General features: G+C 34.5%; 10 protein-coding genes and 1 long non-coding RNA gene across 18 annotated transcripts; 9 read left to right on the top strand and 2 right to left on the bottom strand.

The window, feature by feature from the left end:
• Nucleotides 1-5,408: 5,408 nt before the first annotated feature.
• Nucleotides 5,409-6,251, top strand: LOC145614045 (uncharacterized). Its single transcript, XM_081669051.1, has one exon. It carries the CDS (start codon nt 5,409-5,411, stop codon nt 6,249-6,251), a length of 843 nt encoding a protein of 280 aa, XP_081525177.1.
• Nucleotides 6,252-12,393: 6,142 nt separating this feature from the next.
• LOC145615218 (uncharacterized) lies at nt 12,394-15,178 on the bottom strand. The gene is made up of 3 exons (XR_014107248.1): nt 15,147-15,178; nt 13,740-13,908; nt 12,394-13,589 (listed from the first exon to the last, which is right to left on the bottom strand). It is a non-coding gene; the product is annotated as an uncharacterized LOC145615218 (long non-coding RNA).
• Nucleotides 15,179-32,799: 17,621 nt separating this feature from the next.
• Nucleotides 32,800-33,522, top strand: LOC145614043 (uncharacterized). The gene has a single exon (XM_081669050.1). It carries the CDS (start codon nt 32,800-32,802, stop codon nt 33,520-33,522), a length of 723 nt encoding a protein of 240 aa, XP_081525176.1.
• A 3,124-nt stretch (nt 33,523-36,646) lies between these two features.
• Nucleotides 36,647-37,357, top strand: LOC145614042 (uncharacterized). Its single transcript, XM_081669049.1, has one exon. It carries the CDS (start codon nt 36,647-36,649, stop codon nt 37,355-37,357), a length of 711 nt encoding a protein of 236 aa, XP_081525175.1.
• A 1,292-nt stretch (nt 37,358-38,649) lies between these two features.
• Nucleotides 38,650-41,502, top strand: LOC145613454 (large ribosomal subunit protein uL16). Its single transcript, XM_081668558.1, has 4 exons — nt 38,650-38,752; nt 39,327-39,828; nt 40,275-40,356; nt 41,220-41,502. The coding sequence occupies exons 1-4, from the start codon at nt 38,743-38,745 to the stop codon at nt 41,295-41,297; spliced, it is 672 nt and encodes a 223-aa protein (XP_081524684.1). The 5' UTR covers nt 38,650-38,742; the 3' UTR covers nt 41,298-41,502.
• Nucleotides 41,503-44,871: 3,369 nt separating this feature from the next.
• Nucleotides 44,872-47,561, top strand: LOC145614879 (sm-like protein LSM8). The gene is made up of 6 exons (XM_081669951.1): nt 44,872-45,000; nt 45,534-45,637; nt 45,834-45,874; nt 45,956-46,030; nt 46,942-46,994; nt 47,108-47,561. The coding sequence occupies exons 2-6, from the start codon at nt 45,601-45,603 to the stop codon at nt 47,196-47,198; spliced, it is 297 nt and encodes a 98-aa protein (XP_081526077.1). The 5' UTR covers nt 44,872-45,000; nt 45,534-45,600; the 3' UTR covers nt 47,199-47,561.
• Nucleotides 47,562-49,507: 1,946 nt separating this feature from the next.
• On the bottom strand, nt 49,508-53,629 carry LOC145614041 (uncharacterized). The gene is made up of 3 exons (XM_081669048.1): nt 52,982-53,629; nt 51,334-52,838; nt 49,508-50,438 (listed from the first exon to the last, which is right to left on the bottom strand). Exons 1-3 carry the CDS (start codon nt 53,627-53,629, stop codon nt 49,508-49,510), a joined length of 3,084 nt encoding a protein of 1,027 aa, XP_081525174.1.
• An 8,372-nt stretch (nt 53,630-62,001) lies between these two features.
• Nucleotides 62,002-73,585, top strand: LOC145613344 (uncharacterized). Of its 8 annotated transcripts, none has more exons than XM_081668433.1 (12): nt 62,002-62,215; nt 62,461-62,912; nt 64,743-69,411; nt 69,529-69,577; nt 69,655-69,737; nt 69,828-69,893; nt 70,177-70,266; nt 70,768-70,944; nt 71,546-71,787; nt 72,060-72,158; nt 73,024-73,145; nt 73,331-73,585. In XM_081668433.1, the coding sequence occupies exons 2-9, from the start codon at nt 62,482-62,484 to the stop codon at nt 71,579-71,581; spliced, it is 5,601 nt and encodes a 1,866-aa protein (XP_081524559.1). In that variant the 5' UTR covers nt 62,002-62,215; nt 62,461-62,481; the 3' UTR covers nt 71,582-71,787; nt 72,060-72,158; nt 73,024-73,145; nt 73,331-73,585. The 8 variants fall into 8 exon arrangements, with proteins under 8 accessions (XP_081524559.1, XP_081524555.1, XP_081524558.1 ...); XM_081668429.1 differs by having other exon boundaries at nt 71,546-71,972; XM_081668432.1 differs by lacking the exon at nt 73,024-73,145.
• A 10,835-nt stretch (nt 73,586-84,420) lies between these two features.
• Nucleotides 84,421-115,425, top strand: LOC145613093 (DNA-directed RNA polymerase III subunit 2-like). Its single transcript, XM_081668148.1, has 38 exons — nt 84,421-84,506; nt 84,803-84,878; nt 85,052-85,173; nt 85,353-85,445; nt 86,446-86,518; nt 86,606-86,696; nt 86,781-86,833; nt 87,987-88,051; nt 92,046-92,151; nt 92,244-92,354; nt 93,902-93,961; nt 94,759-94,797; nt 94,880-94,930; nt 95,054-95,152; nt 95,235-95,294; nt 95,387-95,479; nt 96,297-96,398; nt 96,493-96,603; nt 96,692-96,808; nt 99,128-99,244; nt 99,644-99,724; nt 101,160-101,264; nt 101,338-101,418; nt 101,507-101,638; nt 101,748-101,792; nt 102,895-102,972; nt 103,230-103,369; nt 103,467-103,557; nt 106,488-106,609; nt 106,935-107,070; nt 107,147-107,277; nt 111,188-111,313; nt 111,390-111,445; nt 111,906-111,976; nt 113,299-113,383; nt 113,464-113,567; nt 114,466-114,594; nt 114,731-115,425. The coding sequence occupies exons 2-38, from the start codon at nt 84,804-84,806 to the stop codon at nt 114,779-114,781; spliced, it is 3,402 nt and encodes a 1,133-aa protein (XP_081524274.1). The 5' UTR covers nt 84,421-84,506; nt 84,803; the 3' UTR covers nt 114,782-115,425.
• Nucleotides 115,426-119,992: 4,567 nt separating this feature from the next.
• Nucleotides 119,993-125,849, top strand: LOC145613348 (peroxisomal OPC-8:0-CoA ligase 1-like). Its single transcript, XM_081668437.1, has 6 exons — nt 119,993-120,947; nt 122,319-122,768; nt 123,353-123,498; nt 124,846-124,913; nt 125,026-125,128; nt 125,451-125,849. The coding sequence occupies exons 1-6, from the start codon at nt 120,167-120,169 to the stop codon at nt 125,568-125,570; spliced, it is 1,668 nt and encodes a 555-aa protein (XP_081524563.1). The 5' UTR covers nt 119,993-120,166; the 3' UTR covers nt 125,571-125,849.
• A 6,466-nt stretch (nt 125,850-132,315) lies between these two features.
• On the top strand, nt 132,316-136,376 carry LOC145613439 (lysine histidine transporter-like 8). Its single transcript, XM_081668541.1, has 5 exons — nt 132,316-132,680; nt 133,813-133,946; nt 134,523-134,953; nt 135,169-135,300; nt 135,675-136,376. The coding sequence occupies exons 1-5, from the start codon at nt 132,331-132,333 to the stop codon at nt 136,170-136,172; spliced, it is 1,545 nt and encodes a 514-aa protein (XP_081524667.1). The 5' UTR covers nt 132,316-132,330; the 3' UTR covers nt 136,173-136,376.
• The last annotated feature ends 7,803 nt before the right edge of the window (nt 136,377-144,179 follow it).

Below are 144,179 nucleotides of genomic sequence, written 5' to 3'. Positions count from 1 at the left end.
TCTTGAATTATGATGCTTATGAATTAAACAACACCTATATAGATGTACAGTATTGCACAAAATTGAATGAATTTAATTAGCTAGGGTGTGATGGATGCTCATGAATTACCAGCCCAACAATTTTTTTTTTAATGTTCTTTGCCTAATATCATGTTCAAAATCACACTACAAAATCCTAGCCCATATAATTTGAGGGATACAAGATAACAAGAATACATATTAACTGTTTTTTGTCACACACTCACACATGATTATTGCTTATATTTCAGACAGTTTTGCTACAAAAACTTCAAAATTTTAAACAAAGCCCTAAATCCTCATTAATTGTACACATAACAGGTAGATAAAAAAATTAAATGTAAAAAGTAACAAAAATGAAAAGGCCATCTAATTCCAAAAATTACAAAAATTAACTTCACTTAATTAGGTGGTACCTAGCGCTGGTAAGAGCTTATATAGAAAGCACTTGATGATTAGTTTAATTATGGTTCTATTTATTTATCGTGTTTTATTTCATTTGGAAGAGTATGTAATTTTTTTAAAACCATCAATCCCACACCATTAGCCATCTGTTAAAAATAAATAAAAATTTAAAAAAAATAAATAAAATAAAAAAAAAATTACTTGATTGAAACTCCTGTAATACTCACCACATTTTTCACATCATGAAAGAAAATAGACGAGTCTCCAATAAATGGTGAAGTATACAAAAAGGTTAATCCCCATAAATGTATTTTGCTCAACATATCCTACTACCCCAATTCATAAAATTGAGTCATATAATATGAAAATTTTACGTACATATACTCATGTTCTAAAATTAATTAGGCATGCAAATTAAAGTAGACCGGCCATATATTATAAACAAACAAAAAAACATGCACAAAAATAATAAATAGATTGTGACGTAGAGCATATGCGATTACATTGAGAAGGAACAACAAAAAAAATGTACAATTAATTATATGTAAAATTACGACCAATATGTAAGAGTGTTGTAACTCAAACCTCCAATGAAATTATGAAATGTATGGCTGAGGATGAAGTTGATTTTGATGATCCAAGACCGAAAACTCACGAAATTAGTCTCATGCACAAAAAGAATATAGTTAAAATAACTCTTTGAGCAATTTTTGAAATTTTAATCATTAACTCACACCCTTTGAAAGTGGTGTGTGATACATATTTATATTACATTCTAGGCTCCTCATTAATGTATGAAACTATGAAAACTACTAAAATTAGCTAGGAAACTAACAAGCTAATTTCACACGCTCAAAACTCTCCTATTTAACCAACTACCTCCCTTCGTCGTCTCATAATACAATATCTCATCGGGAAGCTGTACATTTTAATTTTTGTGATACGATCAAGATAAAAAAAATACTACTTCAAATTATATTTATCAAGGGGTATTTGTGTAATTGAAAATTTTATTTTTAAATTGACATTGTAATTCACACAAATAGGTTAAGTAAAAACTGTGCTTTGCATGAGACCTAAACTAGTTGTATACTACTAATCAGTCATCACAATTCATAAAATTTGCCACAATTGGAAAGTTTAAGAAAATGGAAAAATAACAAAAAAAAAACAAAAAGAATGATAATGCCATATTCACCAACACTCAATTTATCATCAGAGCACTCTAGACAAATTGCAATTCTATTTGTCATAATGTCATATGACTCATATTCACGTTAATTGCAATTAGTGAACAAATGACAAATTAGTGGACTGAACACTAGTATGACATTATCAATCTTTTTGTTTTTTGTTATTTTTCCATTTTCTTAAACTTTCCAATTGTGGCAAATTTCAAGAACTGTGATGACTGATTAGTACTCCGTAGTATACAGCTAATTTAAGTCTCAAGCACAGTTTTTACTTAACCTATTTGTGTGAAATTGTGAATTACAATGTCAATTTAAAAATAAATTTGTCAATTACATAAATACCCATTGATAAATATAAGTATTTTGAGTACATTTAAAATTACATACTATTTCAAATTTTAATTTTTTGTGATACGATCAAGACAAAAAAAAAATTGACAAAAAAAAAAATTTGTTTTTTTTTTATTTTGTTGTAATCTTGAAATGAGGGTTTTTATGAGTGACTTTATGTATATTTGTATATAGCTTTTAAATTGTCCAACTAAAAAAAAATTAAAATAAAAGCAAAATCACACACACAAAGGGCGGAACTGCACACTTTCGTGTTCAGAGCTGTCCAACCGGTATGGCGGTATCAGATATGGCCTGATCTGGGAATTGGTGTCGCCTTTTCGTTCAATCAATATATGTTTCGTTCTAAGGCGGCTTTCAACTAATCTCTTTTTTGCCTACAGGCCTTTGGAATTAAGATGGATGAAGAGGCACTTGAGCCTGGAAGGGGGGAGGGGGGGTTTGCTAGAAACCTCAGTAGGGTTGGTGCTCCCAAGGGTTCGCATTTTTTGTTGAAGAATAAATCTCTCAAGTGTCACCACATGTAAGTGTCCCACATTGGTTGAAGAAGAGAGAATTAAACACTTTATAAGGCTAAGGGGCTACTCCTCCTATTGCCATATGGTTTTGGGATGGAACCTCCTTGAACTTGTGAAGTGGACTCTCTCTCTTGGTTTGCGGGTGCGGCCCAGGCCCGCGTTTATCATTTTTAACCAAACCATTCATCTAGGTTAAAGCGAACGCCAGGAAAAAGTGAGCCAAACTAGTTCAAAGGAAAATGAGAAACAAATAATTTTCTTCCAAATCAATTCAACATTTTAGCTAGTTTTGGAATTAAAATTTACAACTAGCCGATTAGGTAATTACTTTTGTAAAAATCGATTTTGGTAAAAGATCTAATAAAAAAGGTAATACGTAGTATAACACTTGACCTTACTATTGCTAAATTGAAATTAGATTTAATAACTAGAAATTATTTTGCTGAACTCAATTATTTTTATTGAATTGAAATTAATTTTATTGAACTAAAGTTCTTTTTACTGAGGGCATGTTCAGTTCAGCTTAATTTTAGTTCAGTTCAGTTCAGTTCAGCTCAGTTCAGCTCCAATTAGTTTAGTTCAGTTCAGCTCAGCTCCAATCAGTTCAGCTCAGTTCAGTAAATGTGAACAGACCCCAAATTGAAATTATTTTTACTGGTTTTCTATTATATTTTTTCTTCAAAATTACCAATTTACTAAGAATTTTTATAGGGTAAAGGGAACAAGCCCTAACTCATACCTCAATGAAAGTACGGAATGTATGGCTGAGCTGAGGATGATGTGTATTTTGATAATCTAAGACTGAAGACTCACGAAATAGCACTTAGAGGCAATGGCGACCCTAAACTTGGATTAAAGGCAACGACTTTAATTTCCTAGTCTAGCTACTATCATGAATAAATGATACTGTATACTGTTAAGATAACTTTCAAGCAAATTAGAAATTTTAATCATTAATCAACTCACACATAAGCATATTTAACTACAACTAGCTTATCTGCTTATGTGCCCTTTGTAGTGATCGAAAGGAGCATGGCCATTCATTCATGTGGCATAGCTGCTTAAAAATATTCATACAAATTTCTGAGTAACTTCAGATGCAGTATTCCATTTGCGCTTTCCTTCCGTATCATATTTTGTTTCCCTTCGTACAATATGATGTACCCTTGGCCTAAAAGAGAGTCATTAACTGTTTTGATCACTGACTCGATCTGTTGTTGGTACACCATGGTGGCATGATCACATTGCATGTCTTGATTGTCTTCTACTCGTATATAACAAAGACACTGGCTTGATGCTGTAATTTGTTCCACATTACTCGAACTAGAGCCATTGCTTCTAGTTCATATAAGGATTAATTAACCAACAAAAGACGTGATTTTGTTAAGTACAATAATGTACAAAACATGTGTACATTGTCGTCCCACACTTTTATTAAACTACAACATAAAGAGCCTGTAATTTTTAACCCAAGCGGATTACTTCTCCTGTCAATTGGCTTTGTAAGTTGGATGCTCAATACATCAACATCTTGGGCCTCTTGGCATAGGTATACACTCCTCTTAGGAACCTAGCGTCTTTGTCGTGTTGTATTTATACTTCTGCACATGTGCTCATCAACCATTTCAGTCATTGTCTACCAATAGTGTTGCTGCTTATCTTGCTGACCCTTAATTTTAAAATGGACTTGACTCTATAGGAAGTTGAAGTGACCAATATTTCCAAGTAATGCCTTTTGGCCCTTTTCCTTATCTTTAACATAACCCTCTCATAAAATAATCAGAATTTCTAAATGTACTCTCTGAAACAGGATTATATTACTGTGGTCTGTGGACAATACAACAAGGTAAACACATGTACACCAATTTTTAACGTAGAAAACAAATGATGTTACATGGAGATGTTGCATTAGGGAAAACAAATGTTTTAAGACACTTGAGACAACATTTTCTATATGATGTTATACCTTGAACACGCGATTGTCCATGTTACATTAACAACTTCTATGCCTCCCCTTACCTTTTTTATTTTTTATTTATTTATTTATTTGTTTTTTTTTTTTTATTTTTTTTATTTTTATGTTGTTATAAGTTTTAACTTCCTATGCTAGTTAGACGTTTGCTTACATTCTTGCATTGCACAAATTCATTAAATTGATTCTGCTGCATTTATTTATTTATTTATTATTCTAAAAAATTTTACAGGAAAAACTCTGTTTTCTGCTTAAAAATTTCTGAATCACATACATAACTTAATTTGGCATATTTGATTAGGTGTTTTCACTAACCAAACTATCATAGGTAAACTACTCTACTTCTCTGTTAAGCATGTTTGTAGTCTATAAGAGTTTGAAGTGTCCCAACTGGTGAATGTGGTGATTCTCTCAATCCTCCACTTCCCATTTATCTATGACCTTCATAGTCATCAAATGACACGAATATACGATTATTTCAAATTAACCTTGTACCCTTATCTGTTCGAAGGAGCATTCTGTTATACTTGCTCCCAAAAGCCAAGAGTGTTAATTCATCACTAATTATATTCAGGATCAAGCTATATCATCCAATAGTATATTTTTACGCTTACACGCCTATATCAAGTCTGCACACCACTTGATCTGTGTGCAATTGAATAATGGAGCTCATGTGAGAAACTAAATGCTTGTCCTTTTTGTGTCTCCAATCTCCTGCATGCCACTCGTGTACTTCGGTTTTTTTTTATAATATCCAGATGGTGTAGATCAATGAGGGATCAAAGGCGGCATCTATGGGATCCCTCCGCGTTGTCACACTCTAGCTTCTTTGCCCCGTTGTATATAAATATAGAGGTTGGCCAAGGCTTTTTGTAGTAACTAAACAACATCTCTTCTATTCTTTAGTTTTTAGTAAAGGCTTAAAGGTTCTTTCTTTTTTAGTTAAGAAAAATGGCAATTCCAAAAACTTCTTTGCACAACCGTTCAGCTAGTCTACCATCCACATCTAACCCACTTGATGCAAACATTGAGAATCACCTCCGCGGGCTTAAGGCCTCACAAGAGGCACCTTTATCTTCGTCGACTTTATGCAAAAGCTTGTGCAGTGTGAAGGATTTGCATGAGCAAATGAACGACTTGATTCGTTTACCACACAACGAACAAATCCTTTCACATAAACATTATAGGGTTGAGGTTGAAGAGGTTCTAGATGGATCTCTTGCATTGCTAGACGCATCTAGCTCTGCACTCGATGCATTGTCTCAAATGAACCAATCCATACTAGACCTTAAATCAGCTCTTCGTAGAGGAACAGTTGATGTAGGTGTTCATTCATATGTAGTCTCAAGAAAGAAAATTAACAAGGTGCTTTCTAAGTGTCTTCTGACATTGAAGAAATCAGATAAAAGCCGTGCCTTAAGGCAGTCAGAAAATGCCTGTGCCATTGTAAGAACTCTAAAAGAGACTGAAACTATCTGTCTTACAACTTTAAAGTCTCTTCTTCCATGCATAATGGGTAAGAAGATTTCTCAAACACGCGGCTGGTCCTTGGTTGCGAAACTTGTTAAATCCAAAACTGCATCTACTGATGCTGATGATCTTTCAGAAGTAGAGTACATTGATCATGCCCTGTGTGCTCTGTCTGATAAGTACTCAGCTGCTGAAACAAAGGATGTGATGAACCAATTAGATACATTAGAAACAATCATTCAAGAACTCGAGAACTCTATGCAGTCTGTCTCAAGATGCTTTATTAAAACAAGGGTTTCCCTTCTCAATTTACTCAACCAATAGTTATATTGTTTAGGCAGCAAGTTTTGTAAAGACAAGGACAGTTTGTAGCATTCATTGATTATTAATACATAATACTTTTATTAAGGCACATATCTCTTGCAGCATAATTATATTGTGTATACCTTTATACTGTTGCATCATTATACCTCCATGATAATTTGGACAACACTAACCAAAATCGACTTACCCAACCTAAAGTTATTGAACTAAGGTTCGTACTAAACTCTAACTAAATCAACTAAAACCAATCCTAAAATCAATTTGTTTATAATTTTTCTGTAATTATGATAAAGAAAAATAACAGACCTGATTATGACTAGGTCCAAAACCGATATTGAACCAGATGACTCATGACTTAGAGGAAGTTTACAGTATCATAGATGATCCATTACAATTTGATCAACTTTAACCAAACCCTTCTTAAGTATCCAGTTGCCATCTCTATATTCATTAATTATCGGCCTCACCTATGTGAACTACACGGATGTCTACAAGGCCAACTATTGTATGTTGCTTATGCTATCATTGTCTAACTGTCATTCAAGCTCGATCTTTATTTCCATCTCGGGAATGAAACTCATCCGTCTTCTTATCCTGCATTATGTGGTGTAATACATAAGGCTTTAGTTATTCACATTATTACTCCATTTACATGTAACAATAATGTAAGCCTTCCTTGATAAACTCAATCATACAGTATATCACTAAACAGTGAGCTGTTAAGAATCTTGAGATTCCATTAACAGAAAGACTACATAATTAAGATCTTTAAACAATCTTATCTTTATGAAATAGAGATTACAGATTCCTCGATTTACACCAATTTTCTCTGTTTTCTATAATTAACGATAAATGCCATTCCCCATGAGCATCAGTGTATTCATTGATTAGGATAAAAATATTTACACATTTACTTAAAATGATATCATTTTTGAGCTGCATCAAGATTTTATGAGTTTGAGTAAAGGTGAAAAACAAATGCAACTTGAGACATTATATTTGGAGAATAACAGTTGCCTTATGCACATTTTCTGTTTTGATTCCTAATGTTTATAAACCTGTAAGTCTGTAACTGATGCATGATTTTTGTAAAATTGTTGCTATTTTCTAATATTGCTTATATACTATACAACATTTTTCCCCAACTCTCATTCTCCCTCAACACCTTAAGGGAGAAGGGGCGGATATAAGAACAAAGCATGCAAGAGATGGTGATATGTGAGTTCAAGCATGATTAATTTCATGTTGTCTCTTGCAGTAAGCAGACGTGCAAATTGTGAAAGGTACCACACAAGGACTATTCTGTTTTTTCGATGCAATTTTGTGGATCTCCATGTGTACCGATATCTGTCAATGCCATTCTATAGTCATCTAATGGCCTTTCGTAGTGTCCTTGGTCCATCTCAATTATAGCTTTGGAGTACTTGTCATATGTTAAGTACCACCAATAATTTTTCTAACTCCATTGAGTTTTGGGGACCATTCGAGTTTACGTGCAATTCATCAGAAGCCAGGCAGTTTCTTTACACAATACTGTCAGAGAACCTTATATTATCTTATGCATCATCTTCCACATTATTATTGTGATTTGTGAGTGAATACACTTAGATAACACTCCTACACTAAATTAAAATGTATGTTGTTGAGGTGCTATCTTGTTTCCTGACTGCAAAGCAGATGATCTGCAACTTAGTATGAGCTCAAGTGGGTATTTCAATGCTCGTCTTTATAATCCAAAGGTTGTATCATTTAAAAAAAAACGGGTCAAAAGTTATAATTAATGACAATTTTTCCTTTTATTTTGTTAAACAAAGTCGCTAGCTTACGTTGCGCATATACGTTGGTTGATGATGTGGCATTGTGACATAGGCGCACATACTTGAAGAGTGTCACGTGGCACCGTTCCTTTAAAAGGAATGCCTTTTAATATATAATATAGATTAATTTGGAAATCAAAGGAAAAAAAAACTTAAAAAAAAACAAATCTAGGTAAAATATTTACAGTCACCTAACTCACAACCCCCAGAAGTCGATGTCGTCAAAGTCGTTGTTGCCGTCGACATTGCTGTGGTTGCTGTTGCCGTTGCCGTTGCCGTTGCGCTGGGTAGCAGGGGTAGCAGAAGGGCACTGGGTGGCAGGACGGTCACCAAAAGAGGGGCAACGACGGTTGATCTTCTTAGTCTTCTCCAAGTTGGACCTGACTTGTTCCCTCAGCTGAGTAGCTAAGGCCAAAGTCCTCCCGGGGGTGTCTGGTAAGACACGGTCCAAGAGCTCAGTAGTGGCAGCAGTGGGGCCTTTGCTAGCAGCCAAACCGGCAATGGTGAGACCCTCAAATGCCGTAGTAAAGGCCGACGTCAACACCAAACCGCGAGACACCAAACATTTACATATTGCAAAATATAACAATGCTGTCCTGCGAATTTTCACAATTATTAGATACAATGTAACTATTATTTGATTTGGTGAATATTTAGATTTCCTAGGATAATATTTATTTCCACGTCTATCTTTATTTCCTAAAGCTAGTAGTACACGAATTGGTGTAAGCTTAGGACTCTAATTGCTTGTATTATAAATATTCAGCCTATGAGGCCAATGAAAGTAAGCCAAAAGTTTAAGCCAAAAGTACAGTAACCCATACTTTGCTGCTCTACAGTGTTCTCTTTTATCTCTCCCTCATTTCTAAATTCTAATTATTGATACAATCTCCCTTTTTCTTCATGATTCATCAATAAAATGCTGTTGATTCTCATTGAAGTGCATTATCACGCAAACTTTCAGGCAATTTCCATTAAGATTATCTAATCTCAAAGAGTACTAATTAATTTGCAATGTACTACTACCAATTTGATGATCCAAATTCTTTGCTCCAAAAGAGCATGGACACAACAACAAAAACTGTTCAAAAAGCACGTCTATGCAAACAAATGAAGATACAATTGAGCAGGCACTTCCATTCCTACAGATAAGAAGCCAAGAACAAAATGATCATCCAATAGCGACAGTAACAAAATGGATTTGACAATGGCACATGAAACTAAAAGAGAATGTTTAGGGTTCAACGACTAATGATATAATAGATGCATTATACATTCACAATGAAATAATGGCCAGTAGGCCAGCATGCATGTCCAACACTCATCAGCTTAAGAAGCCCTCAAACATTATCAACAAAGACTAAATCATGAGCCACAAAAGGATAAAGGAACATAGAAAGGGGCGCTTTAATCTTGCACAGTTAAATACTTCTATCCATCATGAAGCAACAACAAGAGGTTTTAAAGAATCAATATGAAACTGAAACCAGTACAGTACATATAACAATTGCATTAAAGTAAACATAAAAGTTTAATTTGTAATACACTATACTTGCAACAGGAGAACACATTCACCTTTGCTTGCTTAATTCCTTCTCTTTACAGTCTTCAACTTTTCGGCTGGCGAAGGCGGGCAAGCTAAGAGACAACTAACTTCCTGTTAAAATAACAGAAATTCTTTAAAAACTACATTTAACATAAATAATCTCCAAAAGAAAAGGAGATTTCTTTAATTGCTACATTAAATCACCAACTTAGCAAAATCAATAACAAAATGCTGTTTCAACAGAAAGAGCAAACTACCCGTAAAAGATTTTGCAATATGCAACTCATCTAGAAGGAGAAACGCTCATTTTGTATTATGTGAATTTTGCTTGATTTTACATAATGATGAGATGATGATCATCTATTTATAGTACTGAATGATCTAGAAGACACTAAAATTTTACTCCAATGAGATCGTTATTAAATCACTATTCTAACAGAATGGATGAAATTTTACGGATAAAACATGTAAAATTATACTAGTATATACTCAATAATACTTATTTATGTTAGTTCATGAATCTAATAATAACCATCTTAATCATTGGGTGTATAAATTGCAGATGATAACAAAAATAAATGAAATGAAATGAAAGAACTTACAGTATCAAGTAGCAGCACTTGAGCAACAGAGGAGAATGATGAATACAGAGTACAAGCGACGGCGGGCACACTGAAGCAGCCGCGACACAAGACGAGAGATAGAAAACGAGGGTTTTGATTTTTTTTACCGTTGCTCTGCTTGATGATGTTTCAGGGTTTTCTTTTATATACCTTTCTAGTGGGCTGGGCCCCCCTTCTTTTCCCTTTTTGTTTTTCCCTTAACAAGTTGGCCATGTACATAAATCAGAGGTTTTTTTTTACGGGAAATCAGAGGTTTAATAGATGTGTTTTAACAATTCGATTTAATTACTGATTATAAATTATGTTGTTGCTTAATCTTATAAATTACTCCCTTTGTCCCCTTTTGATAGTCCCTTATGGGCATTTTTCACGGGAATTAATAAATACAAATAAGAATAGTTAAAGTATATTGAAAAAGTAAATTGACATTGGATATGCAAAAAAGTAGAGAGAGAAAGTAATAAAAGTACATTGGAAAACAAAATTTACATGGGAAATATAACTTTGCACAAGTATCGTTGCAAATTGAAGGAAATTTTAGTAAAAAATTAATATTAATGGTTGTTAGAAAAGGCAAATGGGGTGAACATTTTAGGACTATAATTTATCCATAAGGGACTATCAAAAGGGGACGGAGGGAGTATAAAAAATGATAGCGAATGTCAGTATCTAAGAGTTGTTTGTTATCAAACATAAGTATTTTGAATTCTTATAAAATTTGGTACATTCGTTTTATGTGACTATTAATATTTTTGTATTATTTGATTTTCTATTGAATATGGATATGAGCTCGGTATATAAGCTTCTTTTTTTAAAAAAAAAATAAAAATTAGTGATAATAAGTTTTTGTATATAAAATTAAACATAATGTATTAAAGGATACTATCACGTTGTCTAATTTTCATAAAAACGGGATATGATCGTATGAAACATAATGAACCTATGTTCATTATTTAAAGATAATCCGTTTTAAAATGTTGTATAAACCAAAAACGATTGACGGAAATCAGAAATCGTTCCAACACGCGTGTATATGCATAATAGGGAACATAAGAAAAGTTACTTTCTATTTTAAGATTTTTTTAAATGTGGGTTTTTTTTTTTTTTATTATGCAAATGTGGGAGAACCCGTACACAATAACAACTATGACACAACCAATCGTGGCAAGGCCACTCCTACGATATCCTCATCGAGTAGGAGCTTTATTTCCGATTGCGGAACATCGAAATAAGTCACACAATCCGATTGGATGACACCTAAGTTAGCCAAACTATCGGCCACTTTATTCCATTCCCGATAACAATGAAAAACAAAAACAGACCAACCCTCCCAATTTAACAAACTGTAACAATTATTTAACATATGACAGCACTCCCCTCTCTGGGTAACTGGATTCTTGAGAGCCTCCACGCAAGCTTGATTATCCAATTGTAAATGTAGCTTCTGTATGCCCATTGCCTTTGCCATCTCAAGGCCAATCTCAACAGCAGCTAATTCTGCCTTGAATGCAGAGCATATACCAAGAGGAGCAGCAAACCCCTTGAAGAAGATCCCACAATTATCTCTGATTACACCCCCTGCTCCTGCCAGTCCTGGTGTGCCCTTTGAAGCCCCATCTGTATTGAGAGCAAAGAAGTCCATAGGAGGTGCTGACCATCTAATGAATGCTTCCTTCCTGTGCTTCTTTTGATCAAGAAAGCTCCTTCCAGAAGAACCACTATCATACATTGCAGCCCATGTTTCATCAACACGGTTTCTAATAAAGTTACCAGGGTTGATAGGAATTTCAGCATTCCTTCAAACAGAAACACATTTTCTCTACTTCCAATTCCACCACAAGGCAAGAGAGAAGCAAGTTGGACATTTTTCTGAATATATCAAACCATCAGCTTTGAGATTCTTGCTAACCCACTTCTTTAGATTACCATTCCAAAAGGAAGGTAATTGGCAGATGCACCTATGCTATGCCAAATTGCACAGGCTGCTGGACAGTCACTATAGCAAAACATTACATATTGAATTGAAGAATTTTTTTAAAGTTGTACTATAATTAATCAGAAATCACAGTTAAACACTTTTTTTTTTTTTTTTTTTTTTTTTTTTTGTGGTAGGAGAAGTTACTAATCAAATTTATACAACCTTAAGTAAACACCACCTAATTTTTCTATTTCAAACTGGAAAGATCTTAATTCAAATACAAAACCGATGATTGATCCCTATCAAAGTTGAAATTATCGTCTGCAAAACTCTTGATGTAATTAACAAACTGATAAGGAATACACCTAATTTGCAAATATTCAGAGATCTTGATCAGATTAGAAGTAAAAAGAACGTACAATTTTACAACTTATCCTTACAGTAAGAGCTATATATTAAACATGTAATCATATTAAAGACTATGGAATTTGGGCATATATCTATGATTAATCAAATATCCCCATGGACAGAAAAGTACGACCATACTACACAAAAGAAAACAAACAATTGTCACCCAAGCAGATATTTATTTGTTGCACTTCACTGACTGACATAGATCGCTGCACTTGATTGAAGTATAAACATGCATGTACACTTGTACAGGATGAGAGTACAATGGTACATAATTCAAACCAGGGGTTACTTGTAGTCCATAAGGTCATAACACTTTCAGAGCAATGCAAGTAAGCCTCGCAATTTACGATTCAATTTTAATTTGAACCTATTTCATGGACAAGTATTTACATAGAAATTCCGTATCTCCCTCCTAAAATACTTTTAAGGAGTAAGTTCTACACTTGCGGAAATTAGTAAGTGCTTACCTGACCTTCCAGAATCCACATAACTCTCAACAATAAACAGTCTATAAGCAAACAACCACCTACACATATAGGTCCAATATGAACAAACGGAAATATATGTTAATAAAGTAAATATGTTCAAGCAATCTATAGCCTTCTCTTATGATTTTTGCTACTATATCTGATTGCCAAAATCTAATTTGTAGTCCTAAAATAATAATTTCACATCAAACAAATCTATCCATTTCAAATCGGTACAAAATGATGGAAAATTGCAGAATTACACAACCCCAAATAAAAAAAGGCAGAATAACCAAAAGAACTTTACAACCCTACACCTACAACAAAATAAAAAAATCTAGATCATAGAAAAGGGGGAGAAAATTCAACTTTACCTTGACACTTTTCAGTTCTAGTTTCAAAACCAATTACAACAAAAATAATTAAAAAACAAATGAATCACTTCTCTATCCCACATCTACATAGTCATCGGTTCATCAATTCCGAAAATTTACTCTCTTCAATAACTAATAACAAAACAAATCACAATCATTGTTACCCTTCATAAAACAGCCTGCAATAAGCATTTCAATCTAGTGCATTAGTAGCTAATTATCACTTAACATGAAAGAATATACCAGCATTGAAAAATACAATCTGTAAGGTGCAGCAAATGATCATATTCTAAGAAAATTGGCATTAGTAACAGAATATTGATTCATACCATGAGCTTAGACTTTGGTCCCTTTGAAGGTGTGGCCTTGATAGGATCACGAGAGGCTGAAATCACCTGAGGCGTAGGAGGATTCGTACGTATGGGTGATACCTTTGCCTCGCGCTTAACATTCTTCAAATTTAAAGAAATAGGAATATTCTCTGCTCCATCATCTCTCCTGAAACACGCACAATTTGAGCATCAGTCTCTTGGGTATACAATATACAAGAATCTTATCCACTCAACGAAATAGGAAACAGATTCAAAGTGAAAAATAGTTTTTTCACTTTAAGAAAATGAACTTTATCTTTGTCTGTAAATAGCTAGCCGAGTACTATGTAAGTAATTACCCGATACTCTTAACATGTCAGATTACTTGATAGTACTACTACAAGTGGTTTGTCAGAACTTTTGCATGAGGTTAGGGCCGGGCAAATGACGGAGCCTGGTAATTCTGAACTTGAGGTGTATTTAGATGAGGGGCTTTTCATAACTGATGATTCTAAATTCGATGCCTTGGCTTGGTGGAAGGAAAGATCTATGAAGTTTCATATTTTATCTAAGATGGCAGCACAAATTTTAGCAGTTCCAATCACATATATGGTTATTGTTGCTTGTATTATTATTTCTGTTGTAGTTAGTGTAGTTTTGCTGAATCACCCACCATTGACTCATCCAACCCCCCTCCATGCTCACACATAACAGATGACTCACCTATCCCCACTCCAAAATCAGTCCTCTCTGAAGATTCACCTATCCCCACTGATAGTGTACCAAGTACAATTCATAACACCCATCTTTTTCTTTTGCTTATAAAAATTCGGGTATGTCAGCATCACACTTTATTTGCTACTTACCAGAATACAAAGTACACCCATGCTTCCTATACCAAATCTCCCCAACCTCATCATATCCTAATTCCCTTTTAATCCAATCAACAAATTCAAAGTAACAAACTTCTTCTACACTTAGATGTAATGAAAGTCCATAATAACTACTGTTTCCCTTCTCATATGTAGTTTTGTGATTTCTAGTCACAAAATTCCCACCATACAATACCCTAATATTAATTGGATCCATGAACTTAAACCAAAGATAATATATATTTACCCTACCATTAAACCTGAAAAAATCACACATTCATACACTAATATTAATTTCATTTCCAAATACCCAAAAGTCATATCCAGTAAACACATAAACATGCATCACAAAAATAAACAATTATTTGTCACAAAATTAACCCATTTAACAAAAACATAAAATTAATTAAAATAAGGGATTATATTTTAATTAGTGTTACTAGTTAATTGCGTTTTAATAAATTAAAGTCAAGCATGTCTTCCCCTTTCCTACATTCACATGCATTTTTGCTAATTAACAAAGGAAGGAAAAGCTAATTTATAAAATTGAAACCTGGGCTTTTGGATTATTCTGAAATTGGTCCTCTTTTTAACCATGGCAGCAAGAAACAAAGGACAAAGTAAAAAAAATTAGCAATGTGAAAACCTAGAAATTCAATACCAAATGAGAGGAGAGAGAAAAACTATACTTACTCTTTCTTAGGCCAGCTTTACCCCCCAATTGAAGCATTCAATTGCTTCTTGCCATGGCAGATGGTTGTCCTAGAGGAGAATTGAATGAGAAGATCAAATGGAGTGGAAAACGGAGTTAATTAGGAGTGCAGAGAAGATAGAGAGTAGAATTCGAGGGAAAAAAGGGGGAAAATCGGGTTCATGTGCCCCTCACATGCCAAAATTAGAGGGGGGCAGAATGTTTGGGTCACGTGCCCTTCACATGCCAAAGTCAACGCCGGAATGTTTGGGGCAGAATCCGGCAACTGGTGTTAATTTGCAAAAAAAAAAAAAAAAAAAAAAAAAAATCTAATTAAGGCGTGTTTTTATAAAAAAAAAAAATTATAAGGTGGTTTTTTCTAAAAATTAAAATGTTAAAAAAGGTGGTTTTTGACAAATTTTTCCTAAATACAAATAAATTCAACTAATTTCAAATCAATACTAATAAGTTCAAATAAGTATCGACATTCTAAAAAAAACATCAATAGGTTCGGATCAATATTAATAAGTTAATTAAGATAATAAGCAAAATTAAGTGTAATAGAATGGACCCATAAAGCAAGTCATAATTTTTATATTTTAATAGTACTTCGTATAATTTACATGTCATAATGTGAGTATCAACTACAAATATCAATGGCAGACCCAGCCTTGTTCAAGGTGGGTCATGTTACCTAGAAAAAAAAGGGTTAAAAAAAAAATTAAAAGTTATTTATATCATATACATTTCCATGGTTATTGCAATGACCTAAAAGGGTTATTGCAATGACCTAAAAGCTTTCTTGTTGTGTAGGGGATTGTAGGATCAAATCTCTTGCCAAACAATTTATGGTTTTTTTTGCCCTTTTTTCTCTTGGTTACTCACTACTCTAGTCACTACTAGCCTAATAGCCTGTTAGAGTACATTACTAACTTTTTGTTAATCTTTTGTTTCACTTGCTTTGTAATTTGTATCATTGTTTCTAACTTTTCATTAAAATCAAAGCATATGTATATTACTGTAAAAAAAACTCTCATACTTAGATTATTGTTTCACAATTTTTTAAACTTGACATTTTTTTTACATATTAGCCTATTAATTTTTACAAGAGTATAATTTTTTTTCATCTTATTTTTATCATTGGTATATACGAAGTATTATTTACACAATCATACTTTTGTTTTATAGATGTATTTTACACCATATTATATACATCAATTAACTAATGTTATCTTTTGTAATGTTAGATAACTTCGAGGGTTCAAACCCCTAAGGGAGAATATCTTAGTTTGCCATTGCTTTTATTTATTCAATCTTATATTTAGTCCATAATAGTAACCTATTTTCATTAATCATTATATATACATGAGTACTCTCAATTAATTTAATTGAAATTGTAACTTAATAGATTGAAAAGTTAAATTATGTGATATAACAAGCTTCTTTAATCCTAAATTCATTCTCTACATATCCACCTCTTGGATCAATAGATGAAAGTGACCCAGCACCTATAAAATCCTAGATCCGCCACTGACTACAATGGGAGTATTATTTTTCAGGTGGGTACATATTTACAGTGGGAGAAGGAGGGATATAAGGATTATTCCAACCCGACCACAAGGATTAAAGGCGGAGTTGTAGCCACTGTTTCAAACCATTTCCAAAATTTTAAGATTCTTGAAGCTAAACTTTGAACATGTAGGCAAATAAACGTATAATGTAAGAGAATGACAAAAGCCCAAAAAAAAAAAAAAAAAAAAAAAAAAAAAAAAAAAAAAAAAGAAGGAAATGAGTGTAGAAGCAAATATGTATTACACTATTACTAAGTTAAGTTAACAATTAGCCAATTAGGTACTCATATTTGAGGGTTTTCACCCTTTGAGTACTCACTTTTTTTTTTTCTTCACCCTTTATAGGTACTCATGCTCAAATTTAGGTTAGTAATCATATATACTTTCACCATATCACAGTTAATCCTAATATAATTAACTGGTTTTTTTTTAAAAAAAATCAATTTTATGTATAAATACGAGTTTTATTTTATCCGGCATTGTTTTGTATAGTGTCATTGTGTGTGGCTTGCTTTTAGAATGACCAATTATAAATATAATGTACTCTACTGAGTCTACTCCATATATGCATGTTGTACTAAATATGCATGAAATACACTTGAAGTTTCATGAAATATGCATGTTTTACTGTTTTACGTTGCTTTTTTTACTACATGCAAATTACACTTGAAGTTGCATGAAATATGCATGTTGTACTGAATGTAATTTTTTTTTTTTTGGAAGTTTTTTTCCAAGGGAATTGAAGAAGAAGAAAACAGAATTCTGATCAATTGAACGTCATATGCCTCTTTAGAACTTATAAATAATAGTTCCCTTAATATAAATAATAATAACAATTTGTACAAACTTATCTTCTTCTTTTCTTGACACTGCTTCTTCTTTCCTTGACAGTGTTACTGGATACTCACAAACTTCACCATTGAAGACTATATCTAACAACTTCAAGCAAAAAAATCCTTTTCTATAACAAAATGTCTTCTTCAAGAGCCTCTTCCAAAGCTATATCGAAGATAACTAAACTCAAATACAACAAAAATTTTGATCCAAAAGTTCCAAAAGGTGAAATAATTTTTGACATGAACGAAGAAGATGTTAAAGACATCAATGAAAAACAAGAAAATGAATATGTTGATAATGATGTTATGGATAAAGCATCGAAATTGGCGACCGCGGGTGCTACGGTCGAGTACACTTTTAAAGCCGGCGCGGTGGCAAAAGCGTATGCCGAGGGAGATGTTACTTTTGAAAAGCTCAAAAGTAAGCTCGGCGTCTCGGGTTCGGATGCATCCTACCATGATGTGAACAACATGCTTGAGGAGGCAATAAGAGATGCGGACAAGCAAGAAGAGGAGCTCAACAAGATCGAGGCGGAAAAGAAGGCTAAGGGCAAAGCAAATATGGAGGAAAGTGAAGATGAAGAGGATGATGAGAGTGAAGAGGAAGAGGAAGAGGATGATGACAGTGAAGAGGATGAGTAGGAGTTGTTTTAGTATACTTGTATCCTAAGCCTAACTACTAATTATTTTTTTATTAGCGTTACTAGCTAGTATGATGTTGGTTGTTAATTTAAAAGATTATTCTGTTTTATTTATTAATTTATGGTTGTTGATGTAATATGTAGTTATTAACTAAGTGAAATGAATGGTTGGGCTTTTATTATTAAATTAATTAATTTTCAATTTTATTATTTCAATACGAGTAGCTTATGTACCGTAGCAAGGTTAGTGTTGAAAATGAATACTGTAGTTTCTAAAAAAAAAAAAAAAAAAAAAAAACCTAATTCCTAACTACTGCACTATTGCAGTAGTAGGTATTACTGTATTAGTGATACAGGAAAAGTTATGAACCATGTACTTCTCAAATGACTTCATATATCAAGTAATCAGAGATCCAAATATGAGATTATGTGAATTTAATCGACATGTATGGATCGATGAATGACTCAGTATGTTGTTCGTCTTATTCCAAACAGTTTACAACCATAAATTGAAGTAATAGTTAAACCAAAAGAGATAAAATATAAGAGATGCCAAACTAATTAGCTTCAATTACACTAATTGTTATACACCCTCCATCGCTATACAATTTTTAAGGAATTTGGTGCAAAAAAATGAATAGTACATATTTTTTTTTTTTTTTTTTTTTTTTGACGGGAAACACGCAGATTTTATTAACTCATGCTGTGAGCATCAAAAATTACAGCAGGCATAATACTCTCAGGGAGTTCTTCTAGCCACACACACATAACATCAAAATCCTTGCTAATATGAGCAAGATTGTGAGCCACCCTATTCCCCTCCCTCCCAACATGAGTATAATAAATAAAAGAGCAAGATTTAGCAAGACATAAGATGTCTTTAACAATCAGACCAAAAGGAGAATTCTCAACAATATTGTTCTTCAAGTGGTGGTATAATTTCAGCAAGTCAGTCTCAAGAGTAATCTTCCGAAACCCAGCATCGATTGCGATAGATAAGCCATGACGAGCTGCCATTGCCTCACCAACATCCGCATCATAACTCCCTTGAACATTCCAAACCGTTGCAGCCATGACATCCCCTACCGAATCACGCACAACCCCTCCCAGCCCAGTAGTTCCCTCTTTGAAGCACTCAACATCAGTGTTTAGCTTGTAAAAACCAATCTCTGGGGCAGACCATTTGTGAATCACGACTTGGTTATTACTCACTTGAGGAGGCAGAACAACATTAGCTTTTTCGAACTCCCCTATTAACCGCATAGCTTTATGGATCACATCCTCAACTGAGATCTCTTTATTCTCAAACACCCAGGCATTCCTCTTAAGCCACACACCCCATAATATACACCACCAAATATTCCACCAGTCCATGTTCTTATTCTTAGACAAAAGAAAAGAACAGAAATCTCTGAAAGATAAAAGCTTACCTCTGTCAACCACAAGTCGAAGAGGTGATGCATACCATATAGCACTCGCAGAGGGACATAAAAATAACATATGCATCAAAGTTTCAGAAGCATCCCCACAGACCTGACAAATATCCTCCCTGCAAATACCCCGTTTAACCAAACCATTCTTGACAGGCAGCCCATTGTGAAGAGCACGCCAGCCAAAAATCTTTATTTTTGGAGGAACTTTGGCATTCCACAAATTCTTCCAGACATCGGAACACAGGGGAGCAGAAGCAGAAGGACTTGCATTTCTTTATGGGGTAGTACATATGTTATACGAAGCATCATTTATGCAGGAGAAAATAACAAAACAATAAAAACAATTACTACTACTACAATAATAATAATATTTATTATTATTAGACGCGTTTGCAAATTGATTTGGATTATTTTTTTAACCCAAACCAAAGTGCAAAAAAAAAATAGATTATTAGTTGTATCAAATACGAAGTAGTTACAAGAAGAATGAAGCAGAAATATCATAACGATGGAAGAAAAATTATAGTTTCTCTTCCTTGCAATCCTTAAGCTCATACCCACAAAACTCTGTCAAATGATATACAGTAGAGCTGTCAGGTTCCCCATACTCTTTAACCTCCTACAACAATAACAATAAACAAAATCTTTAGAGGTCTTCATTTTTCGTACAAAAATAAAGTGATTTATAAAATCATAATTAGCATATATAGTAAACCTAACAAACCTTCATATAAGACTTGAAGAGATCCTCACACTTCTTACGACCTTTATTTCCAGAATAAGACTCGGCTACGAACCACTTCGTAACTGCACTAGTCCCAAGCTCTTTGTTCAGAAAATCAAGTTCTTCTTGAATTGACATGCCACTCTCTTGCTTTCCTAGGGAGGCTAAAAGCTCTTTAACACTTGATAAACCCCGTAAAACGGCAACTTGCTTAAGCATGTCGTGATGATCTGGAAGAAATAACATAACATTCAAATTATTATTATTTATTTCTTTGCACATTTATATCATTTTTGCGATAAAAATATGGCTTTAAACAGAGACAAATGGAGGGAGAGAATTTATACTGACGACTTTTACATTCTTTATATTGATTCATCATTTCAGGCCGACCCCAAATTATTTTGGGATTAAGGCTTTGTTGCTGTAGTTGTAGTATCTATATTATTTCATTGGAGTTGGCAACAAGAGCAAGTGTGCTCATCTCCTTCCAATAGACTTTCATCATCATTCAAGGAAGAAGATTGCTCCCCAAGCATGTTTGTTAGTCTAACAGTAATTAGTGTATTTCATGTCCTGGCCTCTTTATTGCAATAATGCTTGTAATGCATTACTTTGTATAATTGTATTTAAGATGTGGTTTCTAATTGTAGTAGAGTGAGGACTTGATTTAGTTTAGTCAAATTAAGTCCCAAGTCTCCTAACAATACTTGAGCTTCCAAGAATGATCATAAAATAATAAGAGCACCCATATATATAGTTGAGCACCCATATATATATAAAATAATATGATACATAAAGGAGAAAAAATGGAAAAAATTTCGACTTACAGTAACCTGGTCCTCCAAGCTTCAATGCTGTTTCAAGGCCAAGTAAAATAACGTGAGAAAGGACATTCATTGAAAGGAAGAGTATGAAGATTGAGCAACACATGATATAGGGTAAAACAAGAGTACAATACATGATTGAGCGAAAAGAAAGATTAGGACAATATTCTGAAAATTTGTGACATAATTGAACAATAAAAACAAGGAAAAATGGAAATCAATAATCCCACCTTTGGGTGGTCTTCTCAAAATAGTCCCACATTTACATAATTTCAAAATAACCCTACCTTTAACTTCAATCTTTATAAAACAGGCCTTTACCTGTTGCTAAGCTATGGTAACCGATATATCAAGTTAATTGTAGCACTTGTCAAGTTTTCATTGGTTTAGATATTTAATTTTCTTAAAGAGATTAAAAGTATAAAATATAATCAATATCTTTGTAGCTCACATCTTCCGTAATTGTACAGCACCACCCTCATCCAAAAATTAAACCCCTGCCACCACAACTTCCTACCCCAACATCACATCTTTGTATGATTGTACCTAACCAATGCAACTTCTAATAGATATATGTTTCTCGCCCCAGCACCATTCAATCATATCAGCTAAGAATGATTGGCGTGTTTAACTACTAAAATTAAGGTTGCAAATGAGGACAAAAAAAGATGCTACAAGTAGTCTAATCCTGAAAACATGGTACAAGATTTCCAATGGTTAATAATTTGGAATCAATTATAAATCATTCCACAAAACAACTTAATTCTGCTAAGTTTAGCTTGTGTAGTTAAAACTTAAAATTGTAAATGAATCACTAAAAAGTTCTGTTTATTAAATTAAACCAGAAAAAAAAAATTGATATTTTTAAGGGGAGTTAACCTTTGAAACTCCTGTCATTGAAATCCTACCACCATCAACACTACCAAGCAACACCACACAAAACCCACAAACTGATCCATATCAAGGGGCGCACTGAAGTAGCCAGAACAAGAAACCCAATCCACGCCATTCGAGATTTTGTGTCATGAATGATGATGTTGATGATAGTCATCACTGGTAGCAGATATGGAAAACACATTTAATTACAATTAAATGATGACATTGTGGAGAAGACGAGAGAAAAAAGGGAGGTGTTTGGCACGGTGGTATGAGGGTGTTTGCAAGAGAGGTGAGGTGAGATAAAGGGATAGTGAGGAGAGAGAGTGAATTATTTAATTAGTTTTTATTTTTTAAAATGAATTTAACCTACACAACAGGTTCTAGGTAAACTGACCTATTTTGAGAAGATTAGATAGAAAGGTAGGATAATTCTTAAATTAATTGAATGTCGGATTATTTTGAGAATACGTAATGAATCAATATTATTAGTAGAACAAGGGTACTCTAGGTATTTTATAATAATTTAGATACTAGGATTTAGAAGAAGTTTCTAGAGTTTCTTAGGGTAAAGTTATCTATAAATATAGCTAAGTAAGAAAGGATAGTCATGAAGATTATTGATGAGAGAAATCATTTGTATTGTAGAATTGTTTTGGGAGTGGCAACTACTCGAAAGTTATTTATGGTGTAATATATTTTAGTGTAATCCTCTACTTTCTCCTTATTTCTGCCATTTCTATTCACCACAATCACACACCATGTTTACACATTTTCTGCCCAAAAAAACCAGTCCATAACAGAATACCACCCAAAGGTGGGATTATTGTTTTCCATTTTTCCTAAAAACAATCATATAAGCCTCATTCCCTCGACCAAAATCACAGATTGCCATGCAGTTCTACATAAAAGTGTTATCAAATTGAAGCAACGTCAATTTGAATTCAAACACAATTTGACTCACATAAAAGTTATTTTCTGTGTGATCTCTAATAAAAATATTTAATTTAAAAAAAAAGGGCCAGGCCACTTCAACTCAATTCAGTGAAGATCATGAAACTTAACAAAGAAAAGAAAAGAGGGTGTACATTGGAGAAGTTATTCAGATCACAAACTAAGGCTTTCATACTTGTACAGGATACAAATTGTTTATCATATGTTAGTTATGGAATAAGGATAAAATGTAGCAATAAATAAACTTAAATTAGAACAATCTTTGTTCGCCCACATAGCATAATTTGGGTGAGGAATTACATAACTGAATAGGTTGTTCTTCATTTTATCATATAAGGCCCCAATCTTATGAATTTGGATGAGGTGATTGAAATCAATATGTGAGTAATGTGACTATTGAAAAACGGCTTATGGAGTCGCCGAGTTCATCAAAGACACTGAAAACAAAAGGCTGGTGCACTTTTACTATAGGGAAACGGCTTTTGGAGTCCCCAAATTACCAGCTTTTGTACCTTTGCCTTCCAAGTAGTAAAGGTGCAAACAAAAAGTTCAGTAAGTGGTCATAGAGCGAACTACATGAAAATGCAACTCAGGACGTCGATTTAGACAATATCAATAATGGCATAATGCTCGGCATAAATACAATTTCTCGTCATATAGTATGTATAGTATTTTTATGGACTTTTAGGTTGTACAATTCTATTTTAAGACTCATGTTAAAAGCAATCCATAAATTAGTAATGCAAGCGAGATCACAAGCTTATATACTATAAGATTAAAAATTAAACCACAACCACAAAGGATTCAAAATTTCAAATTAATATACAAGCAATTAGTATAGTATAAACAATCACAGGGTTTGGTTTCAAATTAACTCTATATATGGTAGAGTTTGTACAATATCAACCATCGAATTTCAGATCAATGGTTGAATGGTTGATACTATACATAATATTTTCAAAATCTTCTTATTTTTTTCTATTCAAATTTCAAAATGTGCTTTTTAATTTTTCCTTTCCTACTAACATTAACATGAACATGAACACTTGAAAAAAGAAAGGGTTGAGATTCAACTCTTCCTTGAGAGTTTTGATGAAACTCTACATGATCCCAACCCATGGACCCGTGGAGTCATAAGTTTAAAAGATTCAACTCTTCCTTGATGAACCACCGGGCCCAACCACCCGCCTTTTCAGCCCGAACCCTAATTTGCTCACCTCTAAGACTAAACGAGACCTCATTCATATGTTTTATAGTTTAGATTGGCCTATATGTTTTTTTTTCTATATATATATATAATTATTTTGGGTTTATGTTTTAGATTGGGCCTTTGATTAGAACCAAAAAACATCCTACAAGCCCATTCCAAGACCCATTTAAACAATAGAGCAATTTTCAACATAAACTATAGGCCCAATACCATATTTGTCCACATTTTATTGCTTGTTTAAAATACATATGCAGTATATAACAGTACATGTTCAGATCATATGGGGCTGAAATTTCTAGTAAAGGCATATTTGTTTAGTTTGTTTACAGTTTCATGATTTGAAATCAACTTGTATGCAATGACAGTAATAAGTATGGGCTTTCTACATGAAGCTGGGGACACTAGTCAGTAAGTAACTCAGTGCGCACGGGTGATGCTGCATATGGCATTATGCACAGGGCCTAACTCAGGGTACTTCCAATTTTCTTTGCTCAGGCGCCACTTCATCCTTCAGCATTCAACATAAAATAGTCCACGGACGACAACTCACATGTGCACAACACAAACACAAGGGTTTAACAATTACACAACCATATAATGTGTAACTTATTGAGAAGTCCCGATTTTGACACCACAAAAAAAAAAATTTGGCGGCTAATTATAGTAATAATAAATGAATTTTATAGAATAAGTTAAAAGATATTAGACCCTTTTTTTTTAACGGTAAGATACGGAGGGACTAACCATTCTCCAACCCTATCACAAGAATGGGAGGGATGAGAGTCAAACCCCCAACCACTTGGGAGGGAGATGGAGGGACTAACGATCCCTCTATCTCCTATAGTCTCAGATATAAGACTCATATTTCTTATATGAATCAACTAAAAAGATCTCAATCACCCCTAAATCATATTTAGGTCAAATGACTCATTACAAAAATATTACATGAACCATATATTTGTATACAATTGGCATGGGATGCATTCGAATACTTTAGTATTTTGTAATCTTTGTCATACTAGGTTTCCTAACAAAGTTATGACTCGTCTTGTAGCCCTAAATATATTGAATCGATTGTATTGGGTGTTCCCAAAATCTAACAGCAATGATCACATCAACTCCAATGATGCATCACCCGAGCGAATATACCCTGAATCAAATCGATACAAACCATAACAAATCCAAACGATCACCTATCCAATTCTTATAGCTAGCTATACACATACAAGGTGGGACTAAGTTAATTGAAGGGGCAGAAAAACAGATTAGACAAGTAAATGTTAAAGGGTGACATCCATGCATAAACAAGAGCCAAAATTTGATTGTGTTATACCCTACATAATCAAAATAAAGTAGGGAATCACAACAAACACATCCTCAAGTTTAATCATACATTAATGAAGTTTGATTGGAACAGCTAATCTAAACGGAAAATAAAACAAATTGATGATCATACAAAGCAAAACAATTATGAAACTCATCATCCAAAGTATGGCAAACAAACAAACAAGAGAGAATAGAACTGTAACCTCGGAAAAATCGGGAGCGTGACAACCACCCTCCTACGCTTGATTTGCCGCCGCCGCCGACTCTACTGCCTCCGCCCATCGTCTGCAAAAACTAGGCAAGGCTGAAGATGAATAGAGGAAAGAGAAAATTAAAATACAAACCCTAAACCCCAAACAGTTCAACTTTTTGTCGAGAACCCTAAAATCGCTGGGGATTTTGATAGGATTGAAGAGAAAGAGGAGCATACTAACCTTATAGGAATAATTCCAATTTTGCTCGATTCGCCCAAAATAATCTCAAATTTTAATTATTTCTTAGGAAAAATTGATTATATAATGCACCTTTTCTCAGTTTATTTTAAATAATCCCATTTTTGAATTATTATCTAATAATCCCATATTCCCATCTTTATAGGATACCTTCTTTTATTGGTCCCTAACCTATGATAACCTGTTTAAATTGGTTAAGATGCTACGTGTCACTTTGTGATTGGTTGAATTGGTTTTTTTTTTAAAATAAAAAAACAAAAATTAAGAAAACTAATTAAAAAATAAAGAGAAAAAACCGGTCCATAGACTCCACACCAACCCCACGCCACAACCCCCAATCCTCCCGGCAGCCCTTCATCTCCATCCACACCGTTGGAACCCCATCCCCATTACCACCTAGCGAAAACTAACCCCCCTTTTCCCTTAAAAAATTAGATTCATACTTAAATTATGAATCGGAAAACTGAAAAGTTCCATTTTAGTTGTTACAATTTGATTTTTTATTGTTCTTCTTCATTTGTTTTTTCGTTGATTCCAAACTGTTAGATCTACCTAATTTCAATCAATTCATTGTATATGTATTTGATATAGCCCAAAAATCCGAAAAAGTAGAAAAATATTTGAATTGCAACTCAAATTTCGATTTCAATTGAGTTTTTTGAGCTCCATTAATGGCGGTTAACGATTGCGCTAACTGGATCCAATTTCAATCTTTTCTCATTTATATAGAGCTGTTCGACGTCGGGGAAGAAAAGAGGGATGGTATTCGAGGTGGGAAAAAGGGGAGGGGGTGGTTTTCGTGGTGGAGGTAGAAATCGGGGTGGTTTTAAGGAAAGGGGGGCTGAAGGAGGAGTGGGTGTTGGGGTGGTCGTGGGGGTTGGAGGGTGTTGTGGTGGTCGTGGGGACTTGAGGGCTGTTGAGAATCTTGGGATGGGCTGTTTTTTTTTTTTTTTTTTTTTGGGACTAATTACTTAGTGATACTTGTTACTTAAATAAAAAGAAAAAAAAGTTACCCAATGTACAGGTTATCGGTCATAAGGGGCCAATAGAAAAAGATGCCCTATAAAGGTGGGATTATTAAATAATAATCAAAAGGTGGGATTATTAATAACAACAAATGAAAATTAGATAATACACCAGGGTGCACCATGCTCATGGTACACCCGGGTAAATAAAAAAGGCGGAAAGAACATATAATGTTTGATAAAGAACATACTTATGTTTGACAAAAAACATACCTTTAATATGTTCTTTGAGTGTGATCAGTGTGTTCTTTAACTAAAATAATATGCTCTTTATATTATAACTTATGTTATTGAACATATGTTGATAAACATATATGTTTTTTTGGGTTTAATAATACAAAGTATGTTCTTTGAATTTGGCGTGTATGTTCTTTAAAATCGTAGTGACGCCCAAATTCTATTTTTATTATCATGTCATATTTAAATTACTTTTGTTATTGTATGTTCTTTGAGTTTGATTAGTGTGTTATTTAGGTATTTTCTATATGTAATTTACAACATAAATTATGTTCTTTTAACTTGTGTTATTTTGAAATTTGATATTGAAATCTTAAATTATTTTTAATTGAAAATAATATTAGAGTGTACATTATTATGGAAAGTTGAATTTTTTTTTTTATTTGGAGATATAGAAAACTAATTTTTGGGGAAATGATATATTTGGTAAGGATTTTTTAAGAGGTGATCAACATTGGCATGACTTGCATCTCGACCCGATCCGGCCCGAAATAGGGCTTGAAAAAAGCCCGAAAACCCGCTACTTTTCTACGGGCTTGGGCACGAGAAATTATGATATGGCCTGACCCTACTCGATTTTTTATCACCTCTAAATTTTTTCCGTTAATAATGTGTAATTTTTCAGAAAATTTTATTAAGTTTTTATCTCGTTCTTTTTATTATATCTTTATGTTCTTTGGCAATGCATGTTTTTGTCAAATACATGTATGTTCTTTAAGAAACACGGGATGTTCTTTCCGCCTTTTTTTTTTATTAATCCGGGTGTACGATGAGCACTGTACACCCGTGTGTATAAACCACGGATTAAATAACAAATCGGACAAAGGTGGGATTATTAAAATCAATTATTCCTTATTTCTTAATAATCCGAACTTTAATATAAATTTGCTTTTAATAGTCCCGGGTGACATGTAACCTATTGAATAGGTAAATTTTTTTAAAAAAAAAAAAATTAATATACACGTGTCATTTCAGGATTGGTGAAAAATAAGTTTAATTTTAATTTTAATTTATATTATTGATTTAATTATTAATTAATTAACTTTAAAAAATTATAAAAAAAAAAAAACCACCACTCATACAATGGAACAACCACCGCCCCCGACTCCCACCTCCGACAATCGACGGTTGTTCCTGGCTTGCCGGAGACCATCACGCTGACTCGTTTCCCCCTTCCCCCGTCGGCAAAGCTCAAGTGCTCAACCCACTTCTCTCCCCTTCCCAATGGCTTCCCGTTGAGTAATGTGGGTAATTTAAGTCTGATCTAACGACTCTGCCTTTCTCAGTCAGGTGAATAGGGGATGAGAGTCGTTCAGGGGAGGGAGGGGTGTTTGCGCGGTGGATTGCGGATGGGGAATTGGCAGGAAGGCGAAGCGTCGGGGTGGGGGAATTTGGGGAGTATGGGTTGTTCGTGGGAAAAGGAAAGGCGTAAGGTGGCCAAGCTTCGCCGTCGGGTGAAGGTCGTTTGTGCCGGTGATTTCCGCCAGCCGATGCCTACAGATTAGGCACTGGCCTGGTGCCAGCAGCCGAGAGGTCAGTCGCACCGGTGGAAGCGGTGGCTGGCTGGTGGAGGTTTTTTTATTTATTTTAAAAAATTCTTTTAAGGTTTTTTTAATTAATTTTTTTTCTTTTTAGTTAGTCTTTTTTAATTAATTTAGTTTTTTTTTATTTTTTTTACCAATCACGTTCTGACACGTGTCAGGTGACTTACTATAACAAGTCTTATGACCAGTTGGGACCATTAGAAGCAAATTCATATTAAAGTTTGGATTATTAAAAAATAATCAAAAGTTGTGATTATTCCTGTCAATTTTTCCGTATAAATATGACAAACGGGGGAACTTAAAGTGGAACGCGTAGACAATTTTTCCGTATATATTTAATGTTATTTTTTTCATCAAACGTATCATCAACTAATTCAAAGTTTTTTTTAACAAAAAACTCGTTGTAATGCTTTTTTTTTAATAAGTATTTTTTTAATGCTTTATATTTCTTATATTATTATTATTATTTAAAAAGAAAAAATGTACCAAGAGACTGTTTATTTTTACTCCTTCGTGGTTGCTCTTCTTATTAGATTTTGAAATGTACATTGTTTTTTTGATGGCATATAAACAACGTTATGGAATTTGAATGAGATTCATATTAAATAGTGATATTTGAGCAGATGTTATCAAGAGTTATAATGAACTTAAAAATTCTGAAATCAAGGGAATTCGATTAATAAAAAAGCAAGTATTAATTACGGAGAGAATTTAAGAGGAAAAATATAACTAAGTGATCAATCGTTTATCCAAGGCTGTGGTCTTTTTCTCGGATTTTGATGGTGTTTTAGATGATATTATCTCCATGAGTAGTGCTTTTAATTCCTTTGTTTGGTCTCATGTAAAACGTGAGGGTAATTTTGTTGCTCACCACCTTGCCCAATTAATCCCTAATGAGTTCAGTTCATTTCAGCTCATAATTTCAGTTCAGTTCAGCTTAATTTCAGTTCAGTTCAACTCTAATGAGTTCAGTTCATTTCAGCTCATAATTTCCTTCTCTCATACAATATTCGTTTCAGCTCTATTCAGTTCAGCTCCAATCAATTCAGTTTAGTTCAGCACTAATTAGTTCAGTTCAGTTCAGTAAATGTGAATAGACCCTAAATATCAAAATGAATTTAGTACGTTTTATGGATCTTTCTAAATTATGTAATCAATCATTTGGATTTTTTGTATCTATTTCTTTGATTCTTGTTTGTGAGTTCAATCATTTGGATTTTTTGTATCTATTTCTTTGATTCTTGTTTGTGAGTTGGTATAGTATAGTGGAACAGTGGAAGTCTAATCGAGACAAAAAAATGTATTGTCTTTATTATGTGCACCATAATTCACCTAGAAATAGGTGCAACACGTCTATACTTTTGAATATATTGAACATTTAGTAAAAAAAAATAAAAAAATGGCAAGATTCTTGAATTAAATTGGCATACAAACAGCGCTGATAAAAGTTCAGACTTTTTACGCAGATTCTTTAATTTTCGTTTTCCTACTATTGTTGCATTTGGAAAAAATGGCAAGATTTGTTCAGTACGTGCTCATCGCCTTTCATCATCTTCTTCTGCTGGGGCTAAAGCTAAAGTTAAAGGTAATCTGCATGAAGAGGTATCTTCTTTATTGAGTATAAAAGTGAGGGCGGATGGTGTCGACGAGCTGTTGATTTTCGATGAGTACGCTAAGCAGGAGTTGCAGCAGTTGAGGGAAACTATGCTTGATCTGGTAAATTAAACGTTAAATGGTTTATGGTTATGGTGTGGTAAATTATTTGTGCTTAGTAGTTTACAACTCTTTCAAGTTGTCAATAAGTGTTAGATTTGATCAGCTGTTTTTCTTAAACTATTCACTTGTGCGTTAATCTCTACTTCTTTTGTGGAGTTTGAGTATCTGTTTAATTTTATTAACTCTAATTACTTTGTATATTATGTTAATGCTTCCAATGTTTCTGAGTGATTTTAACGATGATTAATTAATTTTCTATTATATTAATCCACACTACAAGAGCAACAAGGACCTGATTTGACTACAGTGAGCTAATTAAATATATTGAACTAGTTTTTGAAAGATTCATGAGTATTAATTTGCTGACCAATGGGAAATTCCCTGTTTCTCACGGTGAGAAACGAAATTTGTTTCTCATGGGGGCATTTTTGTGAATAAATCAACAACTTTTTCAATATTGTGGGCTCCACAGTTGAATAAAGTTGAAAAAGTTGTTGATTTATTTACAAAAATACCCCCATGAGAAACGAATTTGTTTCTCACGATGAGAAAATGGGGCTTCCTCCTGACCAATATTATTACTCTTTTACTTTTTTCAATTTGTAGTTATAGATTGCCAAGATAATCTATTCTACGGAGTAAATATATAAATTGTGCTTATAGAAAGATCCAGTCATCCCTTTCAAAAAAAAAAAAAAAAAAAAAAAAAAATCCAATCATCCAGTATCAAATTGTTTAAAATGTTTTGAGGTAGCATGTTGTTAGAGGGTGTTTAAATAACATGTACAAACATTGCTACGTCCGGTATAATATGTCATATGTGTACTAACTTTATTTGTTCATGAATCCTTTGTAAATGAGAAAGAACCTATTCAAAATGGTTTATTTAATTTTCTTAATGAGTTTGGTTACTTTGTTAGAAATAAAAAAAAATTAGGATAAGTGAGAGATTATTATAAAAGAGAAAATTTTGTTTTGTCAAATCCCAATAAAATATTCAAGTACGTTTGTATATTCTGCACTTGGTTTATTTTTTTATTTTTTATTGATATCCAAAGGAACTTATACAGACACTCTGCTAAACTATCCAATTTTTGGGTAGTTTCTTAACAACTTTCATTTTCTAATAGTCTTATTTAATTAAGCACAATTTTACCACTGTCGATCTTGACTTCAATTCGATTCCTTATCTAGCTGTACTTCATCATTACTTTAAGACCAAATAAAAACTGCCAAGTACAATGCACTCATTATTATTTTGTTATTAATAATTAGGAGATGCTTTAATCCCATCATTATCTAACGATTTATGAAGCAATAAGTAGATTATATTCTACTTCCTTTGCCTCCAAATATTTTTTTTTGAAAAGAATTATTTTGAAACAAATTGATTACATATCTAAATCTTACTAAGTAATATTTATTAAACATTTAAACATAGATGTCAAAGTTAGGTGATTATTTCACCATCTCAAAAAGATATTGATCATTTAAGTATTTAATAATGGTAAAACATACAAAAACAACTTTTATTACCAACTATTTTTAATGTTTATAAGAGCCGCTATGCAAAACAAATGATCAAATATAATACCATATGATTGTAACAAATTAAAGTAAACACACTAACTCCTTTTTTTTTATATGTATTGGAATCACATAGAAAATGAATCAAACAAAACATAATCTCAAAATTTTAAACACTAATTATGTAATTAGGCAACCTAATGTCGGTAGTTGCCATAAAGCTATCTTTCAAAATTATTAACTAATTAATTAAATAATTGTACGAGTACAAATAATAGTTTTCCTCTATTATGTTTGTGCACGTGCATACACCATAACAAAACGAACCTTGTTAGCAACAAAATCATCATATAATATCTTAATAAAATCCATAATTATTTAATAAAATTGTCCCTCATTAAAACAATAGTACGGAAGCTTCTTACAAATTGACATTAGTTTCCTAACTAGCTGTTCCCAACCTAAACCATTTTAGGAAACTTCATTCAATCTTCCTTAATTTTACAAGTATAAATATAGCTTGAGTTAGTACCTAATTCTATCATTATCATACAAATCATCATAATTAGCAATAATCAAAAATTCAAACTAAACCAACTCAAAAAACATCTCAAACATGTTTTCAAGTCTCCCAAACTTCACCGAGCTAAGGGACCTTCACAAGCGTGCAAATGACCTCCTTCAATCATCCCAAGTCCAACAAGCCTTAGGCCAACACCACCAAGAGCCTACGACGACGTCGGTCCGAGAAATCTCCGAGGCATCATTAGAGATGCTAGATCTTAGTGGCATAACAAGGGAAATCCATTCATTAGTTAAAGAACATTTGCCAGAGTTACAACACACGTTACGTCGAGCCAAGTTTGAGTCCGGAGGGTCCGATTTCGAGGCCCAAATGTCGGCTCACGGGCTATATAGGAAGAAGCTTAACAAAGAATTGGCTAAATGCTTAAGGACAATCAAAGGGAGTAAAAATAAGTATTTTACGTCGGATCTTTCACTAATTGACCAAAATCTTATAGTAGTAGTACATGTTTTAAGGGAGATTAGAAGGGCTACTATTTCTTTAGTAGAATCTTTGTTAAATCTCCTTTCATTCCCTACTACTATAAGTATTGTTCATAGCCAGAGATCATTATCATCGTCATTAGCCTCGAAATTTCGACGTGTAAATTGTCAAAGGTTGTTGGAACGATGCGATTCGATGGAGGTTCGAATGGCGAATAAGAGGTTGGAAGAAGTTGAGAAGACAATGGAAGATGTTGAGGTTGAATTAGAGTGTATTATTAGGAGTTTGATCCATACTAGAGTTTTACTCTTAAACATAGTTAATTATTAGGAATATTATTATCATATAATATGAAATGAAGTATAAAATTATGGGTTCATTCATGCCTATTCTTTGATTCTTTTTTAATTTTTCTCCTTATTAATGTGTGACATTCCTGGACATCCAATCCAATGTTGTACTTCAACTTCTAAGATATGAAATAATGACATTCTTATAGCTTAATTAGAGGTGTTATTAAATCACTTATTGTTTCTTCTTACATTTCTTAGTTCTATCCCAGGAAATCTAGTTTATAGTCACGATGATAATGTCAATATTCAAGTAGAAAGTTAAATTATTTGAAACTCGACATGAATTTTTTGATCCCACAAATATAATTAGTATAAAAATTCAATAATGACCGTTGAAGAATAGACCTCCCAAATCACCACATATAAGTGTCCCGCATTGGTTGAAGAAGAGAGAGTTAATCACTTTATAAGGCTAAGGGGCTATTGCTACTCTTCCTATTGCCATATGTTTTTGGGATGGAACCTCCTTGGATTTGTGAAGTGGATTTTTCTCTTGGTTTACGGGTGCAGCCCAGACCCGTATTTAATATGGTATACGAGCCAGACCCACGATATGAGACTTGAAATGGCTAAAGTTCACTAGGCCTAAACCTCTTTGGACTTGTGAAGTGAACTATTTTTAAATTTGGTATGTTTGATCTTAATTATTATGATCACTTATTAATTTAATGACTGGATTTTTGGCGTATCTATATGTTAACATTAACATGTAAGAACATTATTTAGTGAGATTTGAATTTCTTCTTAACTTAAACATATTTGGTAGCTCGTTTAATTTTTTGGACATGAATATCTCAAGCCTTACTTGAATGAAATATGGTGTGAAATGATGTAAACATTTTTTTTTTTTTTTGAAACCACAATAATTTTGCTTTAATTATTTATGGCCCAAATGAGCTTTCATGTCCATTAAAATATCGAATTTTGCTATATCCATTTATTCCTTACACAATCATTGTGATAGAGTATAAAACATATTTCTGAGCCTCAATCATCGCTTAAACTATTGGTTGAGATAATCCTCTAACATGGTATCGGAGCTTGCATAACACAAAGGTCACGAGTTCGAATCTCAAACACCCCCTCACTTTTAAAATGAGGCTCTTGTGTGAGAAGAAGAGAATTGTATTGTAGAGGAAGTGGGACAATTTTTACGGAATTCATAAAAACAAAGCTTAAAGAAACTTAAAGCGTAAAGAGAGATTTTACGTGAAAAACTTCTTGCCCCTAATCGAGAAAAAAAAAAACCATGACAACAAGGGAATTTTAAAACTCAACTCTTAATTGTAATAGGGCAAACAACCTATTACAATTTTACAAACTAAGACTCTTAACTCAAATTCCTCAACAAACATGAGTTCCCCTATCAACTGATCCCTCGTCAACTAGTTGATCTCTCAAGCTCTCTCTTTCTCCTTGCTTCACTCAAAGCAACCCACACTTAGAGTTCACTCAAACTCTTACCCAACACAACACAAGATTAACTCCAATACTAAGCACAAAGAGCACAAAGACACTAAATAATGCTACACACTAGTTTGGCCCTAAAAGTTGAGCCTCGTCTAAGTCCTAACTAATGTTCTTAAATAAGTATGAATGCAATAAAAATTAAAGCACTCGTGCGCAACAAAAATGAAATATCTCCTCCCAAATACTTTTAACCTAGATTTGGAAAATTGGATCTATTAATTTCTGACCAATACGTGTAGAAAAACATATTAACATAAAGTAATACTGTATTATATGATACTTGTATTAAATAATATAGTGGTAACACGTCGTAGTACACCCAAATTTAGCTAATTAAGGGCACTTAGCAAGGCAAATTAAGTAATTTCAAGGAGCATCACCCCCTAAAACTATGGATCTTTATCAGATCATCATCATAGATTTTCTTTCAGAAATCTTATCTTATTGAATAACATGACAGATGCATTATATATTTATATGATGCATTATCTGTTTCTTTTGAGATACATTGTACATGTACATAATGTATTTTTCAAATCTACTCGCTAGTCTCACACGTACAAATTAAAGTCTCATATATACTTACAATTGTTGCAATTATATTAATTTTGTATCGATCTATGATTTAGAATTACTCTTACGGATAGTATTTGTAACTCGGATACATGTACAAAAAAAACTAATATTTAAAGGAGAATTATATCTTATAATCATAAGGTGAATTTTTAATAAATACAAAGTAATTTTAATGTCTTATACGAAGTATATAAGTTTGCAATAATAATTAAGCTATAAGATTCGTCTTATCAAAGAGACAAAGACTTATTATCGTTTTACCACCTTTACGTACAAATTTTATGGGTCTTTCAAACGGATTGTAAAGTCTCTAATAATTAAAAGGATATAGATGAAAAAAAAAATTTCAAAATAGTTTGATAATTGTCGGTTGATCAATGACTCGATTCAAGCTCTTTCCAAATACTCCAGGTTTATATGTATTCGGCTTTATCATTTTATGTCATGAGTATTAATTAATTAGTCAACACTAAATTTTCAAAGTGATTTGGTTTGAATCCAGTTTTGACATGTCTAGTAGAAATACTTCCTTTGTCGCCTACAACATACAACATGCAACCCACAAACTATATTATACATACAATTAACCACCTCCGATCCATGCAATAGATATAATCATTTGCCAATCAACCTGGTACGTTGTCTATTTCATATAATCGACCACGTACGTACGTTACTACGGAAGGTTCCTACTTCCTAGTGGCAAATATGCTACATCTAACTAGCTGTTCCCAGCCTAGCTTTTTGTACGTATTCCGTACATCATCATAAAAGGAAACTTCATGTTCTTCTTCCTACATTTATTTAGATGTTTTTCTACAATTACAATTATATAAGATCACATCTACTTAGGATCATATTCCATAATCATAACCTTGATTTGATTTCATTCACCTACTATACTAGCGACAATTTTTGTGTTTTTAGCGGCTTCTATAATTTGAGTAGTAGGTAAAAGCATAGATTCTTATTGTGTTAGGTTAATACGTACTTATCAGAATATACACAATTTATTTGTCAATAAATTGTCATTATCATTCCTTAATAATAAAATAATGTCATCTCCTCGCCCTAATTTCACTGATTTAAGTGATCTCCACAAATGTGCAAATGATCTACTACACTCTCCACACATCCAACAAGCCCTCCAGCACCAGCAACACGAGACGATGTTGTCGGTTCGAGAGATCTCAGAGGCCTCATTGAAGATGTTAGATTTGTGTGGTACAACAAGGGAAGTTCATTTACTAATCAAGCAACACCTCCAAGACCTCCAACACACTCTTCGTCGAGCCAAGATTGAAGAGTTTGACTTCGACGCCCACATCATGGCACACACCCTACACCGGAAGAAGCTCAAAAAGAAGGTGTCTAAATGCCTTAGAATTACAAAAGGGACGATGAAGAGTAAATGTTTCACGTCCGATCTTTCGCTTTTAGACCATAGTCTTATAGTAGTTGTGCATGTTTTGAGGGAGGTTAAAGGGGCTACTATTTCTATTTTAGAGTCTCTTTTATCTCTTGTTATATTGCCAACTACTATACCTAGTGTTAATCATAGCAAAAGTTCATCGTTCGCCTCGAAATTAAGGCGAGTAAATTGCCAAAGATTGTTAGAGAGATGTGATTCAATGGATATTGGATTGGCAAATAAGAGATTAGAGGAAGTAGCAAGTGCCATGGAAGAGCTTGAAGTTGAGTTGGAGTCTATTATTAGGCGGTTGACTAGAACTAGAGTTTTACTCCTTAACATTCTTACAAATTAGGTGATAGAATATCTAATTAAGGACTAGCAAACCCATTTCATTATTTAATAATGGTGTTTTGCCTAATGTTGGGGGTTAGTTGAAACTAATAGAAGCTTAGCTAATTAAAAAGCAATATACTAAGTATATTACATATCAGGTTATTAATATTAGTGACAATAAATTAAAGGGGGTTTATCTGGGTGGTTCGGGTAGGCTGGTAGCAACAAGAGTATATACTTTTGCACAATAGTCATTAATGAATTTTTGGGGTTTTCTATGTTGTGCCCTTGTATTTTTTCACTATTCTAAGTTGTACGGTTGTACCACCTCTTTTTGAAAGTTACACAAAATATCCTTATATTGTTATATATTTGTATTTTTTATCTGTTATGCCCTTGATGTTAACCTTGTGTTAAAATTTCCGTTAATTTTACTAATAGATGTACCTTTTTTTTTTTTTTTTTTATCAATTTTAAAATGAAAAATGCCATCATTAATGTCCTACTAGATATTAACCGAACCATGTTCGGTTTACAAATTATTGACAAATGAAATACAGAAGTTTATAGAGAAAGATGAAGTACAACACATATAGTACTTAGATAAGAATAGCATTCAAAAACTATATACTAAGTATATAATAATAAATAAATAAAAACAATGAATTTCCTAGGTAAGGGTTCGTTTGATATCGTTGTGGTTTTCTGTTTTTTTTTATTATTTTTGTATTTCAAACTCATATGATATTTTTCATATAATGAAATAAAAATTAGTCAAACTCATTAAAATCATAATAATGTTGAAAACTGAGAACTGAGAAGTGGAAACATCTTTTCCTTGTTTCTTATTTTTGGGTTTTTTTTTGTAAAAAAATAGTAAACTGAAAACAATAAACAATACCGAACAATCCCCAAATTAATGTCTTTATTTTTATTTTTTTATAAAAATAATAGAGTTTTAGGATAGAAAATTCCCTTAAAAAAGTCCCTTTTTTTTTTAACGAGAAGAAAAAGGTTTTGAGTAATGAAAGATAGACAAACAATTCTTAAGAAATCCAAAATTTAAACACAAGTACAAATCACGTTAAAATTAGTTACATCATAGATTTGATCAACGATCGCCTTAATAAAAACTTCATCCGATCAAGTCGATTTTTGACAGTTCTTAGGTCCTGATGTCAATTTTAATATTTGGGCCATGAACCTTAGAATTTTTGGTCGAAATTGTTTTCAACCTTCTAGAAGAAAGCCCACCAACATCAAAATAACACACCTTAACAAACGGCCCAATAAATAGGGCACCGCAAAAAAAATCCTTGTACTATATAAATTCAATTTCTTTTTAACCACAAATCTACTGATTTAGGGTTTAGTTGCTCCTCATTTTGCTCAAGAATCGCCGCCATGGGAAGAAGTAATCCTCTTAATCTCTCTCCTTTTTATTTTTCTCTTCCATTTCCAATCTGTTTGTTAATTATTCTGGATTGTTATACCGATTTAAGTATAGAAATGTATGTTATTGATGATTCAATTTACAATTTTTGCGCATTTCTTGATATTATGATATAAAATGCTCTTGTTTATGCTTAGATTTCACCTGCTAATGTATTCAGTATTGTTGAATATGATTTGAGGAATTAATTAGTTGATTTTGGCTGTTTTTATTTGCAATTTTTGGAATTTGTGTGAATAATAATTAGGTTTTTAGATTTTGTTCAGTTTTTCCATATTTTAGAGCTGTAATTAGCCTTACATTATTTATTTTTGATGTGCATGTGTTATACTTGAGTATTGAGAATGCATTATAGTAATCAAATTTAAAACTTTGTCAATTTTATATAATGTTTATGAGCTATAATGTTATACTCGTATAATGCAATTGCCTTTGAGTTGATACTGTTAATGAGATTGAAATGTGATATGTTTTAAGTTGATGGATAATGAAAATAAAAAATTGAAATGTGATTTGGGTAAATTGATTTATTTAGGACCGGCAAGATGCTACCGTCAGATTAAGAACAAGCCATACCCGAAATCGCGGTTTTGCCGTGGTGTCCCCGATCCTAAGATTAGGATTTATGATGTGGGTATGAAGAAGAAGGGTGTGGATGAATTCCCATTCTGTGTCCATCTAGTCAGTTGGGAGAAGGAAAATGTGTCGAGTGAGGCTTTGGAAGCTGCTCGAATTGCTTGCAACAAGTACATGACTAAGTTTGCCGGAAAGGATGCTTTCCATCTAAGGGTTAGGGTGCACCCGTTCCATGTGCTCCGTATTAACAAGATGCTTTCGTGTGCTGGGGCTGATAGGCTCCAGACAGGTATGAGGGGTGCTTTTGGCAAACCTCAAGGTGTTTGTGCTAGGGTTGCAATTGGGCAGGTGCTTCTTTCCGTTCGATGCAAGGACACTAACAGTCACCATGCTCAGGAGGCCCTCCGTCGTGCCAAGTTCAAGTTCCCTGGTCGTCAAAAGATTATTATCAGCAGGAAGTGGTATGCTATATATTGGTTTTATTGATTATTTGATTTAATTTATTGTCTCATTTTTAGCTTTTCAAACTGATTGTGTGGTTGCAAACTTTCAAAATCATTGCTGAACCAGAGTTTTCTTGTAATTTGTATTTTATTTACTCTTTTTGAAAAGATCCAACTTGTTTTTTTTAAAATGGTCAAGGCTCACTCTTTAGTAATTTTGTTTTTAAAGATGTTGAAGTAGATGCTGAAACTGGTTTATCATAGATTGGAGGATTATAATTCCTGTAGTTGATGTCTTTTGGATGAAAACTAACTATGAAAATTTGTTGATTCAACCAATCAACCCCAAATATTGGTATATTTGTATCTTGAATCAAGGTGTGATAGTATGAAAATGTATATGGGAGGTTTGTTTCTTGGTGGAATTGCTAATAGTAATCTTCTTTTATTTGTCTGTGATGCAGGGGCTTTACCAAACACAACCGTGCTGATTATCTCAAGTACAAATCTGAGAACAGAATAATGAATGATGGAGTCAATGCCAAGGTTTGTGAAGTTTTTTGTTAATGTTTCAAGGGAAAATTTAACTTGTTTATATCAAACATATTCTAGGTTGCCTGCTTTTTTGTTTAATCATGGATTCTGTGGTTTATTTTCTCAATGTCACTGGCATCTATTCTTGTCCTTGATCCAACACTGTCAGTTGCAAATTTTAAGTATATATTTTTGTGTGTAGCTGACTAGCTGTTAGTTACTTATTTCTGATTACGCAGCATTGTTTCTGTTAAGATATTTTAGCCTGCGTGTCTCACAATGTAATGAGCCTGCTTATAATCTATTTTCAGAGTAAAAACTGTCTTAAAATGATGAATCCCGATTCCAACTTTGAGGACTTCTTTTAAAAAATAGTGGGTCTAAGCATACCAATAATAAACTTTTTCATTGTTATATTGATGAGCTTAGATGCCATATAATTGGAGAATTGCGAATTACTGTAGGTGTGGTTATGTGCTATAATTTCTCATGAACTATTAGTAGAGAACTGTTATTACTGGTGCCATTTTCTTGAAGAACTCTTATAGCAGCCTTTTTTTTCAAGTACATGTATATATACTTGTCGATTATCTGGGTTTGTTATAATGTTCCTATGATTTACATGTTTGTTATAGTGTTTACACCCTGAACTATGGTAAAGATTATGGTGCATTGTATTTGATGCTGAACATTGAGTCATTGATCACATTAAATTACAATTACCTGTACATCTTATGCATGAAAGATTAATATACCATATTGCATATTTGATGTGCTTTCTTGTTTTATGTTTGTAATTTCCTTCCAAGATTATTGTAATGCTGATGCAGCCTTTTGGTGCTTAATCTGATGTTCTCTATTTTCTTACCTTGCAGCTTCTTGGATGCCATGGACCTCTTTCCAACCGTCAACCTGGCAGAGCTTTCTTAACTGCGGCTACTGCATCTACATGAGAAAGAGTAGCTGTGTTAGCTCCTTTGTTTTGAGTAGTGATCAAACAAAACCAGAACCCTTTTTGACTGTAGTTTCAACTTTATGTTATTTTTTTATTGTTGTTGCCTCAAGTTTTGAAATCAAATTTCGTATCTTTAAAAGTCATGTACACTTGCTATTTGCACCAATGAATCTATTCAGTTGTGCTTTTGTGGTTGTTTCTGATTGGTAGCGTGTTGAACCTTTACTACTCCTTATGCTGTTTGAACTACTCCTAGGTTGCATCTTGAAACTGGAATTTTTAAACCCTAAACAATTTCCCAGGTCAAAGCGGCAAAAATTAGGGCAGTGGGCAGTACTCCATCTAACTATTTATTACTCCGTACAAAGTAACAATTTCACAAGTTCTTTTAAATCTCCCTCAAGCTTAAAAATGCTGAGTTATTGTGTGGTTAGAGCTCATGGTGAACAGTATATGAAAATTTTTCTGCTCTAAGTCTAGTTTCGTGAGATTTCTATAATGTTTGAATTGTGAAGTTATCCTTATCATTTGATTTTCTTGCGACGTCTTTGATTCTTGTTGATGTGGTACTGGGTTATTTACTCACTCTATTGGACTACTTAAAGGCCTATGCTTAAGATTGAGTATGATAGTGCATTGTTTCTGTAAAAGATCCTCTTAGTGAACCTTTGAAATCTAAGTTTACGGCTGTGTGGGTTGGATGTTTTACTCAACCTTAGAAAAGTATGAGGGCAGCATATAGGGTGGGCTGTGGTTGTGGCGGGCATGTGTTTGGAGAGGAAGAGGAACGCTTGGGTGGTGTGACTGGTGGCAGGCTGGCAGCCATGAGTGTTGCCGGGTTTGTGTGTCTCATCTACAATGGAGTGGTTTTGGTGTGAGCCCAAAGATTATTTTAGAGCATCTTCAATGTTATGCAAGCTCAAAGTTTCTCTCATTTCTTCTTCCTCTACCTCACTTTTAACAAACTTTATTCTCTACTATTGTCTCTAATTCGCAAATTGTTTTTGTTTTCGATGATACAAGACGTTCGTATGCTGTCATTGTTGTCATTGCTTTTGAAGAAAAATCACAGATGGGTTATTTGAGGAAGGAGAAACTACTTGGCCATTCTTGCGGCACTGAGCCACCAACCTTAACGATGCTATAAGGGTATTTTAGTAATTCATTTTTTTTTTGAAATAGTAATTTATAATTTTAAATTTGCAATAACTAAAAGTACGTTTTTCCCTTTGAAATTAATTTATTTCATCAGATAAAATAATTTCAGGAATTCAAAGAAAATTTAGTTCAAATAAAATGAAATAGGTTCATATTTTATAGAATAATAGGTTCAAATAAGATTATCTTAGACAATATCAAATGAACAAAATAAATTTCAAAATTATACTAAGATGCAATAACTGAAAAATAAACAGGGAGTTTTATCTCATCTATAACAATAACCGATAAAGAAATGTTAGTAAGGGTATTTTTGTAAACTTGCTATTTATTCCCAAAGTTTGGTTTATTTAAAAATAGAGTTGGGATTATTTTGAGCGAATGAGTTGGAATTATTTTACCAAATTATCCTTTTATTATTATTAATTTATTATTTTTTAATAATTAAATATATAAAAATTTTAAAACTTGGCAAGCAACCTATTTTTACAATTATCAACTTTAGCACTACCACATTTAATTTTCCGGCAAGAATCTCTATTTAAGAGAGCCAAGAAATTTGTCGTTCTGACGGTGGGGAAGGAAGAGGGGCGGTTTGAGCGACAGGAGAATGGAGGGAAGTTGTTTTGGGGGTGGGGGAAGGGGGGTTGTTTTGAGGGTGTAGGTGGGTCAGTCAATATGTTTCAAGGGTTGGGAGGGGCCAGTCGACTATTTTCGATTGTTAGGGGAGGCCGTCGGTCAAATGGTGGGGCGGGGGGGTTGGGGTTAGTGTTTAATGGTGGGGGAAGGGGAGAGGGGTGGTGGCTGGCTAGGGAAGGGTTTTTAATTTATTTATTTTTTTAAATTTTGGACCAATTATGTTTTACACAAAAAAAAAAAAATCACCTTTTCTTCAAGTCACTATCGATCGACCGAGCTGAAGAAAATTCACCCCCAAAGTTCGCACTATTCTAGAATAAATGTAAGCTGAGATTATTGAGTAAAAATCACTGACCAGTTCAGATTATTGAAGTGAATTTTTCTATATGAAACCACCCCCCTCAGATTTTGGAATCACTCAATCTATTAATAGACCAAAAAACGTAAACAAGTTGCATTCAGGTTTAATTGGAGGATGAAAATGGAGTCGTTTGAATCTTGAAATTGCCCTTTTTAATCTCTTTAATTTTACTAAAACGTGTTCCTTTGAATAGAAATGGTGTTACTCGTGTTTGTTGGGAGATGGAACAAAATTTCAATTTTTAGGTTTACATAAACCCTTGTTGAAGGAGGATGGTATGGTTGTAGGTGTCATCAAACCTATTTGTAAGTGATTACTATAAAGGTCATCATAACAAAATATTTTCATCTAAAGTGGACACCACAACTTGGTTTGGGGGTTATAGAGCCTGGATGTTAGTTAAGCACTCTCATAAAAGGAATATGTTTAATAACATCATGACCTTGTATGAAAATACAAGACATAATTTTTTCAGATCACAAGGAAATGTGATTGAAATCAACAAAAATCTCAAGAGAATTTTTCTACTACGTATTTAATTATTTAAATCCTTGGAAAATGGTTTTGTCCCTTAGGATTAGGCATACGGATTTTGGGCAATCTCTGTCATCTCAACAACATTCATCTGATTTTTAATTGTATGTTTGAAAAGGACCTTGCACCACACGAAGCGTTATCATAACATCCCTCATTCTATCAATGGTCCCATCGCATGTTTAAATGTAAGTTGGTAAGCCTGATTTACGTTCACTCGTTGGTAAATGTTGTTAATGACCATAGTTAATGTTGTGTAAGGTCTTCTTATGCCTAATAGTAACTTACTAGTATGTTACTTTGATTTCCTTTCGTTTTTCGTAAACCACTAAACCTAGTTAATTAATGTAAGTTCGGTCTTTTTCAAAAAAAAAAAAAAAAAAAAAAAATCAAAAATTTACAAATAATTGATACAAGTGGTATGTTAAAATAGTATTGCGAAATGGAAAGATAAAGGAAAACTAATACTAATACTAAATTACTACTCCCTCCATCCCTTTATTACATGCATGTATTCCTTTTTGGGGTGACCAAAATTAAGTGCATATTTTTATTTGTAGGTTGTACTTTTTGCCGTATTATTTTTGTTTTGATGATTTGTCATCATTTTTATTTTTCTTTTTTGTACTTTACATCAATTGCCAATACTTTTTCTCTCCTAATTCTCAATAACTTTTTTCTTTCTCTCTATCTCTCTCTAACCCCACATGCATATTTGTACTCTCACTTTTTAGTTTTAAGGAATCTTTAGCTTTCTTAATTCCAGTGCAAAATGAGAATAGGTATGTAATATAGTGACGGAGGGAGTAATTCTTATAGGCCTGGCCTGACCCATAATTAGAAGATCGTATAAAGATCTGCCCATTTATTTATTAGACGGGTCTAACCCATTTAACAGGGCTCAAGGCCTCGAACCGAACCTCAGTCTCAGTTATCCATTGAAGCGCAATTGACGTTCTCCGTTGAATCTAATACAGTACTTGTATCCCCCATTGAAGCAGCTTCTGAGGTAAGCTGTTTGTTTTTGTATCTCATAATCTAGGGTTTATCTTTGTTCTTATCTAATTTAATTTAGTGTAGGGTTCCAAAATCTCAACTCTCGGTTCTAAATTCTAAGATTATGTAACTTGATAACTTTACCAGAAAAGAAATTTGATTATTGAATTAAATATCCCTTAAATTATGAATCAAATTTGGTTGCTAATGTATTGCACAACCCTTTAATGTTAGGATTGAACTATGAATTTAGAACCTCTTTTAACAAACTTGGTAGTTCTATCTTCAAAAGGGTTTATTAGCTTTTAGAAGTTTTGTTTACTAACATGCTTAATTTGACTACTCAATTCTTACGTTGTTGTTCTTGAGATAAGTTTTGCAATTAGGAGATGATCCTAATAATCTAAGATTTCAGTGTCATTCTAAATTATGATCTTACCTTCTATTTATTTTACAACATAATCTTTGTGTCATAATTGAGTACATTTGTCGATTATGAAAATTTCAGAATAATGCAGGGAAATAATTATGATGCTACTCTTGTAGGTGATCATTGGAGTTCCTATCTAATTTGTGCTGCTTGAGCTAATTGTTGTCCGTCGGAGTTTGCACAATGTCTGCTGGACCTGGACTTGAGCCTCTTGTAGATCGTAAGTCGTCTAAATTTGTGTGTATGCTTTACATCGTAGTTTTACTTGTCAAACTTGCATTTGAGGATGTGCTACTGGAAGACGGCAGGGGTGTAATTTGTTCAATTCATCTCTTCCACAACATCATTTTCTGAAAGTTACTATGGCCTTTGTATGTTAAGATTGTTAACAACCCTTCTTTTTCCTTGCCCTACAGAAATGATCTCAGTTATTACCAATGACGGACGTAACATAGTGGTGAGTTTGCACAATACTCGCTGTATTTCCTTTGAGTTGGCCTTTAATACTAACCAACCATTTTTTTTTTCTGATTACTAGGGAATCTTGAAAGGTTTTGACCAGGCAACAAATATTATTCTTGATGAATCACATGAGAGGGTTTTTTCTACCAAGGTTTGACTTAAATCTCTCCGGCCTCTTTCTCTCTCTTTCCCCCTCTTTAATTTAAACTCTGTAATGTTTATTATGTTCTGTTGATGATCATGTTAGATTGTTAGCCCACCCCAAATCATTTTGAGATTAAGGCTTTGTTGTTGTAATGTTTATTATGAATCAGTTTCAAGGGAAAGGCTTTCTAGGTGGAATTCGTGTTCTTTAACTGGTTTGAGATGAAGGTTGAAAACATAGTATATTAGTTATATTTTTAGTAATACTAAGTCTACTTATCACTGGATCCCCATGAAGCGATAAGGATTATAGAAAGATAGGCGTTTGTTATTGAGCTTAATGAGTTAGGAAGCATTCAATATCTACTTTTACCATGTTTATGTATACTTTGAAGTACTGAATTTCTTTGTATACTGTTGTCTCCAGAAATGTAAATCGTAAAGTATGATATTTTGGCATGTTGATTGTGTCCAACTCTTAATATGTTCATGTGGAGTGCAGAATAGTAGTTGGAGGATTATGTTATCAATCTCTGTAGCCTTATACAAAATTATTGCTTGAGTTGCACAACTCTGTTGTTTTAAGTTGCTTCATAAACTTTTTATGCACTCTGTTCACTGTGTCTGCAACTCTCAATAAGAAGAGTATAGTTGTTGCTTGTGTAAAATTTTGAGTCCAACAAAATAGATCATTTTCTTCTGCTGACTAAAATTAGTCTTGTGGTTTGGATCCGTACACGATGCTTGAATTGAACTCCTCCCCCCTTTGCTCCTCGGTTTTACTGATGTTCTGTCATTGGATAATCATATTTTCTAATCTCCTATAATATAGTTGCTTTTTTTTTACATTAATCTGTCATCCATGCACTGTTTAAAAGTGTCTTCTCAAATAATCATGTGCCGTTTGCTGGGTTGCAGGAAGGAGTCCAACAAATTGTATTGGGTTTGTACATCATCAGGGGTGACAACATGTATGATATCTCTTCTTAAAGTTGTTAAATCCTTAGCAGTTTACTTCTCTGTCTAGTCCCTATGACATTGCTTTGGTATTATAATAGTCTAATGTTACCATTTACATTGGCAGAAGCATTATCGGTGAGCTGGATGAAGACTTAGATGCTCATATTGAGCTATCGCAAGTGAGGGGCCATCCTCTGAAGCCTGTTATTCACTGATCAGCATTCAGCAGAGTGCGTGTTTCTGCATGGAAAATATCGATTTCACAGGACTTGTGATAAAGAATTTAAAAACCTGTTTCAGGAGTGGTAATGCATTGGTATAACATATGAGAGCTCAATGCAGAAAGAGGGGCATTCTAGAGACTGGACTTTGATATGAATCAGGGTTTTTATTTTATTTTTTAAATCGTCATTATTTTTTAGTTCAGAACGAGTCCAAATTCTCTGAGTAGAAGTGTGATGATTTATCATCTTTGTACCCAAGTAGATTTTTTCCCATGTAAGACGGCAGGAGTTTGGATTTGATTACTGAACGTTAGCTGATTCAGCATGAAGTTAAGAGCTTGTTCTTGTTTTCCAGCTTGTATGCTTTAGGTCAGGCATGTACAAGCCCCTGATTAAGTATAGTCTATTACAAAGTACTTCATGTATCTTTTTTTTCAATTTATTTTAATTTTTTATTTTCTATTGTTTAAATGAAGAGTAATCCTCAATTTTATATACTCCGTACGAAGTATAATCTTCTTACATTATTTTTACAAATTAATTTTGTTCAATTTTGAATTAGTTACAAGAAAACAAATAAATGAAGTTGTAACATAGTAAATTTTAACAAAGACAATAGACATTTTTTAATGGATTTGAAAAAAGTATTTAAATATGATAGTTAGCTTCAATTTGTAATATCAAAGTAGATATTGAAGATTTGAAGTTATACTGGTGGTGGATTTTGTTGCAACTTACCAAACTAGATATTGAACTTACCACCAGTTCAATGTAGAAAAGTTATTACCAAAGTCCAAAACTTACCACCATCATATGAAATTTTGAAGTTATACTACGAAGTAATAACACAAAAACAAACCAAATGCGGTGTAATTTTGCAGGCCAGGTAAACCCGAAAATTTATTGGACATAAATGATTTTGGGTAACTTTTGGGTTGGGTATCAAAGAAGTTCATATTTACAATTACTAAGTATAACAATTATGATGAGTTAATTATGGATTGGTTTCTACTCGGATTGAAATTGTAGATTAATCAAATCATCCTTAAATTAACATCAAATTGGTTTCAAGATTTCTTTAGATAAGTAGATGACGCATTAAAAGTCAGGCAAATTGAAGGGAACATCTGATCTATAATCTATATCAAGATATCACAAAATGATACACAACTTAGTTAAACAGATATGACATGACGAACTAAAGATCAAGGGAAGAGAACATCTATCTATAATTAATAAGCGATTGGGACCAAAAAAGGGACAAAATGTACAAACACGGGCAAGGAGCATCCAAGGACAAGGAGAAGAGAAGGCCAATTCAAATAAATCCATGTGATGCAACTTTGTTGGGATGCACGGCTGTTGCAAGCTGCAAAACATTATACTCACAACTGCGACTATATTAATACTTCCTCCGTCCCCTTTTGATAGTCCGGCCCTTATGGACATTTTTCACGGTAATTAATAAACACAAATAAGAATAGTAAAAGTACCTTGAAAAAGTAAATTGACATTGGGTATGTAAAAAAGTAGAGAGAAAAAGTAATAAAAGTACGTGGGAAAACAAAATTTACATGGGAAATTTAAATTTGCACAAGTATTGTTGCAAATTAAAGGGCATTTTGATAAAAAATTAATTTTAATAGTTGTTGAAAAAAGCAAATGGGGTGAACATTTTGGGACTAAAATTTGCCTATAAGAAACTATCAAAAGGGGACGAAGGGAGTACTATTCATACTTCAAATACTTTATTCTCTTAAACTTTTGGACACTTTTGTTTAAACAATCCAATTAAACAATGAATTCCTAACAAAAAGGAGTACTATACTTAGTACTTAGTACCCGGAGTATGTCGTTGTATTAATGGGCCCTTTACTCATTTCTTTACGTATGATCACTGCATGCACCACCGCTTTTTCTATTTTTGTATGATTTTTAAATTTTATGAGTATGAATTTTTTGGTGAAACATTGATTCTTTGAATATTATTGAATATACACTACCGACGTTGCCAAACTACGTTTTCTAATTATAAATTACTTTTCTCAATGGAATATATTTATCCTCCTTACGATGTTTCTTTTTTTTAACGCAAAATAGTTATATTATATTATATTAAGGTGAATTTAGTCACCTAAGCAAAAGCAGGATAGAGATGGATGTGAGTAACAACCCAATCTCTATCCTTGATAATGTTTACAAAAACAAGATAAACAGCTAAACAAAGCAAATAATTAAAGCTAATCCTAACAATCACAAGGTGAGCAAAAGGTGAGTTAGGGAGCAGCAGGGCAATACATCTAATTAGTAGGCTGATAGTCAGGGATCTCTGAGGCATAAGCTTCAAAAACATCAGCAGGAGGGTAGAAATATATCTCCTCGTTACCCTTCTTGACAGTAGTTCGTCCAATGAAGGCTAATTTATCAGCCACAAAATTAGCAGTACGAGGAGCATGCAGTATGTTAACAGTCCAAGCTCTATGCAGAAGAGAAGCCACATCTCTGATAATATTTCCCAGGTCTGAGTCTTTGTGGTTATCTGGAGTTTTCAGCATTTTTGTGAGAGCATCTGCATCAGTTTCCAGATCCAAGTGAGTGATCTTTCTCTTCCACGCCATAAGCAAACCTTCCCTGATGGAAAGTAATTCAGCAGAAGCAGCTGACAGTGCATTGAAGTTAACAGCAAAGCCCTCCTGCCAGATTCCTTTGTCACACCTGATTACACCACCACCTCCAGCATTCTCCAGGTTAATCCAAGAACCATCAGTGTTCAGCTTGAAGCAACCATGTTGAGGAGGAGCCCAAGTTCTCATAGCAGCAGAGTTAGAGGATGAAGCAATATCTGGGTGACCCTGCTTTAATTTAAGACAGTAGAAATAATCAACTAGGAATTTGTTAAAAGTAGAATTGATAAACAACATTTTTTGTTCAAAAATGGCCATATTTCTAGCTTTCCAAAGATGCCAAATAGCAACTGCAAAGATAGTTTTCCAAGAAGAGTTTTGAGAAAAATTAAAAGCAATCCAATCCTGGAAATTAGTATTGTAAAAGGTAGTCAAATCAGAAATAGAAGCAGGAAACTTTTGGAAAACCAAGGACCAGAAGGAAGAAGAATTAGGACAATCCCTGAATATGTGGACAGAATCCTCAATGGGAGCTTCACATCTAATGCAAATTGGGTCAAAGTTGCTGATTTTTCTCTTAAGGGTATAGCCAGAAGGAAGAATATCTCTAACAAGGTTGCATAAGAGCATCTTATATTTGTAAGGGACTCTAATTTTCCACATTATTTTCCAATTAAAATTAGACAGGAAAGTAGTATTAAGATTAAAATTGGGAAGGGTGCTGTTATAAGCAGATTTAATAGTAAAACTACCACTTTTATCCATGGTCCATCTTAGTCTATCTTCCACATTAACAAATTTAGCAAGGGGATAGGCAGAAATAAGAGTGCAAATATGAGCAGGGATGATGTGTTTAACATTGTCTAAATACCAAGAATTATTCCTAATGATGTTAGACACTCTCTAATGACCCCAAGAGTTAGGAATTTTAATATTAGGGATTAAGTAAAGAGGACAATCACCAATCCAGTGATGGTACCAAAGCGATGTGTCCTCTCCATTCCCAATATTGATAATAAGACCAGATTTTAGTATATTCCTACCAGCTAGGATATCTTTCCAAATAATAGAATCAGTTATTTTTCGGTTATAGTCAATGAAATTACTGTACTTAAGATATCTTTTAGTTAAGATTTGCACCCAAAGTTTATTAGGTTGGGTTAAGATTTTCCATCCCAATTTAGCCATAAAGGACAAGTTCCATCTTTTCAAATCCCGAATACCTAGACCCCCTTTAGTCATAGGATCACAAACAACCTTCCAATTTGTTCTAGGAATGTACTTAGATCTATTAACACGGTTCCAAAGGAATTGTTTACATTTTTTTTTGAAGATCATTTAAAACCGTGATAGGAAGAATATTAGTTTGCATAGCATAAACGGGATAAGAATTTAAGACAGATTTAATAAGAGTGCATCTTCCTGCCATATTCAAAAGTTTAGCTTGCCATCCTTTTATCTTCGAGCAAGTTTTATTAAGAAGAGGGAAATAGTCTAGGTACCTTAACCTCTTATGAGTAATTATGATTCCTAGATACTTCCCAAAATTAGAAGTATTAGCTATATTACAAATATCACAAATAGACTTTCTAACATTATAGTTCATTTTCCTAGGGAAGATAGCCGAAGATTTTTGAATATTAATGGATAAGCCAGATATACATTTAAAATGATTGAGGACTTCCATAATAACATCAATATTAGAAGTAGTAGCTTTACCAAAGAGGAAAACATCGTCGGCATAAAATAAGTGAGAAATACTAATGTCTTTAGCAATTTTAATAGGTTTCCAAGACCCATCATTAACTTTACTTTGAATCATGCAAGAAAGCCGATCTAAGCAAAGAACAAAAATATAAGGGGAAAGGGGATCTCCTTGACGAATGCCTCTTTGAGGAGCAAAAGAGTTAGTAATTTCACCATTCCATAAGAGAGAAATAGTAGGAGTACAAACACAACTTAGGATTAGGTCAACCATAGAATTAGGGAGATTAATGCTTTGAAGAGTATCCTTAATAAAACTCCATTCAAGACTATCGAAAGCTTTAGAAAGATCTACCTTTAAAGCCATTAAGTTAGCCTTTTTAGAAGCTTTATTAAAGTGATGAGCAACCTCTTTAATAATGATAATATTTTCCTCTATAGATCGATCCGGGATAAAACTAGATTGGAAAGGACTAATTAGATCATTAATAATGGGTTTAAGCCTATTAGAGATACACTTAGTAATGATTTTATAAATAGTATTACAAAGTCCAATAGGTCTAATGTCCTTCATGGTAGTAGGGCTGTCACATTTGGGGATTAGAGCAATGTAGGAATTATTAATATTACTAGGAATAGAACCTTTAGAAAAACATTCTTTAACAAAATTAACAATAGAATTCTGAAGAAAGTCCCAATTTTTTTGATAAAAAAGTGGTTGAATTCCATCTGGTCCAGGTGATTTGATTGGATCCATGTGAAAAAGAGCATTTTTAATTTCAGAAATAGAGGGAAGATCATCAAATCTTTTTAAAACAGAGGAATCAACAGCTTTTGGAAAACAGTAATTAAGAATAAGAGATTGATCAGTAGGGATGCTTTTAAAGACATCAACAAAATAATCTCTAGCCAAATTTTTTAACAAAACCAAGTCATTAATCCAAGCACCAGAAGCATCTTGAAGAGTTAAGATTTTATTCCTAGTCTTTTTGATGTTTGCTAAAAGGTGAAAGTACTTAGTATTGCAATCTGCATTTTTCCTCCAGTCTAAACCTGCTTTTTGAGCCCAGATTATTCTTTCAATTTTATATATATGATTAAGCTCCAAAAGAAGGTCTTTTTCTAAAGCTATAAGAAAATCAGAATAATGATTGGAAAGAGCAGCTTGAATGCCATTTATTCTAGCTACCAATCTCTTTTTTTGATTATTAATATTACCAAACACATCATAATTCCAGTGCTTAATATTACTCAAGAATTCATCTCTTCCTTTCAAGAAATCATAATTATGCATGTCCCAGTTCTTAATAAAAAAAAGGAGTTAAAATCAGGATGCTCTAACCATGCAGCCTTACACCTAAAAGGGAAGGGGCCACCCTTATGTTTATCAAAAAGAGAAATAAGAATAGGATTATGATCTGAATGAGTACGAGCAAGATGCATTACCTTTGTGTTTGGATAGGTGTTCAGCCAGTTTGGATTTCCCAGAGCCCTGTCAAGTCTTTCTTGAATCAAGTCCAACCCTTCTCTAGCATTGTGCCATGTAAATGGATTTCCAGAAAAGCCCAAGTCAACTAAGCAAGCAGCATCAGCCAATTTATTCAAATCAGCACATTGTGTCTCCCTAAACCTAAGTCCTCCAGACTTCTCTGAGGGTTTGGTAACCTCATTCAAATCCCCAAGAAAAAGCCAAGGTGTGTCATCAGGAGGGGGGGAAGACCTAAGATCATTCCATAACTTATGCCTTTCAGAGGCAGTAGCAGGAGCATGCACAGCAGTAAGTAAAACTTCCTTACTATCTGGAGAAAATTTGAAAAGAGCATGGAAGTAATTCCTAGTATGCCCCTCTTGATAAACAATTAGTTCAATTGAATTCTTATACATCATCCAAATACCCCCTCGCAATCCATTAGGCTTAACAAATTCAAAAGCATCGAATCCTAGCAACTTAGCAACTTCACAAGCACGAGTCCCATCACTCTTAGTTTCAAGTAAGATGAAAATACTAGGATTATGAGAAGTGATAACTTCCCATGCATGTGGAATAAACTCATTCCTAGAGGCTCCCCTAACATTCCATAAGACAATTTTCATATTGTGATTAGGATAAGAGGGTACCGGATTACCATTAGAGAAGAGCGGATCAAATTTGTCCCACTCCTTCCATGCCGATGTACGATCCATCAGCACTATGTCGTGCATTTTCAACGGGATGACCATCGAATCCAGTTCTCTGATTGTGTTCGTTGTCTCCCAAAAGTTGACTTCTATTTGTAATCCCACCACCCCGCTTGTGATGCTGAAGATTTTCATATGGTGATCGAGATTTTCGAGGTCTCCCTCGCTGTTTTCCGACGAGAGATGGATTACTTGAGGATTTTGCGGTGGAGGAACGAGTTGATGAGGCTGATAATTCGGCCATGGTACTTGCTGTTGGTACCACGGGCGAAGGGTCGGTTGAGATGGTGGAGGTGTTAGAGGGACGGATGGTATTGGAGACTGAGATGAAGTCGGAAATTGGAGGGGGTTCATAATTCTGGATATCTGAAGAAGGGTGTTGTACATCATTGCTATTTTTTCCGGTGATGGGGGTGTCTCTATCGACGACCATAGCAGCGGTGTCGACAGAGGTGGGAACAGGACAGATGGAGAAAGAGGAATTGACATCGGAGGTGTTTGCACTAAATTGCGGATCTGAGAAGGAGTCATGGTCGGAGTTTGAGCTGGATTGAACGGGAAGTGAGGTGGTGGGGATGGAGGATGGGGGAACGGAGTGAACGGGTGGCGCGTGGTGAGGGGTTGGGCGATCGTTATCGGAGCACCCTGGAGAGGGTGCGATAGGGAGTTTGGTAGAGACAGGTTGGTCGAAGGTGGTATCCATGGCGGAGGAGTGGTGGTCCTCCGGGCGAATCTCGCCGATCGGCGGGGTGGACGAATTGGTGGTAATTTTCCTTTGTTCTTCTCCATCAAAAATTAAAATCAAGGGTTGTGTTTCAGTGTGTAGGGTTTCTGTGGAAATTGCCTTTTGTGTTAAGGAATTTAAAGGGGTGGAGGGAGAAGGAGAAGCTTCAATCGGTGGTGTTGCCGTCTCCATGGTTGCCAGATGGCTAATATTTTCTGAGCTCAAGCAAAAGGAGGAGGGAGAGGAAGCGTGTGGGTTTGAAAAAGAAGATTTAGTGGTTTTATTTTTTTCAGTTTCCAAGTTAATCTCATCATTGGGATTTAATTTTTTATTGCTTAAATCCTCAGTAGTGGGATCCTCCAAATTATCCAACAAAGCAAAAGAATTAGAAGTGGAAGATTTGGATGGAAAGTGAGCATTAGGAAGAGATGAAATTTTACTAGGAAGTTTGGAAGGAATTGGATTGGGCCTAGATTGATTTTTGTTGAGTTGGCCCAAATTTGGTCTTGGGGAAGTAGTGGAGTTGGAATTAGTAATTCTTTTGGATGGTTTTGGTGGGCTGGTTTTCTTTTTATTTGAAACCATTGTCCAAGGGCCATAATCTGAATTGAGATGGGGAACCATGACCCTTGAATCCTGGGAGGAAGAAGCTAAAAGAGAGTTTGGCAGCTCCTCTTTTGAGGTAGTTGGAGTAGTTGAGATGCTAGGAGAGGATTCCACTATTTTTTGTATGCATCTATCTTTTGTATGGCCTATTTTTCCACACAAAAAACAAAGACATTGTATGTTTTCATACTCAATCAGCTGCCATCCATTGCCCACCCAAACACTAGGAACTAAAGGACTAGTCAGATCAATTTCAAGACAAACTCTAGCATACCTTGCCCTGGTGAGATGATTCGTTGCATAGTCCACCCTGATTGGATTCCCAGCAAGTTTAGCAATATCAAAGAGTGCTTCTTTGTCATAGTATTCAACAGGCAATTCAGGAAATCGGATCCAAACTGTCATCCTATCAAAGGGATTCATCGATGGCCTGAAGTTAGGCTTCCATTTAGTAACCATTAGATAATGATCAAGAACAAACCACGGTCCTCCTAAGAGAGCCCTTTCATAATCATCATCTATTGAAAAACGAAACAGATAAACATCTTTTCCAAGATCAATAACCTCAAGTGATCCTTTTGGCCTCCACATTGCACGAACTCTTTGGGTGATGAAAGAGGGTCTAACAGAAATTCCCAAACACTTCCCCATGAGAGTAAGTTTTCAAGGATGTCTTAGCTTGTGGAGTGTATCCTTCCCAAAAGCAACCGACTTGGCTGGGATAGGTGGGATTGGAATGTCATCCTCATCCCATTCAGTAGAAGTTATAGCAATTTTGCGTGCTTCAGAAAACCATTGAGAAGAAGTTTGCACAGCTTCTCTAAAGGATTGCTTTTGAACTGGACTAGAGATTTGTTCCTTTGCAATAGGAGGGACTTGCAACTCAGAAGAATCCAACATAGGTGTATCAACAACTATGTTAGCATCTTCATTCTTAGAGCAATTTTGATTGCTCTCATGCATAACCTCTGGTAGGTTATTGCAACCAAGCATTATAACATTATTTGTTATTTGTTGTGAGCTTTCCAGAGACTCTGATTCCATGGCAAACACTAAAAGAAAAAGGACTTAGAAAGAAAGAAAGAGAACAGGACAGGACTAAGAAAGAAACTCAAAGGCTGAAACCTGTAAAAAGAAAAACAATTTGAGAAGAAAGCTAACTTAAATCAATCAAGAGCTCCCAAGGCCATCTTGCCTAAGCAAGATGGGAGTTCCTTGATGACCCTTGAGAGAGATAGAGAAAGCTAGAGAGAGAAAGCATTTTTTCTGGATCTTGTTTGAATTGCTTGTTCGGTATTACTTTATTTATTAGTTTTGTTGGATACACATTTGAGGTACGTGTATGCAGCCTTACGAGTATATTACTGTATAAACATTATCTAATATTAATATTATACTCGTAGATATTATTGGGTGAATCCATTTTATTGTGAGTCTATTCATCCAAAAATGTATATATATGTCCAATAATTTGTTTATTGTTACAAGATTGATCTTGATAAATTTACGAATCTAGAAATTTATTTCGGACAATTAAACTCCCGCCTAGATAAAGCTTTTCCTTGTTCCCTAATAAATCGACTAATTAAACTCATGCTTTAATCAATTCGATCCCTCGATTGAATTGGGGGCAAACGCCTACGAAAAGTTCGCTTAGATTTATCAATTTTTGTTTAGTTTATTACTTAGGGCCTGTTCATATTTACTAAACTGAGCTGAACTGAACTGAACTGAACTGATTGGAGCTGAACTGAATTGTTTGGAACTGAACTGAACTGAATTGAGCTGAAATGAATATTTTATGTGAGAGGAAAATTAAGAGCTGAACTGAACTGAACTGATTGGAACTGAACTGAACTGAACTGAAATTAAGTAAATGTGAACAGGCCCTTATACCAAAAATCCTATTTCTTAATTCGAAATTTTTTTTTAGGTCCAACCAAGTTTTAAAATATAAATTTCAAAGGATATTGCTAACGAACACGCTTGGTGTGTTAAGATAAGCATGTAAAATATTTTCTAAAGTGGTATTAATTTAGGAATGCATGCCAAAATCACACATCAATCGGTATAATTAAACATCATTTTAATTCTGAGATGTTCAGAATTTTTATGAAATATCTAATAATTGTAAATTTCTTTCACCATAAGTCTAGACTCATATACTAGCTTCTCAATTTTATATTGGGTATTATTTTGAAATGAAATAAAATGAGAGAAAAATCAAGCATATTGAAATTAGTAATGCTTAAATTTTTGCATTTGACTCTTCTCAATTGTATATGGGGTATTATTTTGAAACTTTATGAGAGAAAAATCAAGCAAATTGAAATTAATATGCTTAATGATGTTTTTACGTTTGACTCTTCTCAATTTTATATAATTTTATGGGGTACTATTTTGAGTTTTTATGAAAGAAAAATCAAGCTTATTATTGGAATTAGTAATGTTGACTTTTATTTACATAGTCATAATGAATACATATACATTTTTCCTATTTTTTTAGTATCAATGATATTTAGTACGTGGACGACTATTAACTTATCATCTTAGGGTCTGTTCACATTTACTTAATTTCAGTTCAGTTCAGCTCCAATCAGTTCAGTTTAGTTCAGCTCTAATTAGTTCAGTTCAGTTCAGCTCTTAATTTCCCTTTCTCATAAAATATTCATTTCAGCTCAGTTCAGTTCAGCTCCAATCAGTCCATTCACTTCAGTTCAGTTCAGTTCAGTTCAGTAAATGTGAACAGACCCTTAGTCACTCATCCTAATCACTCATTTCAACTTATTTTGACGCATTTAAGGCATGATAATTCAATTAATTTCAACAACAAAGTTCAAACATGTAGTACACTTACAAATGTCTAATTATAATTATAATTATAATTTTATAATTATAATTATAAATTAGACATTTGTTAAATTAGACATTAGTAGTTTATAATTATAAAATTAGGCACACTAATGTCTAATTTAACAAATAAATTATGTTATAGAGAAAATACGGTGGCCCATATGATAATAAACTAAAAGGTACTTTAAAAGTTCACAAATTTAGAGTTATATAAATAATTGAATATAAAACCTTAAGAGCATATGAAGTACCTAATGCCCACATGATGGCGTTAGCAAGCAAGCTCATCTACATCTTGTAAAGTTTACTTATTAAGTTATTACTTATTAGTGATTATGACTTGGGAAGTTTATAAAGTAGGGGATTACCTTAACTAAAATATGTCCGAAGAAAAAAAAAAAACTCAAGCTAAAATAAAGTAATTTAATGACTTACTTATATTATGCTCCATTCGTTTCATTAAATTCTTCTAACTTTCTAATATTTCTACGTAGATAATATTGTTTTATAAAATTCTTCTCACTTTTATATTATTACTATTAATAATTGTTTGTAGTGAAAAATGGTTAGATGTCACATTACTCTAAAATATAACGAAAAAGTAAAAAACACAAAGTAATTGTTAAGAAAAAAATAATGTTCGACTATCAAAAAGAAAAATTCAATTCTTATGGTTACCATTCTACGAGAAGAAGCCTGATACCTAGCTAAGACAGACGAGAAGAAGCCTGATACCTAAGAGGCGGAGGAGCGAAGCTACAACTTTGTGAGTGAGAAACCATTTCTCAACCTAATTTAAAAATGGGGTGAGATATTTAATTCCTCAACTACTCCTATTTAGAACTTAATTATATATTGTTGTAAGGTGTTTATATTACAATATGTTACCAAAATATGGATGAGAATTTGAGATAAGGGAAAAACAAGAAAGTGCACTTCATTTAAAAGTAGTTCATTGCAATGTTCCTAGTTTTATGCTCATCATTGATATATATATGTAACTATTATTCATAAGTAACAATTTTAATCTGAATTTAACATTATGAAAGTATATGCCAAGGGGACTAAGATGCTTGTAAGAGACATGTACTTTCTTAAGTATGAATCATTGAAAATAATTAAAATAAATTAAGCATGTCAAAACACTAATAATAATGGGATTGTGAGGAAGTACTACACACCATAATCCGTTTGATATTTAAAGGTGATCTCTTAGAATAAGTTTTGACAAGAAATGAAGACTCACTGAAATAAGTTTTCTTGAAATTATATTTTTCAAATCAAGAATAATTATTACTTTTTTTTTTACTTTAAAAAACATATCAATATACTTTGGAATCATTAACATTTTTGCTAAAAAAGAAAGGAATAACATATGATTAACAATGAATTATCTCTAGTACAAGTAGGATTTTAAAACGTTAAAGCTAGATCTTAGTGTCAACACAATTATGCTGAAAAAAAGGAAAAGGTAGAGTGGCATGAGGGGCTCCATTAGATCTTTGCTTTCTTTGTTGATCAAAGAATGTAATGATGAAGTACTAAAAACAGTGATATTACTAATTTGTTTATACTAAACTTTTGATTTGCTCTCTGGCCAAGTATCTTTAAATGTTACTCCCTCCGTCCCACTAAAATTGTCCCATATTTTTTATTATAATTTATCAATTTGTCTCAAATTATAAATGATATAAGAGATTGCTAGGTTACCTTTTATATAGATGCAGACTTGTTTGGTCCCACTAATTTTCTCTTTTTTCAATTCTATCAAACTAAAATTTGAAAAATAACGGTGATGTTGTGGACAATCTCGATGTGTCGAAGGGATCGGAGTAATATTTTTATAAACAACAAAACCCCTTTTTTATTTGGGCATTAATTATCTAATCATATAACGCTTTTAAATGAGGATTATATTGCTTTATTTGAATCTCTACTATCTTTACCTTTTGTTCAAAACCCCACCATTATTACAGTCTTTACATTGACTGTCATAATGTATGTCTTTGGGTTTCCAGATTTATAAAAAGAAGAAGAAATGATGTCTTGGCGCTACTCATCATAAGTTATTGGGATGGTCCACTTAATATCTCTCAGAACTTTTATACGTAACATACTTGATATTCTGAGCTGTGAATCTGTGATGATATGATGTGTGCTGATAGTGAGACTGTTTATTGCATAATGTATACGATAGATTATGTTGGCATTTTCATTAGTTTTAGCACATGTTAAAAGGTTAAGTTTTGGGCATGAGATCGGCTTGTAAAGTTATACTTGTATTGATCTTAATAATATATTTGGAGTACTTGTAGTTGAGAAATATGCCTTCAAGCGGTGACCGAGTTGGTACATGATCATGTAGTCTATTGTACACAATCGTGCAATCAGTGTTATTATGTACTCTTCAATATACACGGGCATGTGGTTCATGGTACATGGTCGTGTAGTTTCGCTACTACAAGACATGTCACACGGTCGTGTGGGTCAAGGTACCGGTCGCATGGTTTTGGTCCGTGTGGTTATTAATTGGGCTTTGGCCCAAATAAGTTTCTGTTTTGGAGAGTTCTACATATACCCCTTAGGGTTATTTCCTAGTTGTGACAATCATAAGTTGAGTGATTATTATTCAGAAATCTGAGAGTCTTTTATATATTTCTCATATGTGAGATCTAAGAGAGATAACATAAGAAACCCGAGAGACAATCAATCTGTTTTTTGTGATTGGTCTCAAATATGTTCTAAATCAGTAATATATATACCCAAGATCAATAAAACTATTTCTCTCGCCTGCCCGTGGACGTAGCCAACACACTGTTGGTGAGCTACGTAAATCTGTGTATGTTTTTCTTGTTGAGTTTACATTCAAAATTTGTTCTTTCTCACATTCGTTATAGCACTTGTAATTTATTGTTGGTCTGTATAATATCCTGGATCATTGGTATAATTAACTTGAAGAATTAGTTTGATATTAACGTGGTAATACCTCATAATATACATTAGATTGGTCATATAATCATATCAATCCTAGTCGATTACAATCACTCTATTAATTTGTTAAGTTTACAAGATACTCAACAATATAATTGCTTAAATTGTTTGTATTGTTGGCATGTCGTGTATACCCATCGCATACTATACTGTGCTTATGGTACACAAAATATATAGTAATACTTTTTTTTTTTAAAAAAAAAAAAGAAAAAAAGAGTAATAGTTATCGAATAACTAATTTAATCAACTAAGGGCCTGTTCACATTTACTGAGCTGAACTGAACTTATTGGAGCAAAACAGAACTGCACTGAACTGAACTGAGCTGAAATGAATATTTTGTGTGAGAGAGAAATTAGGAGCTGAACTGAACTGAACTGATTGGAGCTGAACTGAACTGATTAGAGCTGAACTGAACTGGACTGAACTGAAATTAAGTAAATGTGAACAGGTCCTAAGTTTCATGTCTAGATGCATAATAAAAAATTCATATAAGTAAACTCAATTTCCTAGATAACTACTCCGTGTATCTTACCGTGTTACGCCTTCTATCCCTATTTGTTTGTTCTATTTGACTTTTTACGGTATTCAAGAGATGTCTTAAATATAAATTACTTTTTTCTTCAAAAAAAAAAATTAAATAAATATAAATTACTTTAAATTAAATTTGCTAGATCAGAGTAATAGTAACCTGTTCAAAAACATTAACAAAAAGTCTAGATTGTTTTAAAAACGACCAAACCAAAATCGTTCTTCCAGTACATGTTCTTTTAAACATCAATCATTTTCAAAATTGGTTAAGTTTACATGTTATACTCAACAATCACATTGTTTGTTGGAACAAGTAGCTACCATACAAGTAATTTAATTTATTGGAAATTATAAAACTTGACCTAATTTTACACAACAAAAATACGATTGAGTTGACTAGTACATCAACTCTCACTTTGACTAATTACCAAAAATCCAAAATACAGAGTATTATTACTAAAAATATTAATTTAGCAAAAAAAAAAAAATTAACACAAAATAACTCCGAATTAAAAATGTGAGAAAATTAAAACGCGGTATAATATCCAGCATGAATACTCGTATGATTGATTGAAGCTACAAAAAGCAATGTTAACAAGTTTTGTTACCTCTTCTTTCTCTCTCCTCTCAATCATACTTTCTCTCTCCTCTGCAACTCTTTCAAAACCCAATACCAAAACCAAAACCAAAACCTCCATTTTTGTTCTTTGCATTTAATTTTTCCAGAAAATGGACTTTCGCTTCAATTAATCCCAAGTTTTAATTTTTGGGATTTCCCCCAATTTTTAAACACATTAAGGTTTAATTTAACTCCCCTTTCTGCGTTTTCATTTATTTAAATAATATAAATGTCAGTAAACTCCAAATAAGGTTTAGATTACATTTTTTCTGGGGTGAAATTTCTGGGATTTTCTTCAAAATATTTATAATTTAAGCTGTAGTTTGAAATAATCTTTTCTGGGTTTTTCTTATAGTATAAATTGGAGAAAAACCCATAAACAATTTATTTATTTATACTAATTATATTAAGATCCAATGATGTAGAGCAAGAAGAATTAATCAACAATGGCGGAAGTAAAGCGAGCAGCAAGTGGGTCGTCATTTTCTCATTCCACCAGCAAGAAGAAGCCACCAAGCTTTAGCAACAATGGAGTAAGTTCTAGCTCTACTTCTTTCAAGCACATATACGACGACGTTTTCGCTTCTTCATCTCCTAGTAAGGTGAAATCATCAGCCTCTTTCATGGAAGATGATTATGCTGAAGTTTTCGGGTCCTCGAAATCGAACAATGGCGTTTGGAGCATTTCGTATTCGTCGATTCCCATCCTCGACCTTCCTCCGAAAGAGAAAGAGAAAGAGAACGAGAAAGGGAGTTTTGATTATGGTGGTGTTTTTGGAGATGATAGTCATAGTTTTGGTTTGCCAGATGGTGAGGAGTTATTTGATCAGTTGAAGAAGAAACCCAAAACTTCATCTGCTGCTCATATTTTGCCAAGGTATATTTTATATTTTTATGTTTTTTTTTTAAAAAATAAATTAAATGATTACAATTATTGGGTGAACTTTTGAATGTTGATGTGTTATGTTAGTTGGTTGATTTTATTCTTCAATAATGCCATTTTTGTTGATAATTTAATTATCACTTATCAAATAGGTCGTTTTTATGTTTGTAATATGTTCTGTTTGGATATAGTTGTCACATGTAATTGATACTACGTATTACACTGTCAATGTAGCTATTGATTAGTTTAATTAGACAGTGAGGGATAGCTCAAGTGGTGAGAGCTTCCCTCCCGGTTCCTAGAGATGTTGGGATCGATTCTCACCCTCACCCTTGTGGCACTCTAAACACCAAAAATTGATTAGTTTAATTACTTCTTACCAAATGGGTCGTTATTTTGATTTCGATGGAGGGGGTAAACAAATGAAAGACGTGGGTGTCTATTTGTAGTTGAATGTAGCTTCCAGGCTAGCGGGTGCGGGGTGGCTCAAGGAATAAGTGGTATAATTATGATCAAAGATAATATGTATACCGAGGGAAATTGTGAACTTCTTTTATGCCCCTGAAAGTTGGAAGTATTTTAAGAAGTGAAAAGTTTTCCTTATGAAAGGTGTTGCTAGCTCTTCGTGGAAGTTTGAGTGTTGGGATCCTAAAGTTGATGTAGGTTAAAGTACACGACGCAGATACACTAATTACTACTCCCTCCGTTCCCATTTGTTTTTTACGTTTCCATTTAGGGTGTTCCTTTTTATTCTTTACATTTAGGATATTTCCTTTTTAAGTCAATGATTTTAGACAAAATTACCCTTGCTTTACAATTTAAATACTCAATTGCCCTTCACTTTTCATGTGCAAATGTACTTTTTATAATATTTTAATGAGTTTTCAATACTCATTATTACTTTCTCTCTCATCTCTCTTCTACTTTTTGCCAACTTTTATTCCTTTCTCTCTCCTCTCTCCTTAACTTTCTTCACCCCACATGCACTACATTGTTTTTTTCAATAAAATTGTACTTTCAATCATTGAAATATTCCAATATACCTCTACTTTACATAATTTCTTAATAACCGCGCATAATTCCAAACATAAAGAACATTAGGGAACGGAGGGAGTAGTAATCTTCTGGGAGGTGTCTTGGAGTACATGGCATTGGTCTTTTGTATTAGACTATCATGTTACTAGATGAATTACAGAGTATACAGACTAGTTGGACATGTTTGTGAAATCTGAAATGTACTGAAAATAAATATTACTTCCAAACTTCCAACAGACAGGCCAGGTTTATTAGAGTAACTCTGATGGCGAGAATGCGAGATTAATGAACATAGAGATGAAAGTGACGTCTCCTTATTGACCTTTTGTTAGGAACCAAATAATTTGGTCGTATATACTTCTGTAAGGTATGGAGTGGTTGGTAGTTACCTCATCAAACAGTGGATGTATTATAAAGTCCTCTTAAAATTTTTGTCTCACGATCTTACCAGAGTTTGACAGTCCGACTTATGTAATCCTGAACATCCTAATTCGTTTTGACTGTATTGGACAACTAACTACTGCTATTTATAAATTGATTACTTTTATAAGAAGCTTTGTTATTAAATTTCCTTGGAACTACTAAACCTGGATACATTTCCTGTTTAGAGGTCTATTATATGTGACATCGTTTTCTCTCAACAGTAATATATGTTCTCCAGTCACCAATTCCACCCTGTTTTCTAACTATTTTCTGCTCACAAACACGTACATGATACTCCCGTGTTTGCATGTATTAATTCATGTATTGACTGCATTAACAGTGACCATAAGCTTTAATATTTTTCAGTTTTAGGAGCCAAGGGCAAACCACGGATGCCACCTACCCCGAGATTTCAGGCCAATGTTATGATGGCCAGTCACTGACAAATGGATTTTGTCCATCATTTAACAATACAAAGCAATTTGAGCATGGGAATAAAGTGGTTGTGAACGCTACTGGAGGGCCAAGAAAAGTAACTCATGCTCGTGCTTATTCATTGCATGAAGTGACTGCTACTCAGAAGACCCTGTCTAGTCAAACACCTGTGATCAAATATGATTCGGTAGACACAGACTCCAAGCAAGGGAAGCATGCCAGGCATACTAGTTTGGATCTTGGTGCAGTCAAACAGAATAATTTCAGTGATTCTGGCCTTCAGAAAGTATCTGGTATGAGTGGTTCATTTTCAGTTGATAAATCTCGTGGCACATGCCAGTCCAGTAACACTGCAACAAATGGATTCTGCAAATCAGTTGACAACACAAAGCTTTCAGGAACTAAGATTAACAAATTGAGCTTTAATAGCACTAGCAGTGCAACACACTCAGCTAATGCTCATCCGTTTCAGGAATCCAATCATTCAATAAAACCAGAAGCACGACCAGAGTCTTCGTTGTCCAATGAACTCGGCCCTACTCAAAAGACCCTGTCTAGCACAACATCTGTGCTGAGCGGTGAAACACAACCTAGCGTAGGTGTTGACCTGGAAAAAGAGCAAAGCAGGCATTCAGGTAATACTTGCTTGGATTTTGGTGCTAACAGACAGAATGGCCAGTGTGATCCACTCTTTCAGAAAGAATCAGGATTGAGTGAGTCAGCTTCAATTGATGCCTCTCATGAACCATCTCAGGCAGCAGGGCCATCTAAGGTGGTAAAGGATAATGCTGAGATTGCCATTGGTTGTGATGAGGTTAAGAAGAAAGATAGGCGTTCCAGGATGGCCAGCATAGACCTTGGTGATTATAAGCCTTCTTGTGAGCGTGATGAAGGACCTAAGAGAAAACCTCGTTTTGGCGGTTCTTATTCATTTGATGCATCACATGATCCTAGTGCTGCCCAAGTTAAAGCACAGCCCTCTATGATGTATCCTTCTTCAAGTCTGCCTAGATTCTTTCCTGTTGAGAGCCATTATAAGGTATCAGATAACTCAAGCTCAAAGAGTTCCCAAAAGAATCCATACAGAAGCACTGTAGGTGCAATACCACCCCTTGCCGAGGAGTTAGATGTAAACTCAGCTGCTGCAGTTTCTGTAGCTGTTTTGCAGAGAGCAATCGAGGAAGCTGAAATGAGAATTCGGTTGGCAAAGGCATTCTTGGAGCGAGAGTGCCATGGCTCTACCAACTTGAGGTTTAAGGATACTTTGAAGGTGAAAGTGTCCAAGAAGAGGGGACTAGCCAATGAGATTAACAATTTTAAACAACCTGAAATGCGTCATTGTTCTCCTGCTGTAGATAGAGACATGCAACCATGTTCACCTTTAGAAAGAAAGAGGGTGGTAGAGAATGCTGAAGCGCATCCAGTTTTTGAAGACCAGGTGCCCCCAGTTTGTGAAGCCCAGGCGCTCCCAGTTTTTGAAGACCAAAAGAATTCTGTTATGAACGGGGAACTCACTGAAAGTGGTGCAAGGAAGTCAAACTTGATTGGAGGGGATGATAAACAAGAAGGAGAATGGGAAGCAGCAAAGCACCTTAATCAACTTATAAGTGGAGTGAAGAATAGACTAGCTAGCTTTATGTCTTGGCAGACTGAGACTGAGACTGATTCTGAGAAGAAAGAGGATTTGAAGGAAATGGAAGCTAATATTGAACTTCGGCAGCAACTGGAAGAAGTTGAACATACTTTCGATGATCGTGAGGCTCTTAAGCAAAAAGGATTAGAAGTAAATCATGGCATTGCAAGTGCTGGCAAAGTGATGAATGGGGAAAATACGGTACAGTTTGCATCAGAGGCTCTGGTTCCAGAGGAGAACGAATCAATAAGTAGCTTCAGTGACAGTGTTAAGCAGAACAAAGCTGTAAACACTGTTGGTTTCATTCCAGATACTGAAGGCTCTAGTTCAGAAAACTTTCAGTTCTTTGCTTATAGGAATCAGATCTCATGCGATCCTCCTGATCCAAAAATAGAAGAGACGGGACCACTAGAAATTAGAGAGCGTGAGATGGAGAATGGACAAGAGCAAGTGATAAAGGAGGTGAAAATTGAACACAGAGCATGGCACGATGAAGAGCAACAGGATTCCGGTGATAAATTTGTGGCTCGTGATACTAAGAGGCAAGATGATGTATATAAAATGAATGGCTTAGATTCTAGTGATGATGAAAATGACAAGACAGTGGACGAGCCTTGTTCTCTGATTGAGGATAATGAAACGGAAATCTCTCATGAAGAGGGAAGGGAAGGTTTAATGAATAGAAACAGCAATACTTGCTCCGTCAATGAAGAAAAAGTTGAGATGGTGGAAGAGCATTGTTCCATGGATGCACATGACGAAAAGGTACCAGCTTGTGAAGATGACTGGCAAGATGATACAATTAGTAAGGACTACGCAGGGTCTTGTGATGATGAATTTCATGAAATAGTGGAGGAACCTTATACCATTGCTGAGCATGATGGCAAAGGACTCACTCATGACGTTGATGGGCAGGGTGATTTGTGTGAGATTCATTTAGGTGATATTAATGAAGAAAGTAATGACAGTGTGAAGGAACTTTGTACACAGGCTGGGCATGAAAGAAATAATGTAATTTGTGGAAAGGGCAATGATATTAGTCTGAATGAGGAATTCAGGGAGGTATCGACAGACAATTCTCATTGGTGTGAAAATATTTTAGAGAAAACTGACTATGATGGTGACTGTGAAGTGCTAAAGGAAAATAAAAAACAGCATGGGAATGTAGAGATTGTGGAAGAGTTTAACCTGGTAGGAGAAACCTTGAAGAATGATAGTGATCAACGAGAAAGCAGTCACATTGAAGAAGTTTCTAGACAAAAATATGGTTGGGAAGATATTAAAGTTAAACAGAGTGAAACTGATCATATTGAGCCAATAGAGGAAACTGCAGAAGGAGTGACTCTGCAATCAAGTTTCGTTGTTTCAGCTGAAGGGGAACACAAGCAGAAAGAAAATGAATATTTAAGCAAAGGGGAAGCCTGTAGTTTTGTTATGGACAGTTCCAAGATTACAGAAGCAGTATATGCTGATGAAGAGATTGAGAGGATGATGGAAATGTCTAGTTCTTCTTCCGAACCTGAAATGGATTTAGAAAATCCAGTACCGGCTCAAACGGAAAGTGGGTTGATTGGAGAATGGCCTCCAGTATCAGCTCAAACAGCTAGGGAGTTGATTGTTGAAGAGCCTGTGCTTACATCTGTGTCAACTGAAATTAACATGGAACATGATAAAAATGTGATTCAGAAGGATCTAAATGGTAACATCAGAACACTTCCGCATGAAAATCTTGTTGCATTTGACAGTGAATCGGACATGTCTCTTGAGCAAAAGGATGTCAATGTGAAAGTCGTGGAACCTGAATCTCAGGATAATTTGGAAAATCAAAATGACTTGCTGCATGAACCTGGGGACAACCTGCATGTAGGGGAGTTTGATACAGGAAGTGATCAGGATGCGGAGAGGTCTGGTGCTGAAGCTGGCCACAGGAGAAGAAGATGGTTTGATAACAGTGGGATTATTGGGACAGCTGACCGTCCTAGCATCCTGGAAGGTAACCGAACAGATCTGGAGATAGAGCAGGAGATATTGGATGAATCTGAGTTATCTGGAAGCGTAGAAATCCATGCTGATGAACTAGATTGCAGTGTTGCAGAGCTTAAAACTGGGAAAGATGCTGATATTCCTTCCAATCAGGATGGTGTCAAAAATACTGTTGAAACAACTCCTACCAGAAGAAAATGGTTTGTTAAAAGAGGGGAACAGGGAGCTCCTGAGCCTCTGTCCCTTTTTGAAGGTATTAAAGTGAATTTGGAGGTGCCTCTTAACAATGTTAATGAGTCGGTAATGCATAACACCTCAGACGAATGCCTTGATATGAAAACCAAATGTGAAGAATCTATAAATGGAGTGAAGTCTGATGTAGCAATTAATGGGGAAAATAGCAAGCAGAATGGAGAAACAGCTCCGAGAAGGAGAAGATGGTTTGAGGGCGGAGAAAAAGTAGGAGCAGGTCAGCAATTAAGAATTAATGAAGATGTTGGGCTGACAGTAGAGATGGATCAAGAATCCAATGTGAAGGGTTGTGAAGAGAAGCATGGAAAACTTAATAGCATGTCTACTTCACAGGAGAAGGATGATGTACACAACAAAGTAGAACCAGTAAAGGAACACCTCAGTAACCATGATGATTTAAACAGGAAAGAAAAGGCGAGAGAGAAAGAAAAAATAGCAGTTGAAAGGGCAATTCGTGAAGCTAGGGAGCGAGCATTTGCTGAAGCCAGGGAAAGGGCGAGAAAAGATGCAGCAGAGAGACCAAATGTGGAGGCACGCCATAAAGTAGCAGCTGGAATTCAAGAGAAGCTGGGTAAGGTTTCTTCTGAGGCAACTTCCTCGTTAGATAAGGCCTCAGTGGAAGCAAAACTAAAAGCAGAGCGTGCTGCTGTAGAAAGAGCTACATCAGAGGCTCGGGAGCGAGCACTGCAAAGGGCTTTATCAGAGAAAGCTTTTCACAGATCAAGAGAACAGGTAGGAAGATATTCATCTGAGAAAAATTCATCATTGGTAAATGTTGTTTATGTGTTTTAATTCATATATGGTACTTGTCTCTATATAGTGACTTGCTGACCTTTTAATCTGTCGCAGGAGCCAAAATGTCAGAGCTCAAGAAGTTCAGATTCCTCAAATAACAGTGGTATGTGTTCTGATACTGGTAATTCTTTCACGTGCCTGAATTGTAGCCATTCAACATCTGGACTTGTTTATATGCAGAAAAATTTGATGGAGCTGATGTTGAATCAACTCAAAGGCGCAAAGCTAGATTGGAAAGGCAGAAACAAACAATGGAACGAGCAGTATGTTTTTGCTCATTTTTTATGATAAATTTCTGACACAGAGCTGTAAATATCCATTCATTTTAAGAATTCATAATCATTCTTTGTCAGACTAATGCTCTTGAAGAGAAGAATAAGCGTGATATCTTAGCTCAGAAGGAGCAAGCTGCCAAAAATGTAAGTAATATTTTGGGTTAGAATGCAGGCTCATAATAAAAAGTATATATATATATATATATACACTTTTTATTATTAGTTGTGATGTTTTATGCTAGTCAATTTCTTTTCGAGGTTCTAATGTAAAAGGAAAATAGAATAAATTGCCGTAGGTGGTAATCTCTTTAGAAGTACTATGGTATTGTTAGGTGGCGCTCTGTTTGGTTCTTTGTGAGTTTTTGATTAGTTGCTTACTTTCTTATGAGCCTGCTATCAAAGTTTCATGGTCTACTATTTATTCCAGATACTGGCAGATTCTCTGGATTCTGAGGTCAAACGGTGGTCCACTGGAAAGGAAGGAAACCTGCGTGCACTGCTTTCAACACTACAATATGTAAGATGAATAATTAACATTGCCCATGAATGTGTATCAAATCCGTATTGCCCTCTTTCTCTCTCATATCTCTGTTTACCTTGAATTGAATCCCTTGACCATTTCTAAGTAAATACTCTTTCAATAAAACTTGTACCCATCTTTTGGTTTTTGTTAGATGAGTGAGTGGCGTTTGGTTAGGTATATATTTTTTTTAGTTTACCAGAACATCAAATTGTAGTTTTGCACCATCAATTTTCTACTTTTTTCCATTTTACAAAAGTGCACTACATGAAATTTGAATTCTAAAATGTTTGTTTTGTTTTAATTTTATCTTTTGAATTTCAATTCATTGGAGGCACATGTTGCACAATATTTTTCTTAGAGTTTTCCATATATCATAAAACAACTTTTTTTTTGGTTCAGGCCTTTTCTGAAATCTTGGCGTTTCTATTCTATTCTTATCTACAACATCTTTTAGATATATTTGATGATAATTCAACTAAATATATTCATGTGCAGATATTGGGTCCTGATAGTGGATGGCAGCCTGTTTCCCTCACTGATTTGGTGGCTGCGACTGCTGTCAGAAAATCTTATAAGAAAGCTACACTTTGCGTTCATCCTGATAAATTGCAACAACGAGGTGCATCCATTCAGCAGAAGTACATATGCGAAAAAGTTTTTGATCTTTTGAAGGTGCGTATTGATCATATGATCTTCCTTGCTCTGTAATGCCTCACCATTCTTACTGTTTTAACTTGCTTAATATTTGTTAAAATTAGGAAGAGCATTTATTCCAAATTTTTGCCTGACTTCACTATTAGTTTGATAATATGATCTTAATATTTGTTAGAATTAGGAAGAGCATTTATGTTTTATGAACTTATTTGAGTTTTATTCTTGTTTCTCTTTTAAAACTCCCTTATTTTTTCTTAAATGCTCTTTCGTTTACTCTCTTTAATCACCTTTTTTCAAACTCTTTTAAATGATGGTTTTGTTATGTCCGTTTCGTTATACCGTATGATTCCTTATGACGTATTAGCTGACCCCAAATCATTTTGGGATTAAGGCTTTGTTGTTTTTCCGTCCCAACTCTAGTGACAGTATATTAGGCAATGTAAATTGTACTGTGTGCAATCATGTTGGACTTGGAGGTCACTCTTATGGACATGTTTTCAGTCATTTTACAGTACTCTTGAATGGCCTTTATCTTGCCTTTTTGATAGCCATGTTTATTGAAAAGTTCAGAACAGTAAAAAAATCATCTGGTATAATTTCTGTTTTCGGCTATGTGCAGGAAGCTTGGAGCAAGTTCAACCCTAATGAGCATTAATGTAGATCTTCCAAGTTCCCGCTACACTTGTTGGCTTCAAAATACTTGATACCTGTTGGCTTCACAATATTTTGGACGGAAATTAAGATTTGAGTTCCATCTCGGCATGTGACTGTTGATAAACTTTAATGAGTATTAATCTTAATCTCTCTGGTTTCAACTGCTGCTTGCTGGGTGGTGGTGGATGACAATTGAAGAAAATGCGGGTAGGGAATAAATGAATTTAAATAAAGATGCTATCCACTTGCACTCATCCCCTCCCCACTCCCCAAGTACAACAACAAAGCCTTGGTCCCAAAAAAAAAGCCTTGCCACAATTCCACCCTTAAACTAAAGCCATAGTCATCGAGCAGTCTTGCTTAGTCAAGGGTTGGATTTGCATGCTTGGAAAGTAAGCTTTATATTTTCATGTTTTCTCTCAATGGTCTTCACTATTGTTGCATCTGGCTTGACTTTTTTTTTTTCATCATTACTGCAGATTTGTCTGGTCAATGAACGATTCATCTGCTTTGACTTGGCCTGTATGCTACAACATTGTTTCTTCCTTGTCAAATCTTCTCCAGGCCTCAATATTTTGGTATGTCTAGTATAATCCAATCTTTTTTTTTTTTTTTTTTTTTTGAGGGAGTAATCCAATCTTGTATGAAAAAAAAGAGATTCATAAATAATATATATGATTCTAAAAACTAGATATTTATCAACATAAGAATCCTTTATCTCTGTGTAATTGGTTTGTCCATGAAATCTATTGCTCAACACTTACACTTTCAGTTCTTTTTTAATACTTCGTGTGCATATTAATTTTATGGTTGCAATTTTGATAAGACATGTCATATCAGGAACTTCAGGGTTGGGTAACTTTTGGTTTGGGCCAGTTCGTGTTCAGAGTTGGAAAATGCATGTTTGCAACTAAAAATTGAGTTTGGACCAGAATGTTCACTTAAACCAAGTACCCCTCCCTAGGCATGCTTTATACTCCCTCGCTCCGTTACATAATGTTGTTCCCACTTTCCCTTTTAGGTCGTTTCTTAAATTTCTTCGTGATTTTGCTTTGTTTCAATTTTTTGTCAAAGAAATACTGTTATTTTACCTCAACCTGGTCCAGGTTATGGTAATAATTCATTTTTTTTTAACTCACATAATGTAATCACAAGCACTTGTATCTACTTTGTTCAGATTCCTTTGTTTATGATAGAAAGTGGGAAGAGTTTTTTTTGGAATGAAGGATATTGTTTATACTGGCATTTGTTCTCAGTCTGACATTCAGATCTCGCCATTCATAATCTTATTGAAGGGTCCCTTGGTGTATCCAGGCTCACTCAGCTCTACATTGCTCCCTCTGGTTTGGAAACATGTAGATTTAAAATTGTAGGTGAATATTGAAAAGATGAAACATTAATATTTTGATGATAGCTAACCTTAATTTAAAATTTGATTATTAGGTTAAGGTTGGAACTTCGAAAAGTTAGGTAACTACTGCTAAACAACACTCGGACTTGAAAATGAGGATCCTAAACAACACTCCTTTCCGACCAGAGGGAATACGTTGTTGAATGGCTTACATGTTAGTACATGTTTCTACAAGCTATAGTTAAAAATTTATGTTCTGTTGTAGCCAACCAACACTATTGTTGATAGGCGATTGCCAGAATTTTAAAACTGCATAAAATCCTCATCTAAATGCCATTTTGTCACTTGTCTTTGTTGATTTGGACTTTTGGCTGGTCTTAACAGTGTCGTGTTTGGCAGGCTATGGCCTTTTCTGGGAATGAAAACCAGTACTCTGAAACACTTGGGATGTTATTAAAGCTGCTACCAGATGTCCACTGATTGCAATGCAGGTGCTCGTGCTTAATGGGATATCCTCATCGATGATGCTGTATTGTAAAATTTTTTGTGTATATAACTATATGTGCATACAGCTTCACAATTTTATTGGAAATAAATGGCTTCTACATGCACATATTTTACCTTCATATCTACGGAACTTAGTTTGGAGTATTATATCTGAACAGCGAAAAAACGAAGCGTAGAACGCTACTAAGCTGCTTCCTCTTCAGCAGCCTTTCCTTTTACATCTCTGTAGACACCTAAAAATGTCTCTCCAAAACCAAACCCGATGATGAACACCTTTCACCGCCGTTATTGGTCGGGTTAAGTATTTAATCTTTGGAGTGCTTAAATCCATGTTTCTACCCAATAAATTTCATAAACCAACCCAATTCTTAGCCCATTTTCCCAAATCATAACTTATTTTCCTCTTTTCGTGTCCTTTAAAATCATTCATTTCGTGTTCTTTTTATAAAAACGTTTAGATCAGTTTATTTTGGTCCATAATTTGGGTCCAATTGTTAAATATTTGGATGGGGCTTCAAAAGAGCTTTCCAACGATATATTATAAGCCCAAATCCGAGTTATAACGAATAAGTTATGGCCAAAATACTAAACTGAGTGCAAACCGAACCTAAGCCCACCTACGACCCAATGATCATGTGGAGGGTCCAAAGGATTTAATCTCAATCCTAATCCAATTAGGATTAATTAGAAGCATCTATAAGTTTCTTAAATATCTTAATTATCCTTTTTGAAAAGATAAGATTAAAGAGTTTGAAATTGAATAAAACTTTTCTTTTTGAAAATCCTAATTCAATTCGAATTGAAAGACGTTCAAAGATTGACAGATAGTATTTTCGTGCTTCATAGTTTTTATCTAATTTTTATATGGTTGGATAGCTCTTGAAATTATCTTTCCAATGATATATTATAATATTAATTCCGAGCTATAACGAAAAAGATATAAAAGAAATACGAAACTCTATCCAAAACTGACACCGTCCCACTATTTCGGTCATATCTTTTATTCTACAAAATATTTTAATCTGATTCTAATTGGGTTAGAAAGTAGACTTCAAGAGCTTTCCAACGATATCTTTTTCATCTTATTCCGATTTCTGGATCAAAAGATATGATAAAAACAAAAACCGCAAAAACTGCTGTCTATCGCAAGAGTTTTATCCGATTCGAATTCTTATATTTTCTTGATTCGACCCCTCTCTTTTTTCCTTATAAATAGAGGTCATATCTCCCCTTTTTCAATCATCAACAAGCTTGATCATCAAATCATTCTCTCTTCTGAGCGCGGGGAAATTAGGTCGTCGACTAACCTCCTCACGGCCAAACAAAATTTATTATAATCCTAAACTAACCCCTAAACAAGTCTAGTGGTAAGTTCGGAGTCGAACCACAAGGAACGGTAATGTTGGATTGTTCTCGATCTAATGCTTAAGCTACGCCGAAGTCGGTTTATGGATAGTGGACACTACAACTACACTAACACACATATAAAGATCAATATATTATAAAGTCTACTAGGGGCAAAGATCCACTTTGAACAATTAACAAGTTAATGGGAATCGATTTGATAATCAATCATGCAAAGAAAGAATTAAAATGAGAATTAATTACACTCAAGAGCAATCTCTCAAATTCCTAGCCTAGATCCCTCATTGACTAGGTGCATAGAAGAAATTTACCCAAAATGCAATCAAATACATAAATTCTAATTCACAATCCCTTGTCAAACTAGAACTAACATGCAATTAAGTTTGCTATCTTGGGAGATCAATCCAATCTAAAACAAACAACATGCCATCATCAATTCAATCAATTTAATCACACAATTATCATCAAATTTATCTCAAGTAACTCAATTAACCATACCAAAGCTTCACTCAACACCTAGTAGAATGAAATCTACTTAAACATGATTAACAAAGCAATTAATAAAGCATAAAGAGAGAAAAGAGTAAGAAATGCTCATTGATATAAAATGGAGATCTTCAAATCATCAAATTCCTCCTTTGATTATCCAAAATCCATGAAAACCATTGTTTCTCTCACTTTCTCTCTCCAAAATTTGAGAGTTTCTCTCTCTAAAAACCTAAAACTAACCTAAAACTACTGAAAATATGAATTCCCCCCTCTAAAATGAGCAAAAAATCTATTTATAGCCCTTACTAAATTGCCTAGGAAGCTCCGCAAAAAGTCGAGCAGCGCGTAGAGGAGCGGGCGTGCACCCCCTCAGGAGCGGGCGCTCCAAACTTTCTGCCAAACTTCAAAATTGCACACCCTGTGAGGAGCGGGCGTGCGGCCTTGAGGAGCGGGCGCTCCTGGCTGCGGACTGGGCAAACTGCTCAGCTTCAAATGAGCACATCTCCCACGTTTTACATCGGAATTGAGCATGTGACCTGTCGTTGGAAAGCTCTCAAGATAAGCTTTCATCTCCAATTGGAATCGCCCCAAAATGTTTTGTAGATCAAAAGATATAAGCGTTTGAAGTATGATCTTTGCAAATCAAGTGCACATTTCTTCATTACTTGTTCTTTTATGTTTTATATTTCTTCAATCTTGAGCAATGAACTTATCCAAGTGTTCCTAAACATAAGAGTAAACCAATAAAGTTTAATCTAATGTCATAAGCCACCAAAATATGCAAGAAAAGCCAAAATTGAGCAATAACGACATTTCACACATAAACATGACAAATGTAGTAAAACGTTATTAAAACCAAGTAAAAAGATAGAAAAACTATGAAAAACTAACTAGAAAACTCCTAAAAATAGCGACATAAATGACACTTATCATCTTCCTCTCTTCTACACCAAAAATTATTCTTTCTCCCTACACCAAAAATCATTCTCTTGCTTTAGCCTAAACTCTAGCCACCCCATTCTCTCATTTTATATCCCTTAAGCACTCCAAGGAGTCCATATAATACCCGAAGTTCTATACTTAAACCAAGGCGTGAAAGGTAGAATTAACTGAGGGTTTGGACCAAATCAATTCTACTTTTTATTTAATTTAATTTCCATTTGATTTATATTTTCATTGAAGTTACTAATAGTTTATTCATGATGTAGCAATTTAAAGGAACGCGCGGAGTACGAGTAATTAATTTAATTACTTATATTATTTTATATTGCTAATATCATGATTATTATTATTATTATTATTTGATTTGACTAACGCTATTATTGTGGAATTGCTTCCAATATTAATGTTTATTCTATTATTTATTTATGATCACCATATTGCATGTTAAAGGGGAATATGTAATTGAATATCACGACTAATAAGATAATTTGGACAACCGGTTTAGGTTCCTTTTTAATCTTGTTGTTTAATTAAGTGATCACTAATATTTTAGAATTATATGTGTGCATTAATATTCAACCAATTTAGCATAATAATAGTTTGGAGCGAATTGAATATTTTCTTTGTATGCCTTTGAGATCGCAGGAATTACTTTTCACAATAAAAATCGAGTAGAGGCCAATACGGGCGAATGTGACTCCATGACTCACTTCGTACCATCATCCCCGATCCTCCTTTCGTGGTTCCGAACCATATGGAGTTAGTAATCTCATGGATTATGAATGGGGTGTAACCTTCACGGGTCAATCGTTGTTGCCTATCGTTGTCCCTTAATCGTGGTTGTCTTTTATGATCCGTGAACGGTTTACAAGTTCCTTAAAAACTTGTTAGCGGCTCCCTACTTTCCTTGTCCTTAATCGTGTCCCTAATCGTATATGTCAATTCCCACTTCCTATGAGTGTCAAGCATATTCACACCATGTTTTTACGTAGGCGCACTTCAAACGACGCCTACAATCTCCATGATTGGAATTTGCATATATTTCCCCAAATACATGGCTAAACACATTCAGGGATTTATCTGTGTTTTATGAAGAGAAGTAGAGAAGCATCTCTCAATCATGTATTTTTGCACTTTCCATTTATTTGCCAACTGGTAGGCTATTATGACAATTTTAGTCACAGTACTTATTTTGACAAATCTGATTAAAAGGATCTTAACCAGCAGTATTAATAGAGTAGGAGAAAGTTCATGTATCTCAAGTTCTCAACATGTATCAGTTTAGCTAATAAGATGGGGTTAAAATTGAAAAATTGTCTCTGGAATGTCATTGTGTTCAAGCAAAATCATCTTAAGAATATAAAAATTGTCTCTGGAATGTCATTGTGTTAAATTATTGGATGTAAAAATATTCATAAAGTTCCTTATATTTACTTATTTGCTATTTTGAAATACAATTCTTGTATCTCATGAGGCTTCCTCATAGATTAGTCGGTTTAAAGTAATTAAATTCCTTTTTATCATTTTGCCATTGTAAATATTTTTACATCCAATAATTTAACAAAGACTATTAAAATTCATCTTAAGAATATAAAATTTTCCAATCTGATGCAAATTGGTCTAATTTGATACTCCCTCCGTGTTTTTTTAAGTGACACAGTTTGACCAACACAGAGTTTTAGGAGATTTTATTGACTTTAATAAAATAAGATGTTAGTGGAGTAGGTTGGAGGAGTGAGAAATGATAAAGTTAAGAATGTGAGAGGAAGTGGGGACCATGAAAGGAGTGAGAAATGATAAAGTAAGAAATAGTGGGGTAAAGATATATTATTAAAATATAAGGAATTTCTAAAAGAGGAAGTGTGTCACTTAAAAAAACACGGCCAAAAATGAAAAGTGTGTCACTTAAAAAAACACGGAGGGAGTATGTGATTTAATCAAACATTGATTTTGAAAAAAAGGGATCCAAAGCCCATTAAGGTGTAATCTGTATCAACGTATGTCTTATAGGCATTTGGGTGTTTATGTAGCAGCTTTACTAATTGTTTTATGTAATAGAAGTGTATGCGAAATTTGTAGTAAATCTATATCTATATCTATATTAAAAGTCATGGCAAAAATTGTAATCATGCCACGTGTTGTTATTCTTGCCACGTGTCATCATGATTTGATAAATAACTAGTTATTGGCCCGGACGATGCCCCGGGTCATTATAAATTTATTACTTTAATCGAACTATATATATTTTGGCTTGTTTGTCATTGAGAGCTTAGATGGTTTTTTTTTTTTTAAAAAAAAAATTTGTTGCTTGTATGAACTGGTTTGACTTTAAGAATAATTTTTTTGCATTAAAATCAACTTGTTGTAAAAATAAATAAAATAAAATAAAATGATGAATCAAATCTTTATAAATTTGATGTCAAAATATATACTACTCCATAATGCACAAAAATCTTTTACTCTATAATTACAATTTTATGAATTAATGCACAAAATCAAAGTGGAGTAATGTTTAATTTCTTACAAACTTTATTATTGCGTAATTATTATGGAGTTACATCACAAGGGAAATTGTTATGCATATGAAGAGTTTATCAATTAAACTAATCATTAATACATAAAGGTTAATGCATGGAGTTTTCAATCATTAATGATATGGTATGATTTGGCGACACATCATATGCCAAATGGCAAAATTGGTGACACATGGCAAAACAACATGTCTTGCCATGAGTTTTAATATATATATTGATGCGGGGTCATGTCATATTAAAAACGATCATCAATGTTTCCTCACAAAAATTTATGTTCAAAAATTCTAAATCTTTAATTGAACTTATATACGAAGTATATACTTCAATATAATCTCATTCTTTCATTTACCCATCCATAATTCATATAGGTTTTATATATTTAAAATATGTAACACAAAAATACATAGCAATTTCAAAACCACAACATGTGTTTACTGATAACTTGTTATTCGATATGATTTTAGGGTGATTTTGAACCTTGTTTACTTGATAAATTGGCGTTTTGGTTCACTTTTACTCTATTATCGTACAATTTTTGTGTATCCTTTGCTTCACGGGTTGTTAGTGTTTTTGTTGAGTTTTTAGGTTCGAAGACGACCATTTGAAGCATATGGATAATAAACCGAGGTTAGAAGCCGAGACAAAGGAGCAAAACCGAAGAAAAGGTGGAAAAAGGGCCCAAGAGACCCAGCACGGTCGTGCCATATCCTGCACGTCCGTGCAGGAGTGTTCCAGCAAAACAGAACCTTCTGCCAGAGCATGCACGGCCGCGCAAGACATCAGCACGCCCGTGCAAGACAAGCAGCACGCCCGTGCATATTACTGCACGTCCGTGCAGATTGCCCAGCCCGCATCATTCTGCAGCCCAAGGTCTGCACGTCCATGCCATACTTGGCACGTCCGTGCAGAATTCCCAGGCCAAAACAGTACCTAGCTGAACTGTCTGTCTTGCTATGCACGGCCGTGCGTAAGGTGGCACGACCGTGTAGAGTAGGCTGCACGTCCGTGCCAAGCCTGGCACGCCCGTGCAGACCTGCAGCCCAGCCCGACTCTTGTTTTCTCCGTCCTTTTTATTTGGGGGTCATATAAATACCCCCCTTAGCTCATTTGTAGGAGAGCGAAGTTTGGGGAGCTTTCCTCTTAGTTTGTAATCTTAGAAACAAAAAAAAACTCTCAAATCATTAGTTAAATTCTAATTATTAGCTTGGAAATTTCAATCTCAATCATTGTAGAAGACAAGTTCCACCATTGTTATTCAAAGTTGAAGCTTCTAGTAACATTTCTTACTCTTCTCTTCCATCTTAAATGCTTTAGTTGTTAATTATTTGCTTAATTCTTGTATGCTTAGATTGTTAATTGGCTTAATCTTTAGTTTGAATCTTGTTCATGAGTAGCTTGAATTTCTTAATTGATTTAATCTCCATGGATTGTGAGTAGTCTAATTTTCTAGGGTTTGGGTAAAACCCTCAATGTAGTCACTAATCACTTGTTGTATGTGCTAATTTGGTAATCGTTGGGTGTTAATTAGTTGAGCTTAAGTGGTTTAATTGCTTAGTTCTTGTATATGGCCATTGCTAGAACTATTTATCAAAGCTTTCTCAACGAAGGATCGAGAGATGAACTTGAGTTAGCTCCCTTATGCTTAATTGACTTGAAATTCCATGAGAATAGGAATTTCCAGTCAAGGGAATATTTTGTCATCGTGATTATGCTTTAATACTTGTTTTATGCTTTGTGACCACGAGAGTAGGTTGTATTCATGATTCAAGTAATCCCTCTAGCTTGAGAGAGTAGTTGGGTGCTTTAGATGACTTCCCCTATACTATCCCCTTATTTTACCTTGATTGTTACATGCTAATTGTGATTTGTAATGAAGTTGAGTGGTATAACCCGAGCCCTAGAATTCCCTAATATTTGTTAGTATCCTATTAGTGTTAGTTGATTGAACTAGTAGAAGTTACTTAAACCAACCCAATTTCGACTTCATTTGGCTTATTTAAACAATAATATCTCGGTGGTTGATTCAACGCCTCTCTTGGGTTCGACCCTTTCTTACCCTTGCTAATAGCTAGTGAGACCAAGATAGGACTTTATCTTTGGTAGGCTCGACGACGGCCTATCATTTACCTTGAAGAAATTTTTAATGATAGATAAAAATTCCTTTAACAAATAAAACAAACTAATATGAAGTACAAAATGTAGCTTAGGTTACTACATATTTCTTAATGAGTTTTGATAATGTTTAATAATATTTACCAAAAAAAAAATATATTTTTTTTAAAATTATAAAACCACCAATAAATTTCACTTTAATTTATTATAATCTCTAAATGGTTGTCAAAATCAAAACTATTGTTAGCAATAAAGTGTTTGCTTACTTGGTATTCGGTAAGGTGCTTATATCAAGTCCTAGATGTCTAAATGGTTGTTTACTTGGTTTTTATGCTCAGTTAGTTGATAAGGGATGAGTTTTGAACTTGAGATCTTGGAACTGTCTAATTACTCACCTACCAACTAAAGTATGGTATAAGTAACTTGAAAAGTTGCAACAATTCATATAAAATTTAAACCACGGGGAAACCATGGCCTAGCCTAGCCCCTTTTGGTTTTGCCACTATGGAGTTGGAATTTATCGAATTATTGTAATGTACTTTGACTTAATGGAGTGAGAATTTATTTTTTTTTTCTCCAAAATAATCCACAAGGGACATTATTATACTAATAAATCAGATGAAGTGACATAAATACTCTTGTAAAAAACAAAAAAAAGTGACATAAAAAATACGAGTCGTGAGAGAGTGAGGGATAACTCTAGTGGTTAGAGCTCCCCTCCGGTTTTTAAGAGATCTTGGGATCGATTCTCATCCCGGCCTTGTGGCTCTCTAAACACCAAAAAAAAAAAAAAGCAAGTCGTGATTATGTTATTTTAGTAATTCAACACTTGTTAGCCAACTTTCCATGGTTGAAAATGAGCCAATTCATGTGCTACCCTATTCCCACCACGCTTCACAAAAAAATCACATAAAACAATCAAAAGAAGTGCACATTTTTAAAAATATCCTGGTCATGTAGACTTGCCTCTTAGAGCTTGAATAACATTAATCTAACAATCGCCTTCAATGATGACTGTCCTCACCCCCATCTCATGCGCTAATTCACATCCCAAGCAAGGACAGATCTATGAATTTAATATGGACTGGGCCGGATCTTTAAGCCATATTTATAAGTTAACTTTTAAAATTCTACGGCAATGAATAAGAAAGGAAAAAAAAATGAAAATAAAAAATTGTGGGCTGTAGTTTTCGATCTCAAGTTCTAAGCAAGATATAGGAAATGATGCAACTAACTCAGCCAAATTGTCTCCAACAAATTTTGCAGCAACTTAATTGTATTATACAATTTTTGAATCATGGGGGCGGGCCGTGGCCCGGGCTGGCCACCCTTGGGATCCGTCTATGACCCGAAGCAACAACCTTAGACCACTGTCATTCATTGGTGGGGGTGGGGGGATTGTAAATAAATGACATTGTGTTTTTTCCCACTTTCTCACTCCACTTTTTCTCATGAAAATTACATTTTTCTAACTTCTCACACACTCATAGGCTAAAATAAAACCTCACACTATTCTTTCTCTCTCCTATTTTAGGAGTCTTATCCACACTCTTTGTTTAAAATTTCAAGCTCTTTTTTTTATTTTTTATTTTTTATATTATTATTATTATTATTATTTTAATTTATGTCTCACCATTAATGTAGCTTTTCCTTTTGCCATTGATGTGAGCAAATGTCCAATTCCTCATGGTCATTTTTTTTAATGCCTATGAATGTGTACCTACAATACCTATTTTTTCAAATAATTCTCCTCATGGGCAAAAATATGCCCATGAGTAAGAGTGCTCTTAGGCTATGCTATATTCAACTTAAAGGAGCTCAAGTGTTAGATAATAATTTATAATAAGGTTGCAAAGGTGTAATCGATACCACATTCTAAATAATTGAGTTGTATAGTTGAGATTTTATAAGCCTCAACATTTAACAATGTGGTTAAGTGTAGCGGTGAAAACTCTGAATTACGTGCAAGTTTCCATAAGTTTACTTTAAGGTGAATTGTTTTCTTGTATTTATCTTTTTATTAGTTAGAAAATCAGAAGTGTTATAGATACGATTTTAGCCTCTCAGGTACATGAAAGAATAATCATTACAAAAATAAAATTATAGTCTTACCAAAATTCAAGTTATAAAAAAGATTTTTGGTTAAAAAACTTTCGAGTTCAATGTACCAGTTAATATAACAACCCACCACAAAAGTTGATTTATTTAATAATTGTCCCGACTCAAGTACTTAAAAAAAAGTATTTAACCACAAACCCCTCCTAGTTTTTAGTTGAGAGAAGGTAGGCTATACCATTTAGCATATGCAACAATTACACACGATATTTTCTGGGTATATTTGGGTCCCCGATAGTTTCAAGTTGGATCAAAACCAAAAAATTTAAAACTATATCCAATCGATCTCAGTGTAGTTTTCTATTTTCTAGTTACATGATATTTGTCATATAAAGAATGAAAAGGTGAAATTTATTAAAATCATCCATTCATCCTCCCTATGATATTTGTGTTATGGTTTTTTGTCATTAAAAAGAAAAAAACGATCACGAACAAGCACATAGTGATAGCTCAAGTTGTTAGAGGCTTAGAGCTTCTCTCCCGATTTCACGAGATCATGAAATGGATTCTCAACCAATAGTTAATGGCTGAGGTCAACCTCAGCCAACACTAGCTGAGGTCACTGCCAAATTGAACATTTGATGTAGTAAAAATGAACATTTTCTAGCTAAACCTATTTTACCATAATTTTGTATTTTTTAATAATTAAATGTTCATTTTCATGCAATATAATGTTCATTCTTATAAAATAAATGTTCATTTTCATGTGTTATGATGTTCACTCTTATAAAAAATAAATGTTCGTTTTATTTTTTAATTAATACGAAATACAAATTTTTGTGTTTGTTCAGTTGTATAAAATGTTTGTTTTTATAATAAAGGATGTTCAATGAACATTAGCATTTTGTTCATTATTTAAAAACATATTGTTGATTTATTTAATTGGTATTAAATATTAAATCATATAGCTCAATTGCATGATATTCATTCAAGAAAATTGAACAAATAAAGGTATTTAATTTGAAACTTAAAATAATGTTGATGAATAAACAATAACATCATAGGTTTATTGTTATTTACAACTGAAATGTTCAGTTATATAATATTAAATGTACATTTTTTTTTTCCCAATTTCATACTCTCTTTATTTTACTCTTATTTTATAAATGTTCATTTTAATATAATGCAATGTTCAGAAACAAATGTTCATTTTTTTTCTAGTAAATGTTCATTTGCTGGACACGGCCTTAGCCAGCGATGGTTAAGCACGACCTCAGCCAAAATTTGCGATTCTCAACCCCACCCTTTAAAGATTTTGAATTTTTGTTTAGTGCTTCACCAAAAGCCCGCGTACCGTATACGAGATCCATAATTAGACGACTCCAATTTATAAGTTCGACAGATTTGACCCATTTAGAGGTGGGTCGGGTCGGGGCCTTTTAATGAGGCTCCAAGGCCTATTGTTGTCAATAAGAAAACAAACCTCCTCCTCCTCTTCCTCTTTCTCAGTCTCTCTCTGTTCGTTCTCCACTGAAGCGCACTTGAAGTTCTCCATTGAAGCAGCTTCTCAAGTAAGTTGCCACAATCTAGGGTTTAATATAATTCAATTGTCAGTGTAGTAAGCTAGGGTTCGAATATCTCAACTATTGGTTCTAATTACTACGCTTATAACCAGCGATTTTGTTGTTACAAAATACAATTATGAACCTAATTGATTATTCAATCAAATTTCCCTAATTATTTGATAATTTAATCAAATTTTGTTTCTAATGTATTGCAGAATCCTTCAATGTTAGGATTGTACTATACTACTATGGAATTAGTTAAATATTGTGTTTTGTAATTGTTGGTGTAATGTGTAATTCAGGATGGATAAGCAATCTTTAGCAGCCCCTATAAAATCAAGTGTTGATAAATTTCAACTCATTCCTGAGTTTTTGAAGGTATGATTATTTCTTTTTTTTTTGATGATTAATTCGTTGTTTTGAACGAAAGGTTTGAATGATTATGGTTTCTGGGTATTACTGGGTTTATTTCATGAAATTTCTACATTATATGTTTTGGAGCATACTTAATAATTGGACTTTTGGGTATTGTTGTGTTGTTTTTTGTATAGATGAGAGGGTTAGTGAAGGAACATTTGGATTCTTACAATTATTTTATAAGTACTGGGATTAAGAAGATCGTCCGAGTTAACAATGAAATTCGATCCAATGTTGACCGCGGAATCTATCTCAAGTATTTATCTCTACCGCTTGAATCTCTTATTAATGTTATTATGCTATTTACTGCTTGAATCCACGCCACTTTGAAGTGAAACATTCTTATTCTTTCATGTATTTATTTAATTTAATTGTTTTATCTTAATGAAATATTTGCTGTTTCTTTGTCAATGTTTTGGGTTTTATCTATTACAGGTTTTTAGATGTTAAGATTGGCGAACCATCTATTGTTTTGGACGGTGTTTTCGAGAAGATCAATCCTCAGATGTGCAGACTATCAAATATGACGTTCGTAACTGTACCCTTCTACCTTATTGGTTTTAGATTTTGTTCATCCTTATGGTTCTATTATGTAAATCCTCTATTTTTTCATTGAATCATGTTGTCTTTTTACACTATTTATGTATTAAACTTTGAGCACACATTTTACTTACATGCAAAGAAAAAATTATTGGCATTCCTTATTCATGCTTTGAATGGGGACCTTTGGAGTTAGTTATTAGAAAGCTGTGGATGACGAGCCACATAGTCTTTTTGCAGATCATTTTTTCTTCCCTTTTGTCTCATACCAATGCAAGTCGGTAAAAGTGGTAGCTTTTTCATATTTTTTGGCAGTCATCAATCTCTACATGGCTTTTCGCTTCCTCATTCTTGGCTGTTTCGTTTAGATGAGGTTGGAGCTCTATAAAGTTTTGTGGAATTTTAGAAAGATTCTTGAATATTTAGGGGATAGGTCCATGAGGCTGCAACCCTACAACACTAGACATTCACGTCCAAAGCCACATATTGGCAATATTTAAGTTGTTGATGGAGTACATCATCTGACATTTTTTCTTAGAGTATTTTGCATATTGTAGGAGCTAGATTCATTTTTCTTTTTATCTTTCTTATTAACTCTACCATATTTGCGAAATTTTGTAGATATCAACAACCTAAAGAATAATTTGATAGGTAGAGAAATGAGTTATAAATTTTGGCCTTACTTTCTGATGTAGATTTATTATACGTGGTAGTTTGTTGATTGACTGGCGTTAGTGCTTAGATGAACGGCAGTTTTTAAATGAGGACTAAAAATGCCATTTTCTTTTTTTACTCTTTAAATAATATTTTTTTCTATTAAAGTGGTTTATCAATTTCAGCATCTAAGTCATCTATTCTTTTGACATATAAACCCTGGTACCTATGTGGTGGTTGAATCAGAAGGTTGCATGGAAAAATCCAAAAAATCTTATTGTGATCATCCCAAAAATCAGTTTGAAACTAAGGCTTTATTGTTGTATTATGGCAGGTATGCGGCACCTATAGAAGCTCATATAGAGTATGTTACTGAAACTGGTGGTCAAAAGCAACTCTGTGAGAAGGTATGTCTGTGATATTGGGCATGAGTTTTGCATAATTAAACATTAGTTATTAATGCTTTTCACTTCAATATTTTTCATATTTGGCAGAAAGATGTAATTATAGGAAGAATGCCTATCATGTTACGAAGTCGTTACTGTGTGTTATATGGGAAGGATGAGACTGAGCTAGCCAAACTTGGTTTGTCACTGTCTTATCTGGTTGCATTTTCGTTCATTTGCTCTCTCGGCGACATTACAACATTGATTTTGTTTTTCTCATCAGGTGAATGCCCACTTGATCCAGGAGGGTATTTTGTTGTGAAAGGAAATGAGAAGGTGTTGTATTCTTTGCTCCTTTTTTTAGTATTCTTTCAGCTAATACATAAAACTTGGTGTTTCCTTTCGTTGCTACTTTAGCTTATTTGACTCTAGGGAAATCCACATGCATGATGTGACATAGCTTTATAGTTGATTCATTTTCTTTTCAAGGATGATGGATGTTTGGAGCCCAGTGATGAAATTTGTATCGAGTTCCAATCATCACTTGGATTTGTGGATAACATCATGGATACCATTTTATTTTAATCTACAATCCTTTATTTATGTATTTAGTACAATATTATTCTGTATCCTATATCTTTTCTTAGGACCATAAGAACAATCTTTCCTATTACTATATACAATTTTACGACTACTATATACAATTTTACAAATCATACTTCTTTAAGACTTTTTGATCATTGATCTAAAGGATTTCTGGAACATCTTTTTGCTTAAAAGTCATTTTTGGTCGCAAATGATGAGATGGTTTAGCAACATAGCAAGAATTGCTCCTTTTTGTTTTATGTTTGAAAGGAATTTTCCAATGGTCTTCCCTGCTATTATTACCTTTCCCACTTGGACGACTTAAGATCCCAATAAAGGCTTTCTTTAAGAGGGGGAATGTTTGTTGCAAGGTGGTGTAGTTTGTGCTTTAAGGAGAAAGAGTCTTTTAGTCACCTTTAGTTCTTCTTTCCTTTTTTCCCCTCCCTCTTTAACACTTACAGTAGTTTTGTTCAGCCTAATTTTATAAAAGATGCTTCTGTAGCTTGAGAAAGATAAATGCAAAAAGGCTTGCTAAAATGTGGAATATGATTTTGTTGGCAAATTGGTGGTGCATTGGAGAGAAAGACGGATACTTGAGGTTGTTATATTCCCTTAGGGTTTCAAGTTCCCATTCAAGGCTTTTGTATTATTGGGGTCAAGTATTAGGTATCAAGAGATACTTGATTTATCATGATTTTGTCTAAAATTTGATTCATGGTTGCTCAAGGAGTCAAGGGCGTGATATGTTTTTTATTTAATTTCCCCTCCTTTATGTATGGGTGACACATCTTTGTTTTTTTTTTGTAAATATAATTCTTTAGTACCATTATATAAAGTCATTGAATAGCTTTTCCCTTTAGTGAGTAAGGCAGGCTCATTGATATCATAATTTATTTATTTGCAGGTGATTTTGATTCAAGAGCAGCTTTCAAATAACAGAATAATTATTGAAGTTGATAACAAGGGAAAGTGAGTTCAGTGTATGATGTTGTTTCTTATTTATTTGCTAGTTAAACCTTTTCCTCTATGTTTTTTTTGAGGTTGTGAAAGATGGGTTGTTAGTTATGGACCCCCTTTTTTCCTCACATAGAAGAAATAATAATTTTAAAAGGATTATCCTTATTTCCCCGCCTTAATAGTAGACTAGACTAATAGCCTATCCTTTCCAACCTCAATATTAGATTTATGATTTTCATTTTACTTATATACGTGATTGATGCTGTTATTCATATATATATCTGGACATATACTGATCTTGAGCAATTTTTTATAAATATTAATTTCAAAATTATACTAAATAAACTTAAGTTAATGGCTTGACACTTGTGTTGCTAATTAAAAATGGTATTTATCACTTTAATACTTCCTCCTTTCTTTAAATAATGTAAAATATCTGATTTATGTAAGCTTCATATTTTTTCTGCAATGTCTCCTTGTTTGGTTAAGATGTCATATATCCTATCACATTGATTCCCCTTTTTGTTTCTCTCTCTCTTGTTGTTACTCATATAATTAGAATTTCCGTTTTATGACCACATCCACCTGGGATCATGAACCAAGTAAAAATAGAGGTCAGCAACGTGCCCTGGGTCTGGGCAGGACCTTTGGGCCTGCTATTTCATCACTATTTGGATAATCTTGAGCAATATCCTTCACCACCTTCAACGTCGTCGTTTCCAAAACAAGAGGCAAGGAAGGATATTGGCATGGTGAAGTGTGTCAAAGATAAGAACCAAATGGTCCTAGTGCAAGAGGAGGGCATCAAGGACAGGTGGAAGGGGTACTTCGATGAATTATTTAATGGAAGTAATGGAGTTGTGATAGGAGATACCTCTATGAGTGATGAAGAAATCAACATGGAGTATGTGCGAAGGATTAGGAGAGTAGAGGTGGAGATTGCACTGAGGAAGATGAAACCTAAGAAGGCGGTTGGCCCTGATGGGGTACCGATAGAGGTGTGGAGGTGTTTGGGTAAGATTGGTATTGATTGGTTAACAAACCTTTTCAACAAGATATGGACGGCTACAAGGATCCCACAAGATTGGAGGAAGAGCACCTTGGTCCCGGTTTATAAAAACAAAGGAGACGCTCAAGATTGTTCTAACTATCGAGGAATTAAGCTTATGAGCCATACTATGAAGTTGTGGGAAAGGGTGATTGAACAAAGGTTGAGGGCATGCACAAGCATTTCAGATAACCAATTTGGTTTTATGCCTGGGAGATCTACTATGGAGGCAATCCATTTGATAAGACAAATGATGGAGTTTTATAGGGTAAAGAAGAAAGATCTTCATATGGTCTTTATTGATTTAGAGAAGGCATATGACAAGGTGCCAAGAGAGATACTTTGGTGGGCAATGTTGAAGAAAGGTATCCCACGAAGGTATGTAGACCTAGTTAAGGATATGTATCGGGATGTGTCAACAAATGTGAGGACATGCGGAGGGTTGACAAAAGATTTCCCTATTACAATCGGATTGCATCAAGGGTCTGCATTAAGCCCTTTTCTTTTTGCAACGGTTCTAGATGAATTAACTAGACCAATTCAAGATGAGGTTCCATGGTGTATGCTGTTCGCAGATGATATCGTTTTGGTGGATGAGACTAAGGATGGGGTTAATGTCAAGTTGGAGCAATGGAGGCAAAGGTTGGAATCTAGAGGGTTTAAGCTAAGTCGGAGTAAGACTGAATATTTGGTATGTCGTTTTGGCACTCAGAGGGGGACAAGCAATGAAGTGGTGAGTTTGGATGGAAAGGATTTGACCATGAGTGAATGTTTTAAGTACCTAGGGTCGATCATCCAGAAGAATGGTGACATTGATCAAGACGTGACCCACAGGATTAAGTCAGGGTGGCTTAAATGGAGAGCGGCCACGGGAGTGTTATGCGACCGCAGCATTCCCTTAAAGTTGAAGGGAAAATTCTACAGGACTGCCATAAGACCAGTGTTGCTCTATGGTACAGAATGTTGGGCTTCTAAGAAAGAGCATATTAAAAAGATGGAGGTTACGGAAATGCGCATGTTAAGGTGGATGTGTGGAAACACTTTAAGAGATAGAATCAGAAATGAGGTTATTCGCAAGAAAGTAGGTGTGGCGGGCATTGTAGATAAATTAAGGGAAAATCGTCTGCGTTGGTTTGGACATGTAAGACGGAGACCCGAGGGTGCACCGGTGCGAAGAGTGGAAGAGTGGGACCATGGAGGGATTAAACGAGGAAGAGGGAGACCAAAGATGACTTGGTTGGAAGGAGTGAGGAAGGATATGAAGTGCATGGATTTACGTGAGGATGAAGTTTTGGATCGTAAGGGATGGAGGAGAAAGATTTATGTTGATGACTACACGGAATAATCAAATTTGGTTCATGTTAGCCGACCCCACTTTTGGGATTAAGGCTTTGATTGATTGATTGATTGATTGAGCAATTTTTTGTAGATCCTATTAGGCTTGACACTTGTTTTGCTGATTAAAAATGGTTTTTATAGTTTTGAATTTTTGATACTTCCTCGGTTTTTGAAAATATTGTAAATTTCCTTATATTATGTGATCTTCATATTTGTTTTGTAAATTTCCTTTTATTATGTGATCTTCATACTACCTCCGTTACATATTAGTTGCAACTTTTGCCATTTAGGGGTGCTACACATTAGTTGCAACTTTCCATTTTTTTCCTTTTGTAGTAAGTTTTTTTCAATGAAAGTACAACAATACCCTTACTAAAGAGTTCATAAACACAATTAGCTACCTAAATCAGATTTCATTATATTCCTAATCTAACTTATTTAACATAATAATATCACCCAATTAATTCAACCATCATCAAAAATCATCATCTCCCACGAAAAATCAGACCCATCTTTGCCGTCGCCGTCTCTAGATCAACCACCTTCAACGTCGTCGTTTCCAAAACAACCACTAGCTTCAACGTCGTTGATGCTCATCACCACCATCAAAGTCGCCTCCTTCCTCCTCTTGTGTTCCTTTTTCTCTCTTCTTTTTTTTTAGGAAAAAAAAATTCGTTTAGATCTGAAGGTTGAAGGGGTGGGTGGGCTAGTTTGGGGTGGCTCGAGGCGGTTTCTGGGCGAATTAGGGTGAGTGAGGGTGGTTTAGGGCTGGTTCAGGGTGAGTTTTGGGGCGATTTAGGTTGAATGTGGGTGGTTTTGGGGGTGAGTGAGGGTGGTTGTTTTGTGGTGGTTTGCTCTAAGAGAGTACGGTTTCGAGATGGTTGAGGGTAGTTATTAGAGTTCGAGCTAAAATTGGAGTGGTTTCGGGGTGATTTCGGGGTTGTTCAGGTGGAGAGGGAGTGGTTTTACGGCGGTTCGGGTTGAGATTGGGTGGTTTCAGGGTGTGAGGTGGGTGGTTTCGGTGTGGTTGCTGGTCACGGTGGTGGGATGGCTGCTGTGGCCGACGGTGGTGGGATGGCTGCTGTGGCCGACGGTGATGGGGTGGGTGTTGTTGATGGTGGTGGGTAATTTATTAATTACCTTCACTTTCTCTCTCCTACCTTGCTTAATTACTTAGTCTTTAATTCATTAATCCACTATTATGAAATTTTGTCTTAGAATCCGTGTCAAGCTGAAAGTTGCAACTAATATGTAACGGAGGTAGTATTTGTTTGACATATTTTAGCTGTCTCAATTTGACTGTTGATGGTTTAGATATACTCCGTATGACTGCTGGTAATTGCTAGGATTTAGTTGTTCACTGAATCCAAAAATTGTTCTGAAGTTAGATTACTAATCTTAGGTCATCACTGTTTGATAAATCACTTTTCTGAATCTGGACATGAACTTTACTTTTCATATTTTCCCTAGGTGCTTAATATAATTATTGTATTGGCATGACACTTTTACTTTCTCTTTGCATTTGTAAGAAATATTAATTATTTAACTATTCTGTGATTGCCTGACAAACAAAAGATGGTCAGGTTGAGCACTCTTTCTAATAATAATTTTATGTGCCAGTTTGGTTGCATCTGTTACTAGTCTGGGTGCAACATTAAGGAGTAAAACTGTTATAATGATGGAAAAAGAGAAGATATATCTACACCTCAATAGGTTTCAAAATAAGGTATTTCTTACATGTTATATTAGTCTTACATTAAACATATACATTTATCATTAATTGATGTTAGTTGTAAGTAAATTATGCCTGTCCTTTAGGTTCCGATTATGGTGGTGATGAAGGCTATGGGAATAGAGAGTGACCAAGAAGTTGTACAAATGATTGGACGAGATCCACGCTATAGTGCTTTACTATTGCCTTCTATTGAGGTAACTATTGTTAAACTCTAATTTGTTTTTATCAAATTACTAGGCATGTTTATCTACACAAAATAGCCAAATCAGACGCTTGGACATGTACCCGTGTCAGACATGGGTACTTGAGTCCATGGAACATATCATGTGATTACTTTTTCATGAGAAAGATATAGTGTAATAGGAAATGTAGCCCCATAAAGTGGACCAAATTGGGGGGGGGGGGGGTTTGGGGGTAAGATAATAGTATTTCCTTGGAAAGTAGGTAATAAATATTATTGCCAGGAACTTCATGGAAGGACTCTAAATGGAAAGAGGGAAAAACTTAATAAAATGGAGGGAATAAATAGTCTTATTTTCGTAGCTACTGGCGACTTATATTCTATGTTCGTTGGGGTCTTAGGAGGCAAGGTTAGTTTCTGTCAACTAGTTAGTAAGTACCGAAGCACTAATTACTTGTGCCAAAATACTTACGTACTTGCAAGGTTCGAAGACTTCAAACTGATGGAAATTAAAGAGTTATGAAACTTGATGAGTAATTGAGTATAGAGTAGTTGTGTATATGGATAGGTAATAAGTCTTTACTCTATTTAGGCATCAAAGGGATATCATCTTTATATATGGCTTCTCTTTGGTATAATGCTAGTGTAATTTTTCCTGGTAGATTATGTCCCTCTTAGATGTAAATGTGGTTTGAGTTCTTTAGTTTTGCTAAGTTATGGCACACTTCTGGAATCCCTCTTGATTTCCATATTTTGTTAGTGAATGAAACTTTGTTATCTTATTTATTCTTGATTTTTTTTTTCCCTGGCATGTGATTAGATTTTAGCCCCAAACTGCTTGGTTGCTGATGATGGAGATTGGTTTCCAATTGTTCACTTGTTTCTGGTGATTGATATCTGGCTAATTATTTGTTACGAAGGGAAATTTTTTATGGCTGGTGTTGTGATGATTACTACGGCTGATTGACGATGGCCAGTTGCTCCTGGACCCTAGTTAATGTCGTCAAAAAAGTGTCTAGCTGATGATCTAAGTTTGTAGGTCTTAAGATGGTGGGTGATGATTGTTCCTATTTAAGCCCTATTCAGTTCACTTTTAAAAAATAATGTTCAGTAATAATAATTTCATTTCAGTAAAAATAAGTCCACTTCAGTAAAATTAATTTCAGCCGAGCAAAAATCAGTAACTCTAAAGAAAAAATTATAATAGAGAATCTGTAAAAACAATTTCAGCTTAGCAAAATTAATTCCAGTTCAGTTAATGTAATTTCAGTCCAGTAAAGGATCTGAAAATTTTGGAGAAAAGGATGCTTCATTCTGACATGTATCTTCCCTTTAAACTTTTTCAGCAAACATGTTTATTGAAACGGGAAGGACTAAATCAATTCCACGTCTCTTAAAATAGGTCACATAAGTTATTATATTAACTATAAGCGACTTCTTTGTCCTCACGGTATATCATGTAAAGTTGCTGATTGTTTTATATTCTTTGTGCTTCTATGTGTTTATGCTTAATCCTGTTTCATGTTTCAATATAAATTGTTGATTACGTTTGTGTTTTAGGAATGTGCAAGTTTTGGTGTAAAAACACAACGACAAGCTCTTGAATTTCTTGAGAAAAAGGTATGTATTGTTTGTACTAATTTAAATTGTCAATTACACTTGTTTGTGCTGGCATTTATAATATCGGGGATAGTCTTCCCTAGAAGTTGCATAATCTTACACTACATGGTTCATTTCCTTACACTATCTTGTATTTAATTCCAAAAGTGAATGATACTTTTAGCAGTCATATTGTGTGTTTCAGTAAGTCTATACTCCATACTACTTCAACTCCATTAATTGTTAGTGCTAGTTGAGGCAGCTTGGTTTTTTCACCCATATTAGATTTTTGTCCTTTTTCAGATTGCTATTTATGCGCAGCAATTGTGAAGGGCTTACTTTAATCCTATGAAATGAAAAGGCATGATGTCATGTGTCGTAAATTTGTTTTTGAAGAAGTTGATTTTTTTTTTTTAGCTGCATTCTTTGTCTATTTGTACTGAATCTAGGCTACTCATTGGACTATAAAGTGAATATATCCACACCTAAATTTTAATTGTTTTTTAACTATCAGGTCTATCACTACTGTTTCTAGTAATATTATCTGCATATTCACCGTGTTTGAAACATGTTTTTGAACTTCTTCTTATCTTTTTATTTTTTTTTTATTCCTTGGAATGTTATTGGTGCGTTTCAAAATGTTCTTTATTTTCTACTGCATACTGGATTTATATTATCTAAATGATATATAAGGAATGGGTGTTGTTAAATTAAAATTATCTTTTTAAAGCCTTTAGATTATACTCTTTAGAGTTTAGACCCAATCATCTATGACTGATTTCTCCTGGCTGCTTAATTTAGTTAATTACCTGTTTCAGGTCAAAAAACCACAATTTGTCAGTGCTCAATCTGAAAAGGTGATGTTTTGTCCCTCTTAACCTTTTCAATTATGGAATCTTTCTATGCTGTTCCTGACAAAGAGTAACAAGTCAATTGCAGGAAGATAGAGCTTTGAAAATACTACAGGATATATTTATTGCACATGTTCCGGTTAGTTATGCTAACTCTTGTTTTCAACACATGCAGTTCCTTTCAGTTCCAATTTAGATTGGTGTTTCTATTGAGAGGCTTATATTAGAACTTCATATTAATCTCTTGTCCTGCCTCTTGCAGATGCATGGGAGCAGCTTTCGTGCCAAGTGTTTATACGCTGCTGTGATGATGAGGCGTATGTTAGAGGCATTTTTAAATAAAGCTGCAGTAGATGACAAGGTGTGTTTACTGTATGTGCAGTGTTGACGACTTGATGTCCACACTTTTGACTGCTGAAGTTTTAGCTTTTTGCTTGTGCTAGGATTATGTGGGGAACAAGCGGTTTGAACTCTCTGGACAGTTACTCGCAACGCTTTTTGAGGTATTGTTTTATATGCACTGGACATTATTTCTATGTACATCATAGAGTTTATCTCTTTAATTTTTTGAACTAAACTATGATGATAAATTTAGGACTTGTTCAAAACGATGATTACTGAAGTTGGAAGAAAGGTGGATGCAGTATTAACTAAAAAAAGTCGGTCAAGCAGATTTGATTTTTCTCAGGTAAAAGTTCATGGATGGTTCAGTTGGACATTTTTTTTTGCATCTTATCTGCATCTTTTCTGCTGAGTTTTCTATTTGTGCTATTGGTATGTGCACCCACAGAAGACCACATTTCTAGCATGCTACTTCTGATGTTCTTTTTCAGTTGACATGTTTCTTTTATCACACTCCAACACACAAGTGATTAAAATCTCTAAATATCAACATCTAAAAAATATTAATAGTTGATATTAATAATATGTAAATAGAAACGATTTAAACAAGTTCCCCATGACTATGTAATACTATAGCTATAAATCACAAAAGCTAGTCAAAGTAAAGTTTGTGAATAGTATTAAAAGTTAAAACTTGTCTGATAAAAATAATAAACTGAGGAGGTATTATTTTTTTTGTTTTACCATGCATTTAATGGAGAATTGCATTTCGCAAATGTCAAATTACATCTTTTGGGTGCAACTGCTCATGTTGTAGAGCTGAAAATTTTTTTTTAGCCATATGTATGAGCTGCCAACCTCTAGCATTAATGGAGGCATAAAATTTGGTGCCATTTTATTTCTTTTGATGGAGTCTTTTTTTTTTTTTTTTTTTTTTTTTTATGATATCTGATTTTATACTGTAGTTTTAAAATGTAATATCTCAATGTGCATCATTTTCTCTTTTGATGTCTTCTTTAATCATCTTTATAGCATTAATTCTTTAATAAAAGCATCTTCATAGCATATAATTCTGGTTTTTTATTGCGACTTGATTTATACGTAATATTTTCTGTCTTTTTTGATTTTCTGCTCCCTTTCTGAGTTTCTGTTAATCTTTTCAGCATATAATAAAAGATACTATTAGCTTTGGTTTAGAAAGAGCTCTTTCAACTGGCAATTGGTGCATCAAGCGGTTCAGGATTGACAGGAAAGGTGTAACACAGGTTTCATTCTTCTTTCCTGTATCTACAACTTTTAGTAAATTACTGTTTTTTGATATAACGAAGGTTTTAGTGATCGAGCCTGTGGATATGGTAGGTACTTGCTAGGCTATCTTACATTCAAGCATTGGGCTTCCTTACCAAAATTCAACCACAATTTGAGAAGTCGAGGAAAGTTAGTGGACCCAGAGCTTTACAACCTAGCCAGGTCATGGTTTCTATGAGATTTTAGCTCTGCAACTATAAGTCTTTTATGCTTCAGGTCTTGAATAGAAAATTGTGTTTTCCTGTTGCAGTGGGGTATGCTCTGCCCATGTGATACGCCAGAAGGTGAATCTTGTGGATTGGTAAAGAACTTGGCGTTGATGACTCATGTTACCACTGACGAAGAGGAAGGCCCATTAGTATCTTTGGTACGTTTTTATTGCAGTAATTCATGAACTTTTACAGATTCAGTAGTCTATACCATACTCTTCTAAAGTTGAATTAAATACGTCAGATAGGTTAGGTTCAAGTCAGGTTATTTACCAAATGGGTTATTCGAAAGCAGTCATTTTCTGTTCATGACCCTAACTTTTAGCGTATAACTTATTATAATCTTTCAGTATTATACTACTCTCTCCTTTTTGCTCCACCAAGTTATTGTAGATACCATTGTTATCTAATTTGTCTATATCCCCTGCAAACTGTAAATTGTCGTAAAAGGTAAATTATACTAAATCTTTGTTATTTTTGGCCCAAAAAGACAACTTTGGCAGCTAATTCCAATCCTGTACTTGTGTATAAGTTAACACTGGTAGAAATTTAATAGCAAAGTAGATAAGAGTGAGGGACATGTAAGTATTAGGCATTATTCAAATTAAGAGGAGAGAACATACCATTAGAGAAAGGGTATAGGAGAGTTTGGAAAGGGAAAATCTAGTTGCTGTCTATGTTTTTAAAATGTCTCCTCTAGACAATTAGGTGGCCTCACTTTGGTGACGATGGGTTTTAACTACCTTTCCTTTTTCATTTATTGAAATGACTACCTTTTATAATTTTTTTTTCCTTGAAAAGGACCGTTTGTAATTTTTATTACCTACTCTGTTCTAGTAATATTCCAACAAGGATGAAATTACACATCTCAAAGCACATTTTATGTGTTAAATATCTATAATTTAATATGAATAATTATTTTTAGAAAGTTAATATAATGAAAGCATATTACAAGACAATCTAATAAGACCCCATATGACTATATTTTTCTTGATGTATAAATTATAATATTTGGTCAAACAAACGTGATGAAAAGTGCAAAAGTCACATTGCCTTTTAAACCTAAGTTATGAGCCTATGACTTACCAAGTTGCTTAAGCTTGCTAACTCTACAAGAATCAAGATTTATGAAAGAAATATGTGAAATACCAAGTTTAAAGGTGATTAAATTTGTGAAAAGAAGCAGCAAAAGAGCACTTGCAAAAGTCACATCAGCAATGTCTTAAAGGTTAATTCGTGTTTCATCCAAGAACAAACTTATAATGTTTGAATTTGGCGATTTCATTTCTTTATTATGCACAGTTTTGTTTGCCAATGGGGGATTGTAGTAAATTTCTATCTGAAAAAATTCACAGGACAAGCCATTTGCTTGTAATTATCAGAAGTTGAGGCCACCTTAGGTAGGACAATATTTAAGTCATCAATATATTTCCAGGAAAAGTTTGATAGGTTGATGGATTTTGTTAGCCTACTATACTAATTTTATGATGTATACATGACAATATTGGAGACCTTAACCCACTAAGTTGGCCAGGAGCAAATCAGGTTGAACCCACTATCTCACATGTCATGTTTAAGACCTCTAGATGTTTGGGTGTGGGTTGTTTATCTATCTCAATTCATGCTCAACTTGGTAGACTGTTGATACATATTAGGTAAATGCAAAGGGCCAATAAGATTGCAGTAGTGCATCAAATGCATATAAGGGAAAAGAAATACTAATGGCAATCACATTGAAACATCTGAAATAGAGAATCTAAAAATTGTAGTGGTAACTGATAAGAGCTTAAGAGGTAAGTTTTTGAAATTGAAGAAATGCGTCTTTCATCGCCTTACCAACTTACCTTATCAATAATAACAGTAGCTTATTGTCAACTTTCCAAGCAATTGAAAATAGGTATGCTTTTAGCAATGTTCTCTGGGTTCTTTTTTAGATTACTTTTCCAATTCACTTTCTCAATTTTGAATTTGACAAAGTAAGAGGCATGATTTCATCACGTAAGTTCTCCACTATACTAACAATATCCCAAAATGAAAATGTTGCCATGTATAGCATGGTTTAAGTCTTGGTTGCATTACCTCATTACAACTGCATTATACAAAGTAGAACATTTGCCACAAAGCACTCGCATAGCGGCATAGCCAACGAATGTGATTTCGCGACAGTTACCTTGATTGTGACCACATCCATGATTCAAAACTATGATTAACTATTATATACAGACCGTCATATTTTATTTTTGGTAGCAGGATCCCCCTTTACTCGCTATCGTGGTTCTTTTCCTAGAATAAATTTGACACTGTTCTTAATTTTTTTACCATTGTATCACATTTATGCAAGGCCCAAAATTCTTATTTTATTGGTAATATTTTTGCCTATATTTCCTGCACTTTATCATTTTCTTTTTATATCTGAAAAAAATGTCTATTTTTCCTGTTATTTATCTTTTCTTTCTATATCTGAAAATTGTTTACAGTGTTACTGTTTCGGTGTTGAGGACCTGGAACTACTCTCTGGAGAAGAACTGCACTCGCCAAATTCATTTCTTGTGATTTTCAATGGGCTCATTCTTGGCAAGCATAGAAGGCCACAGGTATATGTGGTTACTACTCCCTCTGTCTCAATTTAATTGTCACACCAGGCTCTACATAGAGTCTAGTGGATAAGTTGTTGGCTTATCTATTACTCCTGAACTTTATCGTTGTTCTACTTTGACCGGACACATTTTCCAATGCATGATTCTGACCATTAGTATCTTTGATTATCTATGATGTTTGTTATGTATATTTTTTTAGTTATACGTCAAGGAAAGCCCAAAGACATATGAATCCTGACATCCATTTTTATATTTTAGTAAAAAATATGGTGTGTTAAGGCCGAGTACTATCTGTGGAGCTATGTTTAATGAAGAGTATTTCTGTAGTATTTTAGCTGCTATAAATGTTTTGTTAGGATTGTGATTTTTTAATCTCTCTTTCTCTTTTTAAATCAGCATTTCGCCTCTTCCCTGAGAAGATTGAGGAGATCTGGAAAGATTGGCGAGTTTGTCAGCGTTTTTGTTAATGAGAAGCAGGTATTTCTGCTCTAAGCCACTGATAATAATTCTTTACCTAGCCTTGTTTGAACATGTATCTTATGATTATTCTGTTGCTTTATTATAAGGTTATATGGCTTGGATTATTATGTAATTGTGTGATCTGTATCATTGCTTATCTAATTAATTTTTGTAAAGCCTTTATTAAAATTGCTAGTGTAGTAGTAAGTAGTTTGTCAGTCACTGATTGGCATAATATTTGTCAGTTTGTAAGAAAGCATGTTGGTTATTAGTCTTTAAGAAGGAATTGATTGAATGACTATTCTCTTTGCATTTTTAATTTGTCTAGCCTTTTGTTGGGAAGTACTTTTTATTCAACTTGTCAAGCCTATGTTTGGGAAGTACTTTTTGCTTATTTCTTACTCGTCAAGCCTTTTATTGTCAGTTATTGTGTGGCATAAACTTTAACAGCCTGTCCCTTCTCAAGCCTCTTTATTTATGATTCATCCCTCTTTGTTTTAGTGAGATCTGCCTTCATCTCTATTGACTGTTGTGCTTCAGTAACATGCTTTTATGCCTCAGTGATGATGTGCCTCACTACAGTTGTCGGTATTGAAGACTTGATGATGTACCCATATATTTCCCACTAAAGATATGATGACAGACTTGTGCCATGGATTATGTTTTAGCCAAATTTAACCTATGTGGTGACACTTGGTTGGGACATTGGCGTCTAGACTAGGGCTCTGTTTTCTTCAACTGCTTTCTTTTTAACAGAAACTATTTTACCAAATTTCTTTTAGTGATTTCAACTTATTTTTATTTATTTTTACTTGTTGAAATTGATGTTTATGCTTTTTTTATTTGTTGAAACTGATTTTTATTTTTCTAAATTTTAGAGAATCACTATAATTTTTTGTCGTATAAAATCAACAATTCTTACAGATCTTAGCTAAATTTTACCTATTGGAATTGCTTTTTACCGATTAGAACTTATTTATGATGAATATTATTCTTGTAAGGTGAAGTGAAAAGGGCCCAAATGAATAAAATAAAAGACTAAATTCAAATGGCATAATGGAAGAGATATATGACAAGAGATGGTAACGTTGAGAGCCTACCTAATGTTGTTGATATTAAAGTCTTGAATCTCTTGGGCGAGAGCGCAAAATATGCCACTTGTAATTTAAATGCCGTGCCTTCTGCTTCTAGATGTCTAATGTCTTGATGATATCAGTGTTTCATCTGCAATTGGCTCAATTCTTTGTGAATTGAACTATAAAAAATAGAAATTTTACTCTATTACTTGAAAATATCGTAGGCAATATTGGATCTTTAGTGTCACAGTCATTTTGTGGAAAGACTATTCTTGATAATTTTACAATTTATGTAGCTTGTTCATTCTGGTGTGACGTTATTTGCTTTTACCCGGTGCCTTATGATATGTGAATCTAATAAACTTGTTATTTTGCAGTGTTGTGTGTATATTGCATCTGATGGAGGTCGTGTTTGTCGTCCCCTTGTAATTGCTGATAGAGGTGTATCAAGGATCAAACATCATCATATGAAAGAGTTACAGGTGAGTTAGGTGCAATGTGAACATGGTAACAAAAACATAGAATTCTGCTAACCGAACCATCATGCTTTTGTAGGATGGAGTGCGCACTTTTGATGACTTTTTGCGTGAGGGTTTGATTGAGTATCTAGATGTTAATGAGGAAAACAATGCCTTGGTTAGCTTCTTAATTACTTAATTGTTATATGTATTTGTTAAGCTTTTCCATGCAATGTAAAAATTATATGTTTGTGTGTTCTTGTTAGATCGCATTGTATGAAGACCAAGCCCAATTGGAGACAACTCATATCGAAATTGAGCCATTCACAATCTTGGGTGTTATTTCTGGGTTGATCCCTTATCCCCATCACAATCAGTCACCTAGAAATACGTATCAGGCATGTATCAGCCATTATTAATTGGAAAATGAATAAGAACTTGAGAAGTACTTCTTTACTTCCTTTTCTATTCTTCTACTGAACTGTGGAATTTCTTTTTGCTCTCTAGTGTGCTATGGGAAAGCAAGCCATGGGAAATATTGCTTATAATCAGGCATGTATCCATCTCATCATGCTCTTTCTATTGTCAAATCTTTTTTTTTTGATGCAGATTTATTATTATACTTTTTCATGGTCAACAATTCTTTTTTTTGGCTTTGTCAGTGATCTGTAACTCTATTTGTGGAAGTTAAGATACAGAATTTGTTGTCAGGACTGACCAAGATAGAGTAGGATAGGTTGAGGCTTTAACATATGTTTGTTTCAATGATTATATTTCCCACAACCTTAACAAGATGTCCATGACTTTTTGCTTGGTTTTAACAAGGTTCATCGAGTTGCCAATTTAAGTGTATCACAGCAATAATTACTTTACATTTTAGTAAATTAAGGTATTGAATGAATTCATGTGCGATGGGATTTCCAATGAAACTTGCATATAAAGGGTGATATTAACCTTACTGAATTGCTAGTAGTTGGTGTTAGCGAGTGCACTTAGTGTTGAGAGAGAGAGTACTGCTACTCATCTTTGGATACCCGGTTGCTTTCTTATCACTTATTGGCTGAGTTCTGAATCAATTATTTTATGTGCTGTTGCATCACTCTTTGTTAAGTAATACTACTCTCTTATGTCTGTAATAGACAGATTTCGTGATATCAGATGTTTTGGTTTAACTGCATTAAATGTTCTTGTATCTGCCAAAGCCATTCTGGGTTGAAGTGGTAAGATACTGGTTTCTGGCTCTTTGCACCATCCTGTTCTTACATGATTGACCATTTTTAATTTTTTTTTTTTTTTTTTACTCCATCTGAATTTTATTTAAAGATTTTTTTATTTTCAAAAGTTATACTGAAAATTAATCTCAAGGCTTTCAAGGGGCTTTTGGATGCCTTAGTTTCAATCTTTTTATGCATGATCTTCTTTGTAATCATGTCTCCTTATTTACTTATTATTGTGATCTTGCTCTATGAACATCCTCTCTCTTTAGATACTTTTGGCTGTCTAGATTTTTGTTGTACTCTTGTACAAGTTGGAGTACATCAAGGAAAATCCTTGTATTCATTTCGTTATAATCTTGTCTTAATTACTGCCTCTTGCTTATATTGATTTATGATGACCTAATTGCACATTACGTTATTGCTTGTCAATGATGTAGCTCTTCAGGATGGATACATTACTATATCTTTTAGTATATCCTCAAAGACCATTGTTGACGACAAAAACAATCGAATTGGTACGCTCACTAACTTATTGTACTTGGCTACTTGCCGATCTATATTATTTTCTTTATTTTTTTTCGGAGGAGAATTTTTTTTAATTGCGAGTGTTATGAATGAGCATGGATCCCCTTTTTAACCTTGTCTTTTTCCTTTGAATATGAGTTTGAGTCTATTTCACCAAATGGTGGTTATTGACTGGAAAAGCTAAATAGAAACAGCCTGTTAAAGCCAAAGACTTTTTCTGAGCATGTGGCTTTGTACTTATTTACAGGTGAAGTATGACAAGCTTGGTGCTGGACAGAATGCAACTGTTGCTGTAATGAGCTATACTGGATACGATATAGAGGATGCTATAGTTATGAATAAATCATCATTAGATCGTGGTTTTGGGCGTTGTATAGTGATGAAGAAGTATTGTTTAAATTTAAGCAAGTGAAATTATATTCTTCAACTTTGTACAATGACTGATTTCTTTTTGTCATCTTGTCTTGTGTCTGCCATTTGATAGGAAGAGCGCAATTATGCAGAGGTACGAGAATAATGCATCTGAAAGAATTCTTCCCCCTACAAGAGAAGGATATGCTGCAGAAAGAATGCAGGTAATACATTAATTCTTTGACAATCTGAATATCTTTTGTTCAGTGTGATATGCCACATTGAAAGGTCTGCGCTTTTTTTATTTATTTTTATTATTAATTTAATTTTTCTTCTTTTGTCTTTTGGGTCGTGTGCATGCATTAGTGTTGTTGATTATAAGTTGTGTAGGGAGGGTTGATTATAAGTTGTGTAGGGAGGGGGGGGGGGGTTAGGGATTGAAATTTTCTTAAGGCAATGAATTAATTAATATTCTGTGTCTAAAAGTTATCATTTGTCACTTATTAATTCAGATAAAACTACAGCCTATGTACCATTGTTTGCATAAGGTGACAAAACATGTCTATTATGGGAAGCTGTTGAAACAACAAAAAATATGCTACTTTTACCCTTTAAATATTCTCGGAGTTGTTGAGATTTTGTGAGCAACTATAATCAAAGATGTGTAGCCTTTATCTTTATTGTGTTGGAATGAATATATGAATTATATGTTTGTTCGACATTACTCTTAAATGCGAATCCAATCTATGCTTTTTCCGGGATACGGTAATAATTTTTTTCCATGACTATGATGTGCATCATACAAGATTATTTTTTGTAGTTATTAATATAGATGATTTGAGAATGTTTGGGGCATTTCACATACATGTGGCTAGGCAACTAGTAGATTTACACAATAAAGAATGGGTACGCCATTGATGTGCCTTATTCCGTACCGGGGACGTATGGCGTTTCCTTGAAAAGTGGTTCAGGAAGGGTTTTTGGGTACGACAAGGATGAGAGATTGGGACCTTTCGGGGACGTTTCGGCTATTTTTTTGACGTCCCTAACCCAATCAAGCCAAGGTCATTCTAAAAAAAGAATTTTACTTAACTGAAAACCGACCACCTGTAGAACCCTAAAAAAGTGTTCACTATCTATGATGACAAATTGCGACTACTTGGTCATGTGTCGGTGCGTCAGTTTGTGTGAAAGAGAGAGACTAGAGAGTTGCTGTGGTGGGTCAACTTCCAACACCATGGTCACCGGCAACTAGGGATGGCAATGGGTCAGGAAATTGGCTGACCTTGTCAGACTACCCTAAAGTACGGGTATGGCTCCAATTTTTATAGACCTTATGGGTACGGGGTAGGTATGAGTATAAGTATAGGTGGTATCAAGTAGGGTTCAAGGTCCGGGTACAATGTATTCGGACCCGGACCCTACTCGCATACCCATCAAACCCATACCCGTACTTAGACCTGCCTAATTTACTAAATTTTTAAAAAAAAATCAAAATCAAATAATACTTGTAAAACCCTAAGTATGTAAGGAGTTTATAGCTGGCTTGCCGCATATCCCACATTTCGTTTCAGCAGTCCAAAGTTCCAATTTCCAAACAGAGAGAAACCTCAAGTCCTCAGCTTCAGTACATCTCCACGTTTTGCGGAGTCGCCGGTCTTAGGCAACCATCCACATCACAGGTTTTATAATTGTTTTACGATTCGTCAATCAATTGTTAATGCTCTCATGTATCAGTTTTTAAATTTTTTGCGTGCTATATGCAATCTTACACTAAAAAATACGATTAAAAATTAGGGGGAAAAATAAGGTAAAGGACCCTGCTTGGACACTGGACCCTACCTAGACTTGCTAGACAGCTAGAGTCATAAGTTTCAATACTGACATGGGAGAGTGGAAGTTTTATGAGTTATTTTCACCCTTACATGTAAGATATTGGAATATTGCTGGAGTCATTGTAAGAAGGAATTTAGTGTATACCTTTTCAAGGTCCTATGAAAGTTTTGTGCTGTTGTATTAAAGGGAGAGCTAGGTAGAAATTGGTTTAATCATAAGTTTCAAAACTGACATGGGAGAGAGGAAGTTGTCTCTTTCGTGGTGTATTTATCATTTAGAAGGCTAGGATATCCTTGTCTTGGTGGTGATGTGGGCAACATTGTTGTTTTTATTTATTTACTGGTATTTATTTTAATCTTTACTCATTAAACCAATTTATCCCACTCTTGGGCATTTAGGTTGGCATGACCTAACACATGATACATTGTGCTTTTATAGCCAACACATTAGACAGATGATGGCTAACACATATACATTTTGGGAGGATGTTAGAGATGGGAGTAACCATTTTGTGTCTATTTCCCTCAATTATATAACTTGTCCACTTTACTTGACACTCCTGTTTCCTTATTCCACTCTGGCAGTGGTTGGGATCTTCATTTATGGAGCCATCATTGTGATAGGGAAATAAATGAACACATTGGTTTTCTCAGTTAATTGAAGGTAGAGGATTCTAGGTGCTGGTTGAGGGATTTCTTGGGCTGCTCAACTTCCAAGTCTTTGGTTTGCTTACACCCCTAGTTATCCTCTCTTTCCAATTGAAAAATTTACTGGAAGGCTAGGTTCCTCTTAAGGTAAGAGCTTTTGGTTTTGGGTAGAATAAACATTATTGATATGCTCTTTCGCTGGACATGTGCATGTTGTGTCGTGCCAATAGTGAGTCGTCCTTGCCTGCCTTCCTTCACTGTGTGATGGTGAGTTATATTTTGAGGCAGCTGTTTGCGTGTACAGGTAGTCCTGAATCCGTCGTACATTTTTGTATTGTTGTAAATTTGTGTTTTGGTCTTTAAAAGGCAAAGCAGAAGTTGTGGCTTTATGATGATCAGATGATGCTGTTGTGCCTGTAGTTGATAGTTAGAACGGAATGGACAAATAGTCTCTTGAACCATTCCAACCTGTGATCTACTTTCTGGGATAAACTAACTTATTTAGCATCTTTGGTGGACTACAAATTTGTAATCTGTAGCTGCTGCTATGAGGACTAATTCTCCTATGTATTTTCTGCTTTCTATTCATATAGATTAAATAATCTTTTTTCCAAATAAAAATTAACACTTTTATAGCATTTTTCACTAAGCAACTTTTGTGACTTGTATAGGCATTGGATGATGACGGTATTGCTGCTCCAGGACAAATCATTCGACAAGATGACTTCTTAGTCAACAAGTCTACACCAAAGATTACAAAGGGGCCAATCACCTCAGGAATGATACCAGATAGGTTGTTTGATTTTTCATTTTATTCTGGTTGCTTATTTATGCCCTGTTCCAAAATAATGTGCTACTTTGGAAAACCATCTCAAGGCTCTTTGGAAAGTTAAGGTGAAGAATGGTAAAGGAGCACATGGTTTTAATGAATCACTTGTTCTTTTTACCTCTTCCTTTTGTCCATTCCTAAATCTTCTTATGTGAAATGGTTTACTGTATTAACTATGTGGAACGCTATTATGGGACGCTAGGGGTCTTTTTTATTTACCAATTTGGTCAATTGACAGTAGTCTCTGCATATAGTAACATTCTGAAGTAACTTGGTATGGCTTCTCCAGTGAGTATAGGCCCACACCTTTCAAACTTAGTGGTCTTGATGGAGATAATTCAGTGATAGATAGAGTTGCACTCTTCGCAGACAAGAATAGCAACATGTGTATAAATTTCATAATTCGCCAAACTCGTCGTCCAGAGGTAACTGCAATTATGTTCATTTTTCAATACAACATCCATTTGTCATATTAAAACACACACTCATTCTGTCTTGCAGGTTGGTGACAAGTTTAGCAGCAGACATGGGCAGAAAGGTGTATGTGGTACCATTGTTCAGCAAGAGGATTTTGTTTTCTCTGAGCGTGGCATTTGTCCAGATCTGATTATGAATCCCCATGGGTTTCCAAGGTATTCTTCTGCTCAACACCACCACCATTAAGATTTGATGTAGACAAGATTTGATATTATGAACGAGAACCACCTACCAAGACTTTAGTCATCTAAGCTTTTCTTCTAAATTTTGATTTATTTAGTTGATGTCACAGTAATTTATTCTAATTTTGCTAAACAATATTGTATGAGTAGATGGTAACCGAAGAAGTTGATGCTTATAACACCAAACTCACAAGTTTAATCTTTTTTGCTTTAATGTATTCGTAGAAAGTTTAACTGTCAGAGGGGAATAATTTTTGTTAACAATTGTGTGTTTTGTGCATTGTTATTGGGGAATCTGGGGGCATATGCTCTTACATGGAGGAATAGCCTTTTCATGTTAACTATATAGGAAACTATTGGGTTGGGATTTGGGACTAGCTAGGTTGGCTCGCAGACTCTGATAAACATTTGAGTTGACTGCTTTGGGAGGCATAAGAGGAGAGGATCATCTTGGCTGCCAACTTGCATGCCTACTCCTTTGGATTCTATTTCAAATTGCAAATAATTTCTTGCTTTCTTTCGGTGAAATTGACATGAAACACATTATTTTTTCCAAAAGTTCTTTGGTGAAAATCTATATTCTTTTTTCAGTGTGTGCTTCTTCATTATCTCTATAATGTTTCTTCATCTTTGGGAGTCTATAATTTTCTTTTAAATGTTAAAATTCTTTTTTCAAAGAAAGTGAATGTGGTTTTGAAAAGGACTATGGATAATCACATAGCCACCCCCCCCTCCCCCTCTCCCGTGTTGAGGCTAAGCGAGAAACTCTATTCTAAAATTATCCCTTGCAAGCGCAGCCCTCTTAGATGGCCATACATGTGGATTACAAATGATATTCTATCCCTTTGAGAAGTACTGAAGATAATACAAAACCTTTAATACATAGCTGTAATAAGGCGTGTATAATTCTTACACTAAACCTTCTGTGTTAATCATCTGGACTTAAGTCCACTTCCTTTTGTTCTTTACCTCTTAGCAAATTTGTTACCTACTTTATTTTCCTACTTGTAATTTTTGTTCACCAGTGATAAACTATTTTCCAAATAAAAAATAAGGAAAAGTGTCATTTTGCTTAAGCAAGAAATCAGTGATTATAAATTAAATTGAATATGTGCTTTTGTTAAAGGTAGAATGGAACTATTTGGTTATTATCATTGCTTCTGTATAAAAGAAAGGGAAACCAACACTTTATGGTGATGAATTTATGTGAATGCAAAACCCCGTGTTTCTTCTAGGGAATCTCCTAGTTGTTCTAATGCAACCAAAAAGATTTTCTTCAAGGGATTAGAAGTCCATCTTGTTACGATGGTTGGGGCAGGCTGATGTTGGTTTACGTGAGTTTGGTATATATACTACAAAATTTGAAAAGGGAGATCTTTTTTTTTTTTTTTCCTTTTCTTTTTTTTTTGGGGGGGGGGGGGGGGGGGAGGGTGTCTGATTAGTGATGGCTAAGTTTCAACCTTAGTAAGCATTAGTGATGTTCAACACTTAGGCCTTGGTTGAACAAAAAATGTGGGGATTTGAAAATTCATGGGAATTTAGAAACGGGGGGTTTGTTTGGTTGACAATAAAAAGTGAAATATGTAGGAATTAAATTACCAAGCCCTCCCCGGTAACTCAACATTCCCGTGATTTGCAAATTCCTTCTCAACAACCAAACAACTTTATGCAATTCCTAGAAAATTGAAAGAGGGAATTTAATTCCAATGAAATTCAATTGCCTATGGGAATTAATTTCCTATATTAACCAACCAATACCTTAAATTTAACCTCCTTTTCGTGTTGGCTTTGGATGCAAATATGCAATTACTATGTTACTTATTATGTTTTTGTATTCAGTGGGATAATAGTTAAACCAAAGCGAGCTCTTTAGATAGTGATGATCAATGGATGAAAATCAACACCCCCTACACGTTGTCTTACTTTAATGCTTTTATTGTGTTGTAGGTCTCGATAGATATTGTCTAGCCACTCTTGTTAGAGAACCTTAAATAACTAAGGGGCCCATGATTTCTTTTTTCTTTTATTTTTATTTTTATTTTTAGTCTTTGACCTCATTTCTGCCTCCAAGACACACAGACGATCAGTGTTGGACTTTAATACCCGCCACTATGTATCTGTTTTCAATTCCCTTGGCAGACTACCTGATTTAAAAATAGAGAAGGGTGATTTGTAGAGAAAGCTCGGTCAATCCTTTTTTCTATCTTATAATTACCTTACTTGTGGAATGATGATAGTTTATATTCTTGTTGTAATTTACATTCTAAAGAGAACTCTTTTATTTAGGAGATGAGTGAGTTAAAAGCTTTTGTTTTCTACTTCTAATCTTGAACAAATTGCTAGAGTACCGTAGTCCTTAGAACATCTTCCTTTTTTTCTGATCTATTTTTCTTGTAGGAAATCTTAAGTTAATAGTACTTATTTAGATTGCTCTTGCTATAGCTGTAGTATAAACATAAGGACATGTAATGTAGGATCTGAAGTGCAAAGTTTTGATTATAGAGGAAGTTAAAACGATATGTAGGAAATGGGTTTGTGTAAGCACATAGCACAATTGTATTAGATTGAAGTGAATGCAAGAAAAGGTTTTTGATGGTGCAAGAGATAATTTCCTAATTCATGTAGTTGACCTTATCCTTTTAGGATTAAGGTTTTGGTATTGTTGCCTTTGTTGGTGCTGTGAAGGATCTTTATTTTTATAATTATTTGGTTGTGCTGGGAGTGCGGAGGAGAGGTTACATTTTCCCTGTCATTTACCCCAATAAATTACTTTGCAGGATAAAAAGTTGAGGGCAAGATGGTAGCCCATTGCAAATTGACCCATAAATAGCTATAATATACTCACCCCCAATAAAAATCTCTACTCAGTTTCTCCCTCTCTCTCTGCTACTAGGGTCATCCTAATCTCATCCAATAAACTTTGCAACTTGCCATTTCACAATTCAGTATTGAAACAAAATCTTGAAATATTTGTGAACAGATGAGAATGAAAGAAAATTAAATTTCACCCAACAATCTCCAAAAAATTTGAATTACAAGTATCACCCCCCCCCCCCCTCCTCGGTTTGTGTCTTATAGCTCAATGTAAACGAAGCCCTGAATTTGAACTTGGAATTGTAGGATTCACTAAATTATGATTTGTGATTACTACGAATTAGGATAAAAGGGTTTTGCTGGATTGTGTGAGTGAGGATTGAATTGAGGTAAATGTCGGAGTTTGAAGGTGGAGAAGAGGATGAATATTAGTTTTAGGGTGGGCCTAATTGGCTGGATAGAAAATCGTGTTTTTTTTAGTTGCTGGAGTTCAACTGGAAGGTAGCAAGCATTTGGTGGTTTAGTCAAGGCTTTATATACTTTATCTGATTGATTGTTATTGACAAAATATTACTCCTATAATTTTTATTTGGCTTTATGTCCTCGTACTAGTTCTGTTGCTTTTGCCTCTGGCAAAATTCTCTATGTTCAAAAGGCAGAAAAAAAAAATCACTTTCAGTATGTCTTCAAAGTAACTTAATTGCATGGTCGTGTGTGTGTGTGTGTGTGTGTGTGTGTGAAAAACTAGTGAGAAAGGGATGCCTAAATATATATGTTGGTGCACTTGGCAAAAAATGCTTTAGAAGTTTTTGTGGGAGAGCATGGACAAAATTATTCGATGTTATGGAAATCGTTTTTGTTCAACAATCTATATAGTATACATCATGTGTTGTTAGACATGACTAGAATATGAACTGATATTGGACATGTTTACATGATTTATATCTTTGGTAGGGTAACATATCTTGCTTAATATGCGTGTATTGTAAACTGATAATTTAGATGGGCATCTTATGCTTGATTGTAATCTATTTATATGTAATGTGCTTGTGTGGCTTTTTTTTTTCAGTCGAATGACTGTAGGGAAGATGATTGAGCTTCTGGGAGGTAAAGCTGGAGTTTCATGCGGCAGATATCACTATGGAAGTGCCTTTGGTGAACCAAGTGGCCATGCCGACAAAGTAGAAGATATAAGGTTTTGTATCACTTATATGATAGAGTTTTGGTTTTCCCAAGATGTCTTCTGAATTTTGTTTTGTGCTTTTTCCCAGTGAGACCTTAGTGAAGCATGGATTCAGCTACAGCGGCAAAGATTTCCTCTATTCAGGTTATTATTGTCCTTCTAAACCTTTTTACATCATGAGATATGTATTTCTGACCTCTCTCTTGCATTTTTTCTTTCTTATATCCATTAGTTTTTCTGTCAAATGTCAACATTCTACAATATCTTGGATATTATTTATTTCGAATATGAAATCTGAAGCAGTTATATTTCATGTTCTATAGATATATTTTAACAATTTTTTGTGGCCGTTTTTATTTTTCCCAAGTGTTGAGACAATTTTCATTACCAAATTGTTAACTTCGAAATTGTCACTGACTTGCTTATCAATTTTATTACCAATATAGATTTAATGTCCACAGCTTTAAAGAGCTTTCATTTCATTGTTTACTGCTAGTGTTATTCAGCTAAAAAACATGATATTGAAAAGTTACCCTCTATTTTCCCCCTTGTCTGCAAATTATTATAGTATGAATGTAATTTAATTTTCTTACTTTTGCTTCAGGCATAACTGGAGAACCACTGCAAGCATATATATTCATGGGGCCAATTTACTATCAAAAATTAAAACACATGGTGAGATCTGAGATTATTTGAATCTTTTGACAACTATTTACTGTGCATGAAATCTACTTCATACAATGAAAATGTGCTGATTGCAGTAATTTTTTCTCCTATCCCCCTCCTCCCCACCCCCGTCCCCAGGTTTGTTTGTTAAGTTGATTCCCATGCTTTTATAGTGACTTATATAAATGCTGTGCACAGCTTAGTAGGAAGATAAATAACCTTTTACTATTCTCTCCCCACTTCTATACCTTGATCATCTTTGTTTGGCTCGCAAGACAAGTTAGTTGACTTATTCATGGAGTTTCTTTACTTGCCAATTTATATCCTCCTAGATAGATTTCCTAACTTAAGACCTTTCCCTATCACCACCTATTTTAGGAGACTGGGTTCTTAAGCAGGTCGTGGTTTGGTGAAACTCAATACATTTTTGAACTTTCCTATATGAAAGATGCTACATCCTTATGCATGGAATCTGTGGCTTTCTTTTGGAGAGAAAGGGGGCCTCTTCTTGTAATGGTAAAGTAGATTTTCCGTGGTTCAGGATTCTAGGTTTTAGAAATACTGCCTCTATTTCTATTTAGTTGCACCATTTCTTATAGGCACCATAAATTAGGAGAAAAAGTAGGGGTCTGTGAAGGGGATTTTAAGCAAAGAAGCACGAATTAAGGCAACTGGAAATTGATCACCATGTGAAAAGTAGGGGCATATAGGTCTTGCAAAAAATCGTGATAAGAAAATGCTGCAATTTTTATGATATTTTTGTTTTAATTTAATAGTGCATCTAGAGAGAAACGGAGGAAGTAGTTGGGTATAGTAACTTGGAATTTTAAGAGGCATAAAGTTTTTGTGTATTTTACTTTTCTGCTATTATGGGTGCTTTGGTTAGAGGGGAATAGGATTGAATATGATTAGTTGTCTTCTTTGGCATCCTTATTAGCTAGTAGTATTCCCTCCTTTTTTTTTATTACCTGTTTTGACTTCGCGTGCTATTATTACACCGATTTCCTTGATTTAGCCTTTTCGTTTCTCTCTAGTTTGATGAAATTCTGATCTCTCTCATTGTAGTTTCCTCCATCATCTTCATTTCTCTCTCCACCCCCACCCCAGGAATAAAAATAAGGAAAAAAAAAATCTATTTTCGTTTTGTGTTCATGAATTGGATGCACATCTTTCTGTAATCTATTCACGATCTTTTCTACCATCAAAGATTTTGGTTTATAATACTGAGTACTATATTCCTACTGTTGCTCTTATGAACAATTCTAGTTTCTTGTGGCGTTTTCTAGTACTGAAGTATTGCTACTAATTGCTCCATGTTTTGGTGCAAACAGGTGTTGGATAAAATGCATGCACGAGGCTTTGGTCCTCGTGCTATCTTAACTAGGCAACCAACTGAGGGGAAAGCTAGAAATGGAGGTACTAAAATTACTAATATAACTGTGCTCTTTATAAACTGCTAAAAGTTCTGTTTTCGTTGACACCAAATGTCTGTTCAGGATTAAGGGTTGGCGAAATGGAGCGTGATTGTTTGATAGCTTATGGTGCTAGCAATCTGATTTATGAACGCTTGATGCTCTCAAGTGATCCCTTTCACGTTCAGGCAAGTACATACGTTTGAAATTAGAAACTGTTGCTGTCTATTCTCATTCTACATGGATATCACTTTATCCTAGTAATTGCGGAATGCTATCTAGTTTTTTTACTGAGTAATAATATTATGGGACCATCCTAGTTCCTCATTCTAGCTTGTTGCAACTCTTGCAAAGAGAAAGCTCTGCTCTCTTCTTGTGTTTTTTGTAAATGTTCCATAACTAAGGGTGTTCAATGTACCGCACTGTATCGGGATTCTGTCCATGCAAATTAAAAAGCTGAGAGATAGGTTTAGAATTTATTCAGTTCAAAAGGATTTCTGGAAATGGTTTATTTAATGTAATGTGAGGTGCACAAAAAATTTTCTTCAGTTGACTTATTCCAGTAAGAGATACTTCAACTCTTGAATAAGATGAAATAGTGGAGCTTCTGGGGCTATTTGCTACTCCCTTTGCTTTTGGGGCTATTTCATGTTATTATTCACCAAGTTCTCTTCTGGTCATCTCAGTCTACAAAGCTGGAATGTTATTCGTGTTGAGGGAGTAAACTGCAAGTGCTTTCAGTTGATCAGTGACATAAATCTTTAAAAGAATAATAGTCAGAAAACACAATAAGAAGAGTCATTTGTTTCTAGAGTTTTAAGTTGGATGAATACAGGATAGTGAATTTCCCTTTACATAGCATAGAAATCTGCTGAATTTTCTATTGTTAAAAATATTTATGTTCTACTTCTTGACATGCTTAAAAAATTCCGTGTTCTGCTCAGGAGGGGGTGAGAGGCAGTTGGATTTTTTTTTTTCTTAATATTGGATGGAAGTTCTCCAGGATCAGCTGTATAATTCATATGATCTGTCATTAGAATGCATGCTGCAATTTTGCTAACTCCCATTAATCCTTAATCTGTGCAGGTTTGTAGGTCATGCGGATTGTTAGGATATTACAACCATAAACTGAAAGCTGGTATTTGCAGTGCTTGTAAAAATGGGGAAAATATATCCACCATGAAATTGCCCTATGCTTGCAAGCTCCTGTTTCAGGTAAATTCCACTCCCCCATGCAACCCAGTGCCTAAAAAATTTACAAAGTATATAAATTTAACAGTGATCCTCTGTTGTATGATTGTGACTAAACATGTTTCTAGTAATTATGACAGATTACATCTTTTCTTTGCAGGAACTCCAATCAATGAACATAGTTCCTCGTTTGAAGTTGTCCGATGTTTGATTTTACTATCTCTGAAAACACTTGAGCTCTGAGATGCAATATTGTAATGATATCAATATGGCATTGGCATAATCTCCATTGGCTAATGAGCGGAATATTGTGAATAAAAATGAGTGTAGCAATAGTAAGATAAATGGTGCATTTGACCAATTTACCTTGTGGTCTAGTGTCCACCATACATCAATCGCAGGAACCAGGATTTTCTCTATTGTGAACAAATGTTGCTTTATCATACCAGGGAGGATAGATTCAGGACAGATGCAGCACGGTAAACCCCTGCATACAACCAGGGACGACTCTTGGAGGGTGTGTTGCCGTATGCCCATATTAGGAGTTTTGTAGACACTGATCTTAGAAATAGTCGTGTATATATATGATGCGTGCATCACTTGCTATTCTCTTTAGCATTACGGGAATAGTTTGGCAGTTATTTTTTTTATTTATCAGTAGTTGGACTTGTGAATTTGTGATACCATAGGGGTGATAATGAGTAGATAGCTTCACAAAGTTGGTGTCAATTAATGCAATTTTGCCTTTAATATACTAATAGTCTAATATAGATTGAATAGCTTGGATGTAGGTTTGTATTAAGAATCTACCCTTGATTATTTATAGTAAAATTGTAGGAAAAACTTTTAAAGTGACCTTTTTGTTCAGAAAAATCATTTAAAAATTTTTTTGCCCAGAGAAATCTGTTTAAATTTTTTTTTGTTCAAGACAGCCAACACCCATTTTCCGACGTTGACTGAACATTTTTCGGCGTTGACCACTTGTTTCCCCCATGTGCCACGCACGTGACTCCTAATTTCCTAATGATACCCCATTTTTCCTAATTTCACACCGTTTTCCCTCCAATTGAACACTCTCCTACTCTCTCTCTCTCTCTCTCCTTCTCTTTATTCTCTCTGTGAACACATCAAGGCCATTAATCTTCTTTGTCATGGCTGCGACATCATCAATGAGGACATGAAGCTGCATTAGTCACATCTCTTTGCCAGTCTAGAATACCCTCATCAACCCACTCGAATTTGTCACAACCTCTCTGCCCAGTTTCATGGTCATAAAATTTGCATGCAATGAATTTCCTCCCATGATTATCATGGGTCCATGAAGTCCTCTTCGCAATAGGAAAGCCACAATCACACCTCATAACACTTCCTCGATCCATATTTGCTGCCCAATTGAGAAAATTTAGAGAGGGGAAAAAAACCCTAATTTTCAATCAAGAATCGAAAAACTTAGAGATAGACAAATTAAACACTTACCTCTAGTCGAAAATTGGTGGGAAAGCCTTCTATTACTTCGAATTGGCTGCATTCCAGCAATTGAGAGCCCGGAGCAGAGAAAGAGATGAAATAGAATAAAGAGAAGGAGAGAGAGAGTGTTTAATTGGAGGGAAAAGGATGTGAAATTAGGAAAAATGGGGTGTCATTAGGAAATTAGGAGTCATGTGCGTGGCACATGTGGGAAAACACGTGGTCAACGTCCGGAAATGTTCAGTCAACGCCTGAAAGTAGGTGTTGGCTGTCTTGAACAAAAAAAAATTAGAACAGGTTTTTCTGGGCAAAAAAAAAAAAAATTAAAAGGTTTTTCTGAACAAAAAGGTCACTTTAAAAGGTTTTTCCTGACAAATTTTCCTTATTTATATTTAGGTAGGATTGTACAATCCTGCGTACCTTGATTCCTACCTACAATTTAGATTGTGGGATGATTTTAACAACTAACTTAACCCATATGTCAATGCAATAGTTAAACTTTACATATATAATTATATACTAGTATAGATTATTAAAAAAAAAAAATTAAAAATGATATAACTACCTCATTTTTCTAAAGTTTTACTCACTTTTCGCTTTCATCCGTTTATTTGAGTTTTACTCATTTTTTATGACAATTTTTATTCATTATTTTTTATCATCTACTATTGTATCATGTGGGACCTTATTTTATTCAATAAATTTTGCACTCACTATTATATCTCCTCTTTTTAGTACAAAGTACAAAAATACATGCATGTATGATCCCCATTTTTTATTAGGATAAATACACTTTAATATTTCTAAGATTCCAATTATTAGTGATTATTTCTAATAATCTCAACTAAGTTTATTATCTAATATTCCCAACTATGGGGTTAATTTGCCTCTAGTGATCTCAACCGGTCAACACCAAGTCAACGACAAAACTTAAAAATTTCTCAATCAGCTAAATACCTTAAAATTTTCCATCAAGACACAAGAAAAATTTATTAATTACTGTAGATTTTGTAAATTAAATTCAATTGAAACAATGAATGGTGATTTAATATTAACAAGTATCTATAAAAATATGAGTTTTTTTTTAAATATCCGACAAATGGGAAAAAAAAGTTTATTTTTAATAATTTACAATATAAATTATTTTTTCCAATACAATATATTGAAAAACTAGAATATTAAGTTTTATAGAGATAGAGATGACGTCTCTTCAGAGACATCTGATAGAGATAGAGATGACAGTATACATTCAAATCATTCTATTAATAAATCGTGCACGAGTATCATCCACTTTTTTTTTTTTTTTTTTTTTTTGACTTATTCATCTACTTAAAACTATGTGTTGATCAAAGTGAAAAAAACGATTGGAATAAAAAGGTTGATATTATAAATTAAAAATCCATTTTGTCCAAAATAATTGACACATTTGACATATTTTCACTATTCATTCATATAATTCATATTAATTTCGACTATGATTTCATATAATAAATTTTAGGAAAAATTAACATAAATAATCTCAATAATCTCAACTTTGTTTACCATTCTCATTTTAATTCATATTTTTATTTAACTCATTTTAATCCTAATTATTTATATCACTTAGTCTAAGGACTTTGGTCAACTACTACTACAGGTAAAACCTCATTTCCTAAAAAAAAAATAAAAAAAAAAAAAAAAAAAAAAAAAAAAGAAAAAAAACAAAACTAAAATTTCTATAGTATCTCACCTAAGACATATGTTATTTGTCATATTTTATTCTATAATTTAAGTATAAAAAATATTGTTCAGTTATGTCACACATAAGATTAAAAATATTCATTTATGTAGGCAATAATTTAAGATAGAAATAATGTGCAATTTTGTCACATAAGATCGAAACTATTCATATGATTTATTGTAGGTAATAATGGGGCAATAATTTATAATAAAAAAATATTATGTAATTTTGTCGCATTAGATTAGATACATAAAAAAATATTTGTAAGATTTTTTGTTGGCAATTGTTTAAGGTAAAAAATATTCGTAACATTTTTTATAGGCTATAAAAAATTTCAACAATAAACGGAGTACTCCCTCGAGTAGTCCCTAGTGTTACAGTTTGACCGGCACATAGTTTTAGGCAATTTAATTGACTTAAATAAAATAAGAGGTAAGTGGGGTAGTTGGAGTATTAAAATCGTAAAAAAAAAAATAGTGGGGTTAATAGTTTATTGAAAAAGTAATGAATGTGAGAGGAAAGATTTAATAAAAAAAATAGTAGTGGGTTGGGGAAGAGACCATGAAAGGATAGACATATATAATTTTAATGTAGTTTTTTGTCAAAAAAGGAAGTGTAACACTTAAAAAAAATACGGCCGGAAATGGGAAGTGTAACACTTAAAAAAAATACGAAGGGAGTATATATATTTTGACAATTACTTTATATAGAATTGGGAAAAAGGGTAGGAAATTTTTTAATAATGGAGTAACATGTGGAGCTTTGCATATAGTGACCTCTGTTTTAGTATATACTAATAGAATACAAGCAATCAAACATGGATCTGAAATCCACAAATAGTTGTCGAGGTAGGCCTTTTGTGAAAATGTCTGCAAACTGATACTGTGAAGGAACGTATAAGACCCGCACATGCCCCAACGCCACCTTTTCTCGAACGAAATGAATGTCCATTTCAACGTGTTTGGTGCGTTGGTGCTGTACTGGATTATGAGATAAATAAATTGCACTGACATTATCACAATCAACAAGAGTGGCCTGCTGGAGAGGACAATGTAGCTCTAATAAAAAATTACGGAGCCAACAAGCCTCGGAAACAACATTTGCCACGCCTCTATATTCTGCCTTTGCACTTGACTTGGATAGTGTAGGCTGACGCTTAGACGACCCAGAAATAAGATTGTCACCCAAAAAAACAACAATAGCCGGAAGTGGAGTGTCGAGGGTCAGGACACCACCCGCCCCAATCTATGTCAGTATAAGTAATCAAGTTTTTAGGAGCTGAATGATATAAATGTAACCCCATGATCAATGGTACCCTGAATATATCGCAGAATCCGTTTTAATGCATCATAATGAGCCTCTATGGGATCATGCATAAATATACAAACCTGCTGAACTGCATAAGCTATATCAGGGCGAGTAAAAGTTAGGTACTGTAATGCACCTGCACGATTGCGATAGAGTGTTGTATCATGAAACTTAGGTTCAGCGACTGCATTGAGTTTAGATTGAGTATCCACTGGAGTTTGTGCAAGTTTACAATTGCTCATACCTGCACGCTCAAGAATTTCCTGTGCATATTTTTGCTGTGACATAAAAAAAGTTTCACCCAACTCGAATATATGACATTCTGACGATCAAGAATAAGAGGAATGGCAGATTTTATATTATTCACCCCAAAAGCATGATGAAATTCAGTAGATGTTGCTGACGGCTAATAGAACAACATGGGAAAAACAAAAGAGGTCGGCTAGTGCTAAGGCTTGGAAGAATTTTTTTTTAAAAAAAACAATATGCAGAAGTTATAGTTAGATCGTTAACCTGTATTGTGATACCATGTTAGATTTAAACTCTTCAGATTGGAGTATATTCCATTAATCAATATATATAGGGTCACAAGTATAAGTCCTAATCTCGTTAGGAAATCTCAAGAGATACAAAATATCTACAAAATATATCAAGTATATAGATAGATGTTTGTAGAGTGAAAACTATCAAAATTTCAAATTGGAAATTGATGTTACTGAATCATCAATAATTGAAACTGTTGATGATATTGGGGGGAATTGTTAGAGAAAAAGAAAATTTAAACAATTTTTTTTTTTAATTATGAAAAATGTTGTTAATTAGGTATAATGCACATGTTGCTTGTCTTGTAGCATTCATCTCCACTAGAATTTGTTACACTATAAATTTATTCTCCACCTGAGTTTCCACCAACATCCTAATCGAACACAGTCAACTCTCTTGCTCAACTCCAATTTGGCAACTCCCCTTTACTACTCGTACTATATATCTTCAATCTCCCTCCCTAACATTCTGACAAACATCAAAGCTCGAGAAAGAATTCGCAAGTATTCAAACGAATTTAGAGGTGTCAAACACTGACCCGACCAACTCGACTCCAACATGGCGCAAGATAACAAAAACATTGACAAAAAAAGCGGGTATTGCAGTAACTCCACCTTTTACAGCAAACGACCACCAATTCCACTCCCACCAAACACATCTTTAGACATCACCACCTTCATCTCCTCCCGACCCCACCGCACCACCACCGCCTTCATCGACGCCACCAATGACCGCCACGTGTCCTACTCCGAGCTCTGGTCCACCGTTGATTCCCTCTCTTATTCTCTCTCCTCCACGTGGGGTGTCCGCAAAGGCCACGTCATCCTCATTCTCTCTCCTAACTCTCTCTCCTTCCCCCTCGTCTGCCTCTCCGTCATGTCCCTCGGCGCGTTGATCACCACCACCAATCCTCTAAACACCACGCGCGAGATTTCTAAACAAATCGCGGACTCGAAACCGTTCCTTGCCTTCACCACCCCTGAGCTCGCCCCTAAGCTCGCCGGCTCCGGCATCCCGGTGATTCTACTCGGCGGTGAAAAGGGTAATTTCGGGAACGTGAAAATATTGACGACGTTGGAGGAGATGGTCAAAGGAGAGAGAAAAGAAGTGATGAGAGTGAAGGAGAGAGTTTGCCAAAACGACGCCGCAGCGTTGTTGTATTCGTCGGGAACTACTGGGGAGAGTAAAGGGGTAGTTTCGTCTCATCGGAATATGATCGCAATGGTACAGACGATCATCGGACGGTTTAGATTAAATGATGAAGATCAGAGGAATGATAATACATTTATATGTACTGTTCCAATGTTTCATATCTATGGCCTTGTTGCCTTTGCTACAGGTAAATTTATTAACTCCATTTTTTTTTTACTGTGTTGATATATATATTTTTACTGTTTAACGTTGTGATTGTTAGTATTTTGTTAATTCCGTACGATAATATACTGTCTATTATTTCATTTTGCGTAGGTGAAGGTAATGGTAAGTCATAAGTCATATGATAAATGTATTTTTTTTAGTGAAGGAAATAATTTACTTTTTAGAGTAGTTACTTAAAGTAAGTCAATGTGGGTGATTGTGGTCCAAGTGTATAATATATTATTTTTTGTCGGTTGTTATAATTACACTTCATTAAAAATATTACGTAATTATAAATGTCTGTTATAATGATGACTAATTCTTATTCTTGTACGAATATATAACTCCTTTTTTAAGCAACGAGGCCGTAATTTTAGATTTTATGTTAATATTTTGGTGCGACGTGTTATATTGTTAAGAGGTGATTTGTTATATATATGGAATTATGCATCAATGCATGTGATATTTTTCTGGTTTTGAGAAGTTATAAAGTAGCTTTGTGTTGTTTGAATCTACTTAATAAAGCATAAAATGCTAGTGGTAGCTTTTAACTTTATTGTAGTGATTAGTGTATGTAACCTTTACTGATGTAGACATGTAGTGGATGCAATCATGCAATATTGACCATAGTGCCTTCAATTAGAGAGTATCATGTACAAATGATCCATCGAGAAATAAATTAATTATTGCAATATCAATGAAAGGGTCGTTGGATATCCTCATATCTTTAAATTTTATGTTATAGAAGTAGCATTCAAAATTCTATACCAGTATGTGAATTGATTCGAAATACCATCAAGGAACAATTTTTAACTTTGAACTGTTTATACATGAGTTGCAAGGTGTTCTAATAGAGTATTCTTTTTTATTTACTATCCTTTCCCGGTATCAGAAACTTACAAGAGCCAAAAGTTGGCTAGTCTTAGTAAATCACATGTCAAATCTTTAATGTTAGATGTTCGGAATATGGTCCTTGACTCCTTGTGCTGTGGAGGATGCTCTATGAAATGATAACGATAATCATGCTTTGTTGTATCAAAATCAAACTGAGTCTGATTTTTTTTCCAAATTCTTTAGGATATCCTGGAGAATACTTTTCTTGGTTTTGTAAATTGGTGTGAATTCTTACTTGAGTTTGTGACATGTAGTAGCAACTTACTAATCTTTCACTGTTAGACCCCAAATTCAATAGGAATTCCAGAAAATGGCTAGTGGAATAGTGGATTTAAAATAAAAATATTAACAATAGAGTAATGACCTTTTGGTTTGATGCTTAAAAGTTAAAACTGTTGCACTAAATAAATGTTGTAGCTGATGTTGATGTTTTATGCCTTGGGCTCAATCTTGGCCACAGGATTACTAGCAGCTGGAGCTACCATTGTTGTCTTGCCCAAATTTGAAATGAATGATTTGCTCCTGGCAATATCAAAGTACAAGGTCAGTTACTTTCCGTTGGTCCCACCTATTCTGGTAGCAATGGCAAATCATGCGGATCATATCAAGAAGAACTATGATCTGAGTTCATTGAAGCATGTTTTGTCTGGAGGTGCCCCATTAGGAAAGGAAGTGATCGAAGGATTCTCGGAGAAGTTCCCAAATGTTGTGATCATGCAGGGTTATGGGCTTACAGAGTCTACAGGCATTGGGGCTACAACAGACTGTTTGGAGGAGAGTCGGAGGTATGGGACAGCTGGGTTGCTCTCGCCAAGCACAGAGGCAAAGATTGTTGACCCTGAGAGTGGAAAAGCCTTGGGGGTTAATCAGACTGGTGAACTTTGGCTTCGCAGCCATACTGTTATGAAAGGTTGTTTGCTCTTACACTTCAATTCTTAAGTGCTCAGTGCCATTGTTTTCTTTGAAATTGTTTTCCCTCAGTAACTTTTTACGAAAATAGGAAAAAGGAGGAAGTTTTAACATGTTGCTTTTATGAGTTTTATGGATGGCTTGGTTGAAATAAAAATCAGCAATTACTTTGATAAATTTATAACTAGTTAGGTTTTTTTTAAAAGGAGACTAGTAAGTTTTAACATGTTGCTTTATGAAATTATGTGTTTTATAGATGCCTTCATCTTTATTGAAATCAGCAAATTTTAACCATACCTAACTTCAAGCCCAAAAGGCGAATGTTCATACTTCGTATTTATCCAAGGCATCAAATATGCATATTAGATTTGGTCCCTGATGAGACTCCTGTATGCTGCTTTATAGTTTTTATTTTACTGTTTACTATGACATTCTGTTTTAAGACTGAAAATACTCAAAATGTACCAGAACTGGCAGAACTTGATCTGACTATGACCTGATTTTAATGAGTCTGATCATTCTCCTTGCCAAGCACAATTTATTTTCAGATGCTATGTTGCCTAAAGTCTTACATTATTGTTGCAGGCTACTTTAACAACAATGAGGCGACTGTTTCAACTCTCACTTCAGATGGTTGGCTAAAAACCGGTGATGTGTGCTATTTTGATGAAGATGGCTTCCTCTTTGTGGTCGATAGACTGAAGGAATTGATCAAGTACAAGGGATATCAGGTACTTCTTAACCCAAGTAATTCCATCCCAAGTTAAATCTTTAATTATGTAAGTGGATGTGTATTAACCTTTCCCTTTTTTTGGGTGGGTGTGGGATACGGAAGTAGTAACTCTTCTTATAGTGCTTCCTTGGATGACTGATTATGTTTCTTTCCTGGAAATATTACTTATTGATGCATCAGGCTAAGATACGTTATACAACTTCTCTTCCTGTTATACTCTGTATCTTATAATAACACTAGTGCATTCATTTGATCAACAAGTTTTTCTGCTGTTCTGGATGCTAAGCTGACTAGTATTCTAGTATATGCTCATTTCCTTAATAACTGGCTACTTTCATCTCTAACTAACTGCAAATAGTGATTTTTTTTTTTTCAAGCAATCAAACAAGTTTTACGGACTATATAGGTATGTGTATCAACGTACCATCGACCATCAAGGTCTCCTTTGTTACAAGGGATATGCATTTCACCTTGAGTATCATGCTTTGGGGTACTTAAAACTCCTACATGTGTACGGATGCTTTTAACTTTTTCTATTTAGGTAATCAACACGATATTTCTATAAAAAGTAGTCATACAGGACACTTGGATAAGTTCCCATGTTAATGAAATGATTGAAATGGACTGTAGTGGAGCTTGAGTAATATAGAAAGCTCCTGCATTCCATATATGTGGCCAACAGGAGTAGACATCATTAAATGTAAACAAGGAATTGCAATGGTTTTGAATCTAAATCGATATCTGGATCTTTTGGCTCTTTGAGAGCCTTGATGGATATGGAACATCTACTCATTACATAGATTCACCCTCTTTTATCTATAAGTCTTTCAAATAAGACCGTCTTAGCATCATAAGACCATCTAAATTGTTTTTGTGATGTCCATTTGGAATCGATAGTCATGTTACTCATGTATGCCACGTCCTGAAAAAGCTATCATATTTGCAAACATAAATTTATGTGACTTAAATTTTGAACATGCATGATACCCCAACTTAGATGTAGTTGGGGAAAGAGGATTGAGAGAAGAAACTATTATCTTATTTATCTAGGTTATGTTAGTAAAATCGTAATGAATCCCATAGTTATGGAGGGTCGAACAATATGATTCCTGATTTTCAACAGAGTGGGGTAATTAAGGTCTCTTAGATTGACTCTTAACTTGGGTTAATATTTCTCTAATTTTGATCTTCTTTCTTACTCAATATGAGGATTGGTTTTAATTGAACACCACAGGCTGATAAAATGTTAACAGAAGATTAGCATTATACTGAAATTTAGACATGAAAATAATATCTTAAGTTCCTGCCCCTGAAAAAAATTCTCATTGATGTATTTGATATATAGGTTCCACCTGCTGAACTAGAAGCATTGCTGCTTACTCATCCGGAAATTGCAGATGCTGCTGTTATTCCGTAAGATTTAACTCTAAACATACACGCATCCTTCTTTGTGATTCCATTTCTTTGTCTTTATGTTTGTCAGTCTGAAATACCTGATACAGTAATGCTCTTTTGTGCACAACAGGTTCCCAGATAAGAATGTTGGTCAGTTTCCAATGGCATATGTAGTGAGGAAAGCTGGTAGAAACTTATCAGAGAATGAAATCATGGATTTTGTAGCAAAACAGGTGAGCTCAAAGGCCATAGAACATAAAACTTGTTAGGCGTATTTAAACTTACCCACGCTTATGAACTTATCTGAAGTTATTAACACTTATTTGAACTAATTGAAACTTATTATTCCTTCGTTCAAAACTATTAACTCTTATAAAAAGTAAATATTTGAACTTAGTTAGCCCTTGGATCTAATTGTTACTTATCTTGGATGGAAAGTATTGAGAGTAGAGCACAAATTGGGATGTATAAGGAGACATGCAAATGTCAAGCTGTGTTTCCATATGATCATTCAAAGTTATGAAATACTAGTAAGTTAACTTTTTTATGGTGCAGGTCGCTCCTTACAAAAGAATCCGGAGGGTGGCATTCATAGATTCTGTGCCGAAGAACGCATCTGGGAAGATTCTGCGGAAAGACCTCATCAAGATGGCAACTTGTGGCTCGAAACTATGAGCCTATTGTATTATTGTAGAAAACACAAATGTTTGAACCCATTGGTGACCAGCTTGTATCAAGAGCCTGGTCGCATATATAATAGATTCATTGTTATTTAATTTGATAGAAGAGATTGCTGAGGAATCAATACCTCCCCAATTTAATATGGCATTCGTCGCTGTTGTATGAATAATGTACTGGAAATCTTGAATAAGCTGAGCAACAAAATTGGCATATTCTTAGGTGTAACCTCCTGCACCTAGTGTAGGTGCAACAACATGAAACACAGGAATTTATAGATGAAACGCAGCCCAAACTCAAATCATGCAAAATGTTTTTCCCGCATAAGTTTGTTTCTTTTTAAAAATTTTAGTTTCCTTCTTCCCAATTCTATCTTTTCTCTTTTCTTTTCTAATTCTCATCAAAATTTTCGATCATAAATTTCATTATAATTTTCTTTTACTCTGTTTTTTCTCCTTCTTTTTTTATTTCAATTGATTCATCAAATCCAACCACGAATGTTGTTGAAGATAGTTCTTGATCAAAAATTTGCAATAATGATGATATAATTACAATGATCTTCATCCTTTCGTTATTTTGTGAATTGATTTTGAGTTTCAGAGAACTAATGGAGAAGAAGGTGGGTTTTATTTTATTTTCTCTCTCCTCCTTTTCTTTTTTCTTTTTATATATATATTTTTTTTCTTTTTATTCTTAATCAATCATATGTCAGTAATTATTTTATCTATGATGAGTCATTAGATTTAAGATATATAATCAATTTTTGAGTTGGAATAGTTATAATCGAATATTTGTATAATTTACGTAAGAAAAATGAACATGTAATAATTTAAAATGAACATTTATTACAAAATGAACATTAGTACATTAAACATGAACATTTTTATTATATACAATGAATTTGAACTATTTGAATATGAAAATCATGTTCAATTTTAATATACTAATTGTTTATAACTTTGTTTATCATGTTCATTTTTGTACGTGTTCATTTTAGTTTTTTTTAAAGGTTTTATTCAATTGCAACTGTATTTTGTTAAATTTATATCAATTTGATCTATGTATGAATTTTGATTTATTATGTGGTGCTTTTGTAATGAATTTTGATCAATTCGATTAGGTTTGTGAACATGTAATTCATGTGAATTGAATTTACGACCTTTAAATATGAACACAAGAAAATTGAAGAAATAAAATGATTATGAAAGATACACATTATAAGTATTAAAAAAATATGAACATGCATTAAAAATATGAATATACACATTTTAAAAAATGAATATACGTATTCAAAATATGAACATATGCATTATTGGTTCATTTTTTGAATGCGCATGAACATAATCATTTCAGAAGGTGAACATATACATAAAAAATATGAATATATGGATTTCAGAATGTTTACATAAGCATTGAAATATATGATCATATGCATTGGTTCATTTTTGAATGCGTATGAACATAATTAAGCATTTCAGAAGGTGAACATATACATAAAAAAATATGAACATATGGATTTAAAAAGTGAATATATCGTTTCAGAAAGTTTATAAATGGATTCAAAATATGAACATATGAACTTCAAAATGTGAACATAAGTAACCGTTTGATTTCACTATTTTTTTTGACAAATTCCAATAAAAAATTTCGAACAATAGAGTTTCGAACAATTTCAAACAAAATTAAGTGATAATCATATAATTCAAACAAAATTAAGTGAAATTTACATAAAAATTGCCTTTTTTTAGGGAAGATCCTTTTGATTTTGCATCTCTTTTTTAATGTCCATTGATGTTTTTGCAGTTTTTTAGTAAGAGAAAATGAAATGGAGGAGAGAGAAAGTGAAAAAGAGGAGAGAGAAAATCAATAGAAGAAGAGTTTTGAGTTTGAAAGTGACATTACATTCAATGGGTGTGGGTGGGTGTATTGGGTGTGAGTGAGTACATTGTAGTTACCGTGTTTTTTTAGTTTTAGAGCCTTTTTTAATTGGGTTGTGTGTAATTGGGCTTTTGGGCTGCTGTTACACCTGTCTAAGGTGCACCCGTGCACAAGGGTGCACCTTAGACCAATTGAACAAAATTAATGGTAGTTTATACTTTGACATGTATTTGACATAAGCCTTTTTATCAATTGCAATATTCACAAGGTATCCCTGTCTTTAAGATCTAAGGGAAGTGTAATACTGTGAATTTTGTGAGCCATCCTGTCTCTCTAATTAGTATATTTCAATCATAAACTCTCCATCATTTATTTATTTATTTAGACAATTTTGAGAATTGTATTGAGTGGACGGGGTTAGTTGAGAGAGATTCTGGTAATTGCGTTTCTTGAATGCACAATGGACTTCTATTCAAAAATAAAAAAATACACGATGGACTAATAAGGAACTAGTTTAATTTCCGTGCAATGCATGATTTTAAACAAACACTGGTAAGATTTGTTTATAATACAGATAAAGAAAGTTTTATACTCCATAACTTTTTTTTTTTTTTTTTGTATAAATATGGTAAATAATTTCTAGTGTAGCATATTACTTGTAATATATACACACACACAAAAAAAAAAAAAAAAAAAAAAAAAAAAATACTAGTCAACATGTGTGCAATTTGGAGAAAGGATAATGTAAACATGTTTTGTTTTAGTATTAGTTAATAGATTTGGAATACTCTTTTAGGGCACAGGGAGTATTTTGTATATAATATTGATTGCCACAATACATGTAGTAAGATTTGCAATAATCAAACTTTGTATTCTTTGGCATCTTAGAATTTGTTATATACATCCGAATGTACCGTACACTCAAGTAGCTAAGGTTAGTTTTTGCTTTTCATTTGATGACAAAATGAAAAACAATTATCAAAATGAGAATAAATACTTATAATGTACGGTGCATCCTGGTGTATATAACAACATCTCTTGGCATCTTGGCTTCTCTATTTTGTAGTTATGGAAGTAATTTGAAGATGTAGCTTAGACGGTAGGCACTAGATCCATCCGTCCGGCATAGGTTATCAGAAGAAAATTGCTACTGTACAAGAACAAATTTAAGAGCCAAAACACAAAGCCTAAATATTCAAATGGGAACTTTATTGTGGTTGGGTTGCATATTTGCTTATCTGAAAGTAACTTCCCACTGTCTCAAGTCCCAACAACAGCCCCTTCAGAGCTTTAGGTATGTGGTTCAGGTGATGCCCGATTTTATATGTTGAGTATCGTCATATTGAATTATTGAAGTTCCAAAATATAAATATGTACTACCTACTAAGAAATTAAAATTATATAAAATAAATAAAATAAAAAACACACAAATTAATACATCTTCAATACATGTTAACTATATTTAAGCTGAGAGTATATACATGATCAAAAGATAGATAAAATGGTTAAATATTTATTACGCTTTTCAATTAATTTTATGTTTGTTGACATTGTTTTCAAAGAGAAAAAGGCCAAAAACTTTTCTCAAAAATAAAACAGAAAAGAAAAGGCCAAAAACAACCAAATATTAGTCTAGATTTATTGACAATAAGCAACAAAATGTGTAGCACCTTAAGAAGTTGGTCAATTTTAAATTCCACATGAATATGTGGTTTTCCTTCAAGCTTCATCTAATTTCAACAAATTACAAGAAATTAGGCAAAAAGAAAAAGAAAAAGAAGTATGGAAAGAATATTAGTAGAAAGCAAATTGCACATAAGAAGCCATGGAATTTAGTAGAGAAAGAAGGTACCAAGAAAGAAAGAGAGAGCTCCTTTATTATTGCAATTTCAATTTCAATTTCAATTTCAATTATTCATAGTCTAGTTTTTGCAACTTTAATTACACTTGCATCACTTCCATTGACGGCTATGACATCATCTTTATTACATAACCTAATAAAAATAATGTAATCATATAAGTCCGTACCATTTTAATCAATTTGATCATATTTAATTATCACTTTATTTTCTTTGTCCTTTTCCCCAAGTATTTATTATTCAAAAGTGAAAAGTCTCTTAACTTGAAAGAATGCTACACCAAAGTAACCAAACTTAGATAAAACATAAGATTATAGTTTAGCACCAAAAAAAACATAAGAATTTAGTTACAAATCATCGAGCAATAATTAGGGGCGGCAATAATGGTTAGTTTGATCCTACCTCTATTAACATGAATCTCCCCATACATAACACTAAATATTTCACTTAAAGGAAGAGATGAATGAGATTTGAACTTGTGACCTTATCACAACGGTTCTGATTTCATGTTGGCACGTTAACTCTAATACCATATTATAGGATCAACTCAACTACTCAACTACCACCTTATTATTAAGCACTAGTTACTCCATGCATAAATGAATTACACTTGCTTTTTTACAATAATCTTCTATACAGACTTTTTTTTTACCAATTACAATATAGATTTTTGAGTTTACTTTTGATAGCTTTTCTTATATTTTAGTAAAAAAAAAAAAATTATAAAATTAGATATTTGTTAAGTACTCATCTTAAGAAATTAAACAAACACCTCAAGTGATAATAATTTGTTAATTTTATGAGCGATAGTAAAACTTTGACTTCATATAATAAAAGAATGTAACAATTTTTTGAAACAAAGGATTTCATTTCATATTCATACGGTCACACCATTCATACTTCAGAGTTCAGATCAATTTTTGTCAAAAATGTTTTTTTAAGAAAATGGTTTGATTTTTATAGTTATTGGAAGAGTGTTTTTTTTTTTTTTTAATACCGAAAAAAAAAACAAAAAAAAGGTAAAAAAAAGGTTTAGTTTAATCTTTAAATATTGTAAGATTTCACAAATTCTTGAATAAGAAATAGTTTCATTAACTTATTGTAAGACGTCTTAAAATTACTCTTATATGCTTTAAATATAAATTGTACCCTTGATATTCACACACACAAAAATAAAATTGTACACTTAAAAAGCACTCATAATGAATTGATTAATTATATTATCCTTTATAACATGTATTTATATACACATTAAAATTTTAAAATACAATCAAATTCAATACAATTAAAAATTACCCTTACATGGGTTAAAGTCACTGTAAAATTGATATAGTTATCCTCAGATTTAGCATTTTTCAATAAATTTAATTAACGGAAGTTTACCAATAAGAGTTGGCTCAAGTGGTAATTAAGCAGCTTGATGTCACTTAAGGGAGGTCTCGACTTCGAGCCTCACTGAATGTAGAAAACTCTTGTTGGGAGACTCACCTACCATAAGTCTGGTGTGCAACCCGAGTTGAATCCGGATGTAGTCGGAGCTAAACTCCGGTAATTCGGGCGTGAGGCAAACTAAAAATAAAAAAAATAAAAAAAAATAAAAGAAAAAAACAAAATAACGGAAGCTTGTGTTATACAAAGACTTATTGGCATTTTTTGGCTTTATTAAGAAATAAAGAAGATATAACATTCAACCCATTTGAATAAGGAATTGTCCTTCTCCCAACAAACAAAAAAATTTCCCACCCAAATTAAAATTATTTCTTCGTGTATTTATAATAACTAAAAGGACTCATCAAACTAACCCACTTTTTGCAAAGAAAATTATACACAAATTACATTTAACACATGACATTATTATGATAACAACTTGTACTGTGTTCATTGTATAGTATGTGAACTTATGTTATGTTCTTGGCTTAAAGCAAATTGAATTGACTTGAAAAGCATATATAGGTGACAATATATATACCACAAATATAAATCATGCACTTAAAAAAGAGAGACGTTTGGGGTCGGATAATGTCACAAGCAACATCCATGCAAGTTCCCTATACAAAAAGCTAAGGGCCTAGCTACAATAACCTTACACCACATGATTGGATACATCTTTAATATGGAGTACTTGAACTTTTCAATCATTTTTTCAAAAGAAACTTATATTTTTTTTTTATTTATAATTTTTTTTTACATGATATAAATTTTTAACAATAACCACCTAATTTAAAATTATGCCCCGTCGACATATATAAATTATCAAAAAGCATACAGTGTGCATGTAATATGAAATTTGCAAATTTTTCGAATTTTTTTTTCTTTTTCCACCCTATATATGTTTTTCTAATTCTTAATTATAAATTCGAATAATACCGATAAAACACAAATTTGGTACTTAATTTACAAATTTGGGGTTAATTATAAGATGGTGTTCATCATTAAGGGTTTTTAATTGAGATTGAGGTTGTTGTTAGTGATTAATTTACAAAATTAGGGCTAAATTGCTTCTATGATACGTCTTCGATTAGGGCTAAATCATCTAATGTTAAGTTGTTAAAAATGGTTGCATACTTGTATTATTATAATACAAGTATTGGATATTTGGACCATTAAATAACATTTCAATACATGAACTATAAAGTGACAAACTTTTAAAGTGTAATCTTCTTCACAGATTTGGATAGCTTTCAATATTGATTTAGTTATTATATACGAAGTACAAACTAAGTAATAATGTGATTTAAAAAACATAATCACATACACAAAAAAAAAAAAACAAAAAAAAAAAAAAGAAGAATATTCCGCCAAATGAAAGGCTCAAGAACCTTACTTCTAACATGTCTAAACCCATTAATCTTAGTCAGCTTCCACTTTGACCATCAATTTAAACCTTTAATAGCTTATATATACTCTTCTAGCTCCCTACAAAACCCTGAAAAATATTTATGCATGTTTGTTATTATAGTTATAGCTAGAGAATTTTATAACAAACTATTTGTTTTAGTGAATAAGTTTTGTAACAAACCATGACTTCTAGTGAACAAGTAATAACGTCGGCTCCTCAGCAGCTCCAATGGTTCTTTTCGCAATCGCCGCTGCTCGGCCAATCAGTCGGGTTAAGGTCCGATGACACCCCCATAACTATTCACGTAATGACACCCATGAAAACGGGTGTTGCAACAACCATGCATAGCAACAATTACTTTGAAGAAGATGGTCATGTTACAAATAATAATGTTGTTGATCAACAAGAAGAGTGGCTTCCTATCACTGAATCTAGAAATGGTAACGCCTTCTCTGCCGCCTTTCATACCATTTCTTCCGGCATCGGTTTTCAAGCTCTTATGCTTCCATTAGCCTTTGTTTCCCTTGGTTGGTAAGTTTTTCACTTTTTAATAATTTTTATACTTCAATTCTTTTGTAATTTTTATGCTTCCATTAGCCTATTTTTTGTAATTTTGAAATATTTTATATTTCACAAATAATATCTTAAAATTACGAAAAATATGAAACGAATGTAGCACCAAAAGAAACACTACAAAAGGGAAGATCTTAATTTAGACAGATGGCAACGAACTGAAATGAATGGTACGTATAGTAACATGTCGTACCTTAAATAGTAAGAAAGATATTTTCCATATGTGGATTGGAGAAACCTCCTTTGACCCTTTTTGTGGTGATGAAGCCATATGGATAATAATAGTAAGTCTTTTTTTTTTTTTTTTTTTTTGACAAATAATAGTACGAGTAATACTTACTAATGATTTTTTCGAAAATACTTACTAATGATTAATTATTAATAATAGTAATGATTAATAATAATAATATCGTTTGGTTATTGGGTGGTGTGAATCCATATGGATAATAATTAATAATAGTAATGCTTACGCCCCGTTTTCTTCACCTTATTTTTGCTGAATTGAAATTATTTTTACTGAAAAAAAAATTATATTTGCTGAACTTAAATTATTTTTACTGAACTTAAATTATTGCTGAAATGAAATTATTTTTTACTGATTTTCTATTATAATTCTTCTTTAAAAAAACTGAATTTTACTAAACTGAACTTATTTTTACTGAACTGAAATTTTTTTTACTGAACTAAACTTATTTTTACTAAACTAAAATTATTTTTACATAATATTATTTTTTTAAGGTGAAAAGATTAGGGCCTTATTAATGTACTGATCAACTAATGTAGTCAAGTGTAAGTAGAGTGATAAAGCAATCTTTATTATTTACGTACATATAAAGAGTAAAGCTTGGATCCGGATAATGTTAATTATTCCATATTTACCAATTAACACACGGTCCCAAATACATAAAAGTTCTAAATTTAAGCTACTACGAGGTAGTAGAAAAAGTTCTTACCGTCTTACATAAGAATTTGTGTCGTATAGTCGTAGCCAAATCCGATACCTTGTAACTAATACTTTTCTTAAATTTGATTTAAGGAAGGTGTGTACATGTAATTTTGTTGTATAATGTTCTTTTTATCTATTTAACAGGATATGGGGCATTACATGTCTTTCATTGGGCTTCATATGGCAATTGTATACGACATGGTTGTTAATCCAATTACATGAATCAGAAAATGGCACACGCTATAGTAGATACCTCCGGCTATCTATAGCAGCCTTTGGTGAGCTTAAATTCATTCTATCTTATATATTTTATAGAAATATCTTAATGTATCTCTATTGTCACTTTGATTATCTACTCGTACTAAATTCATTAATATAGATCAATTTTTGTCAAAATTGTCAAGCTTTGAGGAAAAGGCCCAAGGGAAACATTTTCATTAAAATCTCTAGTATCCAATCTTGTACTAAATTAAAAGAAGATGTATAGTATATACAAGTAATAAATTATACCGAGTACTCCATATATAATAGCAAGTGCAAGTACTAAAATATTACCTTGTCATTTTTGTAGTTCTCACTTACGTTAACAATTTAGCATATTCAAGGTATTTTCCAATATGTCAAATTAAAGCATCTTACAAAAAAGTTTGTTTCCTTTGCATGCAAGATAAACCTAAAAAGACCAATTGCATTCTAAAGATCATGTGACTTTTCTATTGAACATCTTTGAAATATTTTCAACTTATTACTATACTCCAAATGTGCTCTAATATTTAATTGCTTTTCATACTTTATTAGTCAAAAGAACACTATTAAAGACATAATTAAACAAAGTAACTTTCTTTTAAATGTAGGAGAAAAGCTTGGGAAACTTCTATCCTTGTTTCCAATCATGTACTTATCAGGTGGCACTTGTGTGGCTCTGATCATGTTTGGAAGTGGGACCATCAAGATTTTCTACCAAACAGTTTGTGGAACCAATTGCAAGGAGGCTAACCCACTAACCACTGTTGAATGGTACATGGTCTTCACTTCTTGTGCTGTGATACTAGCTCAGCTCCCCAACTTGAACTCAATTGCCAAAGTATCATTCATTGGATCCTTGACCTCTGTAGGGTATTGTACCCTAATATGGGTCATATCCGTATGTAAAGACCGACCCACGAGTGTATCATATGGGCCGACCCATGTCGAGTCCTACGCAGATAGGGTTTGTGGAGTAGTCAATGCAATTGGGATGATTGCTTTTGCTTTTAGAGGGCACAACTTAGTGTTGGAAATTCAGGTAATTATGACATTTATGCATAGATGAATATGGTATAAGAGAGTTTTTATATTCTTACTATTGTAGTTCGGTCCCTTCTTGATTTCCTTGAATGAGCTTGGTGAGTCCTCATGCCTGAAAGTCGAAGGGCTAGTCAACTGCTTTAACCTTGCTCCTATCTTAGGGTCTGGTCAGTAAATAATGAGCATTTGGTAAAATTTATGTGTTTGGTACAGGGAACAATGCCAAGCAGTGTAAAGCAACCATCAAGAATAGCAATGTGGCGAGGGGTGAAATTTGCTTATTTGATCATTGGATTTTGCTTATTTCCTATCGCAATTGGTGGATATTGGGCCTATGGAAACTTGGTTAGTTCAAACCTCGTATTTTTATTTCTTAAATTTTTAAGTTGCTATGATTTCTATAACATATTCCATGTCCTTCGCACGAAAATTACATTTCAAATTGCTAAAAACAAGAAAAGAAAACAAAGGCTTAATTTATCAAGCAAAAGAAAAAATAAATAAATAAAAATAAAAAACTCTGGCAAAGGAATACCATTAAGACGAAGAAGAAAACGACGCTTTCTAATTTGCTTTTTACACCTTGGATTTTGTTTACAAATTTAACGCGGTAAGAAAAAGAAATGATTGTCACTTGGAACCATATGAAATTTTACAATACAAGAACCTGCTTGAAGTCAACTTTCCCTTTTTGCTAATTTGGTTTTCTATTGCTATAGATTATACCTACAAATGAAGGGCTAATAAAAGTCATGTATGAATACCATGGGCACGACACTTCCAAGTTTCTACTGTGTCTCACAAGCCTGCTCATCGTGATTCATTGTCTCAGCTCGTTCCAGATATATGCAATGCCAGTGTTTGACAACTTGGAGTTCCGGTTCACAAGCAGCAAGAAGAAACCATGCCCTCGTTGGTTGAGATCAGGAATCAGGGCTTTCTTCGGATGCTTAACAGTCTTCATAGCATTTACAGTACCATTCTTGCCGAGTTTGGCAGCTCTTTTAGGAGGCCTAACTCTGCCTCTTACCCTAGCATATCCCTGTTTCATGTGGATAAAGATCAAGAAACCCCGAGAGTTCAGCTTTATTTGGTACCTTAACTGGGGGCTAGGATGTTTTGGGATACTTCTTAGCATTCTGCTAGTGACTGGAGCCATATGGAGTATAGCGACCAAAGGGATTCCAGTCCACTTCTTCAAGCCAGATGAGCGATAGTAACATGTCCTAAATTAGGCAGCAGAATACAGCTTGGCAAAATCAGCAATAACTAAGCATTGTAAATTTTAACACACCAGAATAACTTGCCCCCTGGCTTATGTAATGTGCAGTGATGTCTAAAAGTTCCACAATCTTACAGCCCTTTGTATGCAAAGTTCATGGACCATAGTAGCCACCCATAGTGAGTGTAAATGTGCCTCAATACCGACTGTCCAGATTTAATGCGGCAATATTAGACCGCAGCACAGTACAAACATCCCTTTGCTGTTACACATTGCTTCATATAGCAGGCTTGAGATATCTTGGCGGTCATCAGATTGACACAAATCACACAACTACCATCTACTTAAGCTGCTTTAAATAAACCCCGATGCCAATCAAAAAAATATAGAAGAGCAAAATTGAACAATAAAAAATGGTAAAATCTCACATTTTTACAGATGGAATATTCCTAAAGGACATTACATTGATAATGGTAGAAGCATCCTTCGTTTCTTCTTACGTGCCAAACGTATTTGCTTTGTGACTTTCATGCACAGAAGTAGCAACAATGTGACACATAACAAAACAAACGCAAGTTGCACATGTCTGAAATACAGTGAGACTCCTGAGAAAACCAGGAATGCAAGAATGACGAGCTCCCAAATAACAAAGATCACTATATCCACCCTGCTAAAGAGAACCAAAGCCGTCTAAACAATCAGAAAAATCACAACGACTTGCAGGACAATTGGGCAGGGGAGTGGTAACAGTTGAGAAAGTACAAATGCATAATAAATAAATAAATAAATAGCAATGAAACAAACAACGAGGACTTTGACCCTTCAAAAAAAAAAAAAAAAAACACAATGAGGACTTTGACCTAGTAAAGAGATAATGCTTACATCCTAATATCCTATCTCATACTGAAATAAATTTTTGGCAAGACAAGATGCCCTTTAATAACAAAGATTGTGCATGCAGTAAAGAGCACAATGCAAACATCCCACCCCACACAAAATTGAAAATAAACTCCCTATGTTGTGTGTGTGTGCGTGTGTGTGTGTGTTTGAATTGGACATTCTGCAATTAAAATTTTTTTATTAGTTGAGAATTTTTCATATGGGCGGAGTATCGAGGTAGCTTCTTTTATATTCCATCATAGTCTACGGCTGCACATGGAAGAATATCTTATTATTGTTAATGTAGTCCATGGTTCTTCTTTATCAATTCTCATTTTTTTGTTCTTGTTTATTTAGATTTTCTAAAGGCAGGCGTAAGAGTATAGTTCCAATAGATGACACTTCAATAAAGTTCATTAATATCCGAACTCATTAATTTACCTCCATCTAGCTGAATGATCGGTCTATATTCGGGAGGAACAACCGGTAATAGACACAAAATCATCCATTATGGTTCTATATTTGTTCGAAAATTAATCTTAGCTAATTCCATGCATCTAACAAATAAATCCTTACACTTTCACTCCAACTCTGCCAATGAGTTTCCCCCCACCATTCCCAAGCCTACTAGATAAAGGAAGAGGGTTACGGTATGTCAGCCATTGTAGAACTTTGTCACATGACATGAGTCACAATGATCGAGAGTGCTACTAGGATGGTTGGATGGGTGACCTCCTGGGAAGTCCTCACGTTGGTTCATGTAGCCAACCCCACTTATGAAATTAAGGCGTTCAAGCAAGCAAGCACAATTTCACTGGACAGCCTTCTCTCTCTCTCTTTTTTTTTTTTTTTTTTTTTTTTTTTTTTTTTTTTTTTTTTTTTTGCTACACAATTACGTAATTTTTATAAGGGCAATTTCTTATTCCTGCCCCCCCCCCCCCCTTGCATCTTTACCCCGTATGTCGGCAATGTCAAATTCTCAACAACAGCATTTATTCCCTATAGCTTGCATTAAATTAGATGGTTGTAATAATATCCAATTTAACGCTATAAATAGTCGTGGATGTAAACCATAAAATCTCAAGCTTTTGCATATGAAATATGATCGTGATTCGACTAATTCTATCCGACCCTACCTAGCACGATGTCACTATATCTAGGAATTTACCTCCCCCTGGTGGTGTTACTTATTCTATGAATTTAAACTCAAAAGTCAAAACTTTGAGTGTTAATAGGTTGAATTTACCTCTCTAACCCTTGGTGGCGTAACTATATCCAATGTTCCTCCCAATTATTCCTAGTAGTGTATCTATATCTAGGAACTAGTAGAGTTGTATCATCGGAGTATCCAACTAGCGCGGTGATTTGGCTAATTCTATACGACCCTACCTAGTACGGTGTCACAAGTGTCCCACATAAACAAACTAAAAGGCTTTTAGCCACTTTAAATATTTCAAAGTTTTTGTAAGCTTTGATTATAAGAACTAAAAATATGCAATATGCTTTTCTTTTAGCAACTGCGCACACACATGGACTAGGCAAAGGCATGACGCGTGTTTGCGGGTGTGTTTTTTGTTGGTTGGAATAATTTTTGCCTTAATTGTACAACATCCACATTCAATGCTTCGACGATTTGTGATTGTTAGAGATTTCCCTTTGTCCTTTTGATTAATTACACTCCCTATAATATGCTAGCCGTTTTTCTTATTGGTATCTTTCCCCACCATAAGATTGCCATTTTCTCCTTGATTAAAGCAAACTTGATTACCTTGTTTTGGGACGCACGATTGAGATTATAAGAACCTCGCTTCTCTACAATTACAAATACAACTTTTTTTCATATTGAATGTCATAATCCTTCATTATTAGGGAAGTTATTCCTAGTGTTCTCAATCTATATATTTAACATACACCGAAGAGATGGAGTTGTGTATTATGCAAGGCAAATTTCATTTTATGGTCGTTAGTTTGTTCATGCCACAACATAATCAAATAGGCTCGCTCGAATATTATTTGTTGTTAGCTATTTGTTAGAATCCAACTCCTTTTGATGTATTTGTTTCCCTTTAGATGCTTTCTTAGAGTTTAGTTTATGTTTTCTAGGCCATATGTCCCATTATTGTGTTACTGTCAGTTCAGTGTTCACTAGGGATTCTATGCATGTACTACATTAAGCTCTTTAGAGGGCGAATGATTAATGAAATCTTAAAGCCTTCTACCAAGTGTTGCCTTGCTTTTATGCTTGTTTGTTGTTAGACCTTTATAGATATTGTGTCTTACTTGCATATTAGCTCCCCTCCAACCCAACTTGATGCGCTAAGGACTCGTGGTTCGGACCCGCTTGTGCCCGCTTTGAAGTATCGGCCGTCACAAGCCCCGACTACCAACACTCCGTCGCCCAGATAGACGGGAGTGCTCCTGAGATTCTATTGCCCGCTTGTGTTGCTTTGTGCTCACAAGCCCTTCTTCCGCTCAAGGCTAGCGTTCTTGCCGCCAAAAGGCTAGAGCGCGCCGCACGTTTCGGGGCCCAAACTCCCGGACCGTGACAGTTGGTATCAGAGCCGAGGCTCAAACCTCGTCGCAAGCAACCCGTGTAGGCACCAAGGAGGGCTACACGAAGATGGAATTCGTAGAAGAAAGGCTCGCTTGGCTCGAGGAGAAGGCGGATAAATGGGCCGAGCTCCAAGTCATTGTACACGAGCAAGCCGAGCAAATTGTGAAATTGATGGCTGATAGAGATGCCCTCCGCGAACAATTGCAATTTGTTCAAGGACAAGCCGACGAAGCACTTGAGAAATGTGCTACCTTGACGCGCACTGTGGGCAGAGACGCAATGGGTGTTGGTGTGGCGAAGATCAAGCCGCCCAAACCCCGCGACTACAGTGGCGCTAGAGACGCTAAAGATGTTGACAACTTCCTCTTCGACATGGAGCAGTACTTCCGAATATGTCAACTCAATGACGATCAGAAGGTGGATACTGCCATCATGTACTTGTCCGAAGATGCTAAGCTGTGGTGGCGCACCAAGCACGCAGATATCGAAGCAGGAAGGATAAAGATTGATACATGGGCGGAGTTCAAAGAGGAACTCAAAGAACAATTCTACCCCGTCAACACAGCATTTGTTGCGCGGATGAAGTTGCTAGAGTGCCGCCAGAAGGGTTCTCTTCGCGACTATGTTAAGGAATACTCGGCGATAATGTTGGACATCACAGATATGAATGAGAAAGATCGTGTGTTCAATTTTGTCAACGGGTTAAAGGATTGGGCGCGGCGAGAGATTTTGAGGCAGAATATTGATACCCTCGCTGTTGCTATGTGTGCTGCTGAGAGATTGATGGACTACTCAGTGGGGAAGGGTCGTCAATCCGAGAATGAATCAAGTGGGACGTCAACACGCTCTAACAGTCCGTCTCCAAGCTCTCCAAAGGGTACAGAGAATGGCTCACGAGTATCGTCCAACACCATTAATACATATCATAGAAGAAGTGGAGGTGGTGATGCCCAGAGACAAACATCTACCCCCTCCCACAACTCAAGAGACTCAAAGGCCGCCGCATCCTCAGCGAACACAAGGGCGATAAACTGCATACTTTGTCGAGGTCCACACAAATGGTGGGATTGCGAGCATAAAGGAGAACTTGACAAGATCCAAAAGAGATTGTCATCCATGTCCGTTCAGGAGGCCACAAAAGAGACTAGCAGCGATGAGGAGCCCACATACCAGATGGGGTCCATACGACGCCTAAGTGCTATGAGAATGATAGCACCTCAAGAAGAACCAGAAGTCCGATACCTTTCGGCAATGCGAGTGATGGAGCCTGAGAAGAAGGCAATATCGAAGAAACAAGCTCGCACCAGAAACCCAGAGAAGCGGGAGATGAAGCCCATGGAGTTGGCAACATCCCAGATACACACCCGCCAAAACCAGAATCAGCCATCCGGTTCAATGCAAAGAGCAACGAGCCCAGAGACACCAAAGGAGAACCTCCCAAGAGAGAGGGAAAACTGTGGTTGAGCAAACAACGCAGGTCACGTGCAAGGGATCACAAAGAAAATGGTCACCTAAGAGGCACCAGCCACAACTCGAAGCTCTCCACCTTAGTCTTCAAGAAGCTGCTCCCCAACAGATGATCGAGGAAGCAGCTCTCCATCAAAACCAACAAGATTCAGCTCCCAGGAGGAAATTCAGAGATGAAGCTCTCAACATGTTGTTCGAGCAGTGCCACCCCAAAGACAAGCTCCTCAGCAACAATGAAGATCCAGCTCCAGAGTCATCGAAGATTCAAGAAGCCAGCCGCATCAACGGCACACCATAGACTCAAGATAGTTAGGATTTTCTTATTTTGGGTTGTAACTCTTGTAAGTCGACGAGGTCGTCGACAGCTTAAGTGGGGGAGGATGTTAGAATCCAACTCCTTTTGATGTATTTGTTTCCCTTTAGATGCTTTCTTAGAGTTTAGTTTATGTTTTCTAGGCCATATGTCCCATTATTGTGTTACTGTCAGTTCAGTGTTCACTAGGGATTCTATGCATGTACTACATTAAGCTCTTTAGAGGGCGAATGATTAATGAAATCTTAAAGCCTTCTACCAAGTGTTGCCTTGCTTTTATGCTTGTTTGTTGTTAGACCTTTATAGATATTGTGTCTTACTTGCATATTAGCTCCCCTCCAACCCAACTTGATGCGCTAAGGACTCGTGGTTCGGACCCGCTTGTGCCCGCTTTGAAGTATCGGCCGTCACAAGCCCCGACTACCAACACTCCGTCGCCCAGATAGACGGGAGTGCTCCTGAGATTCTATTGCCCGCTTGTGTTGCTTTGTGCTCACAAGCCCTTCTTCCGCTCAAGGCTAGCGTTCTTGCCGCCAAAAGGCTAGAGCGCGCCGCACGTTTCGGGGCCCAAACTCCCGGACCGTGACAGTTGGTATCAGAGCCGAGGCTCAAACCTCGTCGCAAGCAACCCGTGTAGGCACCAAGGAGGGCTACACGAAGATGGAATTCGTAGAAGAAAGGCTCGCTTGGCTCGAGGAGAAGGCGGATAAATGGGCCGAGCTCCAAGTCATTGTACACGAGCAAGCCGAGCAAATTGTGAAATTGATGGCTGATAGAGATGCCCTCCGCGAACAATTGCAATTTGTTCAAGGACAAGCCGACGAAGCACTTGAGAAATGTGCTACCTTGACGCGCACTGTGGGCAGAGACGCAATGGGTGTTGGTGTGGCGAAGATCAAGCCGCCCAAACCCCGCGACTACAGTGGCGCTAGAGACGCTAAAGATGTTGACAACTTCCTCTTCGACATGGAGCAGTACTTCCGAATATGTCAACTCAATGACGATCAGAAGGTGGATACTGCCATCATGTACTTGTCCGAAGATGCTAAGCTGTGGTGGCGCACCAAGCACGCAGATATCGAAGCAGGAAGGATAAAGATTGATACATGGGCGGAGTTCAAAGAGGAACTCAAAGAACAATTCTACCCCGTCAACACAGCATTTGTTGCGCGGATGAAGTTGCTAGAGTGCCGCCAGAAGGGTTCTCTTCGCGACTATGTTAAGGAATACTCGGCGATAATGTTGGACATCACAGATATGAATGAGAAAGATCGTGTGTTCAATTTTGTCAACGGGTTAAAGGATTGGGCGCGGCGAGAGATTTTGAGGCAGAATATTGATACCCTCGCTGTTGCTATGTGTGCTGCTGAGAGATTGATGGACTACTCAGTGGGGAAGGGTCGTCAATCCGAGAATGAATCAAGTGGGACGTCAACACGCTCTAACAGTCCGTCTCCAAGCTCTCCAAAGGGTACAGAGAATGGCTCACGAGTATCGTCCAACACCATTAATACATATCATAGAAGAAGTGGAGGTGGTGATGCCCAGAGACAAACATCTACCCCCTCCCACAACTCAAGAGACTCAAAGGCCGCCGCATCCTCAGCGAACACAAGGGCGATAAACTGCATACTTTGTCGAGGTCCACACAAATGGTGGGATTGCGAGCATAAAGGAGAACTTGACAAGATCCAAAAGAGATTGTCATCCATGTCCGTTCAGGAGGCCACAAAAGAGACTAGCAGCGATGAGGAGCCCACATACCAGATGGGGTCCATACGACGCCTAAGTGCTATGAGAATGATAGCACCTCAAGAAGAACCAGAAGTCCGATACCTTTCGGCAATGCGAGTGATGGAGCCTGAGAAGAAGGCAATATCGAAGAAACAAGCTCGCACCAGAAACCCAGAGAAGCGGGAGATGAAGCCCATGGAGTTGGCAACATCCCAGATACACACCCGCCAAAACCAGAATCAGCCATCCGGTTCAATGCAAAGAGCAACGAGCCCAGAGACACCAAAGGAGAACCTCCCAAGAGAGAGGGAAAACTGTGGTTGAGCAAACAACGCAGGTCACGTGCAAGGGATCACAAAGAAAATGGTCACCTAAGAGGCACCAGCCACAACTCGAAGCTCTCCACCTTAGTCTTCAAGAAGCTGCTCCCCAACAGATGATCGAGGAAGCAGCTCTCCATCAAAACCAACAAGATTCAGCTCCCAGGAGGAAATTCAGAGATGAAGCTCTCAACATGTTGTTCGAGCAGTGCCACCCCAAAGACAAGCTCCTCAGCAACAATGAAGATCCAGCTCCAGAGTCATCGAAGATTCAAGAAGCCAGCCGCATCAACGGCACACCATAGACTCAAGATAGTTAGGATTTTCTTATTTTGGGTTGTAACTCTTGTAAGTCGACGAGGTCGTCGACAGCTTAAGTGGGGGAGGATGTTAGAATCCAACTCCTTTTGATGTATTTGTTTCCCTTTAGATGCTTTCTTAGAGTTTAGTTTATGTTTTCTAGGCCATATGTCCCATTATTGTGTTACTGTCAGTTCAGTGTTCACTAGGGATTCTATGCATGTACTACATTAAGCTCTTTAGAGGGCGAATGATTAATGAAATCTTAAAGCCTTCTACCAAGTGTTGCCTTGCTTTTATGCTTGTTTGTTGTTAGACCTTTATAGATATTGTGTCTTACTTGCATATTAGCTCCCCTCCAACCCAACTTGATGCGCTAAGGACTCGTGGTTCGGACCCGCTTGTGCCCGCTTTGAAGTATCGGCCGTCACAAGC

Source organism: Chenopodium album, chromosome 25 (genome assembly GCF_948465745.1).
Source record: "Chenopodium album chromosome 25, dcCheAlbu1.1, whole genome shotgun sequence".
Lineage (NCBI taxonomy): Eukaryota > Viridiplantae > Streptophyta > Magnoliopsida > Caryophyllales > Amaranthaceae > Chenopodium > Chenopodium album.
The sequence above is the reverse complement of the archived record's forward strand: the minus strand, read 5'-3'. Positions and strand labels throughout refer to the sequence as shown.

Bases quoted from the DNA above. Each gene is read 5' to 3' on its own strand.
- LOC145614042 (XM_081669049.1), top strand. From the start codon at position 36,647: ATGTCATCTCCTCGCCCTAATTTCACTGATTTAAGTGATCTCCACAAA.
- LOC145614043 (XM_081669050.1), top strand. From the start codon at position 32,800: ATGTTTTCAAGTCTCCCAAACTTCACCGAGCTAAGGGACCTTCACAAG.
- LOC145614041 (XM_081669048.1), bottom strand. From the start codon at position 53,629: ATGAAAATTGTCTTATGGAATGTTAGGGGAGCCTCTAGGAATGAGTTT. The intron at 52,839-52,981 runs GTAATGCATCTT...TTTTTTATTAAG, and splicing joins ACACCTATCCAAACACAAAG to AACTGGGACATGCATAATTA. The intron at 50,439-51,333 runs GTACCTAGACTA...CAACCTTGTTAG, and splicing joins ATTACTCATAAGAGGTTAAG to AGATATTCTTCCTTCTGGCT.
- LOC145613454 (XM_081668558.1), top strand. The intron at 39,829-40,274 runs GTATGCTATATA...TCTGTGATGCAG, and splicing joins ATTATTATCAGCAGGAAGTG to GGGCTTTACCAAACACAACC. The intron at 40,357-41,219 runs GTTTGTGAAGTT...CTTACCTTGCAG, and splicing joins ATGATGGAGTCAATGCCAAG to CTTCTTGGATGCCATGGACC.
- LOC145613093 (XM_081668148.1), top strand. From the start codon at position 84,804: ATGGATAAGCAATCTTTAGCAGCCCCTATAAAATCAAGTGTTGATAAA. The intron at 103,370-103,466 runs GTATTGTTTAAA...GCCATTTGATAG, and splicing joins CGTTGTATAGTGATGAAGAA to GAAGAGCGCAATTATGCAGA. The intron at 103,558-106,487 runs GTAATACATTAA...TGACTTGTATAG, and splicing joins ATGCTGCAGAAAGAATGCAG to GCATTGGATGATGACGGTAT.
- LOC145614879 (XM_081669951.1), top strand. From the start codon at position 45,601: ATGTCTGCTGGACCTGGACTTGAGCCTCTTGTAGATC. The intron at 46,031-46,941 runs GTTTGACTTAAA...GCTGGGTTGCAG, and splicing joins AGAGGGTTTTTTCTACCAAG to GAAGGAGTCCAACAAATTGT. The intron at 46,995-47,107 runs GTATGATATCTC...TTACATTGGCAG, and splicing joins ATCATCAGGGGTGACAACAT to AAGCATTATCGGTGAGCTGG.
- LOC145613348 (XM_081668437.1), top strand. From the start codon at position 120,167: ATGGCGCAAGATAACAAAAACATTGACAAAAAAAGCGGGTATTGCAGT. The intron at 122,769-123,352 runs GTTGTTTGCTCT...TTATTGTTGCAG, and splicing joins CAGCCATACTGTTATGAAAG to GCTACTTTAACAACAATGAG. The intron at 124,914-125,025 runs GTAAGATTTAAC...TGTGCACAACAG, and splicing joins GCAGATGCTGCTGTTATTCC to GTTCCCAGATAAGAATGTTG.
- LOC145613344 (XM_081668432.1), top strand. From the start codon at position 62,482: ATGGCGGAAGTAAAGCGAGCAGCAAGTGGGTCGTCATTTTCTCATTCC. The intron at 69,738-69,827 runs GTATGTTTTTGC...ATTCTTTGTCAG, and splicing joins AACAAACAATGGAACGAGCA to ACTAATGCTCTTGAAGAGAA. The intron at 70,267-70,767 runs GTAAGATGAATA...ATTCATGTGCAG, and splicing joins TGCTTTCAACACTACAATAT to ATATTGGGTCCTGATAGTGG.
- LOC145614045 (XM_081669051.1), top strand. From the start codon at position 5,409: ATGGCAATTCCAAAAACTTCTTTGCACAACCGTTCAGCTAGTCTACCA.
- LOC145613439 (XM_081668541.1), top strand. From the start codon at position 132,331: ATGACTTCTAGTGAACAAGTAATAACGTCGGCTCCTCAGCAGCTCCAA. The intron at 134,954-135,168 runs GTAATTATGACA...TGTTTGGTACAG, and splicing joins ACTTAGTGTTGGAAATTCAG to GGAACAATGCCAAGCAGTGT. The intron at 135,301-135,674 runs GTTAGTTCAAAC...CTATTGCTATAG, and splicing joins ATTGGGCCTATGGAAACTTG to ATTATACCTACAAATGAAGG.